The sequence below is a fragment of the Acipenser ruthenus genome, chromosome 9 (assembly GCF_902713425.1).
Source record: "Acipenser ruthenus chromosome 9, fAciRut3.2 maternal haplotype, whole genome shotgun sequence".
NCBI lineage: Eukaryota > Metazoa > Chordata > Actinopteri > Acipenseriformes > Acipenseridae > Acipenser > Acipenser ruthenus.
In genome coordinates this window covers 54,018,385-54,162,563 of record NC_081197.1, presented here as the reverse complement: position 1 = coordinate 54,162,563, position 144,179 = coordinate 54,018,385, and the positions used below count along the sequence as shown (strand labels likewise).

At 37.1% G+C, this 144,179-nt stretch overlaps 5 protein-coding genes across 7 annotated transcripts; 3 read left to right on the top strand and 2 right to left on the bottom strand.

Moving 5' to 3' along the window:
- Window positions 1–56,930: 56,930 nt before the first annotated feature.
- On the bottom strand, window positions 56,931–61,891 carry mzt1 (mitotic spindle organizing protein 1). Its single transcript, XM_034924022.2, has 3 exons — window positions 61,643–61,891; window positions 60,729–60,874; window positions 56,931–58,704 (listed from the first exon to the last, which is right to left on the bottom strand). The coding sequence occupies exons 1-3, from the start codon at window positions 61,686–61,688 to the stop codon at window positions 58,681–58,683; spliced, it is 216 nt and encodes a 71-aa protein (XP_034779913.1). The 5' UTR covers window positions 61,689–61,891; the 3' UTR covers window positions 56,931–58,680.
- Window positions 61,892–62,026: 135 nt separating this feature from the next.
- Window positions 62,027–69,496, top strand: LOC117405106 (protein aurora borealis-like). 2 transcript variants are annotated; one of them, XM_059030263.1, is made up of 12 exons: window positions 62,027–62,146; window positions 62,681–62,869; window positions 63,284–63,390; window positions 63,647–63,692; window positions 64,577–64,658; window positions 65,002–65,055; window positions 65,176–65,232; window positions 65,759–65,988; window positions 66,316–66,469; window positions 66,863–67,449; window positions 67,986–68,135; window positions 68,394–69,496. In XM_059030263.1, exons 2-12 carry the CDS (start codon window positions 62,711–62,713, stop codon window positions 68,412–68,414), a joined length of 1,647 nt encoding a protein of 548 aa, XP_058886246.1. In that variant the 5' UTR covers window positions 62,027–62,146; window positions 62,681–62,710; the 3' UTR covers window positions 68,415–69,496. The 2 variants fall into 2 exon arrangements, with proteins under 2 accessions (XP_058886246.1, XP_033863793.3); XM_034007902.3 differs by having other exon boundaries at window positions 66,860–67,449.
- Window positions 69,497–73,489: 3,993 nt separating this feature from the next.
- dis3 (DIS3 exosome endoribonuclease and 3'-5' exoribonuclease) lies at window positions 73,490–86,253 on the bottom strand. The gene is made up of 21 exons (XM_034007901.3): window positions 85,882–86,253; window positions 84,891–85,048; window positions 84,351–84,544; window positions 84,094–84,167; window positions 83,033–83,200; window positions 82,474–82,632; window positions 81,533–81,646; window positions 81,046–81,183; window positions 80,656–80,802; window positions 80,294–80,410; window positions 79,833–79,934; window positions 79,617–79,681; window positions 79,441–79,525; window positions 78,890–79,017; window positions 78,075–78,161; window positions 77,537–77,693; window positions 76,955–77,169; window positions 76,311–76,479; window positions 74,999–75,157; window positions 74,507–74,629; window positions 73,490–74,239 (listed from the first exon to the last, which is right to left on the bottom strand). The coding sequence occupies exons 1-21, from the start codon at window positions 86,098–86,100 to the stop codon at window positions 74,162–74,164; spliced, it is 2,856 nt and encodes a 951-aa protein (XP_033863792.3). The 5' UTR covers window positions 86,101–86,253; the 3' UTR covers window positions 73,490–74,161.
- A 530-nt stretch (window positions 86,254–86,783) lies between these two features.
- pibf1 (progesterone immunomodulatory binding factor 1) lies at window positions 86,784–129,152 on the top strand. 2 transcript variants are annotated; one of them, XM_034008294.3, is made up of 18 exons: window positions 86,788–87,249; window positions 87,967–88,278; window positions 89,167–89,267; window positions 89,439–89,637; window positions 94,111–94,230; window positions 94,491–94,624; window positions 94,805–94,913; window positions 95,203–95,384; window positions 95,797–95,922; window positions 96,854–96,952; window positions 114,222–114,387; window positions 114,925–115,075; window positions 115,959–116,049; window positions 117,397–117,499; window positions 119,970–120,100; window positions 123,480–123,564; window positions 128,147–128,314; window positions 128,864–129,152. In XM_034008294.3, exons 2-18 carry the CDS (start codon window positions 88,030–88,032, stop codon window positions 128,915–128,917), a joined length of 2,268 nt encoding a protein of 755 aa, XP_033864185.2. In that variant the 5' UTR covers window positions 86,788–87,249; window positions 87,967–88,029; the 3' UTR covers window positions 128,918–129,152. The 2 variants fall into 2 exon arrangements, 1 of the variants encoding a protein (XP_033864185.2); XR_004544848.3 differs by lacking the exons at window positions 128,147–128,314; window positions 128,864–129,152 and having other exon boundaries at window positions 86,784–87,249; window positions 119,944–120,100.
- Window positions 129,153–131,785: 2,633 nt separating this feature from the next.
- LOC117405317 (Krueppel-like factor 5) lies at window positions 131,786–141,644 on the top strand. Its single transcript, XM_034008273.3, has 4 exons — window positions 131,786–132,141; window positions 133,938–134,748; window positions 135,136–135,195; window positions 139,651–141,644. Exons 1-4 carry the CDS (start codon window positions 131,962–131,964, stop codon window positions 139,827–139,829), a joined length of 1,230 nt encoding a protein of 409 aa, XP_033864164.3. The 5' UTR covers window positions 131,786–131,961; the 3' UTR covers window positions 139,830–141,644.
- Window positions 141,645–144,179: the final 2,535 nt, after the last annotated feature.

Sequence of the window (144,179 nt, the reverse complement as noted above, 5' to 3'; positions counted from 1 at the left end):
TGAAATAATGTATAATGTGATACCTTGTAACAATTGTAAGTCGCCCTGGATAAGGGCGTCTGCTAAGAAATAAATAATAATAACAACATTCAGCTGCAAATTCCTTTCAAAACCGTTACATAACAATGGAAATAGAAAATGAACCAAATAAGGATTGGTAATGATTGGAGAAACAAATATCAGTGCATTTTTCTAATTGTATATTAATAATAAAACATGATATAATAGATTTATAGGACTGTGTATGGGTTATATCAGCACTCCCAGCTCATAAACAGACCCCAGTTTTCAACCTCTATGTTCAGTTCTATCGTGTCGATATTACCCACATACACAGACGTTCACCGTCTTATAACTATGTATTAAAACACTTTTCAAAACCAGTGGATTGTGTACTTTTTGAAGCAGTGAGCAAATTATTTCACTCATTACATAAAACAACATAGCTTGAGTGGTTTTCTAGATTTGTCCCTTGTTTATTTATTTGTTTGTTTGCTTATATCTCACAGCGTAAGACCCTTGATAGATCCTAATTGCTTGGGGTGGAAATGTGTGGCTACAAATGTCCTCCAGTTTTGCCCATCAATTTGACTTTTCCATGTGAAACATTAGTTGTTTGGAAGCACCTGACAAACAAGAGTCTACGTCCAGCCATCAGAATGACTTGGAAGATGCAGCTTTTAGATATAATAGAATATATTTAAATATATAAGTGAGGAGCAGCCCTGTTATTTACATGTGTTTCTAAAGTGTCATATACTTAGGGCTCTTCAGTTTCGCTTTTTATTTTTGATCGCATGATGTCCCTTTTTGAGCTAACTCCGCACAATGAAACTCTTGAAAAGTGTTGACTGTGAAACAAGTTCACTTTAGTTTTTTCACCTGTAACTTGATTGAGACTGTGATTCTGTTTCATTGATAATGTAAAAATAAAAAAAGCAGCTCCTTATTTATCATTCAAACCGAACACAAACAGCGAGTGAAGGTAAATTGATTTAATTAAATCGTAATTAAGAGGAAACTATTATTTTCAAAACAGGTTATTATAACATGGTAAACAGGTTTAAGATTTTAAATCCGGGAAAAGCAATTTAACTGAACTTGCTTTTTGTACTCCGTTTGAATAAAAAATAAGGAGCTGCTTTTTTTTTTTTTTTTTTTTTTTTTTTACATTATCAAAGAATCATAGTCTCATTCAAGTTACGGGATCTTGTTCCACAATCAATGCTTTCCCAAGAGTTTAATTAAGAAACGGAGTCTGCTCAATATAACGTTATAGGGATATCACACGACCAAAAATAGAAACCGAAAACAATGAGCCCTACATATACTATATAGTGTGGATTACCACATATCCACGGGGTAACAGTTTACATATATTCAAAGGCACAACATCTACTCAAAGATTAATTTGAATTTGCACTCTGTGGTGCATAAAAGGAAGCATTACGCAAGCCTTACTGCAACAAACCTTTTCTAATGTAATAAAAAAGGCCTTAGGCAGTACAGATTACACATTTTGACAGAACAAGTGTACAAAAGCACACAAAATGGACTGCCACAGGGCTACTGAACATGGGTCTTCATGCTTTTAGTGTTACGTTCACCTGGAGACCTGCATGTGTTTAATGTATGAAGAATAAACATTTCTGAATTATGACTGCCCTCAGGTATTAACTCCTGCTCCACCAGTGGTATGCAAAATTTATCTCGCCACAGACAGCTATTTACGAGATCAAATGTCTTGTTTTTTAATCCATATTAGAATACAAACCACTGTTCAATTTGTTGCAAAAATGTTATATTTTAAATATAGCTATTTTTAATAGCCAGATACGTTGGAAGATTCCAATAGCAAACTGTATGGCAAAAGAAAAGATAAGGGAGGCAGTAAAAAAGTATTGAATGTAATTATTGATAGTAAAATGTATTGAAATATCCCACTGCTGCCGACGATTGATCCTCTGAGACAACATCAATGAAACACACATAACAGGTACAGATGTTGTGAGTATGGTAATCTAAACAGCCAGTATAACTCCTTCAGGATTGGCAGGTGTGGGAATGTTTGTATCCAATTTTACTGCAGCCCACGCAATGAATCTTCTTTCAAGAAATGCCAATATATTTGATTGCCAAATGCCTGATTCCAGCATCCATAAAGATGCATTTGTAAAGAATCACATCTCAGAGTGACACTGACAGAAGAACTGCTGACTTGCATCACTGTTTGTCTTTTGATGTGAAAGATCAAATCGATGTTTAAGCTTTTGCAAGAAGATGTTTGGTAAGATTAGTATGCAGAAGCAAACCTTGGCAGACATTGCTTGCCCTGAATCGTTCAAGTTTATTTGCACATTCACTTAAAGACAAATAACTGGAATTTGTACATATGTTAAGATTAGATGTGATAGCTTCTATATAAGAGTAAATTATTTGATTTTGTCTGCATTGTGCCAAAAAATGCTTTTTAAAGACATCAAATAAGACTTGTCACAAACGCACCATAATACTGTGCTCAGTTACGTACTGTACTATAGGCCAATACAGATGTTCATTTTTTACATCCTAACCCACCTACATTACCGCTGTATAGAAACACTGTATGTTGATGTATTGGACACTCTGTTGCTTAATGGTCTTGAAAATTCATTGATAAAGTACATCATTTATTGGCATATCACCAGATTGAGTGACACAATTTAATGATTCAATTAATTGCTTTCAATTGTATCCATGTAAATGCTGGTTATAATTAATTATTTAGTTGGTTTGATTCTATACTATTAAGTGGAACATAATAAGTAACATAGTATTCAGAGGTTATTATAACTTACCCCTTTTGAATTCTATAAAACAGAATTATACTATTGGTTCTCACTGCCAACAAAAATTCCATTCTTGAGGTCCCAAGAGTCTCACCTTGTAAAGGCACTGCTGCATGGTGTGCTGGTTCAAATCCTGGTCATGCTGAGTAGCCAACTGGCTCAATACACCACAGCAACCCCTACTGGTCAGGGGAGACCAGTCAGGCTGGACTCTCCCCTCCAGAGCTCAGGCTTGACTCTAAATGTACTGTTTTGTTTTTTTTAATACCTGATTAATATTTGGACAAACATGTATAAAGTTATCCATTTAAAGTATTTTGTATTCCTAATTGCTATAATTAACACTGCAGCTCCAATTAAGAAATATGTAGAAGTGGTTACCACAGGAGACATCATAAATCAGAAGCTCTTCCAACTATCACCAGAAACATGATAGCTTCTGTCTGGACAAAGCATTACTCATACATTGCATATCTTTTGTAAGCAAGATGAATTATGAAGCAGATAAGATGAAGTTCTATTAGTAGCATCAATAGATCAAACAGAATGAAACCCAGTGTAACTGGAACAGGCTCATATGAAGTGGTACTGCGCTCATAAATCCATTTCCAATAGCGGGAGAGATGCTCCCTTTCAGAACGTGTAGATTTCTGATACTGCTTGAGAAAGACATCTAGTTTACAATACATACTGGCCCTTGATTCCCTATTATACTGTTAAAGTATTTTTATTTCTTTTTATCATTTCCTTATAATAATTGTGTTTCAAAGCCCTGCTACAACTTTCTTTCACAATAAACCTTTCTTTATCTGCATCTTCGTTGAAAAGAGGGAAAATGGTTGCTGATTATTATCTGCAACCGCGTGAAGTGAAAAGCATTTTGTAAGCAATAGTAGACGAGAAGGCACAGACATGTATCAATACAGCCAACACCTTCAAGTGTGTTCCTGTTTGGAATGAAATGAGATCCAAACCCTGTTAATCATCTGGGATTGGAATGCCAACAGCTAATCTGGATAAAAGACATTTCCGAGCCAGTTTACACAGTTATTAATTCCTTCCATCTGTCTATTTGTCAATTACATTGTGGGAAACAGTGTCACAGAATACTAGGTCAATACACAACATTCTCAGGTTAGGAGTAGAACCAGTGATCCAATAGTGATAAACTTCTGTACCGTTATAGTCAAGCACAGACTTCATATTGGGTTTTTTTAAGTTAAACTGGATGTAGGACAGGACATCCATACAAATATAGGTCAATCCTCTGTTGTTGCCTTTCTCCAATTAGGGCTAGAATCGCTTTGGATGAAATTGTGTACAAATACTCAGTTAGTTACAAACTTGGTTCCTTTTAATTAAAAAATAAATGTGTTGAATGAAGTTGGTCATGCCTGCCATTTTTCGCAAGGCACATTGATGAGGTGTTCTATGTAAGGTGATGATTTCAGGCACTACAGTACTGTGCATGATTGCAGTTATCATACAGTAGACTCCAAGCCATCGCACATAATATTTGAACAACCTTTTTAGATATACCAATCCCCAAATAAGTCTTTCACTTTTTTCTTTCTTGAGTATTTTAGGCTTACATGAAAAATTTTAGAAGTATGATAACATTTTGAATTTTTCCTCATGGAACAACAAAAAAAAAATAAAGCTTTGGTTCTATTCTTTCTTTCTCCAGCAGCCATTCTGTCAGAAAAGATGCCCCTACATTTCTTATAGACAGCTGTTGTTTTTGTGTGATAGTGTGCTATTGCTGATGTATAACATGTATTAGAAGAAGCAACTAGCATACATTCTGGAGAGGAAAGCAAGGCCTCTGGGGATCTTTGTGTCAACAATGATTGATCAATAGAAGTCACACAGTAGAAAATAAATTGACATTCAGTCAGCAATTTTCTGTTATCCATTCACATTTTGCAGCATCTAGAAAGATATTTTTAAAAGAGGTGGTTTGCGATACCAGAAATCATTAGTTCATGAAATAACGTAATGCAGAGTGACATCTAGTGACATTCAGAGACTTTTACTTTCAATGGGTTTTTACATTTCATAGTACCGATATGTACTATATAGGATAACTCAAAAACTAAAATAAATATGGGAGCGAATGAAAACAAATGAGGAGATTGTGAACTTCAGCACAGGCAGAAATAATTTTACAGTATATTAATGCTGTACATGTATAACTATCCTGCTAGTGTTCAGTTTTGTATTCTATCTATTGCAATTGACAGTTAGAAAAATGTAATGCACAGTACTATTCAACTCCAGTTCACAACAGAAAGCCAAATATTTCACACGGTCTACATTATACAGTTTTCTGTGTCTGCAATTAATTAATTGTATTTCTTTTTTTGTGAACAAACTCTCTTCGTTTTTATTTTACAGTGAGCATGTCCTGCCTTGTGAACCTCTTCTGAAAACAAAATGCTGCAAACTAATTACATAAAACACACCAGTGTGTTCCAGAAAACAAGTCACTACTATGGTTACAGACGTTTAGAAAAAATGATTCAGTTCAGATGCTTGTTTTGTAGAATACATTTATCAGAGATCTGATTAAGAAAGCAACGCTGGATATTAATAGTATACTCTTGAACTGTCTGGATTTGTCTGGTGCAATCCATTTCTATAACAAGTGTGTCTTTCCTTGCTAGGCTTTCGCTCATGTTGATTTCATGCTTATTTTAAGAGAACCTGGCCTTTTCCACTCTCCAAAATAAAAGTGCTTTGACCAGAAACACCATTCTCTGTCTTTGTTTATACTTTTTTTGTTTTTAGATGTATATATTTAGGTGCTTTTAATTTAATTTTCTTAGTATTATGTTTAATTAAAAACAAAGCTAATGCATATTTATGTAGAAAAAAACTGAAATAAACATGCTATTGTTGTCTTGACAGTCAACCTTGAAAATAATACTTTTCAAGGTTCCTTACTAGTTAAATAAACTAAACACTTAATATGACATTTGGTTCAAACCATAACTTTGATCAATCCAAACTAAGCTATGCAAAAATGTCTTACTGAGTCAAGTGGAGCCAATCTTTTTATGCCACATTTGGATTCAGAGTGCTCGTTTAGAATACACAAATGATCAAAGTTGATGAAAAAATCTCTGGAGTGTAAGTTATGAAGATGCTATGAAGAAAAAATGCTTTGCTCTTCTACTTTGAACAGTTATATGCTTTCCAATAAGCTTTGTTTTTTAATTGGCTAAAATTAATCTTAGGCATATACATGCCAAATTTGCATTAATTAAAACTCAACCAAAGAAGTCATGCTTAATTTCAATCAAATATGCTTAATTATGCATGGTGAGAGATTCCCAAAAGAGTAGAGGATTTTTTTTTTTCTTTTCTTAGTTTCTTTTAGAAAATAAAATGTTATGAAGTCTTTTTTGTGTTTCCGGGGATATTTAAAATAATAAGGAAAGCACCTCGAGTCTTATCTGAACAACAATGTTATTGCTAAAGTAATTATAACAATCTGCATTCTTCATTGTTAATTGCAGTTGTCAGCATCATTAATTTTAATTTACAGCCAGCAATAAAATTAAGAATACTTTGTGCTGATCTTTTTAAATCATGCCATGAAGAGGAGATGCAGAGTGCAACTCAAATTTCAAGAAAATATTGATTCAATGAAATATAGTGAAGCTTTCATTCTTTCATTCTGAAGTATTCATTTGGTTAAATAAAATAAAAGCTTTGTCACAGTAAAAAAAACAAGCAGGCTTTGATTCTATATATATATTTAGATTTTTCAGCAATATAGCTTTAAGGTTTTTGCTTTTTTTTGCACACTTTTTTTCCCCAGTTATTTGTTTTATGAGTGTGTGTTTAAGCCAAGAGCATTTAGATGTAACAGTCGATCATTTCTCTTTGTAAAACAGCATGGAGTAAAGCTGTTTAGTTTTCCCTTATGTTCTGTGTGCAACTCTACTACAAAATAAACAGAGAAATGCCTCCATATACAGTATGTGTGTGTGTGTGTGTGTGTGTGTGTGTGTCAGTGAGAGAAAGAGAGAGGGGAGAGATAGACAGATGTCATCAAATGTTTGCATACCCCAGTGTGTGGAAATCGACATATGTTGGGGATTTAAACTGTTGACAACAACTTTGTTGTCAACACTTTGTGCTTAAGCATTTGTTTATTTCTTTCTAAAAAAACCCTGAATATTTATTCTTTCTTGATTATATATAAAAAAAAATCCGCCTGATTTCACCCGATTTCTTTCATTAAATAATGCTACCTGATTTTTAAAAAAAAACATTCACCCGAATTTGAAAAAAAATGTCACCCGAAAATCAGATGCCCTATTTATGACTCACCTGCAAATGTGGTAAGTTAGTAAATTAAAAATAAAACAAGGCAGAAGTGGAAAATAAAAAAGCCTGTGATCTATTTTTTGTCTGTCTGCCCTTTGGGAGCATGTTTTTGGGGTGCTGTTTATTTCAGTCTGTGTTAAATATTAATATCTGAGTTATATATGATGAGCAACATGTAATAGTTTTAATAATAGTTTTTAATAGTTTTTATTTTCAATGTACAATGTACTTTTTATGTCCATTGTCTTAATGGAAAAGCACGTAAAAACACTCCTTGCAGGGGTTTCTTTGGTGTTAGCAAGCTACCAGAATAGTGGATAAAACCATGCTAAATGCACCACTGAAATTTGACTGGAAGAAATTCTAAAATGAAGAAAACTGTTTTCATTCCAACAGCTAGTGCCAAAGTCTAGGATATCTGTCAGTGCTTAAAAAGTCGAGACTACCATGACTGCTAGTGAAGCCCAAACCATACTGCTTCTTTGATTCCATCCTGAAGCATCTCCATACTGAATTTTTGTCAGACAGTATTTGTTTTGCAGAAGAAACATTGTAAGGCCGCAGATACACAAGCAATTTTCATTGTCAATTCTAGCTGACAACAAAAAATTGACAGCTGAATTGCCGTTGCTAAATGTGCCACATGCACACTGGAAAACTGACAATTATTTAAAGCAATTTTAACATGGCGTCTGTTTGGAGCAAACGTGTTTCAGCAGCTACAATAGTAATTGGAATAATTTTGAAAAGATGTTGACGTAGAAAAACTCGAGTTTGGACCAGAGCCGCAGAAACAGGCAAAATACTGAGTTCAGAGGTTCTTCAGTTTGTCTTTTACCTCCGCTTGTGATTTCTTCATTACATCTAACATCCCATAAATATTTTCTATCATGAAAAATAAACATCAATTGCAAAGTTTTCTTGTCTGTAGATTTGAGATGCCAATAAAAAAAAATGCTTAAAATTGCTCACCTATCTCCAACCTAAAGGGCAATAGATTTCATATCAGTACCAATGGTGTGGCACACCAAGTCTGTCTGTACAGGCTTTTCTTTGAAAATATGTTTAACAAACTCAATGTGGCTTGTTTATGAACTGCAGTACAGTATGTACGTGGTAAACGCAGCGACCCTTATTCAGTTTGACTCAGAAAGAGTTGAGTTTGTTCATAGGATCCTCCATTATTAAAACAGTGAAGGTGAATGCAGAAAAATGAAAGTAATAGTTGTCATTGTAGATAATATAACACCAATTTTAATTAATCAGCGGGCACTCAAAGGCTTGTAAGTAGTCTTTTGGTTGTTTTTAGAATTGTGTTGTTATTGAAAATCATGGTGATAAAAATGTGAAGAATAAATCATTGTATCTGGATGTGTTCATACCCTCAACAGTCTCCAAACAATTGTAGGTCGGCCAAGCATTTGAAACTGCTGAAATTAATAAGCGCTGGTACACCCCAGTCAATATGAATAGATGGTATGATACACACGACTGATATAAAAAAGTTTAACATAGCATTTGGCTGATTTGTTACAACTTTCATCCTGATATTTTCTTTCGTTCGACTCGTAATTAGTGTTTGGTCTGGGAATGTAAGCTTTTAGCACCTGCAGTCTCTTTGCTAAAACTTGAATCTGCACTGATGTGACAGTCAGAGGGAATTTGACAAACCCTGTGTTACAGTATTTACAAGGTGAGAGCTTATGGAACTGTGAACTGAGTATGATGCATTTACTTCTTATAACACAGATGTGCTTGGTGTATAAACAAAAAACACATCTGTGTAATGCTATGGCCTACATCCATGTTAAATTTAAGACTAAATTAATGTTTCTTTAGTGTTACCTAACAGAAATAACCCCAAAAACTAATAAAATCTGCTCCCTTTGAAATATTTGTAAATGACCATTTTTATGTATGCATTACAGTTTGCCCTCCAAAGACATATTGCAGATTCCAATGACTGTTCCAAACCGGGTTTCTTAACTGGTGAATAGCGGCCAAGACGTGTCACAAATGCTCTCCTTTTTAATTCACTTATCTATGTTTACTTATTTCTATGTTTATAAATATTGGTTCAGAAGTCCCTGGACTTAATTTTCTTCCATAGCATACTGCTGCATATTTTTTGTTATTTTTGTTTATTCTGTAAAAGCAATTATTATGCAAGCCCTCTTAAAAGTGGTATTTTTACCTGGTAGGCGGAAAACAGCGGAAGGGCAAAATTGATCTTGCTTACAAATCGATAATTGGTCATTTCCTCTTCATGCATGTTTGCCTGTTACTTGTTTAATTCTTGAACTTGTAGCTTGTTTTTTTTTTTTTAGTCCTGAAGCTTGGTATAAAGATCACCTTCAAATTATTTTGCAATAAACCAAAAAACAGATTTTTGTGTTGCTCCCTTTTTCTAATAAAAAGAGGTGAAATACAACTGCCTTTCCATATGTGGACAATAGTATAATGCATGCATTCAATAGAAAACACAAAGGGCCCGATTCATATACCAGTGTTAAAACTGGAGCTGAGACGCCCCCAAACTTTACTCCTTGCTTTTGCTGTAATTCACGATTGTCCCAGTGGAGTTTTTTTCTTGTATGTTTGATAAGTTCTCATGAATAATTAATTTGCATTAATACCTTTTTACCACGATACTGGGATTCTTACCTAATAAACTGACACACATAATACCTCCAGTACACCTGGCTGTGGGCACATCAGGATAATATAGCCTGTATTTAAAAAAAAAACAACTTTGCTTTAACTAAAAGTGGCTCAACATGTTCTAATGTAAGTTTGTTACATGAGTTACTTATAACGTTTTTAGTATTTTTCTCTCAAGTTGTATTTCCGTTCCTTTCAAGCAACAGTAATGTGAAATGTATTATTACATGATGTGTATCATTTTCTGGGACGAATCATTTGTTTAGTGACATTACAAATTTATATTTTTTTTTTTCCTTACGAGTTAGACACAGAGAAAATGTATGTCTAAGATATCAGCATTCAAACAATCCCTACGTTGAGTTCAATCATTTTTTTTTTTGTCGTACTACCTGTATATAAAAACAGGGAGTGGGTGAAAGCCGGACCTAAAGTATACAGTGGCACAATAAGTTTGTCGATGTAGTAACCTTTGTAAGTCACTCTGTCATGCCACATCTTTCACAGCCTCTATGTAGAGCACAGCCTGTGGAACAAATGAATGAGTGCAACCATTAACAGCTTCATTATACCAATTCACACTTCTTCTGGCTCAAATCCATTCTTACTGTTCTGGGTGGTTCTATAACACTTGTTGTGCTTTTGCTAATTGGGTGTTTCTTAAATAATAGACAGAGTTCATTTTTCAATGTGTTAAGTTAAGGCTCAATCTCTTGCATGCTATGATACCAGTAGTGTAAATTAACCCTGCCCTATTCACGCTTGTGTAGAAGCCTGCGTGGTATCCATGCTTGTTATTATTATTTATTAGCAGACGCTCTTATCTAGGGTGACTTACAATTGTAACAAGATATCACATTACGTTTACATACAATTACATTATTTTTTACACATTATTTTTACATACAATTACCCATTTATACGGTTGGGTTTTTACTGGAGCAATCTAGGTAAAGTACTTTGCTCAAGGGTACAGCAGCTGTGTCCCCCACCTGGGATTGAACCCACGACCCTCCGGTCAAGAGTCCAGAGCCCTAACCACTACTCCACACTGCTGCCCACTATTACTATTATTGTTGCACTATTACTGCACTGACTGACCTGCTCAAGAAAGTGACGTGTGTGTAAAACAGAAACTATATCCTGTACAAGCAACTATTCACAGCACAGACATCACAAAATAACATTCAAAAAGCAAACATTGGAAGATCGTACACCATGTCCTATTTTTCATATAACACATTTAGATTAGATATTTGGAAACTATTAGATATTTTTTAAATATCTGAAAATAAGTAATTGACAAAACTTTAAACACATCTACACATATTCAGTTGTTACAAAGGTTAGCATGCGGATTGACTAGCTCGTCCTTATTATTTGTTTATTATTTTCAACTTGTGTTCTGTGCCAATAACACAAGATTCTTTTTCTCTCGAAGAGTACCTTAGTTCAAGTTAAAGTAAACAATTAATGGAACTTGTGCATTAAAAAGTTCTCACATTCCCGTTATATAATCATTTTGAGGAGCTGCATTTTTGTTACAATGAGTTTCTTCAGTTGTTCTTACATGGGTGGAACATTGGCCTCAAAGCCCTTTATTTCCACACTGTGCTTATTATCAGCTGTGCTTCCCTCTTCCTGCTTTTCTTCCATCATACAGTGTAACAAGTGATCCTAATGTAAAAATAACAATGATTTGATTTTGCTTATCAGAGAGAATGTGCACTTAAACAGCTGCCATGGCCTTTGTTCAATTTTCTTTTTTACAAACCGCTTCCTAAAACAAAGTAAACATGTACAAGTGCTTTGCAATTACTAAATGCACCTAATATGACCAAACAAGTATTTGATATCATGCCAAAGACAAAAAATAAATAAACACAATAAAATAAAATAAAAACATCATTGGATGCCATTACAATACCAGTGTATTTAGCCTAATAAACCCTAGCAGAAAAGAACACAGCATTCATCAGCAATCAGTTCATCAGTAATCTATACTTGATATTTAGGCAGCTCGCGACTATACTGGACTGTATGGCACCCAGTTGTATCAGTACTTGCATTATCTTGTACATACACTTAACTGATCCACACTTTGCTGTATTCTACTGCTGCTCTTAATTATAACTATATTTTCTGTATCTGGTACTTGATTTTACTCTGAAAGGTAACCGTATTCACGTTTTTTGTAATTGCTTTTATTTGAAATCGTTCTTATCCATTTATTGTACTTACTACTTGCTATTAATGGAATGTACTCTTATAAGCAAATATTTTTACAATAAGTTTAACTGCTCTTAGTCGAAATTGCTCTTAAATGTTTTTCTTATTTGAATTTGCTCTTATTTAATACTGGATTTATTGTATTTTATAACTGCTCTTATCTGTAATGTGATACTTTGTAATGTGATATTTTGTAACAACCGTAAGTCGCCCTGGATAAGGGTGTCTGCTAATAAATAAATAATAATAATAATTAACCAAGGCTTATGGCCTTGTGCCTCACAACTCACCCAGGTGTGTCAGAAAACAGGAGCCATCTGGAAACAACTCTATACTTTGATTATCAGTCTTTTATTCCCCAGCAGCTTTTTAGGACTTACAAATGCTGTGTCTCCTATGAACAAAGTTATCATGTGATTCTCCAAATATTCCAATGACAGCAACCACGAATCAGACCAACAAACTGAAGATCTTATCTTAAAGCACATTTTTAAAAAACAAACAGTTAAAAACCATGGAGACAAAAGTTTAGCGCAATAGATAACCCTGAAATTCATGTCAGGCCCCCTCAATTAACTGATGTGCATCTATAGTACAGACATCATCATTAGACACTTACTTAAGCTGTTGACTGCTGAGCTTAGTTGGCTGGTAAGGTTCACAAAATTGACTCCAGAAGCTGCTTTCTGTTAAACTGAATGTGGGTTCAATTATTAGCTTTAAGAGAAGCGTGGTACACGTCTGAAATATTACAGTAATATTAACTAATTCATTCCTTCTCTTGTTTAGAAACCTTTGTTTCAGTCATCTCATCCTGGCGACTTTTTAAAACTTGGAGATTTAAAACTACCCTGTGGTCTCAAAGGGGCTCTAACATGTATTATTACTAAAACATCAAGATGGTGTGCCAGCTGTCCCCAGTGGACTTAATACATAAGTATGAGGGGCATTACATCCATTGGGGGCAGAGTGTTGCAAGTGGACAGGTTACAATCTGGTGGATATACCAACACACTGACAGGGCACATGTTCACAGCTTTAGTCAGTTTGAACACATCCATCCAAGAGTCTTTTTTTTTTCCCTGAGGGGCCATCTTTTCAAAAATACATCTTATGCATTGATGTTAGCAAAATGTCCTTGCACATTACATTGGCTGTATTCTAATTATCAATTGAATCAAATCAACTGAGTTTTTATGTGAAGCAACTAATTTCCTATTGGGTTTATTTTGTGTGATCCAGTCAGAGCATATTTGAATGAATACACTAAACAAAAGTTCAGTAACTTTAGACAATTCTGTGATCTTAAAAGTGTAATAATTTGGCTGGTTTGTGTCTCTGTATAGCAATGAGTAAGTACTTGCTACAAAAACAGCTAGGACCTATATTTCCACATGTATGAACCATTTGGTGGGACTGATAAAAAAAACTAAAAAACTAAAACAATTAATAACACACAGCTGTTTAATAACAACCCACTGAATGGTTTTTATTACCTCATTTCTGTACTTTAGATAGATAACCTTTTTGTCTTGGTGAAAATCACAGATGCCAGATGATTCATCTCCATGAATCTGCTTGTTGAATTTGATGGATCATTCATAAAAGCGTTGCTGCTAATCTTCAGGTTTTTCTTTTTTAGGTTATTCACAGATCAGTGGGTTTTCCGGCTAATACAGGTCCTGATGCTCTTCTGTCTCTGCACATGGTATTCATCATATCTTGACAAGAAAGGACCTTCTGTCTACAAATAACCTTCACTGGAGTAAGACATGCAGTTGTATTTCTTTTATGTTGGATAGATTTCATGGCTGAACATAAAAAACAACTGGAGATGTTGGCTATGGGACCCTCTTCAGTTGCTCAGAAATGATCCATCTTAACCCTTAGCTATGCCCTGGACAATTGAATCTGCCATGCCCCTGCCTGAGAACTGCCTGGGCTGATTTAATAGCCCTTTTTTTATTGGACCAAAGTCATATAAATCAAACCAATGGGGATGTCCCTGCATCTTAGCTGGCTGTCATTGTTCGGTAGCCATGGAAACCTTGTTCCAGGTGCAAGCTGACACTTCATAAAAAGAAGGTAAACCAAGGTATTCTGGGGCATCTCTCCTCCAGGGGGTTTGCAGAGACCTCAAATAATCAGTTATTTGCCCTGCCATTTGCAGTCTCCAAACCATCCCCTCTAACTTATCCCTCAGCAGATGCTCACATCTCCTGTCGTTGGCTATGCTTATAACAAATGCTGGGACACAGAATGGAACATTGAGTTTCTAGAACTGTACTTTATTTTGCTAGATTTTGAAAATGCATGTTGCATGTGTGGTATGCCTGTAAGCTAGTGCCATTTTGGCTTTGTTAAACATTGTATGCTTATTAAAAATATGTCAATTTCCATGGACACATTTTCAAAAACTTATAACTGACACACAAAATACACTTCTTGATCTTCTGAAATCACATTGCAAATCTTGTGTTAGGAATGCTTGTTGCACAACTACAACACAAGCAATGCAAGGGCCAATGAAACTCCCAATATCCCAACCAGGGTAAGAGTACTGAACTGCACCAGTGCATCACTATGATTAAATATAAATCATAAATCTAGTATACAGGTGTGTGGCGGGCTACACCCGCTCCTGTGCGTATCAGTGTGTGTATTTTGTATTATTTTGTTGTATTATTGTTTAAATGTACTGTTTTGTCTTTGTTTTACACAATGTTTTTGTTATTGTTGTTTTACAGATGGGTTTAAAATCCCCCATCCAGCTAAACTCGTGCATAATGTGGCCATCTCCCAAATTAATTAAGCAATTACCAATTGAGGAGGTGGCCACATAGCAGCCGCTCCAGAGAGGTGGATGAGAGTGGAGAGTAAGAACGAGACGTGAGTGAGTTTAAAAGGAAATATACTACAATTGCAACTCGTGCTGGATTTCGACCAGCACAGTACTTGTGTGCTTTAGTGTCCAAATGTACTGTTTTGTTTTGGCCAACGTGCCTTTTGTTTTATGAAAGTGTTTTGTTTTAGTTTAATTATTTTATTCAATAAATGCGAATACCAGCGCTTACCTCCCAGCCCTGTGTGTGTCCATTTCCTGGTCTGACATCACCCACAAGCCATCCGGGTGACAAGGTGACAAGGTGACATATACACACTGCCACGGATCAAAACACTGAATCTCATTAGCATTAATGGAGTTCTCTGTGTATCTCAATCAATAAAGCTTTTACTTGCGGTCTCTAAGCTAATAGCTTTGAATCATGCTGTAAAATGATTTTAATACAGTATTATAATATTATAGTGATAATTCCAATGACTTGGAGTTAAGAATCATACATATTTTATCAGACAAATGTAGTTTTAGCTTCATATCACTGTGAAGCACTGACCCTAATTGTCGCCTTGGCTGAGGGGTGGGGGGGGGGGGGGCTTGAACTCTTCATCATGAAACACTACATATGAGGGAACCTTAAGAGAAACATTTAACACATAAATAGGCTACATTTAACCATTCACAGAGACAGAAAAGGGCAAGGATAACTAGTGGAATGTTTCAACTACATCTGCTGTAAACACAGATTGCCATGATTCGGTAAGTAAAATTGGAATGTTTCTGTAATATCATTCAAAAATCTTACAAAGTCATTGTAAACACCCTCTTTAAAGCAATGCGCATTTAATTCATAGTATGGCACAAGTTTGTTGTGTACCCATGTCATGTTAAAAAGAGGACAAGGTCAAGTGGATTTATTTTCAGAAATAACAGTTACTGTCAAGTATTCATTGTAAATATAGCCATTGTCATTCTATTTCCTACTTCCTCAAAAGTAGCACCACTGTCGTATTCTTGACCTGCCACCCAAGGCCTTAGGGATGTAGAACAGCTATTGTACTGTATCTGGCCCTTCATCTTCCAGTTATAGCCAACAATGGGGAAGTGTAGTGAAATTACAACTGTTACAGAGGTTATACTGGTCTATCTGAATGGATCACTCATTGATTCAAAGATTTGGAGGCCAAGTAGTCTTTCGTATTGTTAATGATAATATATAATATATATTAATTCTTTGTAATTCATTTGAACCTGTTATTTCAACTAAAAACACACATAATTGGCCTGGTAAATCTCATTCTTAAAAAAAATGCATAAGCGGGGATACAAATTTGGTCTTCTTTCATAACTGCTTGACGAAATTAAGTGGACAGAAAAGAAAATAATTGTTTACAACTGTAAATATACAAAAAATATTTCAATTAATTTACACAAAACTACAGTAAACTAAAATACTCATGAAGCATGATTGTCAGCTAAAATGTTTCTTAGTTTTACTCAGATTTTGTTCTACAGTGTTATTTTCCTTTTAAAAGGAATCTGTTGTCAATTTGTGTACATGTATATTTATTGTTTATTTGTGTTGATGTACAGTTCCTGATTCATAAAGGAACAGATGTCATTTTATTTACCATGTGGATTTTGTCACTGTGACACAAATTATTCCACAGCATCATTTTTGAAAGTCATTATTTCCCTTGAGTTGTGGTGACACATCCTACACTGCCATGTGGCTGTAAACATTAATCTTTACACTCAGCCCTATTTCCGCCTGTTTTTCACCGTTTTCATTTATGTATGTTTAACTACTGGATAGTTTGTGCTGCATGCATGTAACTTATATCAAATGAAAGGCCACAAAATATATAAGTTGCAACAGGATCAGGCATACTATATGTGGTAGAGATGAGAATATAAAATAAATGCTTTTTTAAAAAAAAAAAAATGTTTGGTCACTGCTATATATATTGTATATATCATAGATGGCTCAGAAAAAAAACACTACACCATTGAATTTCAATATAAAATGAACATGGGGGAAAGCACTTTTACCAACCAAGCATTTTTTTGGAACAAAACAGAATATGGAACACTGAAGAGAACTATTTACAATGTTACATGCTCAGGCCATGTCCCATTACCTTCTGTGCCACTTTGTAAAGCAGCTCCTGTCTGGCACAAGACACAATGGATAAAACTCTCTCTCTCTCATGCTGTCTCTCTCTCTGGTCTGAAGCTTGTCTAGCGCTCTCTCTCACTGAACTACATATGCAGTTATTGCTGATATTGCTGGAAAGCTGAGAATCTAAACTTTCCAACGATACTGCCCGTTCCGTCTAGCTGCTAAAATGACGGAGCAATCGACTCAAAACATAACCCAAGCTGTGAACTCTGTCATGAGAGGCTTACCTTAGCTCCGGCTAGGAATACTGCTTACAAACACTGAATACGTCACTGGAAAGCGCCTGGTCTGTACTTTTTAACAAGCCCAAATAGGTGGCTTTTATGGTGCTTGAGTAATATGCACGAGTAATATGCAGGGCAAAAGGGGGTGTAGGGAGAAATGAGTCTGGAGATAGGAGGGAGCAGAATGCTCAAGACAGCGATAGGCAAGTACAAGAGTTTTGAATTGGATGCGAGCAGTGATAGGGAGCCAGTGCAGAGAGTGGAGCAGAGGTGTAGCGTGGGAGAAACGGGGAAGGGAGAAGACAAGGCAAGCAGCAGAGTTTTGGATGAGCTGGAGTGGACAGGTAGCAGAGGCAGGAAGGCCAGCCAGAAGGGGTTTGGCGGGACAATACCAGGGCCTGAACTAGGAGCTGTGTGGAGTAATCGGTGAGGAAGGGCGAATTCTGCATATGTTGCTGAAGAGGAAGTGACAGGAGCATGCCAGAATAGAGATGTGTTGAGAGTAGGAGATGGAGGGGTCAAGGGTGACACCAAGGTTTTTGGTGGATGAGGAGGGAGAGAGGGTGGTGGATTCAATATAGATAGAGAGATCAGCGGTGGCAGAGGAAGAGAGGGGAAACAGCCAAAGAGCAGAGTGGTGTTGAGGAGATAGGAAATAAAAGGGAGTAGGGCAGGGGCAACAGCCTGGAAGAGGTGAGTGGGGAGGGGGTCCAGAGCACACGTGGTAGGTTTATGGCTGGAGCAGTGAGCACAGATCGGAGTCCGAGAGGGGCAAGAAGGAGGAGAAGGAGGGTAGAATAGTAGGGGTTGCAGAGGGTGGTGGGGAGGGCGAACAGAGGACAGGGTATGGGTGGGGAAGCAGGCAAGGTAGTGAAGAGTTTGCGGATGTCTGCGATTTTGGTGAAGAAGGCAAAGTCATCAGCCGAGATGGAGGAGGGTGGAAGGGGGGGGCTAAGGAGGGAGAAGGTAGAGAAAAGTTTACGAGGATTGTTAGTGGAGGACTGAATGATAGAATGGAAGTAGGAGCATTTGGCAGAGATGAGTGTAGAAGAGAAGGAGGTGAGGAGCAAGCGATAGAGATCCAAGGCAGCAGGGAGATTTTCTTCCATTTCTTTTCAGCAGTGCGCTGTTTGGTACGAGCCAAGTGGAGCACGGAGTAGAACCAGGTCTGGGGTGGGGAGAGGCCGGCAGGTCGAGGGGTGAGAGGGCAAAGGGAGTCGAGGCAGGAGGTGAGGGAGCAGAAAATGGTGGAGGTAGCTGAGTCTACAGAGAGTTGGGAGAAGGATTCGATAGAGGGGTGGTGCGAGAGGGCAGCAGAGGAGAAGACAGAGGGGGAGAGGGAACAGAGGTCTCGACGAAAGGTGACAGAGGGGGTTGGCGGAGCAAGAAGGGAAGGGAACAACTGAGAGAAGGAGATAAAGTAGTGGTTAGAGGTGTCGAGAGGAATGACAGAGAGGGTGGGGGGCAAGCAGTCTCTGGTGAAGACAATGTCCAGTTGACGGCCTGCTGAGTGAGTGGAGGGTGATGAGGAGAGATAGAAGGCGAAGGAGTGGAGAGGGGGGAGAAATCCAGCAGAGTGGATATGGTTGGAGAGGTGGATTTTGAAGTCACCTAGTAGAACAACAGGGATGGAGGGAGAGGGAAAGGAGGAGAGGAGGAAGTCAAGCTCATCAAGAAAGTGAGTAAGGGGTCCAGGAGGCTGATAGAGGACAATGAGGAAGAGGCGACAAGTGGAGGTGATTTCAACAGCATGAAACGCAAAGGTACTAACAGAGAGAGAGGACAGAGCAGGAGGGGGCAGAAAAGAGCAGGGTGGGCAGAAAAGAGCAGGGAGGGAGACAGCAGAAGTCCCATTCCCCCACCCCATCCAGAGGGGCCAGGAGAGTGGGAGAGGACATAGAGTGTTAGAGTTATCAGGGGAGATCCATGTTTCAGTGAGAGCTAGGAAGACAATAGAGGGGAGAGGCAAAGGCAGAGATAAAGTCAGCCTTGTTGGAAGCTGAGCGACAGTTTCAGAGGCCGCCAGAGAGAGTGGGGGGGGGGGGGGGGGGGGGGTGAACAGGGGAAAGAGGGAGAGGCAGGGAGATGAGGTTAGAAGAGTTAGATTTGTGGCAGGAGGGAGGAGACAGAGGACAGGAGGGGAGAGGATTACAGGGATATTAAAGTTAGTCGTGGTAGGGTGCAGTAGAGGAAAGGAAGTAGAAATGGCTACGGGAGAAGGTGGTGCTGAGAGGGATGCAAACAGACAGGTATAGGAAGAGTGAGAACATTAAATAATAGAGAAGAGAAAAAGAAGGAAGTGTATACAGACCTGCTTTGGAGTTGGAACGTTCAGTTTGAAGCGTGGGTAGAGAGTTTGGCAGCCGGTCCACGATGGCCTGTCCTTGTGTGGACTACCACAGTGTAGACTACCGGCCCTTTGGTGATGAGGCCCTTCGGTGAGCTGGCGCACTAAGTTTGCGTCAGTGCTTATATAATGCCCTGCTGGTTGAGAGCTGGGTGCTGGAGACAATTGGTTGCAAATTATTCTAAATCCAGTCAGCTGTGCCCTGTGAGAGTTTGGTCGATTGTTACACCAACACAGCTATAATTATGCTTGGTGTACTTTCGTATGATATAATGGCCATTTTATATTTAATTTATGTGCGTCTTATTATTTTTTAAACTTGAATCTTCAAGCATGCTGCATGCTTTACATTTCACTTTACATTTAAAATCTTTACATTTTTAGCCAGTGACATGCTTTAATGAAAGACACTGCTAAAATGACCTAGGCAAGTTAAATCACCTATAAGATGAAACACTAACAGACTAAAAGTAAAGCATGGAAATAGAGCTTTATTTAACCATATATATATATATATATATATATATATATATATATATATATATATATATATATATATATTAATGAAAAAATACAGACGTGCTCAAATTTGTTGGTACCCCTCCACAAAAAACGAAGAATGCACAATTTTCTCTGAAATAACTTGAAACTGACAAAAGTAATTGGCATCCACCATTGTTTATTCCATATTTAATAGAAATCAGACTTTGCTTTTTTTTTATTCAAAATAATATTGTAAATAAGAAAACAAATGAAAATGGCATGGACAAAAATGATGGGACCGCTAACCTAATATTTTGTTGCACAACCTTTAGAGGCAATCACTGCAATCAAACGTTTTCTGTAGCTCTCAATGAGACTTCTGCACCTGTTAACAGGTAGTTTGGCCCACTCTTCCTGAGCAAACTGTTCCAGCTGTCTCAGGTGCCTTCTTGATGGGTGCCTTCTCCAGACTGCAAGTTTCAGCTCTTTCCATAGATGTTTGATAGGATTCAGATCAGGACTCATAGAAGGCCACTTCAGAATAGTCCAATGTTTTGTTCTTATCCATTCTTGGGTGCTTTTAGCTGTGTGTTTTGGGTCATTATCCTGTTGGAGGACCCATGACCTGCGACTGAGACAGAGCTTTCTGACACTGGGCAGTACATTTCGCTCCAGAATGCCTTGATAGTTTTGAGATTTCATTGTGCCCTGCACAGATTCAAGGCACCCTGTGCCAGGCGCAGCAAAGCAGCCCCAAAACATAACCGAGCCTCCTCCATGTTTCACTGTAGGTATGGTATTCTTTTCTTTGAAAGCTTCATTTTTTCGTCTGTGAACATAGAGCTGATGTGACTTGCCAAAAAGCTCCAGTTTTAACTCATCTATCCAAAGGACATTCTCCCAGAAGGATTGTGGCTTGTCAATATGCATTTTAGCAAATTCCAGTCTGGCTTTTTTATGTTTTTCTTTCAAAAGTGGAGTCCTCCTGGGTCTTCTTCCATGGAGCCCACTTTCGCTCAAAAAGGGATGGATGGTATGATCAGAAACTGACGTACCTTCACCTTGGAGTTCAGCTTGTATCTTTGGCAGTTATCCTTGGTTCTTTTTCTACCATTCGCACTATCCTTCTGTTCACTCTGGGGTCGATTTTCCTCTTGCGGCCGCGCCCAGGGAGGTTGGCTACAGTTCCATGGACCTTAAACTTCTTAATAATATTTGCAACTGTTGTCACAGGAACATCAAGCTGCTTGGAGATGGTCTTGTAGCCTTTACCTTTACCATGCTTGTCTATTATTTTCTTTCTGATCTCCTCAGACAACTCTCTCCTTTGCTTTCCCTGGTCCATGTTCAGTGTGGTGCACACAATGATACCAAACAGCACAGTGACTACTTTTCTCCATTTAAATAGAATGACTGATTACAAGATTGGAGACATGTGTGATACTAATTAAAGAAACTAATTAGTTTGAAATATCACTATAATCCAATTATTTATTATCTTTTCTAAGGGGTACCAACAAATGTGTCCAGGCCATTTTAGAATATCTTTGTAGAATAAGCAATAATTCATCTCTTTTCACAGCTTCTTTGCTTTATTCTATGACATACCAAAGGCATGCAAGTATACATGATAAAACAGCTTTTAATTTCATCACTTTTCAGGAGGAATGAAGCATTATTTCAATGAGCTGTAAGGGTACCAACAAATTTGAGCACGTCTGTATGTGCTTCTTGCAAAACTTGATCTGCATCGAAAGAACTAGATAAATAAGATTTCTGAAAGTATTTTATTAGCTATAACCACTTTAATACAGAGAGGTGTTCTCATCAATATCTTCAAATACATACATAAGATTGTTTGTGACATATTAAAACTGCTGAACTGTACATGATGGCTCTGTTCCATAGTGCTGTGTTCAGCTGGTTCTGCTGCCACTGGCGTTAGAAATGCACTTCATGGGTGGTGAAACTGACAGTTTTAATCAATACTGTAGGTTGCTGGCCAAGATGTTGTGAATTTGCATAGGGATGTTTTATGCAAGGTGCTGAATGTTAATAGCTGTTTCAGCCACAACAAGATGAGAATATGTAATCATTTTTGACCACCTCCATTACAAAAAGAAATGAGTGTGCTTGAATATAAGTTATATACACATTCTAAAATGAGCACAAAGTATAGAATATGATAAATATGAATATGAAAAAAACAGATTTCTTCAAGTAATAAAATGTATGATCATTTTAATCTGTCTATTTTCATGATCTAAAAAAATATTGACATTCAAGTCTGCCAGTTTTTTTTTCTTTCTTTATTTTTTACCTCAGAGGTGTTTTATCAAGCTCTTTATGAAAATTAAGATGTGTAGATCATTATCACTCTCTTTTATGTTGATTTGCAAGCAATGTAAAGTACAGAACAATTTAACCTTAAACTTAACATTTGCATAGGAGCTCCCGAGTGGGCATCCGGTAAAGGCACGCTGCGTGGAGTGCAGGATGCGCCCTATAGCCTGGAGATCGCCTGTTCGAGTCCAGGCTATTCCACTGCCGACCGTGGATGGGAGTCCCCAGGGGGTGGCGCACAATTGGCCGAGCGCCACCCGGGTGGGGAGGGCTTTAGGTCGGCCAGGGCTTCCTCGGCTCACCCTGCACTAGCGACCCCTGTAGACTGGCCGGGCACCTGCAGACCTGCCTGTAAGTTGCCCAGAGCTGCGTTGTCCTCCGATGCTGTAGCTCTGAGGTGGCTGTATGGTGGACCTGCAGAGTGAAAAGAAGCGACGGCTGACGGCACACGTTTCAGAGGATGCGTGTTTACGTCTTCGTCTCTCCCGAGTCAGCGCAAGGGTGGCAGCGGTGAACCGGGTTTAAATAAAAAAAAAAATTGGGTTTTCCAAATTGGGGAGAAATTGAGAAAAAAAAATGCCATAACAACGATTATAAAAGTTACTGCAGTGGCTGAGGATTATTTTACAGCAATCTACTGAAGAAAATTCCTAAAACAGTAAATATAACCCTTTGCCTTTCTCATGATCAAACTTCTCCAAAGTGAAATCAGCATCAACGCATTTCTTCTACTCTACTCTTCTGATGCCGAGAAAGTCAATTATATGAGAAACAAATGGGCAAGCCTTATGAGAACTTAAACAGTCCTACAGAGAGTTTCTAAACACCTAAACACACATTTCTAAAAGCCTATTTTTTCTTGTAATCAACCATCAACAGGATATAGAGGCAGTAGCACAGAATGCAGACATACGATTTTCATTAGATAACATTTTCCCTGGAATTCTATACTAAATGGTTATTGAAAAGTTGGATTTAAGTATTTTACACATACTTGCTCTAATATTAAAAATAATTTAAATTAAGATATTGAAACCATTTTCCCTATTTCAATGTTTAATGACCACAAGGCATATAAAGTGGTCTCATCACATGGCTTTCTGTTAAGAACTGGAAAATCTGGACCCTCAGGCATGATTTTTATTCTTTTCTTCCAATCATCTAGATATATACAACCAGTTACCAGCAGCCACTTCTGTGCCAGCTGTTATATCTCCACCAGCATCTGTTTCTGCTCTATCACAGCTAGTTTCTAACCTGTTTTAAAAACGAAATACATGTAAGCATGCACTATCAATGGTGTTTGAACTGGGGGGACTCTTATCGTATGAATTTGAGAATGTTGCTCCAGTTGCACTGATTGAGGAGGTTACTTTACATGCGTCTCGTGTGAAGGAGTGGTACAGATGGGTTTTTACTTTGCTGAAAAAATAACATGCTGGCAAAAGAGATGATTGTGAATTAATACTAGCATGGAAATACTGAAAGGAAGTAAATTCCTTTCAATTATAAAAAACGTAATACATATAGACAACCTTTGACTTTCAGATTGGATTGTGAACTTCAGATAGAACTGGCAGAAACCCCAGTTTGATACTGAAAGAGTTTTATTGACTGGTTTAATGAAAGAAATTGAAATTTAGCTTTAGAGGTTGGTCTGTCCTACGTCAGTCAACTCACGTTGGTACAGTGGCCTAGGGAAACTAATATTGCTGCTTCATTCCTGCTCCATGGATAAATAGGACTTCAGTTTCCAATCCTGTCAACCCATTGTTGTTCTGTCCAGACCAGAGTGATGTGCAGAGCTCTGCAAGAACGCATCCAGTTTGACAAGAAATACAAGCACTGATATATCACTGTTATATAATCATTTATTTAATTTTAAATAGCACTTTGATACAGTCTTTTGTTCCATATATATATTGTGTAATTTTAAGGTCATTATTATGGAGATTATTAGCTAGACATGCAAGTAGATTTTATTTTAATTTTATTAGATTGTAGTGTTTTTGTTTTTTTTTTCCTCGCATACAAGCAAAAAAAGTGTTTCAGTTTATTTGTAAACTACATTGTGGTCTATGATTTTATGAAGCCTAAACATTATGCTAGAAAAATATGTACCCTATTTCTTCAAGTGTTTTATTGTGACATTACCAGTGCAGGTATGTTTCAGTCAAAAAGCAATGCTCCAATTACCACTAGCAGGTTAAATTGACCTTTCTGTTGGGCATATCTTTTTTTAGGGATAACTGTTCTCACTGTAACATAGCCCAAAGTATAAAAATTGTAATATTGTATAATGGCAACTTACTGTGTACAATAGTAAAACCTTGACATTTTCTTAATACCAGCATTTCCTCCCGGGGTTATACATCTGAAAAAGCTTTCTGAAAACATTTGTAATTCTGAATGGTAATTACAGTCATGTCATCCAACTTCAAGATTGGTATTCATTTTTACATTAAATTAAAACTATGTACTTTGTTTTTTAATCACAGGATTTAACAAGAGTAAAACCCATGCTTCTTTTTTTCTGCGCTGATTTCTGGTTGTTTTGAATCCCTTAGCAACAACTGCTAGCGGCAACGCTGAAATTACCTTACAGCCTTTTTTTTTACCTTACAACCAAGGTTCTGAGGCTGAATGTGTTTCCTCTGCAAGAGCAAGTGGCTGTGCAGGCATTATCGTTTTAACATCGTGATGGACATGCAACTATCAAACCTATAAATATTCCCTTTAAATACCCTACCCAGCAGCGGAAATGATCTCTCGTATAAAAAATGATATCATCACAAGTTATTTAATCTGTTGTCACTGCCACTGGTAAAAAGCTTTTTTGTTCAAATGAGTGCTATGTGGTATAATTGATTTGCCAATTACTTCTAAATAGACACATTTTTCACAATTGAAAGTAGTTTACAATGGAGTGAGATCATTCAAATGTATTCCATCAGTGACCCTTAAAAGCCTTTGGCTTAGATTTCAACTAAACTGGGTTAAAAAATGAAAAGTGAATGCATGGAAGGATTCATATAATAACAGTCTGTGTAGACCTGCACTCATTGTTTGGTAACAAATACATATTTTACGATTTTTACAAGGGCATATTACCAGTTCATGGAAATACATTATATAATATTATATGTTAGTTCCTTAAATAATCGTTGTATCACATGTTGAATGTGTTATTTTACAAAACAAAAGGTTTGATTTAGCCATCTAATTAGTGAAATGTTAAGTCTTGATCTTTATATAATTGTAGAATAGACATATTAAAACTTTCACTCATGTGATGGTTCACTAGTAATGCTTTTATTTGAACATATAAAACAGTAATGATTAATCACCCAAACATACTTTTCTCTCTGAAACATTATATACCATGTTCTTCATTATCAGCCTTTAGGGACAACATAATTGTTTTTTATATACACAAAACCAGTCAATCTGTAAAACCAATTATAATACTAAAACTACTAAATGCATAGATGTTATTGAGATGTTCCTAAAAGCTACATGTCGTGCTACAGCCATTAATGATACTCAAAGGATTGGAAATTACCAGCTCGGATGAGTCTAAACCAGTAAACTGGTAAACAAGCCCACTGTTAGGACTGCAGATGATTTGAATCAACAAGGGTGAAAAGATTTGGATACTCTGTGAATTAGTGTTAATAGGAATAGTTTATGGGGGGATATTTGTGATGTGACCTTCAGTGCACTAATTGAAATAGTATTCAGAGTCAGCAGTGGAGTAATCAAGTTAAACACAGAATCATAAATCATCAGGAATAGTGCTGTCACAGCTCAGCCATTAGCACCCTGTTTTTTTTTTCTGGGCAGCCTCATGAAAATATCTGCCACACCGATCTGTAGGTTAATAGGAACAGAAATGGCATTTAAAGTCTATTTGGATCAAATGTGCTCTGAGGTTGAAAGTGTTGCTTTGTTAATCTGCAGGTAATTTGAATTGATGAAGTTAGGGTTAGAGACAGCACAGCTGAGCCCCAGCAGTAGAAGTGCAGCGAAGGAGTATTAGGGCTCTCTTAAACACCCATTCAGGGTCTTTGACATTGGGATGGAAGTGCTGTTAAAAATAGATTTCTATTGTCTTTATTTTAAATTAAAAATGAACCAGGGTAACATTTTGAATACAATTTGCATGCAATGTAATTATGCTGCAATGAAGATTATGCTCTGGTTTCATCTGAGTAATGTACAATATTAGGTCTGCATTGCTATTGCTTATGAAAATGTTGGCATACATCAAATTGTAAACAATAGCAGTTCCCAAGTTCAAACCTACCAATACTGAAAAGGCTTTAGCTGTAATTTTCAAAAAAAATGTATATACCCAACTGTTGTTGATGTATATACAGTATTTAAAGTGGAAGAGGAAATTTAAATTTGTGTTGATATATAGTAGGTTATTTTGGTATGTTAGTATATTTAAATAAGATTTACATGCAGAATGAACTTCATATTATATTATCATGTATTGATGATGTTGTCATGAACATTACGCACCACAAAGCATTTTCAAGATAAAGTATTCTCATGCTAAGAAGCGATTGGGTAAAATAGTGTGCTAGCCTCACTGGTATGTGCACAGGAAACATAAGATATTATGAAAGCTCTTGACATGTTCCTTCTCTTGCAAAGCAAAATAAATACATTGATGTTGTTTTTATACATGGGCCCATATGTGTTACTCTCTAATATATCTTTTTAATACAGTGATACATTTTTTTAGACCATAATTCCTTATCATTAAATAAATAATCTTGGTTGTAACCAAGGTTTCAGGTACTGCTGTACCATGCCACAGACACAAACTTCAAGTAAAGACCACCAAGAGTTTGATTAAAAAATGAACTTCTCAGTGACCTGAGTGCACAGTTTACACAGCTTGTTACAGGATACTTTTTTGCGTATCACGACATCATCGCGAGTCCCTGATTAGCAGTAGTACTAGAAATAATAACAATAAAAACTATGTGCCAAGCAAGTACATGAAGGGGAATTATCTGACTACAACATTTTCATTTCAAACAACAAAAACTAACTCACTCTGGATAAAAGCGTCATGCTAGAAATAAAACAGTGGGCTCAGTAGGGATACAACAGGGCAGAGAAGCAAGGACAACAATATACAGTTAAACTTTTTATTTAAAAAACAAATCTGTACAAAATATGCATTTAAAATGTGAACTTCACAGAGTCTTCTGGCAATTGTAGTTCGGTGCGGTGATGTTGTAGCGCTGTTATGGGCAGTTGCTGTAATGGTCGCCGCTGTAATGTCCTTCGCCGTGATGTCGTCACGGTTTTTTGTACTCGCTGTTATGTCATGTAACCACTTTTTTGTGCACTTGTAATGAACAGAAGCTTTTGTCATTTTATAATGTAACGTATATTTTTCCTTGTATACTTTTTGTGATGAATTCAGGTGCTCATGAAAGGTCACCACTGAAGAAAAACCCTTAAGTATTAATCCACAAAGGAGGGATAGTACCAACAGTGGTTTCACCAAATCCCACAATGCAAGCCGTGTGCCCTGGGGCAAACGTTCAGTCTTCATTCATCCAATCACATTCAATCATTGGCCTCTCTTTTTGAGAGTGTGCAGTGTCAATTCTGCAGTATTGTGTGGCTGTTATTTTAATTTGGACTAATGTCCACTGAAAACCAGGGTAAATGTTGATCAAAAATTCAAATCCAGAAAAGATTAGTCTACAGCTACCCAAACCATACTCTCCTAATATAGCAAAGACACTGCTGAAACCTGACGTACCAAATCCAACGGGTACAGAGTCAATCCCATCACAACAGGCCTCAGAAATTCTGTGACTCAAAGCGGTACAGTTTCAACATAGGGCTTTAACTGATGTAACAGTGAATACAAAAAATGTTACAAAAATCATTAATTAAACAACTTGTTTTGAGGCTAAGCTTTGGATCCATATTTTTTTAATATTTACTCAAATGAATACAAGTTAACAAAACTTTACTTTTAAATCTTTTCTGAAAAAAGGGTTTGACATGCTGGTAGTTCCTTTCTTTGTTACATGCACAGTATGTTATCATTTTTTTTAAAGTCTAAAAACAGAAAATTGCTTGCCAACAAAGAAATGCTTTAATTAATTGTTCATGTTCACTCGAGGGTTTGGAGGGTTTTTTTTTCATAACTACATAACATTTCTATTAACATACATCAGTGCATTCATGGTAAATGGATGTAATATTCACTTAATTGCAGCAAACTACAAGAAATGGATGAAAATGGTAGGCTTGCATCAAATGAAATGCCTTTCACAGTACAATACCCCCAAAAAACTTCTCAGCTAAGCAATGATAAAAGGCTGTTCCTGTATGCTTACATGGCATTAATCAAATACCAGCTCTAATTAAAGGAGCTTTGCACAAAGCTTTTTCTAAATGTTGCTCAGGTATTGCAATAATTTCTGATCACCCAAGCCTGGAAGACAAATAATTAGAACTGCCAGAGCATTCCGATGAGTGATGTCAGCATCTCCGAGTGACCTTCCCTCTACTAATTAATTTTCATCTTAAGAAAAGAGACCCTGTTGTTGCACATTATTAATTGAGTTCACTAAAAGATGCGCCTGATTAATTTTTGTTGATAATACTTGTCATTCTAGGCAGCGGTTGTAATCATTTTATGGGTTTTTATTATCTTATTTTTCAAAGTTGATCTAAGTCCTCGACAATGTGACTAACTTATTCACTAGCAGAATGCAGTTATGCAGAAAGCACGTTTTGTATTATAAACAAGCCGTTTTATATAGCTTTTTTTCTTCAGTCAGGTTGTCGTATCAGGATATGAATAAGATAGTCTGCATTCTCTTTATTAACAATTATGAACTATAAGGAGTATAACGTTTAATTTCTGTTAAAGAGCATTATCGTTTGATTGCTTGAATGAGACACATCTATTCCATTTGTTGTTTAGCTGAATATAGTCCTTTTTGCAACAAATAATAATAATTTGCTAATAATTACATTATTACAAACCTCATAGCTTTCCACCGCTAACCAATGGATTTTCTTTTCTCCAAAAGCTACTTTAAGCTAACCAACATCATGAGAGCATCATAAGAACAACTTTTCTTCTACTTGAATTCACAAGAGGTCCATGGAGGCTTCGAATACACTGCAACACAATCACGAGAACACTTAGCTGCTCAACAAAGAATAGTTTATTTGAATCTTTAGCATCACCCCACTTGAATATATGAGTCATTCAATCTTTAGCATCACCCCATTTTAATATACGAGAGTTATTCAACCTGTAGCATCACCCCATTTTAATATACGAGAGTTATTCAACCTGTAGCATCACCCCACTTTAATATACAATAGGTATTCAATCTTTAGACATCGAAGAAGATTGCAGGTGTTTTTACTAATCCATTTCCAAGTAATATATGAAAGACAAGGCATGGTTTTGAGAATATTGAGGAGTTTTGAGAAGCACACGACAAGATAGATTGGAAGCAGCTGGACCTTACTGGAAGGTCTTGAAGTCACAAGGACTTACTGTTGTCAAGAAACAACCCACAGGAAGTCCCATTGATGACCAAACAGTCTGAGAATGAAATTCAAGTAACTACTTCATAAAACAAAATAGTTGCACCATTAATTCCTGCCTATATAACATCTTCCAAATAGACACATTTTTGATAAAGACGTTAACAGTAATAAATAAAATCAAATAACACATTTGGTGCTGTGTATTAAACCCTTTTTTGTTAAAATGCTGTAATATATCTCTGTTTCATACATTTTTTTTCTATCAGGATTCCATATCAGATCACAGTTTATCTCTTCTCAAACCACAGTCAAAGTGTGCATACTTCTTTTGGTGTAATGACGCAACAAACAGAAGAATACACTTAGATAACTTTCCTTTTGTGAAAATAGTTATTCAAAGTTTTCTTTGAATGTGGCACTCATGTCAGTTTTATGGGTATTACAGATTATTTGAAAGTGGTTTAACTTTCTATGTGCTGATGTTGATAGTGTTACAGGCAGTATTAACTGACTTCAGTACTAAATACTTTTGATCCAGGGCAATGAAGTTTCAATGACAAACTAGTCTTCTATTTCATTCTGTCGTGAATCAACTCGCAGAGACGTTTGGAAGTCAATAATCCACTGCGGGTTTGATGACAGGTGATTCATTTCTACTTTTTAAAGGCATGATGTGATTTAGCACAGAAAAGGCCTTGAAAAATGACCAAACAATCATACCACACAATACTCCCCCATGCAACGATAAGATCCTAATACATTCTTTGTACTTTACTTCTCAATTTATGAGGTATGGGATCGGTTTTATATTTGAAATATAAATACAAATTTTAAAAAAAACATAAGGTGAAACAGTATCTGCTGACCATATTTTTTTTTCTTAATTATAGAAAACTAGTAAGATTTACTAATAAGATTAAAACAGTCAAATAAATGCATAAAAACAGTCAAATAACCCATATTAGGGCTTTCAGATGTATTTACCCCATATATCTTAATTTTCAATCACCTAATGCCTGCTCAATTGCTCATCTTGAAGAGGCCTGTTTCATATTATATGCCACATTTCTTTGGTTTTCAGATAGACATGTTTACAGTGAAGAGACTTGCATCTTAATAATCTCTTAAAAAATAATAAATAACTGGTATAAAAGGACAATGCAGTCATACAAAAGTCTAAAATAGATGTTTTTCTAGCCAGACTATTTGTGATTTAAGTACATCTGGCTAATCTATAATTCCCGGGGTTTGTTACATATCTTTATACAGGTAGCAGTTCTTAAAAATTGCCTTTTCCTCGTGCAGTTCAACTAAAGCTTTCAAATACCTTTAAGAATCTAATGAGAATACCAAATCCTGAGTAAATTAACCAATTTTAACTGATTTTCAAATACTTTTGGCATACCAACCTTCAGAGAATTTTGCTCCAGGTGTTAAGAATATCATAATCTTTACACTTAATGAAAAGTGTGTTTATGATGTTTTGTGAAATACCAGTTGTCATATGTTTATACTGACGTTTAGCAAGCCAGAATGGTGTTATCTTCCCACAATGCACTTTTTTGTCACACATTTTGGGGGTAATGTAAGGATATGCGCAAAATGATTTGCGGGTGCAAAACGCCCCATAATGCTGTCGTAAATCGTGTTTAACAGCTGTAAAGTCTGATTTTACTGGCCGCTAAAAATGGTGTATGTAAAAAATGGCGGTCAACTGGTTTTCTGCACCCGCTATTAAATTTGCATTTTGCCATCATTAATTCATTAAAATTATATTGAAATGCATTAAAGTGAAGAAAAGAGCATGGAATTGGGCTGGATATGGATACTGAGTGGGCACAAACATTATAATGTAATGTAAGGATTTTGCCTTGCACTTAGGGAAAGAGTAATATTAAGAGCTGTATAAAAACACACACCTGCAGAGACCTGTCATTGGCTTCAGGATGGCTGATGTGGTGCACTTCCTGATGCGGCAACACTTGGCTCTAGTTGAGGAGAGACAGGAACACGTTCAGAGGAGAAGAGCAAGACGAAGAAGACCCTGCATAGTTAATCCCAGGGTCACTTTGTTTGGGATGCCGGAGGATGCAGTGCTAAAGAGTTATCGTCTCACTCCGCAGGTCATCCTTGACATAGCTGAACTGAGGGATGAGCTAGACCCCACCGTCAATCTAGGGACCGCTATCCCTGCACATGTGAAAGTGCTGTGTTCTCTGTCTGGTGGGATAGCCCACCTTTTCCAGAGTGCTAGGCAAATTTCTGGATATCATGCTAAAAGACGAGGCCAACACATATCATTTCCTAAGGAGACCCTCCTTATCATAATTGCGGATCACTATTTCTCTGTGTTGAGTAATTTTCATTGCTTTTAAGCTTACATAGGGCGTAGTGCAAAATAATGAATTTTGCATCTGTGTACCATGTACCATTTACTTAATCATATGGTAGGGACAACAAGAATAATTCTTCATATAACTGCAGCAGAAACACATACAGGTCTCATTCCAAAAGCCCTGACTTGTCTTAAAGGCGCAGGCACGCATTTTTCAAAATGTTTTGTGCCAGTTGTCAGGGTTAGTTTTTCAAACCACGTATGGGGTTGGCTATAGCCTACAAACACAGAATAGGCAGAATGTTACCTGTTAAAAATGAAATACTTCAAAGAAGAGTATAGTGGGAGAGCTGCCTCAGAGACAAAAGCAGTACTGTATGTACTAAATATACTGTACATGCACATTCACACTTCACTGTATTGAACTGAATCATTATAATAGGCTATGTTTTTTTAAGAGACTGCTGTCCTATTTTGCTTTGCAATATGGATTACAGTAAGTTTACTTTATATTTATTTTATTATACCACATGTCTCAAATGTATTTAAATTTTAACTTTAATTAAACGCTACCATTTTAGCATAGCCCAACCTCAATTGAAATACAATGACTCTCACCTTAGGCCATAGACTCTTATAAACATAGCCATGAAGCTGGTATAAAATCTCTTAATGAATACATTGCCAGTTGCACAGCATTGTCCTTGACAGAGTGATATAATGGGAATGGCCGGCTCATCATTGTTATGTAACAATATGAATTGGTCTATAGCTATTCTAGACACAGCTGTTGATTTCTTGATGATATCACATGCTGATTTGCCATGCAGAGCATAATAAAGTGAAGCTTTAAGATGAATAAATAAGACTCATGACTGTTACTAATTAGTGAATCATTTGATCTTTTATAAAAAATGCCCATAGCTAAAAGTCTATAAAGAAAGAACTGTAGTGAATGAATGTCCTAAAATGATGACACTTTTTTATATTGTTTAATGAATACTCATGTGATTTCTCATGATCTTTGAAGTTGCAGTGTGTACTATATCTTTCATTTGTTTCAGTTCTCCTTATGTGGAGACAAATAACACTATGTAACACAATTTTTGTTCCTGGGTAGTAAGTGTTATTTCCTAATTGCTTATGCCTCAAAAGTATAGAAAATGGCTATTATTCCCCACAAACTTTGCTTTTGTGACCAGGACAGTGATATTTTGAAATGTACCTATTTCCAATGAGAAAACGGGCGAATTTGTGTCTTTTCGTTCACATAAAGTCAGAAAAAAACAACATATGAATCCAAATTAACATGTATTTATACTAAAGTAATACAAAAATGACTACAAAAGATTTAGAAGTGAGTAGTTTTTCGAGATTTACGATTATACTGTAAATCACTTTCACGAATCAGCCCCCAAATGTAGTCTCCCATCATGTTCTCGTTATACTGTCCTTGGTAGCAGCGTTCAAAGTCCAGTATATCCTGGTGGAAGCGCTCGCCTTGCTCCTCCGAGTACGCTCCCATGTTCTCCTTGAATTTATCAAGATGAGCATCAAGGATATGGACTTTGAGGGACATCCTACAGCCCGTTGTGCCGTAGTTCTTCACCAGAGTCTCAACCAGCTCCACATAGTTTTCGGCCTTGTGATTGCCCAGGAAGCCCCGAACCACTGCGACAAAGCTGTTCCAAGCCGCTTTCTCCTTACTAGTGAGCTTCTTGGGGAATTCATTGCACTCCAGGATCTTCTTTATCTGTGGTCCGACGAAGACACCGGCTTTGACCTTTGCCTCAGACAGCTTAGGGAAGAAGTCTTGAAGGTACTTAAAGGCTGCCGACTCCTTACCTAGAGCTCTGACAAATGGTTTCATAAGGCCCAATCTGATGTGCAGTGGTGGCATCAGCACCTTCCGGGGGTCCACCAGTGGCTCCCACTTGACGTTGTTCCTCCCCACAGAGAACTCGGTCCGCTTGGAAGGGTCCACCATGCAGAAGTAGCAGTTGCTTGAGTGGTCAGTGGGTTCCCGCCAAATTCTTGGGATAGCGAACTTCATGGCTCTCTTTTCCCCTCTGTACCATCCTACAAAAATACATTTATTTCACCCATGACTAATGTGTAAGAGATTCTTGCAACATTTTTCATATATGATATATTTTTTCAATAACATTGAAAATTGTAAAACATTTTAAAATTAAAAACGTTTACAATTTTAAAAATTTTAACAAATTTTATAACATAAAATTCCGAGCAACAATTGTCCATCTTACCTTCCAGAGTTTTTTTGCAGTGCTCGCAGGTGAAATGAGGTGCCCAGGGTTTGTCTTGATCCCAGACAGGCATGCCGAAATATGCCTTGTAGGCCTCACACATCTTAGCAGATGCTTCCACGGAGTACTTTTTCGCTCTTGTCTTGATAAATTGGCCGCAGACATAGCAAAATGCGTCTGCCGGATGCTTGCAGCCTCTTGATGCCATCTCAGAAAAATGCAGATATGTATCTACTTAGGCAGCTGGAACTAAACTGAACTGGTGGGCTTAAGGCCCCTGTATTTATACTACTATTTATATTACTGGAAAGTTCTAGAAAGTTCTAGAAGTTACTCCAAGTTTACTCAGCACTGAATCTATCTGGAATGTTCTGGAAAATAGGTACATTTCAAAATATCACTGTCCTGGTCACAAAAGCAAAGTTTGTGGGGAATAATAGCCATTTTCTATACTTTTGAGGCATAAGCAATTAGGAAATAACACTTAATACCCAGGAACCAAAAAAAAAATAATAATAATTTGTTACACGGTGTAATAAAACTTTACAGGAAGATTATTTTAGTATTTGAAAATGCATTTGAAATACAGGACAGATTATTATGTTCAGATTAATCATTTTAATTATTAATCTCAAATTTGTGGATGAAGTAGTCAAAAAAGCTGCCAACTAGAGAGGTGCACAAGTGTTTGTCTCAATTTGGGGGGAGGGGGGTGTTGGCTTGGTTTAGAAACTGTGAAACCCTTTCTGTTGTATTGGAAAGTATAGAGTACAGCAGTACATTACAATACGCTGCCCAATTGGATGTGCAGGTAGTGCGTTTGAAATCATCAGTGACACTTTGTAATCAATAGGCAGCTTACTGTACCATAAAGGATTGGGCGTGTACTGTTAAAAAAGCCAACTAAATTGACAGGCATGTATATTACATTGTCCAATTTAGCAGGTTTCTTATGTTCATGTTTGCCAATACAGTGTCCTTATTATTTCTTCATGTGCGTTCACTGCGATTGTTGTATAAATAGGTAACTATTTATAAATAATTTTACAAGAACATTGTAGACACGTGTCTTACAAACTCATAGTCTATTTATTTAAAAATAAAAATAATCGAGAATAGTTGCTGAATGCTAACCTTGCAAAGTATAATTAAAAAACAGTACATATGTTGCACAACAATTGACAACCTGACCCATTGCAGAATCCACAATGGTTTGGGGATACACAAAAAAAGAACTCCATGTGTATAACATGTACAGTAATGTTCTGTTCCGTGAATTGAATGACAAAAGTGTAGTGTAACAATATATATTAGGATGCATCGTCTGAGTCTTGTTGCTCCTGTTCATCAGATTAGTCGGCCCACCACCGGTTATTGGTCAAATCTGAAGATTATGTTAACACATGGCTAGGCAAAGGTCAGCATGCAGCTACCAACACCAACAATAAGACACGAAACCCACAAGCAGATAAGGAAGCCAATGGAAATCAAGGTCAGTACATTACATCTAGGAACAAAAATGCTATCCGTCTTCCTTAATTATAAGATCCAGTACCTTTTTGTTCACAAATTAACCCCTAGCCTGAACCATCACAGAGTGGGTCAACATGTTTCAGAAATATCATTGATTCAGTGTCGGATTCCTTTTAATAACAGATGGAAAGGATCCAAAGGATTTGGATTCCCAAAGATGCGCATCACTATTGTACGACAGTACAAAATGTACAAACTTCATGTTTCTTCATTTATTATTGGATAATTAATGTACATTAAATTCAGATAAAGATATGGATCCAATGTGCAATGGTTTAATCCTTATGATTGAGCATTAGATACAGAGATTTACCTACAGATAACCATTGGAGTAGGTTTTTTTTATTTTTATGGTACCTAACACTATAATTTTCATCAGTATGATTAAAAAAACAGCCTACAGAAACCACTTTAGAGTTTGTGGTACCTTTAATAGTGCAACATTAATATGCATTAGTGTGCATACAAGATTATGCATATACAGAGGTATAAATAAACATTCATTCTGATTAATCCTGGGTTTATTTTTTTTTTGACTGAAGAAAATTCGTTGATCTGATCTGATATAATTATAACTTGCAATCATGGAGATAAATACTGGTTTGGTTGACTTGTTATGAAGGTAATATAACATCAAAGAGAATACATTTGTTTTCATCCCCCTTCTATTATGTATAAAATGAGCTTGCTGTTCACAGTCTCAGTATTGAAGATCAGTACAAATGTCTTGATAAGATAAAGAGAAAAATGAAGACTGTAATGCCCAATGGAAATGTGAACAAACAGTGCTGGTAATGTAAAGGTTAATTGATCAAATATGTTTAAAAAACTGTAATAATACACTATGACAATGTAATAAAATAATGTGTTGGGTTATTAGGGTTAAAGAAAAGCATCCACAAAACACAGAAATAGTTTTGGTTCATTGTATTGAGTTTCTACATTTTGTGAACTGTATACAAGGCCACTTTTTTCATGTACCTTACAAAAGAAGTGAATGTTCATGCTCCAAAAAACAATTTTATACCGCTTTAGTAGACTTTACGTAAATGCAAAGAAATTATAAAATTTAAAAAGAATACACTAATAATAATATATTGAGACTATTGAGAGGGCAATGCACATGCCATAGGAGGAGTGTCAAACACTGTTGCAGCAGCAAACGTCATTCAAAATGATCTAGACAGCATTCAGAACTGGGCAGACACATGGCAAATGACATTTAATATAGAAAAGTGTAAGGTACTGCACGCAGGTAATAAAGAGCCCCTATCCAGCAGGTTTTATAGGTGTCTTTACATCATCAGTGGCTAAAGATCTGGAACACCTGTTAATCTGGACTAATTTAGCCAATAATTGGTTCAATTAACTGAAAGACTGGTTGAAATGAAAACCAGCAGCCACCTTAGCTCTCCAGGACCAGAGTTGGAGACCCCTGATCTACACAATGTGGGGAAGCTATAAAAAAGGCCACAAAATGCTCAGATATATAGTGAAAATTGTTGAATTTAAATCAAGGGAAATAATGTTAAAACGTTACAATGCATGAGTAAGACCTCATCTAGATTATTGTGTTCAGTTCTGGTCACCTCGCTACAAAAAGGATATTGCTGCTCTAAAGAGTGCAAAGAAGAGCGACCAGAATTATTCCGGGTTTAAAAGGCATGTCATATGCAGACAGGCTAAAAGAATTGTATCTTTTCAGTCTTGAAGAAAGAAGAATACGCGGCAATCTGATTCAAGATACTAAAATGTATTGACAAAGGACCAGGGGTCACAAATGGATATTAGATAAGGGGCATGCAGAACAGAAAATAGGAGGCACTTTTTTACACAGAGTATTGTGGGAGTCTGGAACCAACTCCCCAGTAATGTTGTTGAAACTGTCACCCTGGGATCCTTCAAGAAGCTGCTTGATGAGATTCTGGGATCAATAAGCTAGTAACAACCAAACGAGCAAGATGGGCCGAATGGCCTCCTCTCGTTTGTAAACTTTCTTATGTTCTTATGTTCTTATGACATGAACAGCAATATTCACCCCAGACAATGAGCAGCATCAACATTAGCATATAAGTGTCATATGAACTAATATTAAAATCTAATCTTTAAGGTTTATATCTTAGAGCTGTTACCCAACAATATGTATTTTAAGCTGTTGAAAAGGCATTTATAAACTTCAGAGGGTTTTTCTTCAAATGACATATTTGAAGAAAAGCATGACTATATAATTTACACAGTAACTGATGACTCTGATAGTTGGGATTCCAAGGAATTTCTAAGGCTTTTAAAAGGGGGGTTGGAGGGGGGGGGGCATCTTGTAATGAATTGGTATCCTAGACCATTAAATTCAATGGAAAGACAAGGGCGGGATGTGAACCGCAAACCATATGGTTCAAAGCGAAGTATCTTACCATTCAACTATCAACCACTAGGAGGCGATCCATTACATTCTGCCCCGCTTAATTAAAGTGTGTCCTCGAGTACAAACACAAGTCTGCAGCAGCGCCTCGGCTCAGGGAGCTTCAGTGTTGGGCTCATAACCACGACCACTTGCCATCCAGCAGGATCCAGAGTCTTTAAAGAATCATGTGTCTCACAAGCCAGCATACATGCTATAGCTACCGTAAATGGCACAGACATTCAATCACCTGTTTCAACCACAGGGGTCAGAATTCTTTCCCATAGAGTGGCACTATAATGACCTGGCAATGACCAGGAATTAAATGACGCAAGCCGCAAGCCATACAGACATCTTACCATTCAGATGTCTTGCCTGTATTTTTCATTGTTTGTCAGGCATGGCAGTCATTAGCTGCTAGATGTGGCACTTAATGGAAACATGTTTTTTTTGTGTATGAAGACATTTTCTTTTTGGACTGGATTTCTTTAGTTTGACCACTCTACTGAGAATCTGATTGTCAGTAGTTTATTTTCTTTACCTGTATATATTTAAATTTTTATCCCAGCAGAGAGGTAGCAATTCATTTGAGGTCGTGGGCCATAATAATGTAATATGTAATTAATTTGTTTGTCTGTGCTTTCAATAAGGAGGGTGTATTTACTTGGTTTGCAGTTAATCATATCTTTGCCCCAAATCCTTGAAACCCTTATTTAGATTTTACAAATAAAAAGAATAATCTTTAAATATAGCACTTGAGTGATTTGTTAAGTGACATTATGAGCTTAACGGATCCACATGAAAATCTGAAACAGCAATCAAATTCCACTGAGAAACAATTTGTTTCGAATAAGGACAGCAGTTAAGATTTACTCTACATGTTCTGTAATTCAAAGTCAGTCTCACAGTTGAATAAAAAAATAACTTGCTTACACAAAAAATCCTTGTAAATCTCTTGAAAGCTTTTAAACCAGTCAGTCAAGCTTAGAATGCAGTCATTTGGAGAATCATAGCTCTGAAGCTTTGGGGCCTTGTGCAAGAGTAATACATGTAAATTATTTTGTGGAATATCGTGTTTTTTTCAGCCTCCATAAGGAGAAGTTGGGGATGATTAAAGGTGGAGTAGTGTTGATTTTATAGTTTTACCTGGACTGGAAAAGCAAAAGAGTTTGTGGTGGCATTGTGAATGTAAGACATATGACTGACTTTGTAGACCATCCAGATCCTTTGCTGGGCATCGCTGTGGAGGAGAATTAAGAGAAGTTGTCATAGCCAGCTATTGCCAGAGCATGTTGAAAGTTCGTGATAGGCTCAGATAACTTCTTGTTGCTTTTCTGAACAATTCTCCAAACCCTAATAAAGTACATTTAGAATTCAATAAATTGTATGTAGTATAAAGGACACCATTTTTTTTCACTATCTCTCATAAAACTCTCATAGGGTGTCCTACACGAACTCGATGCCTGTTTTTTTAGGTTGTATGTATGAACATACAACCTAAACTAACTCGCCCTCCTTCTCCACCTTCTTGCCCCTCTCAGACTCTGACCTCTCCTCCCTGCTCCAGGGTCACAAACCCACCACGTGTGCCTTGGACCCCCTCCCCACTCACCTCTTTCAAGCTGTTGCTCCTGCTCTACTCCCCTTCATCTCCTCACTCCTCAACACCTCTCTACTTTCTGGCATCTTTCCCTCTGCCTTCAAAAAGCCTCTATCACTCCCCTCCTCAAAAAACCTACCCTCGACCCCACCTCCCTCCAGAGCTACCGTCCTGTCTCCCTCCTACCCTTCCTCTCCAAAACCCTCGAGCGGACTGTACACCGCCAGCTCTCTGCTTTCCTGTCCAACCACTCTCTGCTTGACCCTCTCCAATCTGGCTTCCGTTCTGCTCACTCCACTGAAACCGCCCTCCTGTCTGTCACCAACTCACTTAAGTGTGCCTGAGCTGCCTCTCTCTCCTCTGTCCTAATTCTCCTCGACCTCTCTGCTGCCTTTGACACTGTTGATCACTCTATTCTACTATCATCTCTTGCTGACCTGGGGATCTCTGGCACTGCTCTGGCCTGGTTCTCCTCCTACCTCTCCAACCGCACTTACCAGGTAACCTAGCGTGGAGCAACCTCCACACCTCACCCACTCTTAACTGGAGTCCCCCAAGGGTCAGTCTTGGGTCCTCTCCTGTTCTCTCTCTACACCCGCTCCCTGGGCCCCCTCATCGCATCCTATGGTTTCTCATACCATTTCTATGCTGATGATGCTCAGATTTTCCTCTCCTTCCCCACCTCTGACTCCACCATCTCCTCCCGTATCTCTACCTGTCTGTCTGCTATTTCCTCCTGGATGCACTTGCATCACCTCAAACTCAACCTCTCTAAATCTGACCTCCTTTTCTTTCCCTCCTCCTCCCCCTCCTCAGATCTCTCTATCTCTGTTCCTCTGGAATCTACCACACTCTCTCCCTCTTCCTCCGCTAAGAACCTTGGAGTCACCCTGGACCCCTGCCTCTCTTATTCCCAGCACATCTCCACTCTGGCACGCACTTGCCGATTCTTCCTGAGCAACATCCGAAGAATCCGACCCTTCCTCACCAACTATGCTACCCAGCTCCTGGTCCAGGCCCTGGTACTCTCCCGCCTAGACTACTGCAACTCCCTCCTGGCTGGCCTCCCTGCGTCCGCCACCCGTCCGCTCCAGCTCATCCAGAACTCTGCTGCCCGCCTGGTGTTCTCTCTGCCTCGCTTCGCCCACGCTACTCCACTACTCCACTCACTCCACTGGCTCCCGATCACCGCTCGCATCCAGTTCAAGACTCTTGTACTAGCCTACAGATGCCTTGACCAGACTGCACCCAGCTACCTCCAGACCCTCATCTCTCCCTACACCCCCACTCGATCTCTCCGCTCCACCTGCACTAGAAGACTGGCTCTACCTCCGCTACGCTCCCCTGCCTCCCGAGCCCGCTCCTTCTCCACCCTTGCTCAGCAGTGGTGGAACGACCTTCCTACAGATGTCAGGACTGCCCAGTCCCTGACCACATTCCGGCGCCTCCTTAAGACTCACCTCTTCAAACAGCACCTGTAGAACTCCTCTGTTGTATCCTGGGACACTATCACCCTTCATTTAAATGTGCTTTATTTTGCTCTTATCTGACCCCTATTTTACTGCATTTAATCCTGTACTTCAGAATATTTTAATCTGCCAAGTGTTTAACCTGTAGTATTTTGTACTTAATCATATCCTGATGTAACTTTCACTATTTAATCATATCCTGATGTAACTATCACTATTATCTACTGTATTATTGAATTGTGGTTTGTCACACTTGAACAAAAATTATTGTATTTCTTGCTCTTATTGTATTACTTGTATTGTAACACTTGAATGTATTTGTATTTGCTTGCGATTGTAAGTCGCCCTGGATAAGGGCGTCTGCTAAGAAATAAATAATAATAATAATAATAATAACATATCTTTAACATGCTGCTCATTAATAAGCTTTATTTGATGGTATGTATGAACATATCTTTAACATGCTGCTCATTAATAAGCTTTATTATTATTATTATTTATTTAGCAGACGACTTTATCCAAGGCGACTTACAGAGACTAGGGTGTGTGAACTATGCATCAGCTGCAGTCACTTACGTCTCACCTAAAAGACGGAGCACAAGTGACTTGCTCAGGGTCACACAATGAGTCAGTGGCTGAGGTGGGATTTGAACCGGGGATCTCCTGGTTACAAGCCCCTTTCTTTAACCACTGGACCACACATTCCATGCCATTTGGATCTGGTATTTTATTATCCACACAGGAACCATCGGTTTCCTTCCTGGGTTTCCTTCTGTAATTGATCTACTATTTTGTATTTGATTATTTGTTTTACCTTTAATTTAAAGTTTTCTAGTAACAAAAAGGCCGTACCGAGCAAATTTACTTCTTAACAACTTCAAACTGCTAAGTAGTCGCCCTGGCAAATTAAAAGTAAGCATACAAGGTGGCTTGAGGTTTAGAGACATCTTCATAACATTCAGTGTGGCTTTTTATCAATTCTATATCATTTATACAATATTTAAAATTTTGCCAGACAGGCTGCAAATACGATGTCTCTTTGGAGCCATGTCCTTAAGATTTTTAACAACATTAGTAGTTGCAGTAATTTGCAAATTGAAGAAGAGCTGCTCTTTCTAAAAGAGAAGTGCATGTAAACTGCCAAAAAGGTACTACCAAAATAATTTGGCAATAAGGTGAGATTTTTATTTCTACACGTAAACCAAGCCAGAGTGTCTCCAGTAACTATTCTTTATGTTAAACAGGTTAGCTGTTTATTAAGATCGCATGCAAGCCATGTCAGCTTACTTAATACAGACAACACTACTTTGAAAATATTGTTGTATATTAGAAAATAGAGGCATTGTGAACTATCTGCATAAAAAATCATAAGCTTTTAGCTTTGTCATTATTGGTGGCCATATGGCACATCAAAAGCTCTGTCTGAGGAAAAAACAGAGATCATAGTGTATAATCACATTTTTGCCTATTTATTGTCAGGCTTATACATGTTCAATTTAATTAAGTCTTGTTGATGTAATCTAATCAATGCATAATCTAATATAGCTCTAAACAGCAAGTAAATAACATAAAAAATAAGTATTTGATTTTGATTTGGCCAGTCAGCTAATATTGTCATTACCATGTACCCTAGTTTTTCAAAGTTTATGCTTCAGCTTCTACTATGGCTAAAAAAATAAATAAAAAATACGCATTAAAGCATGGCCCATGAATTGTATTGGTATAAATGAAAAGGAAAACGTGTTTTTCACAGTCTGGTATTTTTATTTTCTGCTGACTGATGTTCTACTAGGACAACTGGATTTCTTATTGGTTCAGGTACTTATCTAAGTAAACGAATATGTGCCATACTGAAAACAATAGAGACTGTGGTGAAGTAACCGAATAAACATTTTACATACATTTTTAATGCTGCTTAATTAGAAATTATTCTGGTTTAGGTAAAAACATAATTCCATTTCATGTAAATTAGTCAAGTGCATGAGTAGTTGCCAATTCTTTTTTTTTTTTTGGTTATTTTCTCCTCAAGTGTCCAATTATTTTGTTTAGCTCAGCTGTCCTTTGAAGTGTGTGCTGTTAGCCGCCTGCTTTTTTACACACTGCAGACTCACCATGCAGCCACCCAGAGCTAAAGCATCGGAGGACAGCGCTACCCTGGGCAGCTTACAGGCAAGCCCGGAGGTGCCGGGCCAGACCACAGGGGTCGCTGGTGCGCGGTGAGCCGAGGACACCCGGGCTGACCTAACCCTCACTCCCCCCGGGCGGCGCTCGGCCAATTGTGCACCGCCCCCTGGGAGCTCCAGTCTTCGGTTGGCTATGGAATAGCCTGGACTTGAACCGGCGACCTCCAGGCTATAGAGTTCATCCTGCACTCGAAGCGGAGCACCTTTACTGGATGCACCACTCGGGAGCTCCTCAAACAGGCAGAAGTTTTGGCTAATGCCCTCATTATTATCATGCATGATAAAGGCATTAGCTTGATTTTTGTTTTGTTTTACCTCCGTAAGTATTATTGAGTGTTTAAAGTTATCATTGAACTGATAACCTGGACAAGATGGACTAATATTGTTGGATGGGAGCATAAACATTAGATTATAAAAACAAATGTAATTATTGCATAAACAGCAGCCATTTTCTGTATTCCTTTTTAAAGTAACACAATGTAAAACATGGTCAAATTAATTCTTATTTGAACTCCTGGATATACTTTTTTTATCATATTAATTTTAATGAATACAGTGCCACTTGTGTTCTAACTTTGATGTGCTTTTTCCCTTACAGCTGTATGCCTCCCGCTGTGAGAGCACTCCTGGAAATAACATGCAGTATTGCATGATGAACTATGCATGCATACTTTTTATACTGTAAAAACTATAAGTAATAAGTAAAACATCCTGTTACATAAACCAATATTTATTAATCATTAACAGCCATGAACTCTTGTTTAATACATGATATGGTTTTAAAACAGTCTTTCATAATTATTATTTATTTCTTAGCAGACGCCCTTATAATTTTTACATACAATTACCCATTTATGCAGTTGGGTTTTTACTGGAGCAATCTAGGTAAAGTACCTTGCTCAAGGATACAGCAGCAGTGTCTGGGATTGAACCCACAACCCTCCGGTCAAAAGTCCAGAGCCCTAACCACTACTCCACACTGCTGACCCATAGAAATAAAGAAATAAAGACCACCTCCCTTTTCACATTGGACTTTTGACCGGGGGGTTGTGGGTTCAATCCCAGACACTGCTGCTGTACCCTTGAGCAAGGTACTTTACCTAGATTGCTCCAGTAAAAACCCAGCTGTATAAATGGGCAATTGTATGTAAAAATAATGTGTAAAAAATAATGTAATTGTATGTAAAAATAATGTGATATCTTGTAACAATTGTAAGTCGCCCTGGATAAGGGCATCTGCTAAGAAATAAATAATAATAATAATAATAATAATAATAATAATAATAATAATAATAATAATAATAATAATAATAATAATAATAATAATTAGCACAGTTGGTGGCATACATTACAGAAGTAATAAGTTTCTGCCATTATTTCCAAGCAGCAGCTTGCACAGAACTTTGTTTAAAAGAGTTTCAGCCTGGCAGCGATGCTTCAATGGTTTTACATGTACACACTGTCAAGGGACACTTAGCTGCTGAATGTGTAGAATTTTTTTTTAATAAGGAACAAAGGCAAGTTCTATCTTTAGAATAACAAAATCGTGTAAGTATTGGACGGACATTGTGGTAAACAGTTTGTATCAGAAAACAACACCTGTAAAAAGTAATCTCGACTGAGTTGACATCGCTGACACAAAACGTGTGTGAGAATCTATTGCTGGCTTCTCCTGTATGATAAACAATGCTCTTATCCACTGTTCCAATATTCTCAAATGAATCCTATATTCTTAAGGAAGAGGTTAAAATCTTCATCATGCAAAATAACAATAGCAAAATCCTTTCAGAGCAACACAAACAGTGCTCCTTTTTCCTATTTTTTAAACTTGCGGTTCATATCTAAGATATCTCTGTGCATGTTCTTATCTTTGACCTTCAGCTTGTAAGCTTTATCGCTGCTTCCTTTTAGATCATAAATGACCTTCAAGCAGATATCATTAAACCCTGACCCACTCGATGATCTGCTTATGTGGAATGCATATGCTGAATTGCACAGTAGGGGCAGCAGTGTGGAGTAGTGGTTAGGGCTCTGGACTTAACCGGAGGGTCGTGGGTTCAATCACAGGTGGGGGACACTGCTGCTGTACCCTTGAGCAAGGTACTTTACCTAGATTGCTTCAGTAAAAACCCAACTGTATAAATGGGTAATTGTATGTGTAAAAAAAATATAAAGTGATATTTGTATAATTGTAAGTCGTCCTGGATAAGGGCGTCTGCTAAGAAATAAATAATAAAGTGAAGTACTTACAAAAATTCAAGTTGACACTCTTTATCAAATGTGGAAAGATGAAGACAAACCAGCTGCTATTGCTGTCGTAAGCAATCTGCTGGTGATTGAATAAAAGTGTCAAGAAAAGGGCTGCTTGATGGTCTTTTGTTCTCTCCTATCCAGCTTGATGTTAGCTTGAGCTGTCAGTAAGGAATCACAGCTGTGTGATTCATCATTACACTAAGTGACCTTGTAATTCCACGTGTGGTGTATTAGAAGACAGCACCCCCTGCTGATATAAGAATGAAATGCCCAGAAAATACTCCCAGTAGCTCCCAATACATTTTTACACAATATGTACTGCCATATTCAGGAGTTCCCAACTGTATAATAGTTAATCTAAATATTGCATTATATTGCGATTGTGAGAAAGTCAAATTGAATAAGAAATAAAAGATTTTGATCACAGATTCCAAGACATATTGCTGATCTGGTGATGAAGGGTGCAAGACCAAGAGACAGAAGTAGATGGATAACGTTACCGTACAGAGAGAACAGGTGGAGTGGATATGGAGATTGCTTGATAATTACTAGCTGTACAACTCAATGACTGAGGAGAGAAAGGCTGTGAACCTGGTAAGAAAAGAATGCCGGGTCTCCATATACTGTATAGATTCCAGTCTGTATGTGAAATCTGAAAGAAAACCAAACAAGATCCAAAGCCTTTTTGAAAAAAATGTGTTTTTAATAATGTCAATCTGCTAATGTTGATACAGAATGTGATTATTGTTGTTAAACAACATTTTTGTCTAATCCTAATATTAAAATCTGTATAGCAGTGTGAAACGATGCATATTTTTCACTTTCACACATTGTCCAATAATCAGGTTTATAGAAGTACACTTCCAGAACTAGATTGAAAATGACTACATTATGCAGTGAAGGCAGTACATTCTCAAGTGCAGGATAATAAGATTTATTTTGATGTAGAATATTTGCTGCAAAGGCATGGTTTAGATGTTTGTTGTATGAGCTTTGAATTGCTGCATATATGTTATTTGGCAAATAGTATTTGCATTTAAAAATATTTACCCAGCATTCCCTTCAGTACAAATAATCACAATAATATATATGTACTGTGAAGAACACAAAGCAATCTACCTATATGCTTGTGTGTCTGTCTGTCTGCCTATTTTTGGATCTTAAGTCTAATGACAAAGTAAAAGCAAAGATCTTATTTATAAGTTTCAGTCTAAGCTGTGTTTCAAATCCCTTTGGTGTTCATGTGCTCTCATTGTTTAAAGCAGGTAAATCAGGGGAAGATGTGAATTGGAAATGAATCAGGGATTCCCAAGTGAAGAAACTTTAGGAAATGCGACACTTGCTAAAGCGGCAGGGACCATTTTTACACACTCTACGAAGTATTAACTAAAGGATCAGAAGCAAAAAAGCTGTGTGCCTGTGTTCCTTACATACAAATAGGAATGTTTTGAATTAAATGTGTGTGTTTAATTACTTCATCTAATTTTATCATCCAAATTTGTGTGGTCAATTGCTTAGTTTGAAATCTAGAATAGTCTTTAAAGCACTAGACAACCTCCAAAGCCAGGCTTACATGTTTACATGCATATCTTGTACGGTAATGCAGAATATAACATGATGCGTTTTTTATTTTAGCCTTGAAACCAACATCTATTACAATATTAAAAACTATTCACTAATGTTGGTGGATCCAGTGTTACTACCCAGTGCAAGTAAATGATTATATGTAAGGGGATCAAATAAGTTTCTTAATATGTTGTAAAAGCTTTGAGAACAAGGTCATTTATTATAATTAGGACATTACAGTACATTTCCTGAGAAAGCAGAGGCACACTAGTTGTTTTAGTACCGCTGGGAGATGTGTTTGTGATGCAAAATCTTTCACTATGATGATAAAAGACTCTCATGATCTGTACTAGAATAATGCAGTAAGTGCACTTTTTGTTGTTTTGCAACAAAATGCTAAATTACCAAATAGAAAATGGTGTTGTTGTTTGTGCCTTGCAATGACACTGTATCTGGTTGTGTACAGTATATATATATATATATATATATATATATATATATATATATATATATATATATATATATATATATAGATATATATATATATATATATGAATTTACTGTAAGCACATGTGCAAATACTGTGTACCGGTAATTACAGTGTAGTTAAAGACAACACTGGTTTAGTTTAACTTTTTAGTCACAAAACATTTCTAACAGGGGAGATCTGTGCTGGCTATCTGGCGCATGCACTATCCTGCAGGGAGAGGTCATGGCAGTGACACAGAGAGGTTGGGTGAAGGTGTGTTGTCTTTCCCTCTCTCTCAGTGGTCAAGAGGCGGGCCTTGAGGGGTCGTTCGACTAATAAGAACTACGTTCTGTTATTCATGGGGTTGGCCATTACAGGGGAAACCCAGTGATGCTGGGTTCACAAGCCGGTGTAAATAAACCAGGGCAGGAACACCAACGGCTGGAGTGAGAGAACGGGACCAGTAAGCACAGCTGAGGAAGACAGCTGATATTAAATAAAAGAGAAATAAATAAATAATTGTTACTTACCCGAGGGGAGCGTGTGTAGGTAGCTGGGGGACCTTGGCCTCCACAGTGTATAGTGAGGGAATAGCAGAGTGTAGGTTGGAGACCCGAGCTGACCGGTTTAGCGGTGGTGGGGGACACTGCATAAGCAGCACCTTTTGTTTGTAGTTTTTATTACTGTGTTTCATTTTCCCTTTCTCTTTCGCCTTTTGTTTTCATTATTATTTCGGAGCACCTGCGCATGCTGCCTGATACAAGTGCAACCCCTTTACCATTGTTGGTATTGGGGATAGCAGAACCAGCTCCATCTGGTGGATAAGAAAAGAAAGAAAAGGAAATAATAATAAAACTGGGCACCAGAGGTTTCAGTTAAAACCTTCTGTCTCCCGTGTCAGTGAATTCCCACACCCTTCCACACATTATTAACTGAAATGTACTCATATAAGGATAAACCATATACTGTATATTATGTGTATTTTTCATGCACAAAGGACCTTGGGGACTTCACTTAATTACAGCTGTTTTGTAGGTTCATACTTCAGTTCCACCGAGTAGGTTGATTCTATTTGCAGGACAGTGCCAATCCATTTTGTTAATTTGAACAAAGAATCTTATTTTAAATGAAAGGCAAATGTATTTCATATGAAACATGATGTTCCTTTTAATTCAGTGCGTGTTGGCATTTCACATAGACAGTTGTAGTCAAAAGTGGTGAAAAAGGAAAAGGAAGAAAGTGCCAACTTACTCAATGCTGACATGAACCATGATGATAAATGCCAAATGTGAATGATTCTAAACAGAATATCATGCAGTGGACTTAGCTAGCAAGGGTAAGGAAAGGGGGCATGAAGCTATATAGTTTACAGGGGAGGGCAGTTAATCAGTGACCTGTCTAACCCCCTGACCTCACTGTACCGGTCAGAGTGCAAATAACGTGGCCTTTTAATTACTATGTAGCACTATAAGAAAAAAAACAAGTCAAGAAGACAAACATTTTGCCTAATGAAGTCTGATGAAGGCTTGAAATGACTAATCACGGATACAATGTATTGTATGGAGCCTCTGTCCTTAGTACCAGTACCAAACAGGGTAATAAAAACGTCCAAATATGTTTTGTTAAACTGCTAAACATGCCAATCCATATCTTTATCACAGTTTGTGTTTGTTTTGTTATTTGGTGCTTTTTTTGGAGCGGCTAAAAGGAAAGTGACAATGCATGTGACATGTAATGCCAATTTTAGATTTATATATTATATGTTCAGACTTTGGTCTTCTTTGATGTAAAGGGTGGAAGACTTAAGATTACCTAAAACAAGCTGCTTTATTCATATTTGTAACAAAGGTGCAATTAAGGCATTTTTTTAAAGAAATGACAAACATAAATAAGTTTTAAATAATTTCAGGTTATTATTATTTGTTTATTTAGCAGACGCCTTTATCCAAGGCGACGTACAGAGACTAGGGTGTGTGAACTATGCAGTTATAGATTACATGCAAAACATGTTTTAAATCGATAGATTTGTATGATGTAACACAAGTTCAATAGTCGATTACAGTATGATTACTTCCAAATTGCAAAGCATAGATCATGTCATCACCTTAATGTTTTTGTAGACGAATGAAGACATTATGCTTACTTTAAACAAACATTTCCCTTTTTTCTTGATATAGCAGTGACACCATTTCTTTTAAAGGTACCTTTGTTGTAATAAACCATGCAGACGATGAAACCTAATTAATTTCCTCCTGGTTCTTACAAAGAATGCTTACTAATAAAAATTGCCTTTAAAATACCCCATTGATTGGCAGGCCTCCTTTTCAAGGGACGCTGATCTCTTTAATCCTGAAGGTGCCCCTTTGTTTGGACTTCATTGACTTCAGAACTATGAACAAAACCCCAGCTGCTTTTCATTAAAACTCAAGCGTCTGATCAAAACGCATTTCATATTTAGACAATAGTCTTGTGCATGTAGTTTCATTTGTTTGTTAGATTTGATAATCAGGTGGAGTGGAAATATTTCTTTTTTTTAAAGAAAACTTCAAAGAATGTTCAATGGCCAGGCTACTATTATTACTTATCACGATATCAAGCTTCAGTTAAATGAAGTGCTGACCAAGGTTTTACAATGATTTTGTCTGAGCTTTCCCAGTATTATCAAAGGTCTTTTTTTGTTCTTGATTTGACCATCCTGTTTTTTATTCTTTATTTTGGGATATTTTCAAGTGCAACATGGCTCTGATTGCTGCTAGATAAATGAAGGGAAACTGAGCTAAAGCACCGGTCATATTTGGAAGCAGCAGTAACTTCTACGTCTACAGTGTTGTCTTTAAAATGGTTGCATTTCAAATTGAAGTAACAATCCAAATACCTTCAAAAACAGAAAAGGGGGATCAGTGATGGTAATGCTTATTTCTAACTTGTTGTGGTATATACAGGCAAGTTACACTCAGAGTCAGGATTCAGTCAATCACAGGTCAATAACCATTTCACAATTTGAGCATTTACAAATGATCAAAGAATGAAATGAAAGGTAATTTCCGTCTTTGAGCAAATTATTTTGCTCAAACTGCTAAATGGAAAATACCAAACAAGCTAAGAACGACACAGAAAAGAACAGACAGCTTCTTCGGTCTTTGAGTAAAGTGATATAATCAAATTGAGAAATGTGCTTTGAGCAAATGCATAGTTCCCGAACAGATTTTGAAGATGCTGCTCAATCTGTGAATAGCAAATAATTGTGGGGGGTTAAAAATGGGCATCAAGTGAAATACAAACTTCTTAATAAAATGTTTTTATTGAATGAACATGAAATCAGTAAATTGTATGTATGAGATACACGTCATTGATTCATTATTTATGTATTTATTATTCATGCAGGAAGTTAACCCATTGAGACTGTGGCCTCATTTGCAAGGGGGTCACGGTAAGCAATTTAAGAGGATAGTGACCTCAAACATTAAACTTCAAGTGAGTTCGAAATAACACTCGTAATGTTCTCGCCTTGTTATTTAGAAAATAGTTTTAGAGGAAAAAACTAACACAATTAAAAATTGATTGTTTTATTCATATTATAAGATTACTGTATACATAGTATTTAAACTACAAAATCAAATGTCAATCCACATTTGTCTAATCACTGTTTTTTATTCTCATAAATCATATGAAGGGGTAAACTACCACTTTTTAGAAAACTGTTTCCGGCCCCGATCAGCACCAGACAGTGCCGTGCCTGTGAAATAAAGACAGAGACTGCTTTTTGACAACAAGAAAACTTTCTTAAATGTTTTTATTTCAGATGATGGTAAAATAACATTTTCAAAGGAAAACCATATTGAGAGCTCCACTGGGCTACCGACGCCTCAGATATTGGTCTGGGCGCTGTTCTCACTCAGGGAGGAACATATATATATATATATATATATATATATATATATATATATATAAAGCTTATAAAATCATTGTCAGAATTTATAATTACACAAATAATTCGAAATACCTGTACATACAGTACATGGCACGATTATTGTACATTATATACAATATTTCATGCAGAAATTTCTTTCAGTGCAGAGTGCAGACACTTTGTTTATTCACAGACCGCCACAGAAGAAACACATGACAGGTGTAAGGAGTGTAGAGGAGATAACAGGTGTCTGAGTGGATACAATCTGAGACGGGGTCACTTGTCATTCAATAAGCAGTATCAATACAAACAACCAAACCAAGTTTAACTATTAGGAGTTGAGTTGCTTCATAGATCGCAAGGAACACACTTGTATGCCTGTGGAAGTCATTTAGTGACATGTATTTATACTGTCATTTGACCACCTAAAAAAACGAGAAACTTGTCTAGAATGTACGACAATAACTGCACTGTCAGGTTCTGGACTATTGTATATAATCAATTTTAAAGCATTAAGGGAACAGGCTTAAATAAAACCAAGCACATAAAGATGAAGAGCATTTAAAATAACATCATCTCTATCTTTGATTAGATGTCATTCAAGCGTACAGTACTTACATATAAACAGGGGTGATTACAGGAAAAACAACATGTGGTATTCTGGAGACTGATGATATAACTGTCTTCATTGTACATCATTTCAGCAGACAAATAGACTCCCATATGAAAAAAAAAATGCTGTAGTATTTTCTGTACTGCCTAAAAATTGATAATCACCCCTTCTTTAAAAGTAGGCACAAGTTCACTACAGAATTCCAATGACTTTTTAATTTATGATTTGATTTTCAAACTTTTCAATGCTAATATCTCAGAACTATGTTAGCTACAGTGTTTTTACCAACATGTCCACATGCAATGTTGTTGAAGTTCTCAGTTAACTTCCCTCTTCATTATAGGAGTGCTAACCTATCCTTTGGAATCTATATTCACATTATTAACACTTATTACAGGTCCCCATTTTATTGTGATGAGGCTCTTTTCACACACAGTTGACATAGCAATACATGAACTAATATAAAGGTGCAAACTCTGTTTGCTACAATTTGACCCTGATTATGCAAATTGCAAATGGACCTTGTGCCTGTGTTTGCGCATTGCACCCGTTGCTAAATAAGGCCCTCTGATGAAATAATTTTGTATGGTGCAATTGTCTCTAGATTACATTGTATAATTACGAGGTAACTGATCCCTTTATTGCTGACTTGATATTATGTGCAGGTGTTTCAACAAAAGGCACATATCAAGATCATTGATGTGCTATGTGCACAGCTTCGATTTTTTTTTTTTTGCTTTGCAAAATAAATATGTTACATAATGGCATTATTGATGTAATAATCACTTTCATGAAAAAGACAAAGCCAATATAAATCACGATTCGGCCATATTAAATTGTGATGGGGAGGGTAAAATATTCATGAAAAAGTCAATACTACGCTGTAATTTCATGACACTAATGAAATAACACAAATGACAATGTATTTTTGTTTACTTGTCTGCCCCTTAATAGATGGATAAATTCTGTTAGAACACAATAACTCAGTGCATACTAGGCATGTTCAGAAAACAATTTGGATTGGTTTGATCTGTTCCCAGGGTAGAATGTACAATAATCAATCTCTTAGACTAACTGTGGTGCTCGTATTGCTCTAATAACCCTATGATGTTCGATGGTTAAGCGTATCTGTTATCCTGTAAGAAATCAGAAATGAGCGAATCCCTCCACTACCACTACAGTTGGCTAAATAGTATACATTCCACGGCTTCTTTGCTAAACTAAGGCACAAAGACCATTTTTAATTGAAAAAGTCTGTTGCCATTGGGAACCTCAATATTACCATGCAGAGAAGCATCTGCAGAAAGTCTGAGTAAAGTTTCAAGTTTTCTGTCACAAGTTTAAAAGCTTTTATATTGGTCTGCTGTGGTCTTCAGCTGACTGTTTTTCCAGTCCAGTTCCCTAGCCTTAATTAGCTTCAGTATCCTTTTTATTTCTACCCTTATCATCATTTAGTTCCACTTTTAACACGTTGAGTTTCAGCAAAATAGATTGGCTCAGCATGTGTTAAATATATTTTTTTTTATCCAGAAAGTAACATGGGCAAGTGAGCTATATAGCAGCACTATAAAGAAACCTAATACATTGAGACAAACATTTAGACAACATTGTAACTACTAACACAACTAGGAAATGAAGAAAATATATTAGAAATGAAAAGTTCAACTGCACAATGAAACAGTGAAAGCAATGAAAAGATAACCTCAGGGACAACACCTTTAAATACATGTGGCAGGGCCCGCAAATGAAGCTTTCTAGTGGATGGTGGATTCTTTATATCGTTTGATAAGAATCTAGAGCTGACCTGCATGCATGTGCACAAGTCTGGTGTGTGGTTTACTGAATTTATAAAGGGAATATGGTACATTATATATATGACACATGACAGACAACATAATCTTTAATCTTTATAAAGTTATTATAAAATTACAGATCATTCTATATCCTGTACAGATCTATTTTGCTGCTTGAGGATTGATCATATCCTTTTTGATAAAGAGTTTAACTACAATTCAGTATTAATATTGTATTCATTATTTTACCTGACCTTTAGAGTGAACTTAGATAGTTTCTTCTTGGAAAGGAGGGCTCAGCTCCTCCCCCCTCCCCCTCCATGAACACATTCCAGGGAAGCTCAGCAAAGTGAGGTAAAGTTTCCACTGTCCATTTTATTATTTCAGTTTTTTCTTTGAAACAAGGCCCAGACTGTGTGCCACAGAGAACACCTGTAAGGTGCAAGCCACACAAAGACACGGCTTCAACAGACTCCTTAGCTTAGTCAACAGGCAATTATTATTACATGTGATAGGGGACTGTCAGCTTCAAACAGAGGGCATTCCTCTGGCAGATTAGCCCAAAATATGCTTCATTATGTTGGCCTGCTTGGATGAACTGAACTCTATCTAGTCCCTGCTCCACTGGAATTCAAGACAAGGCTATTAGAGTGTTGTCTATGGCATGTTTGGAGTTCCTGTGTTATCAAGCTACCTTTATGAAAGAGCTTCAAACAGTATCAGATAAAGAGTTGGATAGTGGCGATCGTATAGCAATAATTCTTTTTTTTCTTTTATCATTGTGTTGAACAGGTGCAGAGATTAAACTGAACAGTCTGAATAAATGTTTACATTTAAATGTTTGATTTGTTGACTATCAAAATGAAAGACAGGCACACTTCAAAGACCAGAGCAAGAATAAAATAATCATTTTTTTTTTTTTTTTTAAAAGCATTTTACTGGGGTGTGTAAGCTTTCTTTATTATCTACTGTATTTTGCTTGTCAAATTGAAGTGTAGTTTTCAGTCTATTGCAGCCACCAAAGCGGACTGAGTAAAATGGTGTTAATAGTGAGCCGATTCAAAAGAGGCAGATCTTCAGATTGTCTTCCCTTTTTTAATTTGTGTAATCCACACATTTCATCGGTAACACACAGAGCCTGTTTCATACTGTATGTTTATTTTTCAAGAGCACTATATGTGGTATATTTATTTAACATTACCTGTAACTGCATAGTTATCTTAACATGTAACCTAATGAAATCAATCCATAATGCGGCACTCATTTTTCAAGGACTGAGCAACTGAATCCTAACCCAGTTAAAAAATAAATAAATAATTTAACTTAATATACATAACCTTATTAGTTGTACCAGTGAGAACCCAGGACAAAACATCTAAATTGTTTGTATTCCATTGAAGGCTCTCCTGCAGTGCCTAATATTCACCAAGAGGGGGCACTAGATGATGGCAAACATTGTAATTGTAGTGTAAATGTGTCTGCTCATTACCATTTATATTTTTATTCTAAAAATGTATGTTTGTAAGCACACAAGGTATTAATACAATCATGTTGAAGTAGAAACACACAAAAAAAAAACTTGAAAGCTTGAACTGCCTATTAAAATTGCTGAAAACTTTACAGATTCCAAAATATTTTTTGTATATTATTATTTAAATGTATTGTGTCACTTGTTTAGTTTTTTATCGCAAGACAAAAAGGTACTTCATGTATAATTGTCTATTTGTTTTACCACTGTAATATACAGTAGAGTCAATTATACAAACTAATTGGGATCGATAATAGTTTGCATAATCAATTTGTATGGATAATCGAATAGGTATTAATAACAATTACTGTACCTTTAATAATGTATACAATAAAGTTAACACACACAAGTACTTACTGATGATATATAGCTCGTAACATATTCTATTGCATTAAGCATACAAAATTATAAAGCTTTACAAATCATTAAATTAATGCAATTCAGACACCTACAGTTAAGATAATGAAATACTGTAATTAAACGTACCATATACAAAACTTTGAAAATCATCAAAGAATACAATTCAGTACAACTCTGGACACATGACACTTTAGGAATCATTAAACTTCAAAAATTAAGTAAAATGTTTCTATACTTTGATACTTGCTGTTACAGCATTGTAATAACATGCAATTGAAATGAATAAAATAAGTTATTAGTTGCTCAATAACAGACAGGATCTCCAGCCCACATCAAGGTGACTGTGTTAATTTGCTTAACTGCAACAATTTAAAGCACACACTGCTCCACCTAAGGTTTTGGTGGTCTGAATAATGCTGTAACTTCCATATGCCTCAGTCTGCCGTAGCCGTTTCAGCAGCAGAAGCTGTTTGCGTAACACACCACACGTAATTCATCACGTGATTACAGGTACGTTTGGTTGATTAGACAATACGGTTGATCAAAGATTGGATAATTGACTACTGTACCTTTAAAAAAATATATTATATTGCATAGTAAACACTGAAAAGAAAGTTTTCACACAGTATCAGCAGTATGAGTGTCATTTAATTTAACATCATGTAATCAAAGAAACAACAAAATAACATTGTTAAAGTCTACCGGAAGCCATAATAGTAGTACAGTACTTCATCTCAGATTTTGAAATGTCAAATTTTTTTATTTATCAGTTTCTCGTGAAATGTATGGAAAACTACAAAGAGACATGTAATTCAGCATGTTAACGTAACATTATTCAGCAGTTTTCATTCAACTTTATGAAGCAAAATTAGTTAATTCTATAGGGTGATGCAAAACCTTTAGACGTAGCTATACACTGAAAACAACTCTACTGATAACTTGCACCACCTAGTGGAAATCATAAAATATGATTCACTGTCACAACTTGAAATTGTTTTCGGAAGTTTCTGCTGCAAAATCCTTTTCAGGTTGACTCAGTGAAGTCATGACTGTACATGGCGGCCCCCCCAATAACATTAAGGGCAGCAGTGTGGTTAGGGCTCTGGACTTAACCGGAGGGTTGTGGGTTCAATTCCGGGTGGGGACACTGCTGCTGTACCCTTGAGCAAGGTACTTTACCTAGATTGCTCCAGTAAAAAAAAAAAAAAAAACAACTGTATAAATGGGTAATTGTATGTAAAAAATAATGTGATACCTTGTAACAATTGTAAGTCGCCCTGGATAAGGGTGTTTGCTAAGAAATAAATAATAATTATTAAGCATTTTGACTGAGCAGAGCCCCACACAGTCAATCCATAGAAACGTGTCACTATGTTTCGATTACCAATCTCCCCTTTTTATTGTACAATAGTTTTAGCAAGTAAAGGTTATAATGTACGATAGAGCTGACATCAAGGTAGCCCAGTGTTAGGTTCAAAATCACCCAACTGCAGCGTTCATGTATATTTATCTATACCCTGGCCTGAGGAGCATTGCTTTGACAGGTATCACGGACAGAATATTTATCTATATGCTTCAGCCCCCTTGAAACTATCTTGCTGCTCTTCTACCAGTTTGGGACACCCTGCCCTAAGATACGTCTAATTAAGCCCAGGTGTGACCAAATAAGATCAGTGGCAGTACAATGGTAGTCTTACCAGTTATTCTGTTTATAGCTTAAGGTTTCTTATTGTATTAGTTAATTGAATGCATGAACATTGGTGGCTGTAGGAATAAAAAGCAAGCAGGTGGAGATGTTGTGTTGCAGTAACGGTTAGGAATCGACATTTGGAGCACATTGCAGTAAAGAAAGCATGCAAGTGCACAACAGCACCCCACCCAAGTCTGTTATATAGCAATGGAAATGATTCCTTATACAGTTATTATTCTTTAAATATGTAATTTAATTCCATTCAATATATAAATCAATTGCAGAAAGATCAAAACGAAAAGATTTCCAAAATAAAAATAAGTTAGATCCAAATGTAGCCTATATTGTGCATTGACATGGCATCTTATGCAATTAAAGAGAGGTTACAATGTGCTTTCATTTTCAACATTGGGTACATGCCACTTAACAGTAAGGTTGAAATACTGTGACAACATTAACAGTATATTATCAAGAAAATACCTCCGTGGTAGAAAGCATGAATCACATTGTCACATTCATTCAGAAGCACTTTTAGAAATACCTAGATGGTATCTGGTGAAACAGAAATATTTCGTGTAACTCCTTTAGAGATGCACAAAGCTTCCTTTATTCAGGCAGGTTTTTCAGCTTTGTGGATGGAGCCGGTGACATTGTCTGGTTTGTTCATACAAGGTTATCTCTGTCTTCCTTAGCTTGTACTGTTTTCAGATGTCTAGGGATACAATAAACATTCAAATTAATTCAAGTTCCCCAAAAATGAAACTAACCTTTTACTGTTCCATGTGGAACAAATTGACTTTCCTGTTGCCAGGAAACAGAGGCAACACGAGTAAAGAATAATTCAGGCTTTGAAGAACAGAGATTAGCAGTGATGATTTAGTGAAAGTCCCCCCCATTCAGCCTCTCGGCAAACTCCTCTACTCATCAATCAAAGTAGGACGTTACTTGGCATCAAATCTCTGAGGAGCTAATCGTTTTAAATCACATGTATAAAAAGGACAAAGCTCCGCATGAAGCTTGAAGACTGTATGCCATTTTTATTTGTTCTTCAAATTTACAGAAGAAACAGCCAGCACCAGAGTGATTAGCTACTTTGGATCAAGTTTCCTTTTGTATTTCTGTCAATACATAGCTGTCTAGATGGTTCTAATGCATTACTACAGATGTCTATGGCAGGCAATTACTGCAGCGCTAGAGAGCACTCCTTAAACTCAGGTAAAAGCACGGACACACTGCATAAGAAATGACTGCAAACATCATAAAAAGGTAAGGGGTAAAAACATGACAAATAAAAACATGAAAAAGTAAAAGTAACCTCAATAGGAAGTTGAGTTTACTTTTTCATGTTTTTTCTTTCTTCAACATCTTAGGTCTGCTCACATCAAAAAGAAAACACCTGAACAGTGCTGACACTTTTTGTTCAAACAGGCCCAAGTGTAAATACGCAATGAGGCCCAAGGTTCCTAGTAATTGTTACTCATGCATAAATAATGGACACCAGCATCCAGGTCTGTCAACTCCACTTATTTTCAATATCAAAAGTTTCTAAAGCAGACTGAACACTTTGCAATAGATATACAAATCTCCCACTACTGCTTTTAAATGGGTCATTCCAGCTCAAGTGGAGCAAATTGCGTAACTGATGAACCGAATGGCAAGAACATGTCTAGTATTATTATTTTTTTTTATCGAATTGCTCTCCAAGTGAGACATGACCTAGAGAAGAACAATGGTATTGTTTTAATGCAAAAATAATCAATTGCCATAAGTCTATCTGAGGTGGAGCCTGAAGGGTCAGATATTATTATTATTTTATTATTATATGGATCTTCTACTTGCATTATGTACAGTGGCAAGTATCTTGTCCATATAAATTATAACAATACCTGTAAGAGGTATTGGACCTTGCTTTGCTGTTTTCTATCTGGTTCCTGCTATCTGTTTTCTGGTAAATTAAATACCAAACCGCTCTAGTTTGGAGCCGAGGTCAGAACCAGTGTTCAATTGTCACCTTGTGCCTTGTTCCTAACCAGAAGCCTGGTCATTCCAAAGTGTCATCTTGCATTTTGCATTGTTCATTCGTTCATTCATTCACTTTAACATCACTGTGATAACAGAAAGACTTGAAAACACATTTGAATTATTAAAATATCAACCAACTCTGAAAAACATTACTAAAACTCTTTCTGTATATAAACGTCTATTATTATTATTATTATTATAAGGACTTTGACCCGGGTCGAGCAAGACAAAATGCACGATGGGCGATTGTAGGGGACGAAGTAACAGAGCCACGCCTGCGTGAAGATTTCACTTCCGCAAAGGAACATATCTGTTTATAGCCATATTTTTGTTGCTTGAGACACACCATGAACCAGATTGCAGCAAGGATGAAGAAACATTTGCTCTAAACAACATTTGGATCGACGATTCAATCCAGAGAAGCTGAACAGATGAAAGGGTGATCTTGTGAACGTTACTGCTTCCAGGGCATTGCATACGCACTTTGTTTACTTGCTTCTGTCAGCCAGGTCGACCCTGCTTCTTCAGAAAGCAGTGTGAAATCACACAGCCGACCCACATGACACCGAGTCGCAACCCGGGTAGAGTGTGCCAATGTGAAAGGGGCTTTAGACTCAGCAAAAGAGGAAAATTATAGAAATCTCAATATTAGAGCAAACAGCATTTGTAGCTACTGTACCTTACTTAAAGTAAGCAATATTTATTTATTCTCACCTTTAATCCCTCTGAAGCTTTACGGAGCTCCTTTATTACAGAAGAAAGGGCCTCTGGATTGATTCCTTGCTCACAAAGGCGAACACAAATGGAAAGTGACTCCATGTCCAAGCCAGTGTTCAAAAGCCTTGAGATCTCCAGAAGAACTGAAATAAAGAGTAAAGGGTTTAGGGATGCAGAAATGTATAGCATGTAACACAAATCATTCTGCAGCATCATTCGATTTAATGCTTTGCTTACACTTACAAGTTAAAACTATGGAAATGAACTTATGAATAAAGTTGAAATAATGTAATTGCAAAAATGTATCTGCTTGATAGCCTTTGAGGTTTTCTTCGATATAAAATATGCTGAACTAAAGATCATACATTTTGTGAAAAAAGCATAAATAAAAGATCTTTAGAGAGTGTGTTAAATGGTCCATTATCCAGACTGCTTACACCCCCTCCAATGACTTTGATTACTTGATGCGGTACTATATTATTATTTATTACATGTCCCAAACACTGCTTTCTTACTCTTCCACTGCTACACCAAGAAGAAACCTCCCAACGTATTATTGGGCATGATAATACAAATGAAATGTTGCTTTGGCAATCTAGGTTTTAGGAATTGTTCCTCATTTTATTGTATTGGTTTTCAAATTTTAGCACAAGCACCAGAAACCACTGCAATCTGCCCTATGATTTCAGCTGGCAGGAACATTTCATAATTATAAAAAAAAAGTAAATTTTGTAGATATTTTTTCACCCCAAATGCAGTACTCTTAATAGTTACGCTTACGGGAACAGAGGCGCGAAGCAGAAGCCGACAAACATACAGCACAAAAATAAACAATATTTTTTTATTTAAATACAGGAGTGTCAAATGTAATATCTGAAACGAACATAATAATAAAACCGTATGAATCTTACCATCCATAGTCTCTCGAACAGCGTTTATATTTGCAGCATTAGCCATTGTACTGTTTCTGCATTTGATTTGTGTAACCCGGAAGGAATACCTCTTACTTTGGCAAGCTCACTGGATGTAACATTGGTTAGAAACCTTTCGGCTTCACAGCGGTTTTCCTGTTAACTACATGTCCTCGATTTATTTAATTATGATACATAACCTGTATTACTGTGTACTATTCAAAAACAATAATTCAACTTTATCGTGTTTTTTTTTTTTTTTTTTAAATAAAGATCCGTTATTTTAAAAGGCTGCTTGTTTCCAGGGGGCTGAGATTTCTATTCGAAATTAGGGAGCCGTTTGAATTTGGTTGGTGGAGGTGCACTTCCCCTACGGTTTCTATTGGCTTGGAGCGGTATCGCAGATTGCTATTGGTTAAGGACAGGGAAGCGAAGGAAAATTAAAGCGAACGTTCACGTAGAGTGGACAGAGAGAAGAATAAGGTGGAGGAGTTGTAGTATTTGGTAAGTGAAATATGTTATATTTTAATTTCTATTTGTTTAAACAACCAAAAGCCTAATTAAATCACATGGCTTGTTTTCAGTTTGCATAACATGTAGATAGTTGCAATCGTAGTTTTATGTAAAGTTTGTATAGTTTTGAACTAGCGATAAATAATATAATGTTGTTGGTTTCAAACACAAAGAACTATAAACAACACCCGGATCTGTTTTAAATATTTAAAGAGTGTGTTGTATTTGCCGCATAGTTTGCAGATAGCAGGCAACACTTATACCAAAAAAGTGTGTTTGTGTCTTTTTTGTCATCATGTTATTATGTTGGACAGTTATTTAATTTCAAATGCGTTCTTGTCAGGCGTTTAAGTAGCATATTAGTAATAACAGCAGTCTGTAGGTTGATTCATAAAATTATCAAGAAACACTTACTATGCTACCAATACCAGCACCGCCAGGTGCCTGAAAATACAGGGTCTCCAGTATAGTTTGTGTAGCTAACCAGTGATTGTACATGTTGTGTTTTGCCTCCCACGTCCAAAGTTGTCCGATTCCTTGTAAAGGGCGAGTAAAATGGGAGATACACTGGAAGTTGGATTAATGATAACGCCTGAAACTCCTGGGCGTCCCAGAGTTCTCAACCCCTTTGAGAGTCCAAGTGATTATCACAGCTTGCATGAATCAATAGTTGCCAGCCCTTCAGTTTTCAAATCCTCCAGAACTTCATCTGCAGTAAGTATTATTATTATTATTATTATTATTATTATTATTATTATTATTATTATAGTAATTTATTTGGCTGTGCCATGTATTTGGAAGGCATGAATGTATGAATGTCTTGCTAAGTAATTCTTGTAAAATTACTTCAATATGGATTTATAAAGTATAGTTGTGCAGTGGATTACTTTAGTTCACTTCTGTATTGCAGTTTTTATTTTGTGATTTCCTGTTCAGCATCAATATTTATTTTAAAGCAGTCCAATTACTGTTAAGGAAAAAACTGAACCTAGTATTTTGTGGCACATATAAAGTTACTATTTAGTTTTTTTTTTCTATGCTTGTATCAGTTAAATTAAAAGTCACTCATGCAAGTGACGCTGATGAGCACTTGGAGCGGTGAGACGGATACGCTTTTATTTATTTCAGACTCCTGGGAAATTTAAATGGTCAATTGATCAGATTGCTAGTTTGAACCCAGTTGACATTGACCCTGAAGACATTCATCAGCAATCTCTGTATATGAGCCAAGTAAGGTAAGCTTGGAAAATTTTCCAAGAATTTAACACACCCTTAATATGCACGGCTACAATTTATTTTTAAAATGAGACACAAGGGTTATTTGTTGGGGAGGGGTGTTTACCAACTTGTGGTAGCTCTTGGTATTTGCTTCACTTGGTGCTGAAGCATCAGTTTAGTTGTATTAAACTTCTGAAAGTTCTCCCAGTGCTGGGTTTTGCTCATTCTCCATTTGACAGCAACACACCTTTTTGTTGGTTTCATGTTATTTAGGACTGATACAGAAATTGAGGAAAGAAGACAAAAAGCAATTGAAGAGGTATGATTTCTTCCTTTCAGTCTTGTTATTTAGCTTTGAAATATTAAACTGTAGGTTATCCTCCTGAGTCCATAATGTGTACTGGTATTTATAGAATCTTTATTGATGCACCACTAGGACCAGTGAAATATATTTATTGTTATCATTAAAGGAGCCTATTCTAGAACTACCAACAAGGTTACATAATGTAAATGTCCTGGTTCTAGACAGGACCATCATGTTATTTAAGATTGGTTAAAGTAGAATTTAGTAGAAGCCAATTAGTTTTTTTTGTTGTTTTCTCCCCAATTTAATAGTGTCCAATTATTTTTGTTAGCTCAGCTCACCGCTACCACCCCCGAGCTGACTCGGGAGCGGCGAAGACGAGCACACGCTGTCTTCCGAAGCGTGTGCTGTTAGCCGACCACTTTTTTTCACACTGCAGACTCACCATGCAGCCCCCCAGAGCTAAAGCGTCGGAGGACAGCGCAGCTCTGGGCAGCTTACAGGCAAGCCTGCAGGCGCCCGGCCAGACTAGGGGGTCGCTGGTGCGCGGTGAGCCGGGAACACCCTGACCGACCTAACCCTCCCTCCCCCCGGGCGGCGCGCTCTCCCCTGGGAGCTCCCGTCCTCGGTCGGCAAAGGAATAGTCTGGACTCGAACCGACGACGTCCAGACTATAGGGCGCATCCTGTACGCTACGTGAGTGCTTTTACTGGATGCGCCACTCGGGAGCCAGAGCTATGTTTTCTGATTGTGGATTTCTAAAACAAAGCCTATTAATCTGAAGAAAATCTGTGTTCAACCATTATGCTCTGAATTGTCAGTAGATTACCCAGGATCTTGTTAGTGTAAGCAGCACCCAAATAAATGAAATATGATTGTCATGTATTGTGTGTATGTAGTTCTTCACGAAGAATATGATTGTCCCTTCTCCTTGGACTCAACCAGAAGTAAAAATAGCTGCACAGTTCCACTCAACAAGATGTAAGTTAACATACTGCTTGCTAGAAGACTGGGTAAGTGTTATTGGGTGTCAGTATCTGGGAGTGTGAGCACTGTATACTGTACTTGCATGTGTAGTACATGCTGTGGATGTTGGTTATAGTGATTTACAGTATTTCTCAACTTCAATAATAAAATAAATGGGGAGTCTTAACGCCTCTCATTGTCAATGTCTCATTTAATAAGCAGTACCTTCTGGAGGATTTTATTTTTAATAAGGTATCGTAAAGGCCAGTGCTCTCAACAACCTTTATATTTTATCATAAGATCATAATTAATATTATTTGGTGTCGTTTGTTATTGCATTTCTTAAATTTTGTTTTAGGTCCCATTTCTCCCTTGGAACATGCAGTTAATATTCCACCAGGAAAAACAAATGGTTGGTGAAGATGACATTTTCAAAACTGCCATGTAGCTTATTATTATTATTATTATTATTATTATTATTATTATTATTATTATCATCTAATCGTGTGCTTAAATAATGTTTTCCGTGCAGCTACCTGTCAAACACTGCTGTCATTACCAGTGGATTTTGATCTGGAAAAAATACTAGGTAAATATGTGTTGCCTGGTGTAAAACTATCATGAAGTATTTGTATTTCATGCCAGGGCTTCCCAAAAATTTTAGACTTTCATCGTCATCATCAGCTGCTGTCTATATTGGTGTCAGTTTCTACTTTCAGACATTTCCTGACAATGGGTATATAGAGGTGCTTGTATATACTTCTGTCTCAATTTCATTTCTTTCACTTACTGTGAATGTAGGTCATGGTATGTCTCTTCATATTGAATATTCATTCTAAACCACCAATTTGAGATACTCTGAATCAAGATCATGGTGACCTGCTTATGACTTGTGCTTAAACTAATGGAAACTTGATCTAGGAACCATTTGGATAAATTGAATCAAACTGCATGGTTTGAATTATCTATATCATTTACATAAGACAAGTATCCAAGTAAACAACAAATCTAGTGATTTTAAACATGTTTAACCTTCTCAGAGATTGAAAACTCAGTATGTGGCTGGGAGGTGTGCATTTGTAAATCATGTTGTGGACTTTGTCATTTGTGTATAGGTGATTATTACAAGACTGAGGAGGCTGCTGACCAGTCTCATGAGAGCCTGTGTTCATCATCTCTCCGACGGAAGCTCTTCCTGGATGGCATTGGAAGTGAATCAGAGGTTTCCTCCCCACCTACCCCAGAAAGGAGCCCCTGTGTTGCGCCTGTGGGGTCAAATGGGGTGCTGTCTTCATCAGATTTGTCACCGGTCCATTGTAAAACTCCAGTGGAAACACCAAGCTCTGTAAGCACCATTTCTGCTTTATTCTGATTACATTAAGGACACAAGTTGGAAGGAAAAAAAATTGTAAAGCAAACAGTTGCTAACAAAAAAACTGGGTAACTTTCGAACTTAATTTTAGAAATGTAATAAATAAACTGGTGCAAACAAACCTAACACTGGGTTAAATTATTTGTGAGTTTATGTTGACAATTCTGGGTCTAGGTGTATTTTCTTCAAAGTACAGTACCATTCTTCACTGGATGTTTTTGGTGGTTTTCTGTCATTTTAACACGTTCACTCATCTCTTGCTTCTCTGTATCTCACTATCTGGATTTCTTTCTCCCACAGGGACAGTTTTCTTCTAGTCCTATTCAGGGTGGTTCAAGAGCCTGCAGTTTGGGAAGTGTGACGAGCCCTACGTTTCCTGAAAGGATTTTACCTTGTTACAATTCCCCTATTTTGTCTCCCATTTCGCTCCAGAGTGGAAAAACTCCAGGATCAGGTACAGGTTGCACCATGAAATGTATTATTATTATTATTATTATTATTATTATTAAATGCTACCATACTGCTTTATACTATTACACATTAAAATGTTCCACTATAACTGTAAAATAGGTTTGTTTGGATAACCACATTTCAGTCAAGAAACTAACTGTAATACAATACATTTAAATATCACATATGCAGTACTGCAGCCAGAAAAGCATTGCACTCAACATGTTATCGGATAGGAGTGGGAGTCTGTTCCGTTTTATAGGATTGTTAAATCAAAATTCAGAATCGAGGTGTATTGTGCTGGTCGTTTTGAAATCTACAGTTTTAAAACACTCTTGCATTTTAGCTTGTAAGCAGTGGGATTGATGAGAAATAACTCACTTTTGTTTTAAAGCAGAACGGAGGAAACTGAACTTTCTGTCCCCTGATGGCGCCTCTCTGGGCAGCTCTAGCTGTAAGGTTAATTCCTGCACCGGAAGTCCATTTGTAGAGGGCTGCTCTCCCATAAGAAGTTGTTCCCCCATGGGGTCCAGTAAAAGCAGGGCTGTGCTGCACGGCAGAGCTTCACCTATCCAACTGTCTTTTACACTTGAACCAACTGTTGAAGACAAGGAACATTTTCCACCAATGGGCAACTTGGCGTCAATTGACGTGGACACATTCTCCCTGCATTCTGATGCCGTTGCAGTAAAATGTGAATCATTCTTGATTACTGGAGGCAAAAGGGAGTCTGCATCATCAGCCATTATTGATTCAAGGGTACCTTTAGAACAAATAGAAGAATCAAAGGAAAACAGTACTGTGGATATGGCAGACCAAGTAGAAACTGCAGAGGATGATAGCACATGGGCAAAGGGTGATGATAATACAAACATACCACTGACAAGCTCCAGGACTGGAAGTATATCGTATTCCCACTCTCCTATGTGCTTGTCGCTGCTGGTGGAAAGTAGTGCCATTCCTTGTGACAGCAACAGTATGCAGGTACAAATTTGTCTCTTGTTTGCAATACGTAACACATACTGTATGTACAGTTTATTGTAAGACACTACCTCTTGCAAAACTACAAGGTTTATATTGGAAGCTGTATACTACTACATTCAGGAGTTGTACAATATATTTAAGTTACTGTTTCCATTAAAATAACCCTCATTGTGCCAGTTCATTGTAAAGGCAAGCTACTATGTATGATCTTTTTGGATACATAGCATCTTTAAATAGTATTAAAGTGCCATGTAAGCTATTGATGTACCTACACAAACTTTGAGGTCACTGATGCATCAACACTCTTAAGTATGCATCCTGGTTGTTGATTGTCCAGGGGGGTTCTATGAACAGAATCAGAATCCTAATTCGGTGCAGGCTCCATTCCTAAATATTATAGGGTATTGAAGTGACGGTGTGGGGATATAGTTGTGTGTTTTATTTTCATATTAACAATTGCATACAAATCAAAGATTTTTGCTATTCTAATTGAATTGTATTATCGTGCACCAATTCATTATTTTATTTATTTTTAGGTGGACAGTGGCTATAACACACATTCAACTGGTATAAGCAGCATTATAGATGGCATTAGTTCAGAGAACTGTGGAAAAGAATTGCTGGATATCCAAATGCCGGATGAAACCCTAGTATTATGTAGCAAACCTCTGCATTTTAAATCCAAGGTAAATGTCATGACCTAATGAAATGGTTGTCTTAATTTATTTATCTTCATTCTTGAACTACCAAGTGTTTAAGTATTGAGTCCTGAACAACAGTATTATTTTAGAGCAACTGTGTTTTTTTTTTGTCAGATTAGAACTACATTTAATTTTGATCTGGTTGTTCAGTAGTTAAGGTGCTTTCCAGTAATGATAGAAATGTAAACAAATAAACTGTCAGGTTCTTTGCAATTTTAATTATTTTACTTTCTGTTTATGCAGTTACATCATATACACCATTGATGAAGAGGACTGTGGCTCTTGCAACAGCCTTCTGAAATTCCTAGAGAAACAGTAAACCATGCGTTTCAATCAAATTCCAGTGTATGAATGTAGTTTTAACCCTGTAATGCCCAGCATCTTGAAATGAGAAAAGCTACTTTTATTAATTGAATTCCATTTCTTGTACAAAAACACTGTATTGCATATTGAACCATTCTAGCTTGTGAGGGTGGACTTAAAAAATGAGGGGTGGCTAAGTGTTGTATCGCGTGATACAGAAATGGGCATTACAGGGTTACAATTAAAATCTATTTGTCAGGTCCTTGCAGTCATACATTTGACACATTGGTACAGATGTATCAGTTTTTACTGTAAAGTGCAATTGCACCATTTAAAATGAATTGTATCTATGTGTGTGTGTATTATTCAACAGGGGGATTAAAACTGTGACATAACTTTGGTAAACCTTCTGGCCAAAGACTTTTGTGGGGGAAAAGTGGAGACCTTTTGAAAAAGATAATATAATTGTTATGTTTTACTAAAACTTGAATGCTGCATTATGGAATTGTTTTATTTGATTAAACTACATTTTATTTCTTCTTAAAGGAGATTTTTAATACTGTGTTAGTAATTTATATGACACACATAAATAGGATCAGCTCACTTAAACATTAGAACATGTTTTTTAGCTGGTTTTCGAAAGGTAATATTAGGTCATTCTCAAAAAGGTGTTAATAGATAAAACTGCATGTTATTTTAAGGGCTTTTCTGAAACTATTTATACCTCAACAGTCAAGTATTGTACCAGATATCGAAGTGGTCTTGATACTGACAGTATGATTGTTTTTAAAAGGAGCATGATGATGATTCTGATTTAAGGACTTATGTTTAGTGTAGCAACAATTAAGTAATAATGTGTCCCGTCTGTGTTTGATTAGTTATTTTATAATCACCTGTCAACAACCTTTATGCTGTTATTTTTAGTTTCATAACTATCATTTTAAGATGAATTCTATTTTATAACATTAATGTAATGTGCAGCGATTGGAATTTGGGGCGGGGCGTATATTTATCACAATAAAGTTATTTTTTTATTATTATTATCTTACTGAGTTAAGTCTATTAATTTAGCACCTGGGAGGCAGATTTGCACAAAGGGTGTACGAAGCAACACGGTGCCTCTGTCTTTGATCACCTTCATAGGTAACAATATAGTTGTTATTCCTATTAATGAAAAGGAAATATATCTGCATCGACAGAACGCTTACAGCAGTGTTAGATAAAGGAGGGTTTACTAATGATTTGAAAATCAATTATAACAAATCTAGCATTATAGCTGAACGTCTGCATCCTGGTACAGTTGCTGTACATGACCTTGTCTGATTGCAGCTAGACCATCGGAGTGAGTTTGAACTTGAACACCTGAAGTATTATATTTTGATCTATGGTGTGTTTATAAGTATAAAATGCAAGCAAAGAACCAAAATCTATTTAACTGAAAGTGAAGCAGTTGTTTATCACTTACTCGTACACAACATAATTCTCCCAGCGACAGCACCTATTTTCTGGAATTGCTGATTGTGGCAAAGTGCCCCGCCCCTGTGTGCATTTGTGTGTTCTGTGTTGTGTATATGCGTGCGTATGTTAATGTTGGTGTATAGTCATTGGTACACGGGATATAAACGGGTCTGTGTTTCACATGTATTTAAAAAGTGTATATTTGTATTTAGGCACGGGATTGCACATCACGCACGTGCATTTAAAATATAATATGTGAACACGGGGTTTCACGTAATTAATTCACGTGCTGGGATTCAAGTGAATAATTAATTAGTAATTGAATCCCAGCACAACAGTATATATAGATGCACATTTTCACTCAGTGGTGGTTGGGTGTTCGAGAGTGGAGAACGGGTGAGAGAGAAGGAGAACGTAAAGATAGTAAATATAATAGTTGTTTGTACTCACCGTGTTTGTTTGTCTCCGTGCACCGTTTGTTAAGGTTTAGTCCGTTTTGTATGTCTGTTTATTTTGGCGCAAGTGCCGTGTCCCGTGTTTTTGTCTGTTCAAACCTTTTATTTTCTGTGCTGTTTTATTAAATGCTGAGCGAAACCATTCGCTCAGCTCCACCAAAACCCCAAGTCTCTGTTTATTTACTCCCTGCTTCTGGTCTGACGCCACCCACTCTGGCCGTCTTTGTGACACGTGGTGTCATCGTGGGATAGCCGCGCCTCCAAGCGTCAGACCAGGAGGGGTCTGGAAAAAAAAAAAAAAAAAAAAAAAAAGGTCAATGGCAGAAGACGCCATCAAACTGCGGGGCTGGTTCCTAGAAAATGCTGGGCTGGAGGCCCAGTCTCTGCCCATAATCGTCCGGGCCCTGTGGATGATGGACAGTGAGAGATGGGAGTCCTATCAGGAGGAACACACCCCAAACACCTTGGAGGAAGGTGTGGAGTTTCTCCTCAGCTACCTGGAGGCAACGATAAAAGGAACAGCAGCCCAGGTAGCAGGCCCACCAGCAGAGGGTGAATGCCTGCTGTCCCCATCTCCACCAGCAGAGGGTGAGTACCTGCTGTCCCCATCTCCACCAGCAGAGGGTGAATGCCTGCTGGTTTTGCCTCCACAGCCCAAATGGGAGGAGCCTGAGCGTCCACAGCCCAAATGGGAGGAGCCTGAGCGTCCACAGCCCAAGCGGGAGGAGCCTGAGCGTCCACAGCCCAAGCGGGAGGAGCCTGAACGTCCTACGCCTGAGTGGGAGGAGCCCGAACATCCTACGCCTGAGTGGGAGGAGCCCGAACGTCCTACGCCTGAGTGGGAGGAGCCCGAACGTCCTACGCCTGAGTGGGAGGAGCCCGAACGTCCTACGCCTGAGTGGGGGGAGCCCGAACGTCCACAGCCCAAGAGGGGGGAGTCGGTGCGTCCACAGCCCAAAAGGGAGGAGTCGGTGCGTCCACAGCCCAAAAGGGAGGAGTCGGTGCGTCCACAGCCCAAAAGGGAGGAGTCGGTGCGTCCACAGCCCAAAAGGGAGGAGTCGGTGCGTCCACAGCCCAAAGGGAGGCAAGTCGGGGTTTCCACAGCCCTGGGACCCAAGCCACCAGCAGAGGGAAAATGCCTGCTGGTTCAGCCCCAAGAGCCGGAAGGGGAGGGGTTACAGGCTCAACCCCCTGAAAATTTTTGGGGGGGAGAAGGGCAGGATGCTGGTGTCCCCCAGCAGCCTCTCGCTATGCTGCTGAAGGCAGCACGGCGCGCACATGCCCAGCCGCCACAGCAGAGGGAGCCAGCACCGCCAGGAGCAGAGGAGCAGGAGCTGCCTCTGCCTCCGCCACCACCACCGCAAGGAGCAGAGGAGCAGGAGCTGCCTCTGCCTCCACCACCGCCAGGAGCAGAGGAGCTGGAGCTGCCTCTGCCTCCACCACCGCCAGGAGCAGAGGAGCAGGAGCTGCCTCTGCCTCCGCCACCACCACCGCAAGGAGCAGAGGAGCAGGAGCTGCCTCTGCCTCCACCACCGCCAGGAGCAGAGGAGCAGGAGCTGCCTCTGCCTCCGCCACCACCACCGCCAGGAGCAGAGGAGCTGGAGCTGCCTCTGCCTCCACCACCGCCAGGAGCAGAGGAGCTGGAGCTGCCTCTGCCTCCGCCACCGCCTGGAGCAGAGGAGCTGGAGCTGCCTCTGCTGCCCGTACCTCCGCAGGGAGTACGGTGGCCGGAGCCCCAGAAAGGGGAGCTGCCGGCCACGAAGAAGGGGGATGAGGTCTGGAGACCACTTTCCCCAGCAGCAGTTTCGCTGCAGGAGTTCTTGTGGCCGGAGCCCCACAGGAGGGAGCTGCCGGCTATGAAGAAGGGGGAGGTCGGGGGACCACCTGCCCCCGCAGCTTTTTCGCTGCAGGACGGGACCAGCATGCTGTCAGCCGTGCCACTACCGGCAGGGGAGCTGAGAGCATGTCCAGCCATGGGCCCACTAAAGCCTCCCTTCCCAGCCCGAGACTTTGGCCGGGACTGCTGGGTATTTAAGGGGGGAGGTGGCCGTTGAGGCCATGTGTGCTGCGCACAAGGGGGGGTATATGTGGCAAAGTGCCCCGCCCCTGTGTGCATTTGTGTGTTCTGTGTTGTGTATATGCGTGCGTATGTTAATGTTGGTGTATAGTCATTGGTACACGGGATATAAACGGGTCTGTGTTTCACATGTATTTAAAAAGTGTATATTTGTATTTAGGCACGGGATTGCACATCACGCACGTGCATTTAAAATATAATATGTGAACACGGGGTTTCACGTAATTAATTCACGTGCTGGGATTCAAGTGAATAATTAATTAGTAATTGAATCCCAGCACAACAGTATATATAGATGCACATTTTCACTCAGTGGTGGTTGGGTGTTCAAGAGTGGAGAACGGGTGAGAGAGAAGGAGAACGTAAAGATAGTAAATATAATAGTTGTTTGTACTCACCGTGTTTGTTTGTCTCCGTGCACCGTTTGTTAAGTGTTTAGTCCGTTTTGTATGTCTGTTTATTTTGGCGCAAGTGCCGTGTCCCGTGTTTTTGTCTGTTCAAACCTTTTATTTTCTGTGCTGTTTTATTAAATGCTGAGCGAAACCATTCGCTCAGCTCCACCAAAACCCCAAGTCTCTGTTTATTTACTCCCTGCTTCTGGTCTGACGCCACCCACTCTGGCCGTCTTTGTGACACTGATATTTGACCGTTTCAGCTCTATGATCTTCAAGCTCAAATTTCTATCAAGTTTCACGCTTTAATCAAAGTGCAACATTTTTGGTTTAGTCGCTGCGCTATATGGGCCAGCCTCTTCTCGTTCCCAGCATTTATCTGCTTATTAAAATCTGCTGCAAAATTCATGACTGAATTGGAGTGCTGGGACATTGTGATGAAGTCATGGGGAAAATAACCACAGCACTCCATGAATATTCACAGAGCTTTTTTATAGAAATGTGAAGTACAATGTATTTGAAAAAAGAATGTATGTTGCTTTCTTTAGATCACTCAATCACATCTAATTCAGAGCTCAACATATCTAACCAAATGGGAAAACTGCTAGACAATTACATATGTATATTAAAAATAACAATACAAAAGAGGAAAGATAAAATGCAGAACTGGTTTTAACATGCTTGTGTATACTGCGTATTGTGTCCACTGTATTACACTGAAGCAACTTTTACTTGCATAAATTAAATCATTATTACAGGATATAGCGTGCAACAGATTTATAGCCACAATTTGGTATTCATCCTGTTTGACTCCCCCCTCATCACACTTAATTGTGCTTTGTTTGCTCACTAAGATGTATATTTACGAGATAATTCAAGACAATTTGTTTCACAATACATCAATTAACTAAACTAGCATAAATATAAATGTGACCTACCAGGATTTACAGCGATGTTCTCATTGAAATTTCCTATTTATAAACTTACAAAGCTCCTTATTTATCTTTAGTTGCACAACAGCTAGAATATCAATTTAGACACTTGTAGTTAAAAGAACTGGAGTACAGGTATAAAAAGAAGAGATAAAACAAAAACAAACCATTTGTAAAAAATGCAAAGGTCTTAGGCAGGTTATTATATCTTTATCAAGTCAAAACTAAAAACAGTGTAACAGCAATATGTGATGAAGAAACAGATTGGCAAAAATGTGACTATTTATACAATTAACTTTCATACAAAAGTTTGTACATTACCTGTTCAAGAAAAACAGATAAAAGGCAGCTTTAATTAAAAACAGTCCTGCTTTAAGTTACTTTAGTTCCATATTTAACTTTCCAGTTTGGGTTTCTTTGCATCTGGTTCGCTGTTGCAATTTGACTGAGGAGATACACTGACTCCAGGAATCTGGGAGAAAGAAAATGGGAGAAATGATTTGGCTGAATTCATAGAAAGCTCTTCTCGTAGCAAACTGCAATGGTGAAATCCCAAAGAAATCCTTGGAAACAATTCAAAATCGTAAGGATTTTATTTTAAATGATCAGCCTAGAACCATAAAATGTAAGCAGAAATCAATATTTTTTTCTTTTTAAACTACTAAATCACACCATTGCAATTATAAATAGTTACAACAGAGCTTGGGCTATTAACACCTCATGCACTGTTTAATCTTACCACAGGCTCCACAAGGGACATTCTGATCTTCTGATGCTGAACATTTGAAGCATCTAAGCTTATGGTCACTTTCACCTTGTCAAACACACGGAAAACAGTGTCTTCTACAGTCAGTGTAGGTATCTAAAAGGGGAAAGGTTTTTAGTACAAATGCAGCAATGATAAAGAACAACATATTGCCAATAAACAAATTGCACAAATCTGACAGACAATGAAACTACTTTTTTTTTTTTTATCTTTTTCCATTTATTTTGAAAAACACTTGTCTCACATGGGTCATTAAAATGTATTTATGCATTTTAGCAATAATAATAAATATAATTTAAAGATATTGCAGGAATATCTACAACACAGCAATTAGAAATGGTAAGTAACGCATTTTATTGTAACCCTGTTCAGTAACACTTTAAGACTGCCTTCCTTTCTTTATTAAGTCACACATCACTGCAATACAAGACCACATTTCAGGAATGAAAACACTTTTAAAAGTACCTCCTCCTTGAAACTCAACCTTGGGTTGGGTTTGTCTTTGTTTTCAAAGAAGACTGTGCCTTCCAACCCAAATTTTGGAATGAGAACTACTATGGCATTTTTCTTCACAAATAGAATGAAGCCTTCTTCGTTTATAATTCCTTTGCTTTTGAAGAACAGCTATAAGAAATAAGAGCAGAAGTTAGTTACTAATATGTTTACTTTATTGAAGGGTTGCTCATAATAAAGTGACAGCTCTGTCATGGTGAAAACAGTTTGCTTACTGCCAGCTAACAAATTACTTTTTTTTTTTTTTTTTTGTAAATTTGACACACATTCAAATCCAACTGCTTTTCAAACAGTTTTAGACCTTTAATCGAGTTCCACGTTGTTTTGGTCACATTTACTCAAGTTATTGTCACTGGCGGTAAAGGATGACAGGTGAAACAATGATGAAAATATAGAACATTAACCCTTTGCGGCCCATTGTCGGACTGGGTCCGACATTGCAATTATTCCTCACAGGTCCTTTGTCGGACTGGGTCCGACATCATTATAGCAACGCAATAAACAGGTGTTTAGTCGTTTTTTCTCCGGAAAAAGCCGAGAAAACCATTCAATTGCCGAGTGGGAGCGACCGGAGCCGAGACAAGTCGAAAAAAAAAAAAAAAGGCGTATCTCATGAATAGTCATACATGGTATCAGGTATCAGATAACGGGGCATTCATAGTAAACAAGCTGGCTGAGTGCGTCAGCGCACAGAGACTATCATGGACATTTGCAGAGCTTTTTTCAGATGTTATAGTAATAAAATAATGACTTGGATCGCATTATTGAGGAGTTTGGTGATAAAACGAGTGATCCGGAGATGATCGATCGGTATGTACGACTATTATTATTATTATTATTATTTATTTCTTACATAGGTGAACGCTATAGCAAACGAAAGGGTGGGGCGGGGCTGGAGATGCCTAGTGAGTGCTTTGTTGATATGCAGGGCCATTTAAACCCGTTTGACTGTGAAAAAAAATAATTTTATACGCGCTGTTTAAAAGTAACTGCGCGTGTGAAAATTAATTAGACCTGGCGTGCCTGACGCGCAGTTAATAAATGGACTGCAAAGGGTTAAGAGTGACAATTAGAATATTTGACATGATGAGCTTTCATTTCTTTGCTTGCAGTTGCAGCTGATAAACCGTTGTTATGGCTAGTCAGGTTGTTAAATGTTTACTTGTTTGTATTATTTTGGATGTAATCTGTGGATATCCTGCAATCTTTCTAACACAAGATTATAAGTAAGATTTCCAGCACATTCAATCTTGAGTAACAGTACCTGAGTATGAAAGGCGACTGATGACCTCTGGGCATACTGAGACATCTTATGGCGATAATTGAGGTTGTTGCACAGAGCTGCTTGCTTGTGTTTGTCCATTAGGTCTGGATAGGTAATGTCTGCTCCAATAGACACTGCCAGTAATCGATGCACTATTATATCAGAGTACCTGTATGAAAACAGACATACATATGTATATATATATATATACACATACATATACACACACACACACACACATTCTGCAAATTCTGAAGCTAAATTTATTTAGCTTCAAAATCTATTAATGTCATACAGTTATTTTTGTACTTGGCTCTGTAAAGGTTCCACTAAGAAAAATAACAACCTGAAATCTCAATGTTACTGATATCTGCCATTTTAAAAGAATCAACCTCTGCCTTAAGACTTACCAGTCAGTATGCTTGGCCTTGAATGAAACAAAAATATGAATATGCAAAAATATGTTGATGTAATATTATCAATCATAATGCATTTTAGAACATTATAAAAGCATAAGTAATGTTGGATGTCGGTACTGTACCTACAAACTGTTTACAGCTCTAAAAGTTAGGCAAGAACTTCTAAGATAAGATGCCTATATAAAAGTTCTCATGCTGCCTAGAAAGGACCTTAAGGGTACAAACCTTCTAATTGGGGAAGTGAAGTGTGTGTAGATAGGAGAAGCCAGACCATAGTGGTGGAAGTCAGTGTCCATTCCTGAACAGAAGTAGACAGCCTGCATCATGCAGCGAGTCGCCAGGATTCTCAGCAGTGTGTTAAAGTAGGGGAAGCCCCCCACCTGGGCTGCATCGAGAGAGTCTGCAAGAGCCTTTGCTGAATCAGTCCGGATATCCAGGTCCTAATCAATTAGGTGCACAACAACCAAAGAGTTTAATATGGTTATGGTTTGCTACAGGAAAATTGTAATAGTCTAAAACTAAATTGACTGTCGTTATCTTTTATTACATAAAATGCTAATATTAGTTCAGACTTGCAATAAAAGACAGTTGCATAAAATGGTTTCAAGGTATAAGAATAAGCCATGCAAATACTTTGGCGCACATTGTGCGAGTGGACGTGAACATTCTGCAGCCCTGCCTTTGTCTTATCACTTTTCATGAGCAGCCAGACTCTGACAACTTGCAGTAAGATGTCTCACTTCGCTGTCAGACGCTACTTGTACATTATGCAACATTTCTTAATCAATAGCTGTTAAAATGACTTGCCTTAGATTTAGCTGCCTTAACAAGCATGTCATAGTTTGATGGAGGCGGGGCTGGATGTTTTCTGAGAAGGGCACACTCAGCAAACTCTTCATAGATCTTCTTTGCAACAGATATATTTGCCAGCAACATGAACTCTTCCACCATAGAGTTGGTTTCTCTGTAGATATGAACCAGACATAAAACAAGCACGCTAACATGCTTACAAAACAATTTCCGTAAATATAATTATATAATAGTCATTGACGCCTTATCACTATACATTTTACAATAACGCATCATTTTATGTCATCTATCTAACCATCTCTCTCTCTCCAATTAAATTTTGGGTTAATTAAATTCATATTACTGTGTGATATATTCTAACCCATATATAATTATATTCATAATGTTTAGTAATGATATAAGAGGGCATAACTGAATCAGTAATTTGAACTTGAAACTGTAGATGTGTCCTTTTTTATTTTTGGATAAAACTGCACGCAGTAACAACTGCCACTGACTGTTTGTGCAGGTATAAAATGGATAACAAACAACCTACTTCAGTTCCTTGGTCTGTAGATCAATGGGATCATGAGTTTCACTGTCTATATGAAACCGGACTTCTGGGGAGGAGAGGGTTAAGGCACTGCAATGGAAGGCAGAGAGGAGTGTCAACATTACTCATGGAAAACTCATTTATACATACAATACAAAAATGCGCATTAGGACTGCCATCCAGTTAAGAAGTAGTGTTCTAAAAACAATCTGGCATATCATTGAAACAATTGTTTTTGTCTGCCCCATTATCAATCATGAATTATCTTAAAACATTAAAAGAAAATCATTTTAAAAAAATCTAGAGATGCAACAATTAACAAATGCATCAAATTAGAGCCCAGTTTGCATTAAAACATTGATTATGTTGTTATGTGCTTATATTGTATTAAGTCATTGTATTTATCTTGCTCTTAATTGTATTATTACTTCTACTGTGATACTTGAAATGTATTTGCTTACGATTGTAAGTCGCCCTGGATAAGGGCGTCTGCTAAGAAATAAATAATAATAATAATAATAATAATAATAATAATATTAGTGATATTAGTGTTTAACTGTTATGCACAGCAGTGTTTTTAGTTATTGGATCTTCTGATAAAAATCCTAATGTTTGTTCTTGGAAAAATAAAATGATGATGATGCTGCATCAATTATTAGATAAATCTGTATGTGATAATCGATTAACAAATCAGGTTACCGATTGCACCACTAAAAAAATCAATAGTATATATGAATAAAAAGGTTACATCTCATTCTTGTCCCGAAGACAGCAACACACTTGCGAAACAATTTCTGAATAAAATGATATTTTCTTACCCCATTTCAATCCTTTTCTTCTTCAGTATTTTTGCCAGTCTGTTCAATCCTCGTAAACTCCTGGTTATTTCATCGTTCATGCTGGTGTCATCTATTCTCATTTGGGCTTCCGCATAAGTAAGAGATGCCTGAATTAAGAATAGGTACATTTGATTCAAAACACTCCATCAAATACCCAGGACATCACAAGACAGATTCGTATGCAACTACCGGTACAAGTGAAAACCATAATGACACCAAAGAGACAGATGCATCAGACCCCTTGTCCCATAAGGAACCTCATAAAAGCTCTACTTGTAAATGAATAAATCAAAATGAGATGTTAGTCATTAAATTAATTTCCTTAATTAATGATTTCCTTTTCGATACCTGGGACCATATCACCATAAGTACTAAAATGAAAGTGTCCCCACATAATTTATACAAAAGCTAAATACTATGTTTGTAATTTAAATATTAGTACATCTACTTTCTGTGGCAACAGAGAAAAGGGGCAGTCTTCCAATGTATCCCCTTTTCAACTTTTTAAAAACTAAGTATCGAACACGTACCTTTGAATTAATTACACTTTTTGTAAACTTGGTGTTGATAATTTCAGCGTCGTGGTTCATTTCCCATATACAAGAAAAAGCCAACCTAGAATCAAATATATTGATCATTAAATGTTCCGGTAGCAACACACAAAAGATACAATCGGAACACAGAAACATTTTCGGAATCAGCTTACCTCTCCACATTAGACCTCAGTGAACATAAATTGGAGCTCAGCAGTTCAGGCACCATATCGATCCTCTATATTAAAAATGCATTAAAAAAATAGTTTTATGAATCACAACCTGCAGAAATTAGATAGATTTATTTTACTTTAGCATAAGTAAATTAGAACACTTAGCCCATTACAAAAGCAATCTGTATTTATTTTTAATTTTTTTTTCAATCTTACCTTTTCACATAGATACACTGTTGTCCCTCTGCTTGCAGCCTCTTGGTCCAAGGCATTCCCAGGGCGAATGAAATGGCTGACATCAGCTATATGTACTCCTACCTAGTGATTAAAAAATACCATATTCATTCAAGAAGCAGTTATCAGTTAGATCAGATAAACTACTTCTGGATTGACAGGACCCCAGAATAGAATATGAGGTAGTGGTGCTTTTCAGGGCCATCAGGAAAATGGGTAGTGTTGGAAAAGGTTGGATTTAAAAAAAATAAAAAAGATATTATATAGATATATAGATATATTATATATATATATATATATATATATATATATATATATATATATATATATATATCTTTTTGGCCCTGCATACTGTACCAGTGAATAGTCTCCAAAGTCTAGGAAACGGAGTGTTAAGAACACATCAGAAAGCGTAGAAGCACTATATTTCATTTAAAACATACCTCTAGATTTCCATTCTCTAAATCTCTGCAGTGCAGTGCATCATCGATATCTGTGCAACCCGGGGGATCCACACTGCAGACACCGATATGCCTCAAGTCTGTTCTGCTTTTAAAGTCCTGGGAATTAAATATATAAATATGTTTTTTCTCGGTATGTTTTTACAACACACTTTTCTTCTGTTATAAGTAACTCATTTTATATGTGCGCATATCTTTTTTATATTGGTCTACTTTATGTTTGATTCGTTATGACAGATTTTTGTTTTTCTTGAAATAATATTTTGATGCGTATTTTAATTACACTTTTTCATATGGAATTTCCCTCATGCTATCAATCATAAAATAATGAACAGCTGATATACCTCTTCTGTTATGCTCCATGGCATCTTGGGCAGGAAACTGAGGACCGCTTGAGAAAAGGGCTGGTGAGGGACATCATGCTCAAGGAGAAGGACTTCAGTCTCAGTTTCTTTGTCTCCAGCAATTCCCAAGTTTCTCACAAAGTGACCCTATAGAAAAAAAACATGTTTTGGTGTTTTATTGCCTTTCGTCAATGTGTAGAGCACAGTTCTTGCAATGGTCTGACATTTCATTTTCTTATTTAAAAATAACTTCTAATAGGTAATATTTTGTTTTATTTCTTACAGAATTGTTTAGTTTACTTCTTATTTTGTTCCCCATTCTCCAATGCCTAGATAGCCTTTATAGCATAAACTAGATCACTATATTATACAATAAAGTTAATAACTTACATTGGGGTATCTAGAATTTTTTGGCCAACCATCAATTGCTACAATAATCCTCTGTCCTTCTAAGGTAGATGCTTGTCGGGTTTCTATTCTGATTCGAGGAATCCTGCGGTCCGCAGGAGTAAACAAGTGCTTTCTTGCCTGTAAAAAATAAAGTAATTTCAGTTATAAATTCATGTTGATTGCAATGGTTGAGTTCAGTACCATTTATCTGGTTATTTTTTGTTTAAAAAATTGTCATAATAATAATAATAATAATAATAATAATAATAATAATAGAACTGGTAATTTATCAAAATGAATGTTCATGTTTTCACTATAAATGTTTAAACCAATTTCTTCCTGCATAAAATACAGGTATCCGTGACCAAATGCAAGCTCTATTACAAAGAATGTAAGATTCCAATGGCTCATTTTTAAACAAACAGCATGGAAAAAAACAGATAAAAGGCACTAGTGCAAATCTATGAAAAAATGACCTCCATCCTACCTCTTTAATTTGTGACTTTGAAAGCATTCCGCAGTAAGGTCTCCAGTTCCTCTTGATAATGCCCACTACTTTTCCAGTAGGCTTCAGCATACTCTCATGCACTACACTCTTCAGCTGAAGATAGAAAACGTACATTACTCCACCTACTTTGTTGCTTTGAATGTGAAATAAAACACCCCTTTTTTAAATGGGGTACCAATGATTGGAACAGACAATGATTCCTATATTTAACAACTCATTAAATTAAAAGTAACTAATTTGATAAAAATATTTAAGTTACAGCACTGATTTTCCCCACACACAATCGGTAGTCTGTATAGCAGAAGCCCTGATTAGATTAAATTTGACTTTTGACAGCAACAGCTACGAATGTTAGTTTCCAAAGACAAAAATTCAAGTTTAAAAAGTAGAAGAATTATTCTTATTTTATTATTGATGTTTGTTGTGGTCGTTTCTGTATCCAAGAGAAAAGGATCCAATCATAAAATATATTATTTTTCTCTCTGGTGACGATGTCAAATTAGATATAGTGACTGTTGCCCCTGGATTCAGACTTGATCAGTTGAAAACGGATATGATTTAATGTGCAGATGGAATTTTCCTAACTAAAGTTAAGCTAGGATAGAGCACTTATGTAATTATAGCTTCCTGTGACACCTGTGACAAGTTAGGAAAAATCCTATCCTTGCAATGAAAGATAAGATAAGAAAGCAAGTTAGGAACTTATTCTGTAATATGCCGTTTTGAACTTAAAAAAAACACTCTATACATGCTGTACAATTTAAATCAGCACATTTCCTTGACTGCCCCCCTTTTAGGTTGTCAGGTAATACTACAGTATATACTCCCATTAAAAAACTGCCATTGAAATATTAACCTTATTCAGAATTGAAATAATAAATACTAAAGAAAGAAAGAGAATAGAAAGTATTGGCTCCCACTGAGTTTTCCTTTTCCTCTTCCTCATCATCTTCTGTAGTCCCTTCATCTTGAAGTACAACAGAGGATGGTGCCACCCACTGGTCTTTGGGCAGTAACTGCACTGCAACCACATCCTCATGGACTGCTCTGTTTAGATTCTTCAGGCCCTGAATGAGAACCTGAGAAGAACACAGCAGATCAAAATTAATTCCTGGACTATGGGTATTGAGTATTGCTGCTGCAAGATGTTTCTTTTTTCCTTAGTTTATTGTGTATGCTCTGTATGGCATGTGCAAGGATGACTGTTGCAACCGAGTGTTTGTTTGACGTACGGGACCCTGGACGCTTTGAAATGATCTGTTGCAACTCTCCTCCCATTCCAGCAACTACAGCATCAAGCCAGAGGTTAAATTCAAAAAAAGAAGTGAGGATCTTTATTAACCAAGAACCTGTGATAACCATCAAAAAATATCTTTGGATTTCAAGGTAAGATTAATGTATAAGCTTTTAGTCCTGTAAGGACATTCCTTAAAAAACATAAAAGAAAAAAGAAGCTGCACGGTTCTGTTCAGGACCCACCTCTTTATTCTCTTCAGTATCTCCATGGACCCACACAGTCGCCTCCAGGTAATTGTCTCTGTTAGATCGAAAGGTGCCTTGAAGGTAAGTTCCAGATTTGATTCCCTGCTGCAGCTTTGACAGTGGAAGATGCTCTTGAAAGATTATTTTACCACTTTCAATCTCATTCTGTGGGATACAAGAAACAAAATATCTGAATGCCTGGAAATAACATCAACTTTGAAATGTATTGCAATGGGTCATTTCATGTCATACCAGCAGATGACTGCTGGGTCACCATCATTATGATGCTATATGTGCAATGTGCAGAACATGCATCAAAATCATATTAAAATGATCCAATTTGTCTTACTTCACAAGATAGCAAACCCGTTTGCAGAAATGGATGTTGTCATTACCATGTGTCATGGCACACCATGTCATAGTGCACTGCTCATATTCAATCTGCTTTTCAGACACATGGTAGTTGTGCACTACAGCACCTGTTGGCCAGATTTCATTACCTAGACTTCAGTGTTTTGAACTTTGTAGGGCCATCCTGGTGCTGTGGATGGTGGCTGAATATGATTACCCAAATGCACAGGATGATGTCATACTTCTGTGTCCAGTCGAACTTAGTTAATGGTTCATGAGGATACATAAAGAAACTCTGGCATTCTTAACTGGTGCACCAGTTTATTCACCAACATCCATCATCCTCACAAGCCATGCAAAGGCCATTGCAAGACAGTGATCTCAGGAAATGTGTCTGGAATTGGCTTGGAATGACCCCATAATTAATGTTCTCAAAATATATACCTTTACTCATAGTTTTAAATTTAGACCTGTTTCACTTATCCACAGCTCTGTAAATCAATTTTATTACATATTGTATTTAAATCAATAACAATCCAAGTTAAAAGTTAAAATAGTACTAAAAGTAGAAAATACACATATATATATATATATATATATATATATATATATATATATGTATATGTATGTGTATGTGTATATATATATATATATATATATATATATATATATATATATATATATATATATATATGAGAAATACATACCACATCATCTGGTGTTGAAGCAAGGCGGTCTACCAGTTCAGGATTTGCAACCAAACTTTGAATGTACTCTTCACCTAAAATAGAAACGTTTTGTGCTCAATCGAAAAAATACCACAAAATGATCAGAAAATAAACCCAAACAAGGCTCTCCTCTGAACACATTCACACAATGGCTTAGTTAGTGTATCTACAATTTTACTACAGTGACCTCTCCGCATGCCTTTTTATACCCCAACCCACAGAGCAAATTGACTTACATGTGTATGCCACCAGCCCAGCTTCTTCAGCCTTCTCTTTGTTCTTTTTGTCATTTGTAAGTAAAATAATTTGGAAGCCCTCCTCTTTCTGGTCTTTTTTCAGGTGTTCACTGTACCATTTGGCCGCCACACGGATCGCCCTATCGTTGCGGTCGTTTGCACTTTCACCTTGTGCTTGTTCAATGTAGGTTTCTCTGTGTAAAAAAATTAACGAAATATCACCATGGAGGCTCCACCTCTGCTTGTACAGCATCATTGTAACTTTAGGCATCCACTCCCAATCCTCAGTGTCTTGATTAAACTGTTACAAAAATGTGATACTTTTTTAATGCAGCTCTTCAGGTAAGTACAGTTAGATGAGGAAAATAAAAGGGGGTATCTCTGGGGGGCATCTCTTTATTCATCTCCTGTAACTTGAGAGCATACCAATAATTATGTATATTTGTAATTCTCTATCCAGGAGTGCAGTATATATTGGTCATGTGTGTTATTTCTATCCTCGGTATTTGTGGTTAAACTGTATTCTACTTGAGTAGCTACCTGTGGTGTTCATTGGTGAACGTGTAGAAATGCCTCTCTACATTATGGATGACGTCTTTAATTCTCTTGTACACAGGAGCGCTCCTGTGTCTTGCTTCTTGTAGTACTGTCTGCAGGATGATCACATTGGTGATAGCGGGATCCTCAAGGACGTCAATCTGAAATTAAAATAGGTTGATTTGGGGTGTAACCATAAACGATGGTCACCTACTTGTGATGGGCTACTTTACATTATACTACTGTTGTTGTTATTATTATTATTATTATTATTATTATTATTATATGCATTAACGACTATTTTATTAAAAGTCAAAATTTAAATGAGATACGGGGAACCAACATACTGTTAGTACAGCTAATACAACTCATCTTTGAAGATCCATTCAGCAAAATGGCAGCAGTAACTTGGCAGTGCCAGATGAGACTGGCTTGTGTCGGTGTTATGCAGAATTCTGTATCCCCGCATGAATCCATGCCTGTGCAGTTGCGGTTTTTCAAAGCTGGCCGTGGATGCGTGACATTCCTGTGCCCGAGCCCCGCTGTGTTCTTAAGCACTGCCACTGAGTTCTGCTGCAGTTTGCAACACATATTGAAAACAAGACCAAACTAATTCTGTAGCAAAATAAAACAGCACATTCAACACCACTGATTTACTACAGTACGCTCAGCCTCCGCGTTGCTCAAACACATTTTAATTTTATTACATGTGAACACTGCTCAGAAACATCAAGCGTTCATGTATAGCGACCTTGATTACGCAGGCGTCAAATCTAAGGGGATACAGAATTTTATGGGGATACGGAAAAATGCGTAACACCGGCTATATGGGATGTGTTACAGTTTGATATTAAACAAACTGACCATGAATTTCAAACTGCATACTGTACGCAACATTTTGCTTGCTATTACCACCACATTTCATTTATTTACCTCTATTATTAAGAACTGCACATTGCAGTGCAGATAACTTTATCACAAGGAGCTTCAGTACCTGATGTAAAACTACATTTGTGTCGGGTAGTATGTAGTGAGGACATTTACAAAGGCTACTTTCCAAGCACGGGTCCTGCTGCAACACGGGAGAACCCTGCTTGCACGAATCACAAACTTCACTTCCACACCAGATATCATCCCGGAGATAGTGCTCGCGGACAATCTTCATCACCCCGCCGGAGCGGGTCTTTTTTACGAACGTCTTAGACTTTAACATCTCAAACCGATGTATTTATTTCTTTTTTTGGCGGAAAAATAAACAAACAATATTAAAAAACAAATCACCGGCAGCATAACATTTGAAAATTACAAGAGAATCATACAGCATCTGCACTAACACGTGTGTCAGAACCTGGCCAACAGTATCCTTCACAGAGTTCTCTATATGTTGTTATTAACAGTGCTGTGGGAAATTGTAACTTACGAAAACAGAATACCTGTTAAAACAGTTAGAACAGAATATTTGGGATTCAGGCAGTGCTATGGCAATTTCCTTAACATAGACTTGTTTTTATTTAACCAGGTTTATTCAACAAAGAATGTAAACCAATTAAATTCCTTATTAATTATTAATGTTAACATAAAACATTCATATACAAGTTATATTATGTTTTATGCAGTACTTTGCACAGTACAACCAAAAACAGGTACAAAATCAGATACATTTTCTTCATAGTTAAGCATAGCCTACATAAACCGAGTTTAGCTTTGTGGTGATAATTACTTTTAACTAAGGGTAAGCGTATACCTGACCATCTGCTGCTTAGACAAACGCCTGAAAGAAGAACAGCACCCCAGAGTGGAGTGGGGGGATATTGCACAGAATCCAACGGTCAGGAACCCGGGGTTGAAGTGGCTAAGTAGTAATACTGCAAGATTATGACAGGTGGCGCTGTGAACAGAATAGAACACGTCGTTTGCGTTTCTTTCCATGTTTTTCACGCAATGTACAAATTGTGTTGTAGTTACCGCTGGTTTTGGATTTCAGTTTGTTATTATCCGGCGGTTTTCAGCGGGGTTAGGAGCGGGACATTTCAATTTTAACGTACTCAACAATGGTAAAACGACTTTAAGAAGTCGAACCGCAAGAATTCAGTCATACAAAGCGCTTGTAACTAAATGTAAATATACAGTACTATTTTAAGACATAAAAAATAAAGTCTTCTGTGCTCAGAGTCCGGGTCCTCCTGATGTAATTGCGATGTAAACAAAAACTGTCAAGAATATTGTTTTCAAGGATTGAACGGTTGTTTTCAAAGAATGCTGCAGGTGAAATTCGGAGTTACTCGGAGTTTTCATTTGTTTTCTGCCACGAACCAATATATTGTATAACCAGTGCACATACAACGAAAAATTCAACAGTCAGGTAATAACAAAATCGTATTTTAAATGCATAATGATATCATTCAAGGGCATTAAAAAAATATATGATGATCTTACATGTGTTTATATAATAAGTAAGAAAGCTTTCACTACAATTTTTGCACCAGCAGATTCATGATAAACTGTTAGAGATTTGTTTTAATTTTCAAATATAAAAATAGTTCTAGTCATCCCAAAAGACCTAGATTATAGCAACAACAAAAAGAACACTAAACAAAACCAGTTGTACAGCGTCCAGTTGGTGTTCCTTAATAAAATGCTATCCCAAAATGCACTAACATGTTCTGTGTGGAGTTTTAAAATGGATTTCTTCATTTAGCCTTTTCTGATGTAACTTATGGTTTTCCAAGCAGAAAGTACTGTGTACAGTGTCCCTTTGTATACTGTACAGTAAGTATACGCTAGGCCTGTGTATATTGGGTTTGTGTTTATTGCATTTGAGCAATGTGAATTAAACCCTGGATCTCGACTAAAAAGTTAACTATATTTCAAGATTATCGTTTTTAGAAATCAGCTCAGCCTATCCTAGTCAAAGAAAGATCAATGTTGTCTCTTTGATTTTAATCTACAGTATTTACTTTTGTAAAACAAAACCAGATTTATCTGACTACTACTCAGAAGGGCTATGTGAAACTGAATACAGTACTATACATGTAAGACTGTATATGAAGTGACACTACAATTGTACATTTTCTCTCAGTTTATGCAGCTTATTTGGATTTAAGACATTTGAAGGACGTCTGTACCATAACAGTAAAACAAAATGCCACCAAAGAGGTCTAAAGATAGCAAGGTCAATGTATCCAGCTCCTTGGAGTCTGAGGATTTTAGTTTGGAAACTACAGTTCCTACTGAGGACATTTCTTCATCAGAGGAGCATGAAGGGAACAAAAAAGTCACCAGGCAGCTGATCGAGAGGAAAGAGCTGCTCCACAACGTCCAGCTTCTGAAAATAGAGCTCTCTCAAAAAACTCTAAGCATTGACAACTTGAAGGTGGAATATCTCACCAAAGTAAGTGCCTAATGGATCTCTTGTAAATCTATAAATAGTGCTTGACTTGTACTCCTGTCCAAAAACAAATTTGGTAAATCAACAATACACTGGCTTGATGTGGCAAGTGTCATATAATTCAGAATTACTGGGTTTTTAGGTTAATTACACTTCCTGTATTTACCTTATATAAAATAGTTTTATTGTCTTTAATGTGCTAGGAAAGAATACAGGCGTATACAGTTTAGGGGATGACTGCATTATGTAATATTCACATCAGAGGAGCTACCCTTGGGAGTAAATTACAGGCTTTAGAGAGTGTTGTCAGAATTTAGCTTTAGATCTGTCACTGCTTACAGTAGATCATTATAACTAAACCGAGTGGGACAGGTTGCTCTATCTTGTAGAACAGGGGTAGCCAACCCTGGTCCTGGAGAAAATCCAGCAGGTTTTATAGGTAACCCTTAAGTCATCAATTTCTGAAGAATGTAAGCTGTTGATGAATTTAGCAAGTTCATTTGTTCAATTAAGTCAGGAGTGGTCAGCTCTGGTCCATGAGCTGCAGGGTGTTCAGGTGTTTGTTTCAAATTATTTCTAAATGACTTAATTGAACAAATTACTACAATTGAAAAACAAATACTGCTTAACTAGTCCAAATTTAATTGTACCAAGTCTTTAAAAATTGATGATTAAAGGTTGCCTATGGATTGTGGCTTTCCAGGACCAGGGTTGGCCACCCCTGCTCTAGAAGGACATGCTTCTTAAAATCAAGGCAGGAAAATGCACGTTTTTCCACCGTATCAGTGTCTGGACAAACTCAATTTTTACGCAGACTTTGCATGTAAGCCAATAATTAAGGCTTTGAAGTACTGGTAATTTGAGGTCTGATTTTTGGTTTACTTTTTGTAGATAGAGGAGCTGGAGGAGAAATTGAACGATGCTCTTCATCAGAAACAGCTGCTTGCACTACGGCTAGACAATCAACTCAAACTGAAGCAAGAGGAAACCAGGTCTGTCAATACATTTACATGCGGTCCAGATCTCCAACCCTATCAGAATATCAACAAAGCCTTTGCCATGTGTACATACGTTTGTCCCACATTGCGTGTATTTTTTGTACTGCCATTAGCAACATTAAATTAATGCTCAGTCAATATTAACTTAATTGGCCTTTTGTACAGGAAACAACAGGCATTAAGGAAGCAGGAAATGGACACTATTTTGTTGAGACAGAAGCAGCTGGAAGAGACCAATCTTCAGCTTCGAGAAAAAGCAGGAGATATCCGGCGTAGTTTGCGTGACTTGGAACTCACAGAGGACAAATACTTAGAACTGAAAGAGCTTCCAGAAGACCAGCTCTCAATTCCAGAATATGTCTCTGTGAGTATTAGTATATTATGTTTATGCCGTGTATTGTACTTTGCATATTCAGTTGCCCTGTGCTATCTGGACATACTGATGGATAGTTTTCTTGTCATTTTAATTATATATATAGAGAGAGAGAGAGAGAGAGAGAGAGAGGGAGAGAGGGAGGGAGGGAGGGAGGGAGAGAGAGATTTATATATATAATAGATTTATTATTATTATTATTATTATTACTATTATTATTATATAAACTTTTATTGTTGCTGTTCTTTTTCCATCACTTTTTAGTTTTCTGTAACTGCAGATCCTATAAAGGCCACTAGGTGGTGACAGAATACCAAATAGAAGTGGAACATTAGAGTTCCACAGCAGGGTTCCTATAGCGTTACATGTCCCCACAAAGTCTGTTTCAAGGCTCTTTTCAAAATATCCGCTCTAGTGCACTGATAGCGTAAGGATTATTGTCCACATTGTCAAACAGGTAACACAGCAATAACAATCCATGATGTGGTACAAACAGAAAAGTCTGAGCACTTGATATGTTGTTTTTTTTTGGCTCTCTGCAGTGATTTAGAGGACAGATCTCAAACCCCAGTGCAGTAGAGCGGACATTTTGAAAAGAGCTTTGAAACAGACTTTATAGTTATAAGTGTAAAAAGTTGTCAAGATGTTAACAATGAAAAGAAAAATGACAGGTACGTTATTTAAACAGTTGTAGTAACATGTGGGGACGTAAAGAGTACATTCTAACATTAAGCATCACTTTTGCCCTGAAAATGAAAGATTGGGACACAGAGGATGTTGGATAACGTGACATGACATTTCTATATTTTATGTCAGAAATATCAGCACTTGAGTGGTGATTCATTGCAACAAAAGCTTGTTTCTCTGTAAGAGTGGCCTATCTTTTTAACACTCTTCCTTCAACTGTTTGCTCGTGTTTGATACACAGGTGTGTAAGAAAACAGTAGCTCAGTTTTAAAAGCATGTTGATTTACTGAAGGAAAGTACTGACACATGATTGAAAGCAATTCCTATTTAATAGTTTTTAGAACAAACAGTATTGCATCGAGGGTCCCTGTTAATGAAAGTATCAAAACAGTTTAGGATTTTTGCAAATTGTAAATCATGTAAGCTATGAGAAATCAACCAATCACCGTTAAGGGTTAAAGAAAAAAAAAATCCAGCAGATCTTATGAGTAAGTTCAATTATAAGTAGGGCTTCTGTTTTTTATTTTTTAATAATTTCATTTTTCTGTGCTTTTGCTTTTTATATTCTGTATGAAATTTCTGTTTTCGGCTATTTTCCAAAATGCTTTTTTTCTGTCACAATATGTATAGTAACTCGACAGTACTTGCACTTAAGTTATACCTGCTTGCCTTTGCTGTCTTCCACAATGAAATGCTTATGGTCACGGGCACATTCTTCTGGGGTTTTTATGTGTCTAGGCATTTTTTTACATTCCACAATTTGCAATTCTGTTTTAAATTCTCCCTATAACTCTAATATAGCTTTAAATTCTGTGAACAAGGAGGGACATTGCCCAACTGCAGGAGGTATGTTTGTTTTTTTTAAACGGGAAAGAGGTGAAGTCAACGTGAATTGAGTAACCATTCCCAGTGTTTTTCCGGTTTATCGGTTAAAACCGAAAAGCAGAAGCCCTAATTGTAAGGGATTTAAGATGCTCACTATCTAAACAAGTATCTTGTGGGCCCCACCTATTGTAATATTGGTTCAATTTGAAGTTATTTGCAGGTCCTTGGCAACTCTTATGTTTGGAACATCAACTGTCAACAGAACTGTTAAACCCTAATTTTGTGAAAAGCTGGTTTATGAAGTTTTAAATTGATGATAAAAAAAAATGTTATAATGGAACAAAGCCTTGTTTTCTGGTGGGGGGGGGATAGTGTAGGTTTATTAAGCATAGCACTCATTATAATAATATAATAATAATAATATCTTTTATATAGCGCCTTTCATAGTGGACCACCATCACAAAGCGCTTTACAGAGGTAGGCTGTGAACTGTGCATTATATGCAGAGTCACTTACAAAAGGACATTGATTTAACATCTCATCCGCAGGATGGAGCACAAGGAGGTGAAGTGACTTGCTCAGGGTCACACAGTGAGTCAGTCGGTGGCAGAGGTGGGATTTGAACCGATAACCTTCTGGTTATAAGCCCTGGACTTTAACCACTGGACCACACTGCCATTACTTCAGACCAACAACAATTCTATTGAAATTGATAGTTCTGTACTGTAAACTGTAGAGGAATGGATTGTAAATAAATGGGGCCACTAGGTAGTACTGTAATGACTACTGTATGTAGTGAGCTTTGAAGAAGCAGATCTTACTGTACCATCAGAGGATAATCCACAATGCTTCAGTATGTAAAGCTTTTGCTGCTTCCTGTCTTTCATGTTTTCTTTTTGTTACTGGATTTGTTTCATACTTTTCAAAATTTTAAACCGTTTGGCATGGCCATCAATAACGTTGGTTTCCAGGTGTCAATGATTTATTTCCTTTGGAAGTGTGTCACTGCATTTGCTATTTATGTGGGTTTAGTATTGACATCTTTCAAATAACTAATAATATAGAGTAAACCTGTTTCCAGTTATTGTTTATCAGTAGAGCCCCATGTTTTTCGCATACACCAAATAGCACAAAATAAAACGAAATGCAAATATAAAATGAAAAATCATTATAAAGCAAACATAGAATGACATTTTTAAATTGGGAGGTTTATACAAAAAATATTTAAATAAATACTTGCAATTGTAGTTGTCAAAGCTCAGCCAATTAACACGGTCTGAAGGGAAACGGAAGCTCTGACTAGCACTTGTGCAGATGTTTAATCTGGAGCGAGTTGTTTAGTAATTCAAATTGTAATGGAAGAGATGTTTGTTTCTAAAATGCCTAAACCGCCCATAACAATTAAACCATTGAACCAGGGGATGTATGCAGTTGACGGTGACAAAATAATGATGTGCAGATTTTTCAACTGTCAGCTGGAACGGGAGTCAAAAGATACCGTCGTTAAGCATCAACTGTTTATTCCTTTTGGGGGAAAAAATGGTTTGTTTGCTTATATTTTGTATTAGTATGTTAATTCTTTGTATTTCAAGTGGTGCAAACATTACACTGGAGCAAATGTTGTTTTGGTTTAAATACTGAGAAACCCCAAGCTTGTTTTGTACGCTGGAGCCCTGCTGCAGTGCAATGGGATTGAATTATAATTTTTTTAAATGGGTAGATTGCTGTATGTGCAATCATTTGACAGCCCCACAATAGTAGGGCAGTGTGTGTGTGTGTGTGTGTGTATGTGTATATATATATATATATATATATATATATATATATATATATATATATATATGTGTATATAGATATATATATATATATATATATAGTGTTTTTATTGTAAATTAGGCAGTCAATTAAAGAGTGTGGGACGTCACCGTTACTACCGCTAATGAGAAGTTATGGTAACAAAATTGTTTTTCTGTGCGAGGTCTGTTTGACAAAATGTTAAAAAAAAAAAAAAAAAAAGGATAATGTTTAATAAATATGTATGTAGTTAAAATATGATGTACAGTTGTGGTCAAAAATGTACATACCCCAATTTATAATTTCTAGAAAACAAATAATTTTATGAAAAGTCTTTTGTATCAAAAGTTTTGCTTTTGTGGATGAGGAAAATGTTACAAGAAATAAATGTTTACAATTATTTATTCCACCAATGTTTTTGAAAACTATTTGAGAACATTAGCTTTCATCTACATAAATGCAGTAACAAATACAGCTGATGCTGAGCGCAGCAACTCGCTGTATAATCTTGGCCTGTCTGATTGGAGGTGTTCTCTTTCAGAAGACAAACTGAAAGAGCTGGTGTTCCTTTATTTCAATTGTGGAATTTATCCATTGTTTTCTACTTATTTAACTCACAAACATATGCTGGTATGAGTAAAACAGATTGCCCTTTGGAGCAGGAGTAACCTACCATGTTGTTGAAAGCTTCCGACCATTTTGGAAATGGACTGGAAACAGAACCACCATGTGGATGGTTTCATATGTGGTGGAGGGGGCGTCTTGATAAATGTATTCCACATATGCAGAAACAAACAAACTGTGGTTTATTTGCAAGTGAAATGAAATCTGTGCAGTGTAGTTGGTTTCACATTGCACTTGCCTAAGTGCATTTGAGTTTGTGAGATGACAGTGATGTGCAGATGTTATCAGTTTCCGTCGTTAAGCATATATATATATATATATTTTTTTTAACATTTTTTTTTTTTTTTTCTTCTTTTAATCCCAAGAAACTTCTGCCGGGGAAACGTTTTCAAATTTAAGAATGCTCATTAGACATGAACTCTAAAGGTGACTTTCAAAGCCTCTATGCAGTCGCATGTTATTAATGGTTAGGCATTGTCCTCTTTGTTAGTAGCATTATGAAAATAAATGGTATGTATTTTTTTTTTTTTCCAGATCAAATTCTATGAAGTGGTCCATCTATTAAGAGCAGAGGTGGGTGAACTGCAGGCAAAAAAAACCAGCCTATCGGAGGACCTTGTCAGCCATAGAAGTGAGCTAAAGTCATTAATGGAGGTTAGTACATAACTAAAAGCATGACTGTTTAAATACCTTGTTGAGGAGAGTGTTTAATCTTCTAGAAGCTAGCTAAAACCTCTTGAGTGATGTTCTTTGCAGATGTGGAATTCACCTTGTTGTGTGTGACAGAATATCAGTGTGTATACCTCAAGCCACTGTATGCAACTGCCCTTCATCGTGCCCTAGGGATGCATCCTTTTTGTTTACCCAAAAAAAGAAATCCAGTTACTAATCAAATTCTTGCATTCTCCCTCTAGAGCTACGATGAAGAGAGAAGAATACGGTCAGAGTTAGAAGTTAGATGTCAGCGGTTAACCCTGGATTTAGCTGATACAAAGCAGCTAATTCAGCAAGGGGACTATAAGCGGGAAAATTACGACAAAGTGAAGAGGTAAGTTAATATAGGTCTAGTGGGTTTTATTTTAGGCTTTATTTTAGCTTAGAATTTTGTTCCTGTTTTTATTCTTCTGACAGTTGCAATGCCGTATGTATTTGTTTTTAATACCATGCTTGTACAGTGTTCTTTAGATTTCCTTTATAACAGCTGTCTAACTGGTATTCTGTTTTCCAGAGAAAGAGACTCTCTTGAGCAAGATATTTCAGACCTTAGAAAACACTTTGAAATACTTGAAGTTACACACAAAGCACAAACAAAGGAAAGGGATGACTTCAGCAAAGAGGTACATTTCAGACTTTTTCTACCATTATAAAAACAATCCCCACATCTGTTAAGTAACAAATGTTCACAAAATTTGTGAAACATTCTGATTAATTTTTCTGGAATTAATGGCAAATTAGATGATATTCCATAATTTCTTTTGAAGCTTTAGTTTATGGTTTGATTTTGGCACCACACATATGGAAAGGCACAATTTTGTGCTACTATTTAAATGTAATACCCCTTGACACTAACAAAATGTGAGAATGAATTCCTTTGGTACTGTTTTTACTGCCCATTGTGTTATACAGGTGGTTACCCTCCAGCAGTCCGTCACTTTATTACAGAAGGATAAAGAGTATTTAAATCGTCAAAATCTAGAGCTCAGTGTGCGATGCGCCCATGAAGAAGATCGTTTGGAGAGGCTTCAGATTCATCTTGAAGAAGCAAAGAAAGCCCGGGAAGAAACATATGAAAAATATGTGGCATCAAGGTGAGCACTTCCATTTGTGGATTGTATTTGTTTATTTAATCTGTACGGTCCATTGCATGTCATCGAATTGTTCCAATCCTAGCAATAGACAGTGAAACTTTTTTTTAAATGTGCTTCAGATCCAGGGAAAACCTCTTTTATGGGATCATGTATGTGCACCTTCATGATGGTAACATAAAGCAGTTGAGTGAAACCACAAATACACAGTCCCTCAACCCGGCCTTGCAAGTTACCACATATATTGCAAACAAAGTTTATACAGCTGTAGTTAATAGCATAATCTGTTGCATAGAAATGTTCTAAGGTTGTCAGGTAATGTATACTGGTAAATGTGTTAACCTTTTTTGGTTTCTATATAGGTCATTTGACTGTATTTATTGTTTTAGTATTATAACTTTTTAAATCTTTACAGAGACCATTGCAAAACAGAATATGAAAACAAACTCCGTGATGAACTTGAACGAATTAGAATTAAAACTAATCACGAAATCGACACCCTTCGCAGCACATCAAAAGAGATGTATGAACGTGAAAACAGGTTAGGATTTAATTCAGCTATCCACTTTTCTAACCGTATGTCTTAAGTGACCTTGTATTGCATTTGTATAGTGTTTTTTCTTCTTTTTGATTTATTTAAAAGTGTACTTAACAAGCCTTACATGCATATGTTGTGGAGCTCTTTTCAGACTCTTAAATTACACATATTGTATATTAGTTTGGAATACATTGTCACTTAGTGTTGTATTATCCTCCTGAAGTGAGGCAGGGGATGTGGCAAACTGATCTCATTTAGTCAGATACTGCACAGGACTATTCCACCTCAAATTGTAATCCCCATGCCAACGCCTTAAAATTAGTTTCTTCAAATAGCCTGCATGGAACACCACTACTTTCTTGTAGATTGGTATATAAAGAAAAAGAGCTTTGGGTTAACTCTGTCTTGGATATAACTCCATGTATTGTGTTTCGTTGATGATTTACATTTTATTATTATTATTATTTATTTCTTAGCAGACGCCCTTATCCAGGGTGACTTACAATTGTTACAAGGTATCACATTATTTTTACATACAATTACCCATTTATACAATTGGGTTTTTACTGGAGCAATCTAGGTAAAGTACCTTGCTCAGGGGTACAACAGCAGTGTCCCCCACCGGGGATTGAACCCACGACCCTCCGGTCAAGAGTCCCGAGCCCTAACCACTACTCCACACTGCTGCCCTACATTTTAGTGTAACATGCATTGCAGCGGGTTGCTGGCTACTCAAGCAGTCCTTTGCCCCCAGTAATATGAAGTAAACTAGGATGATGTACAGGTCGAGAAGTTTCACCAGGTTGTAATGTTTTTTAAAAGGAGGCATATCACAGGTGACAGAGAAATAGTGGAAGCATTGTATTTATCCTGATACAAAGTTTTTCACTTTACTTGTTCATGATTCAATTTGTATTTCTATATATTTCTTCAGAAATTTGCGGGAAGCGAAAGATAATGCTGTTGTAGAGAAAGAAAGAGCTGTTCAAGCTGAAAAGGATGCTCTAGCGAAATATGACCAGATTTTGGAACAGTAAGTAACATTTTAAAATATCCCTCTCTCTCTCTCTCTCTCTCTCTCTCTCTCTCTCTCTCTCTCTCTGTGCACATAAACATACAGATATCTGACAGAATTGAGGATATTTATAACATAACGCCTTACAAAATACTGTGTATAAATAAAGATTCTTTAAATAATATATTACTTCATATGAAAAGGGTGCTCTTACGCTGCACAGAGGACCACTTGGCATCCTGAAAACATTACAGGTATGTGACGTGTAACTAGTGACATTTTGTGTGTGTGTTCATATTCAGGAGATATTTGAATGTGAATAATCAATATGATGATTAGGCAGTGACTGAACAGGCCAACCTAGTCAGTAGGAAAATATGGCATGGCCAAATCAAGTGCATAATTACGTCATTGAATTAACCCAACTGTATAAAAGGGGAGACAAGCTTTGATTACATGTGAGAGAGGTGCTGCACTAAGCCCTGCGAATGCTCTGAGATTTTTGATTGTGTAAATGTATCCAGACATCCTGGTAACAGGTGTGTCATTTGGTGACCCTGGTGGGTCTCTTTTGTTTTGTGGTTTTAGGGACAGTATTTACTTTTTTTAGTTACTTAATAAGTTATTTAATAAGTGCTAAATCCCATTGCTTGTGTAAAAGGCATTTTCTGTTTTTGTTTTTTTTCCTGCCCGCACCACCCACTCTCAGATGCTCAGATAAGCCACCCTCTCGAATGATTTCCCCTAATACTACAGTCACCTAAGAGTAGCAGGTATATGTGTAGGATAAATAGAGGATACACCATGAATGTACATATACCCCATTCACACAGAATATGCACGGCTGCTTGGAATTTCTGTTCCATCCCATTCACACAACCAAAAATATGCTGCCTCAATGCCTGTATAAGTTTTTTTCACAGCTGTTAGAACAGAATCCTTGTGCTTCAGTTACGTCACTGTTGTCATCGTAACAGAAAAAGTTGTATGGTGTTTGATTTTATTAATAAATCATATGGTTATCTGCAACAGCAGTTAAAAGCCAGTATACAGGAGATTTGGGATCAATGTAGGTTGCGTAGTTTAGTAGGAAGACGCTATATGTTACGAAAGAAGAGATTCCAGATGTTTTTAAAAACTGTTATTTAACGGATGCTCATGTGAAAGATCGATTTGGCTAAAGAACCGCCACCACGTTGATATTTTGGACTGAAACACTCTCCTTATACTCACGGAAGGTTAGTACCACAGTTCTGTCATAACCTCTTCACACAGAAGTTCTACAGTGCCATAGTATTTGAAAACTATAGCTAAACTTAGAACAATTATTTCCGTATCTGATGCCGAGAGACTAATGCATGTTTTCGTTTCATCTAGAATTGATTATTGTAATGCACTTTTTTCTGGTATCCAGCTTGCAGCTTGTTCAGAATACTGCTGCTAGAATTCTGACTAAAACCAGGAAAAGTGAATATATTACCCTTGTTTTGGCCTCTTTACACTGGCTCCCTGTGCAGTGTAGAATTGATTAAGATTTTGCTGTTAACTTACAAGGCCCTGAATGGATTAGCACCTAGTTATTTGCAGGAGTTACTGACCCCCTATCTTCCGAACCACACTCTGAGATCACAGGATGCGGGGCTGCTGGTTATTGCTAGGGTCAACAAAAGTAAATTATGTAATGCTCTGCCTTTGTTTGTCAGGGAAGCTGGGACTGTTACAGTTTTCAAGTCAAGATTAAAAACTTAAAAATTGTTGCCTTTGTATTATTATTATGTGTATACTGTTATTTAAATATGTTATTTAAATGGTCTGATTGTGGCAGTTGTATGTGCAACATTGTGGCAGGGCAGAGGAAAAGCCCTGCCCATAATTAAAGGGGGCAGGGCAAAGCCATGCATATAAATATAATGTATTGTTTGGTGTTTATTGGTGATGGGAGAATGTATTATTTAAAAGAATGCATTGTTTGGGAACGGGTGAATTTGTTTGTGTATTTAAAATAATGGTTTGTGTATTGTTTTATTTATGATTTGAATGCATTTTGTGCTGATTTTGTTTGTTATTGTGTGGTAGCGTGTATGGGCTTTTAACCCCATCCACTAAACTCGTGCAGAATGTGACCATCTCCGGACTGATTAATTTATTGTTAATCCGAAGATGGTCACATGTATAAAAACCCCACAGCTTCTGTGCTCAGGGTGGGTGTTAAGAGGAGAGAACCAGAGCGAGTAGAGATCTAAAACAAAAGTAAAAAGAAAAGAAAGAAAATAATTGCTACTCGTGCTGGGAAGCATCAGCACGGTAATTGTTTTGTGTTCGAGATCTGTTTTATTTTTTATTTGTGCTCACTGAGCAGTGTGTGTGTGGTGTTGTGTTTTGTTTTTTTTGTTTTGTTTTGTTTTTGTTATTTTATTTATCTTTTGAATAAAAACGGCGCACAAAAGAGCTTTTCACCCGTAGTACCTGTCTGTGTGTTCTGTCAGCTATCTGGTCTTGGGATGTCATCAACCCCCGACTACCCTGTCAGACATGCTATATTATTATTATTATTATTATTATTATTATTATTATTATTATTATTATTATTTATTTCTTATCCAGGGCGACTTACAATTGTTACAAGATATCACATTATTTTTACATACAATTACCCATTTATACAGTTGGGTTTTTACTGGAGCAATCTAGGTAAAGTACCTTGCTCAAGGGTACAGCAGCAGTGGCCCCCACCTGGGATTGAACCCATGACCCTCCGGTCAAGAGTCCAGAGCCCTAACCACTACTCTACACTGCTGCTATACAAATGTATTGTGGTTTGTTATTTTTTTCTGCTATGTACTGTACAGTGCTTTGCGATACTTTTGTATAAAAAGTGCTATATAAATGCAATAAATATAAATAAATAAAACCATCTCCTGAGGTGGTTTAATACCGGCATAAAATATGCTAGCACAGAGCCGTTATAGGCAATACACGCAGACAAAAATGCTGTATCGGTACCAGCACTGTGCCGTCAAAACTCTTCTGTGTGAATGGGGTAATGGAGTACTTTAGTTATTTCACTAATGATAGCTGAATAACCCTTGAGCCTCCAAAGGGTTGTCTACGGTAACTACAGGAATCTCTGAATGTTCATAGAGTATTCTGTTTATATAACAAGGATAATTAAGCAACTGAATTCTGAGAAATACTTTCCTTCAATCAAGATCTGCAGTGTGATTTGACTGGTCACTCTTTTAAAAAAAAAAAAATAAAAAAAAAAATAAAAACTGAAATATCTTGTTTGCATAAGTATTCAACCCCTGTGCTGTGGAAGCTCCCAGTTTACACCGATGAAAGAAATTGCCCTAACAAGGACACAATTACCTTACCATTGGCCTCCACCTGTGAACCATTAAAGTTGCTGTCACATTTTCTGGATAAAAACCCCACTGTTGAAGGATCATTGGTCAGGCTGTGAATATGAAGGAAAATGAAGACCAAAGAGCATTCTACAGAAGTTAGATAAAGTAATACAAATGCATAGATTAGGGAAAGGGTATAAAATAATATCCAAGTGTTTGGATATCCCAGTGAGCACAGTTGGATCAATAATCAGGAAGTGGAAGCTGCATCACACCACCCAGGCACTGCCAAGAAAAAGCCGTCCCTCAAAACTCAGTGCTCAAACAAGAAGGAGACTTGTGAGAGAAGCCACAGAGAGGCCAACAATCACTCTGAAGGAGCTACAGAGTTCAGTGGCTGGGAGTGGAGTAATGGTGCACCAGTCAACCATTTCAAGAGCTCTGCATAACACTGGCCTGTATGGGAGGGTGGCAAAAAAGAAGCCGTTACTCAAAAAGTACCATCTGAAAGCACGTCTGGAGTTTGCCAGAAAGCATGAGAGTGACCCAGCTGCAATGTGGGAAAAGGCTTTGTGGTCAGATGAGACCAAGATAGAGCTTTTTGGCCAAAACTCAAAGCGCTATGTGTGGCGCAAACCTAACACTGCCCATGCCTCAAGACACACCATCCCTACAGTGAAGTATGGTGGTGGCAGCATCATGCTGTGGGGATGCTTCTCATCAGCAGGGACTGGGCATCTTGTTAAAATTGAAGGAAGAGATGGAGCAAAATACAGGGAAATACTGCAAGAGAACCTGCTTCAGTCTGCTAAAAAACTGAAGCTTGGGAGGAAATTCACCTTTCAGCAGGACAATGATCCCAAGCACAAGGCCAAAGCAACACTGGAGTGGCTCAAGAACAAAAAGGTGAATGTCCTACAGTGGCCCAGTCAATGTCCTGATCTCAATCCCATTGAGAATCTGTGGCACTATTTGAAAATTGCGGTCCACAAGCGTCGTCCAACCAACCTGAACAACCTGGAGCAAATCTGCCAAGAAGAATGGGCCAAAATCACTCTGACACTGTGTGCAAAGCTGGTACATACTTACCCCAAAAGACTTAAAGCTGTTATTGCAGCGAAAGGTGGCTCTACCAAATATTAATGTGTGGGGGTTGAATACTTATGCAAGCAAGATATTTCAGTTTTTTATTTTTCTTAAAAACATTTCCCAACATAAAACCAATGTCACCTTACAATAATTGATTTTGAGTTTCAGTGTTTTAAAATAAAATATTAAACAGAACGAAATTTCAATGTACCATTTGTAATTCAGTAATATGAGAGAATTGGTCAGGGGTCTGAATACTTTTGCAAGGCACTGTATATCTATTCACTCAGGACCACTCAATGTGAAAAAAATGTGATGCTAGATATCCTTGCGCTTGTACTGTTTAATTAAATATGCATTCATTCAGTGTAATGGGATGAGTTAAGAACTAGTTTGGCAGAAGATGCCACCCTGTTTTGTTTTTTAGGAGTTTCTTAAGACGGAACTAATTGAGTGTGGTGTAAACTATGTTTTAATGGATGTCTATGTGGATTACTTATATTTGAGTGTGGTGTATTTGAAAGGAAAACTGCACTGTAGCCCAGACATTGTGGTCACACTGAAGTCAGCTTTGCTTCATTATACTTTTTTTTTTTTTTTTTTTTTTTTTTTTTTACTTTGAGTTAGCTTTGAATATCTTACCATTTTTTGAAAAAACTACTGCCTAACAGCTTTATCTTTTAAAATGACTGCATAAAAATACTATTTTCCAAAAACAATGGGTTGTTTATAAACTTCTGTGTGATGTAATGTAGCAGTGCTGACTTTAATAATGATAGTCATTGCAGTATTGCAGTATTTTCATTAATTATTTGAAAGCTGAAAAAGATTTTAAAGCACAAAATTACATGAAATACCTACAACACAAATTTGAACTGCTAAACAAATTAAATTCATGCCAAGATAGACTAGGGGAATGGTATAGCCATTCTAGCCTTGTCAAAAGAAGCAAATTTGCAAACTATATAAATTAATACGTGGTGTGTAGGGCGTCTTATTATTATTATTATAGAGTGACATTTCTACAATACATAAGATGTACTGGCATTTTGACAAACCCTTAACTTTTATAGATTGGTTTCTCATATATGATTTTGAAATAGTTTGTTTCTAGATAATTAAAGACTGACTTCTGTTAAGAAAAGCACAATTCTGAAGTTTTTTAAATTTTAAATGTATTTCTTTAGTTGATTTACTTCACACCTGGTAGCTATAATAAAGCCTTTTTTATTTGAAACAGATATTTGCCTGAAAACATCTCAGAAAGCAGGAGTTTAATTTTTCCCACTTCACATTTGCATATTTTGTATGTGCCAGTACAAAAATTCTCCTTAACCAATGACTGCTTGCAGTGTTGCTGTTTTTATATTACTTGTTTGTTATGCAATTGCTGTAACCTATATTCATTTTAAAATCTTATTATGCTTCATTAACCAATAGCATGACAAAATAAACACTACAGATAGTATACAAAAGGGACTGACATGTTTGGGCCATAATGAGACTGAAACCTGTATTTAATAAGAGATCCTGCCTGTCACTGTTTTGTATTTCGTAGCCAAGATATGAAAGAGAATGGGACTACATTCAAATCAATCCCTCATGATCAGTTCTAGCAGACTGAATGGTTGCAATGCTAGGAGTGCAAACCATTCCATTTACAACTGCTGCAGCGGGACGGTAACTAGCATTAGATCTAGAAAGAAAAGTCAGTGCTACAGCTAGTTCTGTTAGATTCACAGTTGTATTTATTGTTCTAATATAACAGCGTCTCAACTGTTTTATTCTCCGATGTTATTTGTATTGGTCCTGTATAATGTGGAAGATGCAAAAGACAGATTGAAAGTAAATGGTCACATTTCTTCTTGCCGTAACACCTATAGGGGGGTGATTTACCTCATGTTAATCACCCCCCTGTCATGTCTTAATGCTTAATTGTATCACCTCCAACCCCCGTCGCAGAGGATAACCTAATGTTACCAATTTTTAAATCTAGTTTTATAAAAGTTGTTTTTGGTTAAGAATGCCATGATCGTGTGTTTTTAGATAAACATTAACTATCCTTTAGAAACTCTGCATACCTGTTTGTAATCCTGCTATTGTTTCCTTAAATAAACAAGGTGAAGGGGATTAAGTAAAGTAAAATAAAAAGCAAACAGTGTAAAACAAAATGGTACCAGTAAGGCTTCTTACATTTAATGTTGTAAGCTGAGAATTTCATTTTTTTTTTTTTTTTTTTTTTTAGGTTTTTAGGTAAAACAAAAACCTGGTAGGACAATGATACTCTGGTATGATGGAGCTCCTACATAAAGCTTATAGGACCCTTCTGTGAACCAATTTAACTATAGCAGTCTAATTTATTTATATGTGGCAGATGATTAGAGCACATCATTATTAGAGTTCCATCAGCAAAATTTGCAAAGCAGACCTTAAAAAAAAAAAGGAAAAGAAAAAGATAATGATTCTAATCTAATACATGCATATCCACAGTATGTGTGGTCAGATGTAACTGGTGACTGATACTGCCTCCAGAGGATTATGACTTCTGAAACATGCCTAACAAAATCCACAATAACCCAGACACTTTGGGTCTAATTTTCAAAGTTTGGTAACTCTTATGTTGAGTAAATCTCTGATAATAGTGCTCCGGAACTGCATGTTTACTTAAATAATAATAATAATAATAATAACTTAACCAAAAAGAACACTTCATTTAAGTTAGCATGCAAAAGCAAAGTAGATTTAAACTTTTGAAATCAATCAAATTTGTAAATCTACTCAAATCCACTTGCCAAGTTTTGAAAATGACACCATAATGTATGTAATGAGCAAGATTCAAGTACTGATCTTTTAAATAAGATTAATAAAATGTGAATATTATGTACTTAAGTAGACATACATACATACATACATACATACATACATACATACATACATACATACATATGTAGATTTATACCAAAACATTGGGAGGTTGTCTATTTTGAGCAAAAACTATATTGGGGAATCTGGGGTGCTTACTCATAACCACTGCTCCTCATATATATATATTATGTGTTTGTGTGTGGTATCCCGCTTGCAGCTTGATCTCAGATTCCCCAATAAAAAGCTTCTGAAAAATGTTACAAATGTCTTAAAGATGTCTAAAAAATATGTTGTACATTTTCCCATGTTCTTTCATAACCTTATGAAAAAAATCATTTATCCTTATGGTTACACTCCCTTGTTTTTTTGGCAGTCAGTGAAAAGGGATAAACCAAGACAACTACCTCCCTTGTCACATTTTTATAATAAATAAAAATAAAAAACAATGGCCTACCTATGGGAGCACCTCCCACCATACTCCGGTGTGGCTAATATAATTTAGATTGTTGCAGCAAAGAATGTAGTTTGACGGAACTGTTTTTTCAAGTAAACGGCTGGACTTGAAGTAGTGTAAGAAGTGTTTTGCTTTGCCGCTCCCCAGAAATCGGCTTTGCAATGACTGAAACAGCATCAGCCTTCCAACCTGAAAAAGGTTGTAAAGAAAGTTGGTAACATAACTTTCTACATATCGTGCCATGTTAATTGAAATATTAGGGAAATAAATTCCTAGGGAGGTTGTGTCTTGGCAGCCCTGACACACACACTGATTGATTGAAAAAAGTGTTTTTCTTTGGTATATCTACATATTGTTGGTGAATTTTTTGAGATCAATAAGCTGTTAACAACCAAACGAGCAAGATGGGCTGAATGGCCGCCTCTCGTTTGTAAACTTTATGTTCTTATGCATGCAAAGAGTAATGGCTGTATCTGTAGGCATTAAGCTGGGTCCACTTGATTTTGAGGCTTAAGCTGGAAATGTACCTGATCAGATCATTAAAGTATAATTTTACCCTTACAGTAATAGGTCCTTATTCTCATCAATCTTATTAGATTAATTTTGTTTTACTACTCAAATTAAATTTTAGAGCTTGTGGCAGGGTGGAAGCACTGTTGTTATAAGTAGGGCTGTTTGACAGGGATGGGGTTAATTCTGTCCCTGCCAACAATCACAGGTGTGGCCATTCCCCAATTAGATAATTGAGTGCTAATTAGGTGAGTTTATGAACTATGTTGTGTTTTGTTTGATATAGTGATGGCCAGCATCGGTATTTTTCTTTTTTTTGGAGGGCGGGAGGGGGGGGGGGTTGCTAGAGGGCGCTGTCCCACTTCTCACACCATGTGTGGGAGGATAGCGTCACGGCCCAAGCTGTTACCGGCAGAGACAGAAGCTGCAGTTCAAGCCCTAAAGCAGTGCTTCTCAAACTTTTTTGTTCATGGACAACCTGGATTTTTCTTTTTTATCTCTGCGGACCACACAGTAAATAGTATAGCTGCATGAAAAATAAGCACATAAAAAAAGATCACTATAATACTAAGGCTGAGGCGATACATTGATTATACAAGAGACACAAAGATTTAACAAGTCAACAACTCAATGAAAAATAGTTTGTCTTGAAAATGTAAACGGCCTGTTATGATAATTCTATGCTTGAGTGCATAATTCGGCTGGTCAGGAGTACTCTGTTAGCTTCCATGCTTCCAAGCTTCCATGCTGGACTCAGTCGCTCCGTAAACAGTGCTGACATAAACTGCAATGATAGTCTGCTAGTGACCAAGCATTTAAAAATGGAAATAATGTATTTTTGTATTGGCTTCTCCAGGTCAGCGATAGTAATGCGTGGATAGTGAACTTTGTCTTTGCCTCCTTTTCTGTATCTTTTCATTATCAACAAAAATACATGATTAACATTTTTTATTTTTATAAATAAAAACACTTATTTTGTATTGTATCCGTTTTCGAAGCGGGATAATACTTCAGGGCTTGTGTGTTGTGTTGGAACACAATACACACCCTGTCGTGTTATCCCTTACTTTACAAGCTGCTGTGTTGAGTGGATGTGAGCGCAATACACAAAAACTCCCTAGTAAAGAATACATTTTTGGCACGCCAAAACTGTAGAGAGAGTGTTTAGACCTTTTTTTTTTTAACTTGGAAATATTCTTCATGTATGCATTTTCTTCCTGTGTCTAGCTGAGTTTAAGATCTCAAATTTTGGGTTTGCAATGGGATCTATAAACTGTACTGTCACTTCCTTTCCATAATTATGTAACCTTTACACGGACTACCAGTGGTCTGCAGACCACAGATTGAGAACCACTGTTCTAAAGCACACGTTTATTAACACAAAGAAAAAGGCACAAGAGCCAAAACAAAAGTATAAAACAAAACAATAATACGTAGGCTGGGCATTCACCTTCACTACATAAAAAAACATTTAAAAACACAGTTCACAAACTCACCTACTCCCTACCCAACAAAGGATTTCTCCTCTTTTATACAGATGGCCATTCCCCAATTGGCACGCAGTTACCTTATTGGGAAATGGCCACACCTGTAATTGTTAGCAGGGACAGACTTAATTCCATCCCTACCAAATTTAACCCTATTTACACCAGCAGGGCTTCTGCACTGCCACAGAGCTATTGAGTACAGTGAAGTTCTACAGGCGCTTAAAGATCTAGAGAGAAATACTTATGCATAAAAGTTGCTGCTGATATTATAGCTGAAACTTTATTTATATTTATTGCATTCATTTTGACAAATGAAATACCTCAACTATGGAAATCTACATGTGTTACACCATTACTGAAGGGTGGAGATCAGTCCTGAAAGTTATGCATGATATTACCTTGGCCCTAGATACAAATGAAGTATGTGCATCTGTGTTCTTTGACCTTTCTTATGCTTTTAACACAGTGGGTCAAGAGCTTCTGTTTCAAAGACGTATGAATATTGGTATAGGTGAGAAGGCGTTTGGATGGTTAAACAATGATTTTATAAATCGAAGCCAAAGTATAAAAGCAGAGAAAATCAGTCAATCTATTTTATATAGCGCCTTTCATAGTGGACCACCATCACAAAGCTCTTTACAAGATGCAGTAACAACAAGAAAATCCATAATAATTTAAATACAGAAAAATGATATACAGTAAAAAAAAAAAAAAAAAAAAACAGTATAAAAAACAATGCATAATACATGATAATAGCATAATACATGAAATAGTAGCAACAACACAGCAGCTAATAGCAGATATCAGGCTTAAAGAGCATGGAAAGCAAGAGAGAACAGGTGGGTCGATTTAAAGCGAGCGATGGTGGGAGCATCACGCACCAAAGCTGGGAGAGAGTTCCAAAGAGTCGGAGCCATGAAACTGAACGAGCGTTCTCCAAATGTGGTGCACTTTTGCTTGGGGATAACAAGCAGGCCAGAGTCGGAAGACCTCAGCTTGTGGGCAGGGACATAGCGGGTCAGCAGGTTGAGGAGGTACTCGGGACCTATGTGATGAAGGGCGTTGTAGGTGAGCAGGAGAGTTTTTTTAAAGTAATCCTGAACTTTACAGGTAGGCAGTGCAGCTGGGCAAGACGGGTTGTGATGTGTTCACGGTTTTTTTACATCGGGTAAGGATCCTGGCAGCGGCATTCTGAACTAGCTGCAGTCGGTTTATGGTGCGTGCCGGGAGAACACCATAGAGAGAGTTGCAGTAGTCGAGTCGAGAGGAGACAAATGCATGACAACGTATCTCTGCATCTGGGAGAGAAAGGTAGGGACTTTGGAGATGTTTCGAAGGTGGTAGAAGGAAGATTTGACCACGGAGGAAATGTGGGCATCAAAGGAGAGATTACTGTCAAGAAGTACACCAAGGCTTTGTACAGTGGGGGAAGGCAGCAGCAGACCATTTCCAGGTTCAGGGCAGCTATATTGTGATTTCTTAAGTTGAGTTTTAGATCCTACTAGAAGGAGTTCAGATTTGCTAGTGTTGAGCTGAAGAAAATTGGCAGACATCCAGGCCTCGATGTCTTGAATGCAAGCCGAGAGCTGGACCATGGCAGAGGGGTTTCCAGGGTCGCGTTTTAAGCAGAGCTGGGTGTCGTCAGCATAGGAGTGAAACATGAGGCTGTGTTGGCGGATGGGGTGACCCAAGTGAAGCAAGTAGATATTGAAGAGAAGGGGCCCAAGAACAGATCCTTGGGGGACACCACAAGTGACTGGGTTTGTGACACCACTGCATCCAGCATAGAAAACAGACTGGATGCATCCGGATAGGTAAGAGGACATCCAGGAGAGACAGGTTCCAGAGATCCCAGCATACTTCTGAAGGCGGTCAGGAAGAATGCCATGATCTGTGGTATCAAAAGCTGCTGTTAGGTCAAGGAGGACAAGCACAGAGGGAGCATCAGCATTGAGCAGGAGATAATTCACAATCCAGAGCAGAGCAGAGAAGTTTCAGTTCTGTGATGCGGCCGGAAGCCAGACTGTAGAGATTCAAGCAGATTGTTATCCGTGAAATGTTTCATCAGCTGACTGGCCCTCTATAATTGGACCAGTCTTGTTTACACAAAAATTGAGCCTGTTAATTTATAAACCTCACAGATCATCTCCTCAGACAATAATTTTCCAAGTAAAGAAATCATTAAAAAAGACCACCTGGATTTTCTCATCTTGAAACATTCACTCTAACAATGGCTTAGTTTAAAAGTCAAATACAATCCATTACAAAAAAAAAATACATTTATACTGCTGCGCTGAATAATAATGCTTATTGACCCATTATGTTCTGTGTGATAAATCACACAAATTGCAGTATATAAGGTATTGAGCTAAAATTTACAAATAAACTATTGCACAGTTGTAGTAATTTAATTAAAGGATTGTACACAGCAACAATTCCCATTTTACTGTCACACAAGAAAATTACTATGGCATTTGTTTTCTTTGAGGTTGCAAAAACGTGTTCTACAAGTTAATCCGGTTCCTCTTAAGATGTGTGTTTACACTTGAGCACAGACCTAAGCTGGCTTCAGCCTCGTATGTGTGCATAGCCCCTGAACTTTAGAGCATTCAGAACAGAAAATAGGAGGCACTTTTTTTACACAGAGAAGCGTGGAAGTCTGGAAACCAACTCCCCAGTAATGTTATTGAAGCTGACACCCTGGGATCCTTCAAGAAGCTGCTTGATGGCCTCCTCTTGTTTGTAAACTTTCTTATGTTCTTATGAACTGTAATGCATGCCCGATAACGTCATATCGACCATCCCTTGGGTGAAGACATTTGATACAGTTTTGTACTTTTAAATGTGAGTACAATATCACAACTGGAATTTTAGCGTGTACGACCGGGACCTGAAAATTAAGGCTGAAAAATGGGGTAAATCCAATTTTTCTGACAAACTTTCATGGTAACTAGGCTTGTTTCATATTTATCCCACATAAATTGTAACCGTTTCACATTCCAGCACAAATCTAAAAGTCTGTTTTATATTTTGGGATCCTCAGTCTCTCCGCGTTCCGTCACCGGTTCTGTATTCTGGGCAAAGATCCCAACTTCCTGTTGCTGCTGTCTGTGCCTGTTTGATTCCGACAGTCGGGGCGTTGCCCACCAGTGTACATGGCAAACATAGAGCCGTCTCGATGCATTCACAATGGAGCAAAATACAGACCAAAGCGTGTCATAGCCGCCCCTCTGGTCAGGCCACTTTGACGACGGTTGCCTTTACACTATAAAAAAACAAAAAAGACTTAAGCCACCTCAAAGCCAGCTTAAAAGTGGCTAGTGTAAACTGGGTATGGGATGGATTCAGCAGTCCTTCGCACTTTGCACAGTCATCTTGGTAATAAGGGTGTGTAAAAATAGAATATCATGTAACTGGTAAAGTTCCAGTTAAGGCAAGCGTCTAGAGGTAACTGATCTGACGGCACTAGTGCTGAGGCGCATCATGTTGACTTTGAATGTTCTGATCACCAGTTACAAGTGAGAAATGTTGCCTACATTGTTAAATGAAACCTGGACCAAACCTTTTTGCCATATTGTGCTCTGTGGAAAATTGGTTCACAGTAATTCTATTATAAAATCCTAAAAGGTATAGACAATGTCAACCCGGGGGACTTCTTTGACTTGAAAAAAGGACCAGGGGTCTGGAACCAACTCCCCAGTAATGTTGTTGAAGCTGACACCCTGGGATCCTTCAAGAAGCTGCTTGATGAGATTCTGGGATCAATAAGCTACTAACAACCAAACGAGCAAGATGGGCTGAATGGCCTCCTCTCGTTTGTAAACTTTCTTAAAAGAAAAATACAATTGTATTGCCATTTTTCACATGAATTAAAAAAAAAACCTGTAGAGAGAAGTAGAGTAGTAACTAGAAATAAAGCTACAATTGGTTTAATGAGTGTTGATATGTAATTGTATTAATATATTTACTTTTGAGGGAGAGGCAGTTGGTTCGATGTCAAGTTTGAAGCCATATCATCTAAAAATGTAACACAGAATGAAAACAAATATCCTATGTTCACTTTCTGCAAAGACAGAATACTGTAAAGTGCACTTGAAGTATGTTGCTTTGAAATTTGAGAAGTCTGTATACCTTATCTCTCAGATCTTTAAAGAGCCCATGTTGGTTATTAATTGTAGTGTGTATTCTCAGTTTTGTTCATGACTTCTATAAAGGAACTAAGCTGGCTCAACTGAATAAGCCTACCATTTATCCTGTACTTAATGTCAGATTTTTCTGATGTTGAACAGTCTTGAGAAAAGCACCCTCTCGTCTCTTTAAAGTCTCTTGTCACCTGAAACACCAGTCTTAGTGTAGACAGAAAGATTATTTCAAAACAATGCCTGTAATTATTGGCAGTTCAGTTGTTCCTGAGGACTGCATGTTAAAAAAAAAAATGGTGTCCTCCTAAAACTGATTTTAAAAAGTGTAAAACACGCAACCCGTCTGTTCCCATGATTGTACAATTGTTATGTCTTTATTTTCTTTAGTATCTAGACTTACCTGGATTTGTATATAATACACCTGGCACTATATGCTTGAAATATCAAGTTTTTCTGGCTCCATCATTAAGCACTATTTAATGCTTTTGGCACAAAGCTAAATTCCACTCCTTTAAATGTTGGATAATTGTTGATAGTTTTTTTTTTTTTTTTTTCTCAACGTGTGTGTGGTGTTTTTTTTGTTTTTTGTTTTGTGATAGATTATACTGCATAGTTACACGATGCAGTATAATCTACATGTTTTCAGTATGGTTTGATTCCTTTGTATGTTTATACATATGCATGATCATCAGCTGTGAGTTCAAATTATGAAGTCATTTGCTGAATGGTGAAAGACCACATTCTGCATTTAATATATACAGTAGTACATAATTCTGCCAAAAATAATACTAGAAATACACTGCCTTGCTGAAACACTACAGACGTGTGTTAGATATTTAAAAATTGGGAAAGAATTTTCTAAAAATGCACCCCAGTAGCTCTGTAGGGAGACTATATGTAAGCTTTTGAAGATATTAATTTTGTTCACTATTCTTTATTATATGTCTCATTGATCACATTTTCGCATTACCCAGAGTACAAGATTTGTATTCCTTCTAAGCATTTCAAGCCTTATTTGCTCATGTTGGTGGACAGTTGTGTTGCATTGCTGTAGACGCATGCCTGAGATTCCAGCAGATCTTCACTACAGTTGTTAAGCATACTCTGAGTTTTTATGCAAGGGAAAAAGATTGCTCGCATTCACATAAGAGCTGGTTTGTGAGCCAAAAATGACAGATGCTGTACTGCAGCTGAGATGTAAAGAGGGTTGATGAATCACTCGCTGGGCTCTATTCTTGGATAAAGAAGAAAATGAAGTAGCGTTTTAAATTCAACTATGGCTTGGTTTACATGCAAAAAGAAAAGTGTCACTATTTTGTATTTGGGTTTACATGTAGTTTTCTTTTAGGGAGAGAAATTCTCCTTCAAAATTCAGATTTTAAAATATGTCAGGGTATATTTAAATGTTTCTGTCAGTGTTCCAGTTTGGCTTGCACAGCCACTCGTATCGTGCACTTTTCTTAAACAGGGTTGAAGATTTGCAAGTGCAGCCTGCCTCATTTGGCCACCAAAAGAAATAAATTAAACAAAAGCGAGGGAAACAAAACAAAAATCCAGACATAGCATTATACCAAAATTCCATAAGAGCGCTTTGTAGTATCTATGCATTATTTGCTAAATATTTTTGACTCTGTGTGTGTGTGTGTATATATATATATATATATATATATATATATATATATATATATATATATATATAATGTATTATGCACGTACAAATATTATATATCCATGGTTTTTAAACATGGTTTATTTCAAAACAAAACTCAGTATGACAAACGTTAAGTGGAAGTAAATCAAGTTCAACACATGCTGTTTTAGCTAGATAATCTAGAATATGGTATTTGTTTGCATTGCACCTTGCTGCATGGTGATCAAAATTGTTGCATTTAAAATTTCTCATTTTGTTTCAAACACAACATGTTTATTGTCTTTATTTGAAGGACTTCAAAATGTATTCTAACAGTTACTTTGAGCCATTAATAGTGGAGGGAATTCCCAGAGGTTAAAAAAAATGCTTAATTTAGTCCATAAATACTACAGATAGCCAAAATAGATGAAACCTTTGAATAACATTACAGTAGTAGAATTTCCTGCGCTATCTCTCTCTCTCAGGGGATATCACACCAACTGATCTACCTGCAAGTCTGTCACATATCCTCCATATGTTCATACTGTACAACCAAATAATGACTCCAGTTAAACCGATCTAAGAATTGGTAAGCTATTAACACATGACATATTAGCTAAAGAGTATACTTGTGAATAAAGAAAAGTAACATAAATAATTTATCTTCTTGATATCATCTTAAAAAATATTAAAGCGCATATTTCAAATCTAAATGTCACTCACATCAGATCAAAGGATCTAATAATAGGTTGTCTTACAACATAATAAAATAAGACGGGACAAACTTTTTTTTTATTATGATTATTTTTAATGTCTGCTTCTATCTATAAATCTCAACACAGCTTCCAGGTGATGGATTAAAATGCAAAACTCACCTCTGTATTTAGATATAGACTGACTATACAGCTAAGATTCCTCTGAGACAAATAATTAAGCATTATTCTATTAAAGCCTCAGATTCTTATTTTTTTTTTATTCATACACATCTGTGCGTATGAAAGATTGTTTTTTGTCATGGAATTAATTTTCAAGATCATTGTCAGAGTGTTTTAAACTGTGATGTTCACGTTTCAACATGTCACCGTGATTTGATGACATCACCTGTATTGATGATTGTGAAACAGAAACTAGGTGGAAGTTCTTATTAAAAGATAAATGCCCCTAGGCCCTTTCTACTAACGTCATTTAAGCTTTTGTCCTACATTTCTGTATAATTTTTGCATTGAACAAACATAATTAGCTGTTCTGTTAGTCATAAACTACAGGTTTTAATGTATGGATATGACGTCTGAAGTATTATGTTGTGTTTAGTGAGTGTACCGTGCAAGGTCATAAATTTGTGTATTTTAGAATTATGTTCTATGTATACATGAAGTCTAATTACATTGGACTCTTGCTGTGGAAAATGCTTAATTTACTTTGATATAGCTCAACTCCTTGGGTGTTTTCTTTGACTGCATGTCATGTTTTTTTTAAATGCAGTCATTTCTTTTGGAGGGGGGTTATTTTTTCTTTCTTTTGTTTCCGGAAGATTTTGCTAGTGTAAACGCTGCCAAACGCTTTCCAGAATGTGTCCTCTTGTGCTGTCAAAAGTTAGGGTTCGATTCCAGCTCAGCCAGAATATTTGCTAGCGTAACCACGCTGAGGACACGTTCTGGAAAGATGAGACCATTCCCAGCAGGCATTGCAAGCAACATGATAAAACCTTTGTTCAGATTGAGTTGATTTAGCCCCATTTATAGTGCCTGCCATTCTTCTTCCAGGTTCAGACAGCTTCAGCTGGGAACAGACAGCCGGGTTGCTGAGTTGCTCAACCAAGTAAAATTCAAATCCTTTGAAGCTGAGCGTGCTCAGATGATACAGGAGGAAACAGCCAAAAATCTCAGTCAGTGCCAATTAGAGTGTGAGAAACACCAGAAAAAACTGGAGGCAAGTTTACAGTTTCTTTAACTTTCAGTCAGGTAACCATAGTTTTTACCAACATGAATCACTTGTTAGTTATCATTAATCCATGGCACACCATCTGATAAACAATAAAAAAAATAAAAGTTTTTTGAATGCATCCTATATTTACTTTCAAATCCTAACATTAAACACTATTTCTCTTAAGCTAGTTTTCTTGTCGTAATGGATTACAGATCATGTTCCTATTAATCAGTGTATTCCCATTATTCCTATTAATCAAAATCAAACTTAACTTTATTTGATCTGTAGTAATTTCTTAATTGTCTGAAATGCTAAACATACGTAGAATACATTGATCAAGGTAGTCCTTTATTGGTGCTGAAACAGCTATCTTGTTGCTATATTTTATTTTTGTTTATTTATCAGTCTGATTTATCAATTGTAAATTTTGCCATAATTTGAATATGTATCGTTAAATTGAAAGTTGCATAGTCATCCTCAGATGTCCTTATTCATCTGTTAGACAAACACAAAGCTGTATTCTAACATTTTTCCAAACAGGTCTTGACAAAAGAGTTTTATAGTCTTCAGACTTTGACAGAGAAGCGCATTACTGAGCTGCAGGCACAGAATTCTGAATATCAAGCTCGACTGGAAACCTACGAAAAATTAGAACAGGAGCTTGATGATGTTACCATGCAAGCTGCAGAAAGTAGGTCATAAAAATTTTAAAGATACAAGCACCTGTGGTTTTTCTTTTTCCAGCTAGGCAGGTTGTTAATGATTTCCCACAGTTTACATCTGTGCTTGGTGAGGTAGTTTGATCAGTATTGAGCTAACTTAATTTTCGTGAAATATTGTTTTACTACAGATATTTGTGTCTAAGACTGGCGTTGGCTTAAGGTGGTAATATTGCAGCATATTATGTACATTCACTACAGAAACACACACATGTGTTGGTGCCTTTGTGCTCATTGTTAAGGGTATTTTTATACTTTCACATACATTTTTTAATGTTAGTGCCATCTTTACACAATTGTTATATTTCCCTATTCTTTCCATTTACTAGTGATCCTGGTATACACATAGTTATCAAGATAATATGTTTTCTGTTCCATGTTTTGGTCACCCTGGTTAACACACAGTCGTGACGATTCCCAGTCAGCACAACTCACACAGACATTTACCTCCAGGCTTGTAAACCAGCTTGTGGCCAGGACTAATTTTATAATCAGTAAATCAATTAGCACCTGGCCACATTCCCCCCCTGCCTCATCAGGAAAGGGAATTCTAACTCCAGCCCTGCCACAATAGTAAACAACATACAGAACACCACTGAAGTTGTTTAAAAAAAGATACAAAAGCAAAATTGCACAAGTGGGCCTACATAGGATTCAGTACACATGGTGTGGGGGACAATAATAATTTTGGAAAAAAAAAAGTTAATTTCTGCAAATGTATCCTTTTGATAGTTGTATTAAATGGTGAAACAACTTCGATATTAAATATTTTATTGGACCCTAGTCCTTTGGTTCAGCGTTTTGTTTTCTAACTTTTTACACTGTCCAGTAATTCTAAATTGCTTCTTCTTGCAGTGGAGAATGAGGACGAAGCAGAGAGAGTTCTCTTTTCATATGGATATGGAGCTAACGTTCCGACAACAGCTAAACGGCGCCTTAAACAGAGGTGGATCTTTTTTTAGGTTTTTGTTTTAATCAGATTCTATCAACTGAAACAAGATGAGACATGAGACATTGTTTTGGACCACTGCCATGTAAGATTGATTAAACCTGAACACCTCTGTCAAGGTTTGAAACCATCAAACAGGATATTTTAGTTTTAGTGAAGTATGTGCTTTTGCTTTAAATAGCAGTATAAACAAAGTATTTAAACAGACATGTTTATGTTCTGCTTGTATTTTTGTGTAATGTCTTCAATTAAAAGTTATCTTAATATCTGCAGTGCTCCAAAATGGGGTTAAATGTTGTAATATGATTCCTAGTTTTGTACATTTAAAAAAACATGCCTTGTTGGCTTACAAGTGTGTTTACATGTTTTTTTTTTTTTCCTATTTTTGGCTGCCGGTCGCCCAATTTTTCTGATTTGAATCCTTTTTACTGCTCACTCACACAGTGAACTAAACAGGCACACTCATGCTTATTACTGCAGCAACAGATGGTTTTGAATGTGACCTGCAAGCACCAGTGTACCTCAGGAAAGCAAAACAAACAACATGGTTTTAAAAAACAAAAAAAACAAATCTACTTCAATATGTAAAATAAATATACATAGTCAGGGGTACAAAACCTGCATAATACGACTGCATTCCTTTTTCACATAATGTCCAGATATATCAATGGCTAAGTCAGTTTTTAATGTTGGATGTCTTTTGCAGGTTTAATTCGAGTTGGCATCTTTATATCATATACAGTAGATTATTAGTTTTATTATTTCTCACATGGGATGCAGGTGGTTGTTATACACTTGGATCTAATAAGTATTGACATTGCAAGCTTTTTGTTTGTTTGGTTTATTTGTTTGTTTTCACTTAATCTTAACAAATAGCCTCACAAACAAATGATAGCGTTTACCACAGCATCCTGGAAGCAACAATTTAATAACCCTTGCTGCAAACAACATCCAACATTATCTCAATTGTGGTTGCTTACTGACATTTAAGCTGTTTCTACTACATTTACATATACTTCAATCTGACACAAGCATGGCACAGGTAGAATTCCGGCTGAGCAAGCTAAGCTTTTGGTACATTTTAATGGTATAAAAGCAGCTTATATGTTTGTCTTATGTAAACTAGGTATTTGTAAATAGGTTAGAGATAGAGGCCTCTGGTTTGCATGTGGCACGTCACATTTTATGTTTTTTTGTGTGTGTGTGTGTGTATATGTGTGTGTGTAAATATATATATTGTTTTTGTTTTTATCCAAGTCTGTGATTTTATATAGTTGTGCTAGATCAAGTATCTTATTTATTAGATTGTATGTGTTTTTACTTATATCTGCATCTTTGATACAGTGTTCATCTAGCCAGAAGGTTACTGCAGCTAGAGAAGCAGAACACCTTACTGAGGAGAGACTTGGAACGACAGAGTGCCCAGACTAAACACATATCTCAAGAGGTAAGCAATTTTAATAATAATCACATTACTGCAAGCATACTAAAACGGGTTTCAGTACTCTCACAAAATATTCAAACTAACATTTACCTCAACAAAATGTTCTTTTTGTTCCTAATTTGGCTCCAACCCAAACTTATGAAGAAGAGATAAAAGAAAGAAAGGTTAGTGTATTCTGAAGACTAGGTATGCACTAATGCTAGATACTCACTCAAAATAACTTTTCAGAATCAGCTGGTTAAGCTGGTTGGAGGTGTTTATTTTGTTAAGCACCTGTTTGTTTAGCACACTTTTTGTTAAAGACCCCATAAAGAACTTTACAGTGCAGTTCATGGGGTTCTTCCAGTGCTTGCTGTAAACTCCACTGCTGCTCTTCTGTTACCTCTTATGGCAAGTTTAGTTTACAAAGAGCTTTCTGCTGTTGTCTTCTCCTTTTTTAGACAACTGTATTTTATGATTCTCTCAAGTTAAATCCTAGGTATTGCATAATAAAGAAATTGCAGCAGGGTTATTCCTCCTTTATTGGTTGATGATACATAAACTATATTGAGATAGACTGGAAAACTATATGTGTTCCAGTCTAGGTCTTATGTGCATGCCCTGTGTGGTCAGAACATTTCTGAAGGTAGTAAAAATGGCAATATCGATAACCTTTGACCTACTTTTTCTTGATGCATTTGAAGGACTTTCCAACAAAAATGAATTGATGTAACGTGGTCAAGCAACCCCCTCTTGGTCCACTTGAGATGGAATGACCCAGCAGTCGTGTGACCAAAACAATATTGTACTTTTCAATACCTAATATCTCAGAAGGCATACATTAATGAGAACTCTTAGACCTCAGACTTACAACTACCATATAGCTGTCCCGTATCTTTAATGGATGATTTGTTTGATTATGGTTTTGTCCGTGGTCCTGTGATGGAGACTAAATGCTTCGGGTACTGTCTTCAAAACAGATGTAAAGATGAAGAATACAATTCTCCTCTTTTATCAATGAAGACTGTGGAGACCTATGTTTTCATGGTTTACTGTACTATATTTTAGTGATTTACTTGCATACATTTGAGAAAACAGTTTGTCCTTTTTAGAGAGTTGTAACATACTCTTTACTGTATGTGCTTAAATGAAATGTGAAAATGGACTGCCAGTTTGTTTTATTGCCGTCAATTCTTTTATATTTACATTTATCATTTTACTTTGGTCGCATTAATGAGAATATTTATTCAGGCGTGATTTAGTTTGTGGGCCATAATCTGTAAAGAAAAGACATTTCTTAATTCAGACAGGGCCGTTAATGGCCGTTAGTTGATTTTGAAGTTTGTATTGGTTCACCCCATTAAATACTACTGGATAAACGAGTTGGATTGTGTTGATAATGACCTCACTTGAAGGCGTGAAACACATCCCACTCTCTAAAATGATTAGTAAAGCAATGCAACAAATACACCAAATTTAATTTGAGTGGATTAGACTGCATGTGTTAGCACTCACTGATGATACCAAATAAGAGTAATGAAAACAACTGCTAAGTCAGAGTTTTCTGCAATGTAAATATTGCAGCACAACCTCATTAGTGCTTATATTGGCAGAAAATGTTTTTATATTGCCATGGTGCATATTCATGTTCATATTTGTTTTGCCTTTAGATTACAGTATCTAGGAAACCAAATAAAAGTATCTTTGACCCAGGGAAAACGTAACTGTAATGCATTCCCTAAGACTTGCACAGTCATGCAGTTCATTGTGTATATTGTTTAGTTCGATACAAGGGGAGAAGTGAGGATTTCTTTTGCCAAACTAAGGAACAGTGCAGACAGTACAGGTGAAGAAAAACATCTAGTGGGATACAGAAACACAGAACCTTTTAGACAAAGGCAAGAGCAGTAATTGACAGGCAGCTGTTTCAAAGTACCGCCTTTTCAAGCAGCTGTCACTATTAGTATTTAAAAAGGCCTATGGTTAGACTGGTGGATAAGAGATGGAAAATTGTCCAAAAAACTAAATTATAATACAGATTATTCATTGCCTTTCCATTTATTTTTGTATTAATTGTGGCTTATAATTGTAATTGTATTTATAATTGTAAATGTATTTTTTAGTTAAACTGACATCCAAGTTCAAATAGCCCAAAAATAAGAGTGTTCTTAAATAATAAAAACAATTAGCTTTGTTACCAAGTCTGCTTGAGTTAGCTACCCTATACACACAACTAATGTGCATTCAGCACATCTTGATGAGCCTTCTTATCCCAGTCTAGTCTTTACCCCAGAAGCATGATTTCTATGCTCTGTCAGTGTTGGCCAGCTTTAGTAGCACATATGTACAGCAAATATAATTTTGCAGTTATTGTGGGCCAATACATAGACCAGAAGGCCATGTGTAGTTAAACATTATGTGTTATAGTGTTTAAATAAGCTATGGCATATTTTTTTGTTTTTCTTTAGATAGCTTTTCCATTCCTTTCTTCCAGCTGGAGAGAGCTAATCACCTCTTGAACCAAGCACAGCAACCATACAGCTATCTAATAGAAACAGTTCGTCAAAAGGACTCCCAGATCCAGGCTCTGAAAGAGTGTGTTTCACAGCTGGAGAATGATGTCAGGTAAATACCAACAGCATTTAACATTTTGTGAGTTGTTTTTACCCAAACTAAACATTTCCTTAGCTGTTTTTATAAAGATGAATATAACAACATAAACCACTTATGTCTAAAATATCAGTTTGCCAATACACTTGATTCAAAATGTACAAATGTGGTGAAGTTTTGAATTAATTTGTCATTATTACTGATTTTATAGGGGCTTAACTTTCTAAAATGCCAGGATTTCATTATTCTTCTGTCAACCCATCTCCTTCTTTGCAGAAATATTTCCCTTTTGTAGGTCTGTGGTTCCCATACCCTTTTCTTGGTTCATCACTGGGGTTAATAGGCAGCAGAATTAAAGTCCACTGCTATTTAGATCAGTGGTACTCAGCTCTGGCCCTCGAGATCAGATCCACTCCAAGCAGGTTCTAATGTAGTTAATTGAAGCTGCTAAGAAGCAATTAACTAATTTAGGACCTGGTTGGAATAAATAAATAGATCTCGAGGACCAGAATTAAGTGCCACTGATTTTAGATCATTGAAATGGACTCCATAATGAACATGACTGAACCTCAAAATCACATAGCTGCATACAACAAAATGTGTAGTACACTAAAATAAATCTTGTTTGAGGAAGAGGTCTATTCATTTGATCTCGGCAGTGGTGTATCTAAATCTCACCAATGTTGTACAGGAATTATTGTTTGGGTACCAAGTCTCTAAATCTGTTTAATAAAGTAAACTTGTTTTATTGTGAAAGGGCAAATAATCATCCTTCATAAATCAAATATCTTGATGTTTGTGTAGTCCGTACTGTTGTGTTATCCCGGGCTGGTATCCAACTTTTGTCCTTATTGCCAAAGCGCACTAGCTGCTGGGCCACCAACACACCCTTATGTTCCATTTCCTTTTTCATTCATCCAAAAGGTGACAAATCATAACTTTCATTGTTCACCAAAAAAACCAGCACCATGAGTAGGAGTATGAACCCCTGAGAATCTTTCACTCTTTGAATCTAGGCACGCAAAGCAGTTGCTTTTGAGATTTCTGTTGTAACTTGTTTATTGAGTCGCCCGCAAGGTATAGTGCACAGGTAATGGGTTGGGATAATTGCCAAGGAAGAGTAAGGAGCCTTGTGCAGGGAAGTTCAGAATGACTGGATGAACATAAGAATACAGTTTCATACTATGTATTCATGAAATGGCTAACCACACTGAGTTTATTTATGTAATGTATTTTTAACTTTCATGAACAATAAAAACATATATCACTCACTTTTCCATAAGTCCTTCCCTCATGTATTACTTTTGAATTACAATATTTGATATACTGTGATATACTTTAATTTCCTGGCTTGCTTTAAATAAGCATATCAAGTGCAGTACGTTTTTTATTTTTTTTTATAACCGACACATACACATTTCACATTATACATACAAATAGAGCAAACCTGCGTAATATGGGACAGTTTGTTCAGTGCTGTTCAAGTTCTTCTTATTACCTATAAGGCCTTACATGGTCTTGGACCTTATCTTCAAGATCTGCTCACCCCATATGTCCCTGGTCGTTCCCTGAGATCGGAAAATGATAATCTTCTGACAGTTCCTAAAATTTGTTTGAATTTAGTTATATGCCCCTCATCTATGGAACTTGCTCCCGATTCATATCAGGAATGCTAGCACAATTGAATGTTTTAAATCCTGTTTGTAAACATAGTTGTTTGGGTCTGTTTATTTGCAGCTGGATTATATATTAGACACAGGCTTTTTCATATTTCTTTTGTAAAGTGCCCTGGAATGCTTGCATGAAGAGCACTATGTAAGAGAAATGTGTATTGTTTCTTGTTCTTGTTCTTGTTCTTGTTCTTCTTGTTCTTCTTCTTCTTGTTCTTCTTCTTCTTCTTGTTCTTCTTCTTCTTGTTCTTGTTCTTCTTGTTCTTCTTCTTCTTCTTCTTCCATCAATTGCTGTTAGATTGTTTGAACCAACTGCTAAATCACAATGCATTATAAATATCTCATGGGAGATACTGGAATTGCAGAAGGAATCTATGAAAAAGACCTAGGAGTTGACTCAGAAATGTCGTCATCTAGACAATGTGGGGAAGCTATAAAAAAGGCCAACAAGCTGCTTGGATATATTGTGAGAAGTGTTGAAATTAAATCAAGGGAAGTAATGTTAAAACTTAACAATGCGTTAGTAAAACCTCACCTAGAATATTGTGTTTAGTTCTGGTCACCTCGTTACAAAAAGGATATTGATGCTCTAGAAAGAGTGCAAAGAAGAGCAACCAGAATTATCCCGGGTTTAAAAGGCATTTCGTATGCAGACAGGCTAAAAGAATTGAATCTATTCAGTCTTGAACAAAGAAGACTACGCGGCGATCTGATTCAAACATTCAAAATCCTAAAAGGTATAGACAATGTCGACCCGGGGAAACAAGGACCAGGGGTCACAAATGGAGATTAGATAAAGGGGCATTCAGAACAGAAAATAGGAGGCACTTTTTTACACAGAATTGTGAGGGTCTGGAACCAACTCCCCAGTAATGTTGTTGAAGCTGACACCCTGGGATCCTTCAAGAAGCTGCTTGATGAGATTTTGGGATCAATAAGCTACTAACAACCAAACGAGCAAGATGGGCTGAATGGCCTCCTCTCGTTTGTAAACTTTATGTTCTTATGAGTCAGTTTATTACTCACCTTAATGCATTTCAAATTTTACTGTATTTTCTTATCAGTTTCCTTTTAAAATTGTATCTTTTACTGATTTTCATTGCTGTTAAACTAAAAAAGCATTATCTTTTATTCATATCTTTATATAGTCTAAATAAAACAAAGCATTCGTTGAGTAACGGTTATTCTCCTCAATTGTAAATACTATTATATTGTTATACTTTTAGTACTTTGCTCCATAATGCAGTTATATGACTAACTTCCTATGCAAACGCCGACTGCACTCATGGTGTTCCATGAACTTTAATATGGTGCTGCAAGGAATGAATTCCGGTATGCTAAGAGGGTCAAAACAGAGGAGTGTGATTATTATTTATTTATTTCTTAGCAGATGCCCTTATCCAGGGCGACTTACAGTTGTTACAAGATATCACATTATACATTATTTCACATTATACAGATATCACATTATTTTATTTTTTTTACATACAACTACCCATTTATACAATTGGGTTTTTACTGGAGCAATCTAGGTAAAGTACCTTGCTCAAGGGTACAACAGCAGTGTTCCCCACTGGGGATTGAACCCACAACCCTCTGGTCAAGAGTTAACGTGTGTTAAAAACATTACTCTCTAAAGAAATTAACATGTTAATCGCAGAAGTTAACAGCGATTTAATTGTCAACCCTAATTTATTCATGATGTTTTTTGTTTTGTTTTTCAGCACCTTAAAGAAAGAGAGAACTGATTTGCAGAGAGTCAAGAATAACATGGCAGCAGATTTAGAGCGGCTTCTGAACCACCGTGAGGTAATGGTTTTGTCCTGGCTAACTAGTTCAGTGGCGTGCCTGTCTTTTGAATTCCCTTGAGAAAGTGATATTTTAGTAATTGGCAGCTGTCACACACATTCACATGAAATGTGTTCTTTGTAGTCCTTGCTTAGGAAATGTGGATTTCCTAAGCAGATTTTGTTTAGAAAACCCATCCATAACTGTAAACCCTCAATCACAAGAAAGTTTGTCATACAAAGAAAAAAAAAAAAATCTTTACAAGGCAGAACAGTGTTACAATCAAATAATCTATTGTAAACAGTGTGTTTATAACACCGTGTAACAATTTTTTTTTTTTTTTTTGGTTCCTGGGTAGTAAGTGTTATTTCCTAATTGCTTATGCCTCAAAAGTATAGAAAATGGCATTATTCCCCACAAACTTTGCTTTTGTGACCAGGACAGTGATATTTTGAAATTTACCTATTTTCCAGAACATTCCAGATAGATTCAGTGCTGGGTGAAATAAATGTATTTTTGTAGGATGGTACAGAGGGGAAAAGAGAGCCATGAAGTTCGCTATCCCAAGAATTTGGCGGGAACCCACTGACCACTCATGCAACTGCTACTTCTGCATGGTGGACCCTTCCAAACGTCAGACTGGCAAGAATGCACCTGCTATCACGTATCCGGACCTTCTTTCATCCATCGCCCCGGTGCCACACTGCCACACTGCCATGAGCTCCCCGTACCCACTCCTCCGGAGAGAGAGCAGCCGTCTTTAGAAGAGAGCAGCAAGTCAGAGAGCGAGGAAGACGTTGTAGATCCAGATGACAATTTCAGAGGTGGAGCTGAGGAGAGAAACCCATACTACCCCAACCAAAAAGACCTCAACGACTTGATTAGAGATCTTGGTCTCACCAAGTCCAATGCCGAGCTTTTGACGTCTAGGCTCAAGCAGTGGAACTTGTTGGATGAAAGTGTGCAAGTCGCAGATCAGAGGAAGCGTCACCAACCTTTTTTCCAGCTTTTTCACCCGTCAAGATGGGCTCTGCTTCTGCCACAATGTGACCAGTCTGTTCAAGGCAATCGGAATCGCCTGTAACCAGAATGAGTGGCGCCTCTTCATTGACAGCTCATCCAGGAGCCTCAAAGCCGTGCTGCTCCATAATAGTAACAAGTACCCGTCTCTTCCCCTGGCTCACTCGGTGCACCTCAAAGAGGATTACAACAGCATCAATACCTTGCTGGGCGCCTTGAAGTATGAGGAGACTTCAAAATGGTGGCATTCCTGATGGGTCTCCAAGGCGGTTTTATCAAGTTTCCCTGCTATCTTTGCCTTTGGGACAGCAGGGACACCAAGGCGCACTACCACAGGCGGGACTGGCCACAGCGGACTGAGTTCTCTGTGGGGAGGAACAATGTCAAGTGGGAGCCACTGGTGGACCCCCCGGAAGGTGCTGATGCCACCACTGCACATCAAATTGGTCCTTATGAAACAATTTGTCAGAGCTCTAGATAAGGAGTCGGCAGCCTTCAAGTACCTTCAAGACTTCTTCCCTAAGCTGTCTGAGGCAAAGGTCAAAGCCGGTGTCTTCTTAGGACCACAGATAAAGAAGATCCTGGAGTGCAATGAATTCCCCAAGAAGCTCACTAGTAAGGAGAAAGCGGCTTGGAACAGCTTTGTCGCAGTGGTTCGGGGCTTCCTGGGCAATCACAAGGCCGAAAACTATGTGGAGCTGGTTGAGACTCTGGTGAAGAACTACGGCACAATGGGCTGTAGGATGTCCCTCAAAGTCCATATCCTTGATGCTCATCTTGATAAATTCAAGGAGAACATGGGAGCGTACTCGGAGGAGCAAGGCGAGCGCTTCCACCAGGATATACTGGACTTTGAACGCCGCTACCAAGGACAGTATAACGAGAACATGATGGGATACTACATTTGGGGGCTGTTTCGTGAAAGTGATTTACAGTATAATCGTAAATCTCGAAAAACTACTCACTTCTAAATCTTTTGTAGTCATTTTTGTATTACTTTAGTATAAATACATGTTAATTTGGATTCATATGTTGTTTTTTTCTGACTTTATGTGAACGAAAAGACACACATTCGCCCGTTTTCTCATTGGAAATAGGTCAATTTCAAAATATCACTGTCCTGGTCACAAAAGCAAAGTTTGTGGGGAATAATAGCCATTTTCTATACTTTTGAGGCATAAGCAATTAAGAAATAACACTTACTACCCAGGAACAAAAATTGTGTTAAACATGTTTACTGTACGGTAAAAATAAAACCAAATGTGCTGCATACTGAACCTGACTAGAAACTTTGGCATTTATCAGTTGGAAAAAGAGAACCTATAAAACAACCATGTATCTTCATTTACTGTTAGATATCAAAACTCAACTGTACCAACAAATACACATTCACAGCACTGAATAATTTACAGTGTTCAAGTTAATAGATTACAAAACAACCTCCAAGCCTGAAGCAGTTTTTACACATTTAATGACCAGGTGGTGTCGCCTTTAGTACAATTGTACACCCAATGAAACTGTCTTCCAAAATTGGCAGAAACCGGTTATAATTCAGGCAAATTATTGAAAAGAATTTAAAATCTGTGATAGCTAATAAACTAATGCAACAGGTTTTAAAACCGGTTCAAAGTTTAACTGCTTGGAAAGACCTGTACAATAAAATCACAAAGTTGTTTTTCAGATCTTGTTTTGATTCTGACAATACTAAAACACACTGAATAGTGTTAACAAACAAAACAAATATTGAATTAGTGTTGTCATAGAATGTTTGTTTTTTTAGGAAACAAAAGTTTGTTATACATTTCTTTTTAACCCAGGGGTTTTCAACCTTTTTTTTGAAACTGTACACCTTCTGTCAGGAGGTTTCTGCTAAAGTACCCTTTACAGTTTTCGCTCACTGACTGGTACCACAGTTGCAGTAAAAGGCAGAATAATCTGGTTAACACATTTCTTTTTTTCCCGTTTTATTTAACATATAATTTTTCACAAATTTCAGTCTGGGGCTGACAAACTGCTGAGACAGAAAACCGAAAAGTAGGCTTCATTCTTAAAACTTAATTACATGTCTTTGGGTGTACAGAATTAAAAGACAGTATTTAGGAATATTTGGAAACACTTTCTATTGGGCAAAGTCATTATGAATAATACAAAATAGTCTGCACTATAAATGTTTATGACTATACTATTTACTTCCCACATCAGCATAATTGTGTGCCGTTTATAGTAGCCTATCAAAAACATTAACCTCAAGATAAAATTAATTACTAACAATAATACACTTAGAGAATATATAGTACCATTTAAAAAAAAAAGGGGTCATTATTCAAGGTCATTATTTTCTCTTACTTTCATTTTTATTTGAGTTGACCTGCATACCCCCTCTGACCTTTAGAAGTACCCCCGGTTGAAAACCCCTGTTTTAACCTGAAGTGGGTGTGAAGTAGTTGACAGGTGCTTGTTTTACCAAAACACATCAGCATATGGGACAACCTGCTGTTTTACTTTCTGGTAGAAGTACAGTTGATATTTATGATGACAAAAAGCCTGAAGTTAAGGACATGTCTGACAGGGTTAACTTCACCATTATAGAAGATTTAAAATATTATCTTGCTATTTTAGCTCATGTTTATTTGATTATATGTGTTTTTTTGTATTTATTGAAGAATGTAGTCGACCATTTATTTCGTTTTTGTGTCGACCTTCCTTTTTTTCACCTAGTAGAAGTGACTGAATGATTTGTACAGGTATTTGTGCTGTCAAAACATCACATGAATACATCCTTAATGGGACATGCAGTTTGTTAGCTGCGTGTCTGACCTATTTTCAACGAAGAATTCTCTCTATGCATCCCCTTGGCAACATATTTGCCGACTTCACAACTTTAAGCAACATGTTGGCATAAAGCTTGCAGTCCTCTTAAACAGCTGTGCTGCAGTTGAGCTGTTTTACATGCCAACACATATGGCTGAACTGTGCTAAATAGTAATATTAAATGACCAAGAATATTTAGCAATGATGCTGGATGCTTGCAGTGATACAGTTTACCATGTCTCTCAAGGTATTCAAGTAATTTTATTTGTGAAGGGAATTTACCAGAAAAAAATATTGTCATTTTGTCGCCACTATTTCAACTACTGTTATCTTATAAAGCATTTGAGATGCTAACTTCATATTCAATGAAAACTGCTTAAGAGTAAATTTTCTTTAAATTCATTACTACGCATATGCAGCCAAACTTCAATGAACTGCTCTTGTACTGCAGATGGTTTCAAAAGTATATAATATAAAATACTGTATATTTTATTTTTATAATCATTATAAACTGCATCCTCATTGGAAGCTATAAGCCCTAACTAAACCTTATAATTTTGCTGAAGGTGTAGATCTCACACCCAATGTCATGACAAAAATCACAACAGAATCTACATAAACACATTAAATATGTTGATATCATTTAAATAAACCGTGTTGTTTTCTGTATGTTTCAAAACAGCAGAGTCCATATCTAGTTATTGTAGAATTTTTATTTCAACTTTATATTGTTCACAGATTTTTAACATATTTTCTAATTTTCATTTACCAGGAATTATCTGTAATGAAACAGGTTCTGATTAACATGCACACCCAACGCTATGGCGATGGATTACCTCATCCTCGTAACGAAGCAGCAAGTGCGACTGCAGTACGTATGCCAAAAGCATTTGTCAGCATGGATGGAGAGGAAAATATCCAACCCAAACCAACTTTGTTTGTAAGTGGGACTTTCTGTGGGGAATGGGCATGAGATCATTCCCCAGTAATCTGAATGGAGCAGCATAAAGAGAACCCTGTAAACATGTACCACCCAGGCGTGTTTCTGAACCATATAAGAAGTTTTCTAAGTTTTCTAATGCATGTGTAGGGTGTCGCTTATTGTGAAAGAGATCACATTTGAGCACAAGGACAGCTAAGCAATGTTGGACTGCTCCAACTATGCAAAGTGATGTTTCATAAATGTATTATAAAAGTATTAACTTACTATAAATTACAAAGACAACATTTTACTCAGAACTATTAAATATAAAAAAGAGCTGTTGTTTTCATGTTCTTACATGGGATGTCATCTGTACACAAGATAAGATGTGCTGGAATTTAGAAACCTCCTAAACCGTGATGTGAATTTTGGAAAAAGCCGTAGTGTTCTACAAGAATATACATTTGAAAGCAGGAGAATGCCAAGTTGACGACATCTTCTTTTCTTTTTTTTCTGTATTGTGGTGTTCATTTTTATGTAACCGCATTTCTTTGCTTTCTTTTTCAGACAAACAGAGATGCTCCTCCTGAGTGGTATAAAAAACTGAAGCAGAAAAAATAATTTCTATCTACTTTTTGAAATGTAAAACAAAAAAGCATCATGAATAAATAAACTCAATCTGCGTGGTAAGATTATATTTTACATGACAAGAATGTTGTTATAGTATTTTTTTTTTATGTGTGAATATATACATTTTTATGGAAAGTGGTTGTAGAACAAATGCAGTGAATGACAGGTGTCTCTGAATGTACCATATTTTGTAGAAAACAAAATAAACAGTTTTGCATGCGATCTACATGGTTTCCACTATGCAATGTTAATATTTATTTCCTGGAGCTGTCATTTTAAAACCTGTATTTACAGTATGTAAAGTGCATTTTAGTAATGGTGGTGGGGGGGGGGGTGAGAGGTTGTGTGTTTTTGGGTTTTTTTTTAATATGCCAATGGCAGATTCAAAGCACTGTAAAATTAATTGTTTAAGCATTATTTAATGTTGCAGACTAGAGCATGTGTTGCTGCTGCTGCTCCTACTGCTATCTGTAGTGAATGATAACCACGACTACAGGGAAAACCACACACCTGCTGAGAGTGATTTAGTGTCAGGGGGTACTTTGTTGTTTACTAAGCTCTCACCAGGACAAGCTAAGTACCCTGCTGCTGTGTGCCATTATTACCAATGACAACACTGAAAGCTTTTCACAGTGTGCTTAGCATTCAACTGCTTGATTTTACCTGTTTTGAGCATTAGTAAAAAAAACTTTAAAAAAATTAAATTAAATTAAAAAAATTGCCACCCACTCTTGTCCAGATTTTTAGCTAACAATTCTGATTAGATCAGAACAAGGCGTTATTTATTTACAATGAACATGTATTTTATTACCGGTGTAATACATTGAAAACACTACTGTCAGCGGTGCCAGAGCCTTTCTAAAAGTGGGTGGCCAAGGTCTTGGGGTGTACAGTGGCTCGTTGAGACCATCGAAAAAAACATCCAACAATTCTCCGTTCTTTTGAGATCACAAGAGAAACTATTTTGTGATCACGAAAAAGCCGTTCCGCTATCTTGTGACCACGAGATTACGGAATGGTTTCCTTTCAAGTATGAAATGTAACCATTACCGAATGGATATTTACCTCCTAAAGACCCGAATCCTGAAAATTGTGTACCAAACCTGCTCAGCAAACCTGTGATGCAATTGTGGCCCCACCCCCAAGGGCACAAAAGGACTGCACCCACAGATCTAAGCCTCTCTGACCTGATCAGAGAGCCTTATTCAGATGAGTACTTGTTGCTTCAATCTGTGTATATTTTGCATTTATTGTGTTTTTACACAACTTATATGTGATATTAAACCTATCTCTGCAGTAGTTTTACTAATTATGCGTATTGTGTGCACTACAGCCTGTTGCTTGTTACATTCCGCTGTGGCCTTGTGCTCAGCATGAAGCGAGCAGCTCGAGTCGCTCCTTCCCAGGGATCCCTCAACGTAAGTCGGCTGACTTTGCTCTTCCCCCAGGCTGCATAGCTCCCGCTGGAGCTGGACCTTATCTTAGCTAACCAGGGTTATGATAATAACCTAACGTTTTCTCGTGATCTCGACATAATGCAGGCTTTTTTTTTTTTCTTCCAAATGGCCTCAATGAGCCGCTGTATGGGGTGAGGGTGTATAACCACAACTAAACATTGCACTGCACGTGTTTCTTCTGTCAAAAAGTGTGGGGACAAGGGGCTGGTGGTGTGGCTAACTACTGGTAATAAAAAAAAACTATGGTGGTGTTATAAATTTAAAACACAACTGTGCCAATGATGAAAATATTGCTGGTAAAATCCTACCAATTGCGTGTTAAATGACTGGTATAGTGGTATAACTTAAATTATTCACACTATCATTCCAAAATCAAAACAGTTGATTCAATAACACTTATTAAATTGTTTACATGTATTGTTTAAAAATGATTATATGCATGTTACAAGCAAAGTTTGTGTACTTTTAAAAACCCTTCTGTTTAATAAAACATAAAGAAGAAATGAAAACCTGTCGGCAGACAGTAGTGTACATTTCTTATTACCAGATGTATCTGGCAAGTCTATCAAATGTGTATTCAGAAAAATATATATTCAGTAAGTTGTAGTGGTTTCAAAAGCATAACTCCTTAACAAAGATGTAACTTTTGTGGGCAAGCGCATTTCTAAGTGGATTTACTGCCTTCGGAAAAAGACGTGTGAAATATTTCTGAAGCTCAGTCCCAGGAGCCGTAATTTGTTACACAGAATGTAAAAATAGTAATGCATGCCTTTATCATTAAGAGCTCCAAAACGGATGCATGTCCTAGCTTCTTGTTGCAGTTAGTAGTGGAAGCTTGGCATACCAATACCTGTCACTGGAACTCCCCTTAAGTAAACAAGGCCCACACCATATACGCTGGGGGGTCCAGACTCTTGGTACACATTTAGCGTAGCGGTGTTCAAACTACGTATCACTGGAATTTCTATTTTTTTTTTTTTCCCCAATGTCATAGGCTACATGCACATTATCATTAGCCAAGTATATTATATTTATAAGGTGCACACAAACAAAAAAAAACACACACGTTGTACCCCAGATCAAGTATAGATAGATAGATACACACACACACACAAGGATGAACATTTGAAAACACGGATTTCAGACAACTTGTATAATTTGCATTCAATTTAACTCTGTTTTTCCGTTTTTTGTTAATCACATGGTTTTGGTGTAAATTGTCAGTTTTGTGTAGAATTCTAAAATACGTCGACTGAACCTTTTTTTTTTTTTTTTTTTTTTTTTATTTTGGGACTGCCAAAAAGTATAACCACCTAGCCGTAGTAATACAATAAATAACGTAACAATTTTCTCCTCTGTGATATTATTGGCGCTGTGTCTTGCCAATCGTGACACCTTGGCTCCGCCCCCAAAGTGGATCCTCAAGTACTAAATGCGGTGACAGTGTTAGTTCATAAAGTCCACTACGCACAGGTAGAGCGAAGGAATACAAGGGCACAGCCAGCTGGGGATAGTGTACATCTGATAAGTGTTCTTTGTGTGGGCATACTGTGGATATTACATCCTCCGTGTAATTGTATGGCTACCACCACTCTGTTAACAATGAGTACAGGGATGGGTCCAGGGCAGGAGGAGCTGTTTTACACCCTGCTCAAGCCTGCGCTGACTGGGGAAAACCTGGAGAGAGACTCGACTCCGTTCGTGGGAGAGCATATGAAGAACACTGCTGTCAGGATTCTAACACATGAATTCAGCCAGGTAGGGGATATAAACTTATCCGTGTACATGTTGATATAAAAGGCGTAATGAGACCACGACAAGGAACAGGATTTCATGAAATTAAAAAAAGCACGCTATGAGTGGTTGAAATAGTTCTTTTCAATTTTTAAGTTTTGCCTTGGCTTCAACAAAGCTGATTTGCATGTTTTGAGTTCTGGGCATTTACACATTTAAATTCTGTGCAAGAATATAGAATAAAACCCACTTTTCGTTTCCATAACATTTAGGAGGGGAATACAACTACAGTTAAATTTCGCTGTTTAGAAGATACCTACAGCCAGGGAGTGTTAAGAGGAGACGCCTCACAACAGTTTGCTGATGGGGTTTCCTCTTTTTGCTGATGTAATCGGCACACTGTTTTGTGTTTTTGTTGATGCCTTCTTAGATTTCATGTTAGATTAAGAAAATATGTAAACCGCATACGCGCCGTGCTAGAACTGCTAGGTGTCAAACTGTTTACAGCACATCGCTTTTTTTTTTCTTTCTTGGTCTGAGGGCAAATGCATACATTTAAAGGTCCATGGCTTTCCAACCCCAAGAGGTGGGTGACGGTACTTTGTAAGTCAGTCTTGTTCGATGGGACTGACTGCGAAGTTCCAGTTGCTTTTGCACTTGACCATCAGCCCGTCAGCAACTGACTCTGCGTCGCCCACGCAGAGTCCTCCGAGTAGACCCTGTAACTTCCCAGCAGTGTCCGTCTCGATTAGAAAACGGTTTGGAAACAGATACATAGCCAAACGACAGCTGGGAGATCTAAATTCAGCAAGAGCTCACCACGTCTTAACGGAACGGTTTCCACTATTATGTAAAAGCAGTTTACCGTGATGGCTATCGTGTCCTGTGATTCCGTTTAGTCTCTGATATTTATTAGTAGCCTACTATCGCCGTGACAAAACGGCATAGTTGTTCTGTTTGCCATAAACTGAACATACAAATACAGATGCATGTTACATTAAGGGATGTATAAATGAACAGCAATGCAACAGATTTTCCGTTTGTCAGCTGGTTCTGTTTTAAGATTTGGTATGAGCTGAGTTTTTACAGGAGAAGGGGGAATGTAGCATAAGCCCATTGAGAAGCACTTGGTAAATGTTTTGCTGATGACGGTACTCGTAACATATCAAGCTTCTCCCACCCACATGCGCTCTAGCACCACCATAGAGAATGATTACACTTTAGGCATCAAAATGTCAAGTCTAGTGTTACAGTTTTGTAGCTTGACATTAAACACTGCTCAAAGGGGTAGTAAGAACATTTAGAAACAAATTAATATGTATTCTGTTATTGACCTGCTGAATGTGTTTATATATATATAATATATAATCCTAGCCAAATCCCTGCTGTGTGTTCATTTTGCTGTCTGTATTGTATCCATTTTTTAAACTGCTGTTTTTAACACTTCTGTGAAAGTATGTGGCCCAGGTTAGACGTTTTTGCAGTCACGAGGCAGTCAAAGATTTTGTGTTTTTATATTGGTATCTTTTATTCCACTATTGCCATTTAATAATTAACCAAGAGTAATTCTTTTTACTATAAAATACATCTGTTACTGAATAGAAGTGGTACAATAAATATGACGCACCTTTTTTGAGTAAGTTTTTCAATTTACTTTAACCAGGAAATTCCACTGATTTGAAAAAAAAAATGTGGATACATCACCAGGAAACTGGTAATCCAAGATAAAATCATCAACATGATTGTTGGTGTTATTTACAACCCATACCCAAACATGCACTGCTAATCAGTATCTAACTTGATTCCATTTGCCTTCCTAGACAAGATCGGAAATGGAAAAGTACCTGATGCCACAGCCTCAGCCTCAGCCTCCACCAGTCCCCACTATTCAAGAACAGAAGAAATTCCGCAGAGACAGTGCTTCGGGGATAGACCAGTTCTTTAATGAGGATGAAGGGTCACCTTATAGCATCAACATGAACGTCTTCCTGCCTGACATCACACATCTGCGGACTGGGTTATTCAAACCCCAGAGACCGGCCATGACCCAAATAAAGACTGAACCTGTCTGCTCTTACAGCCAGCAGAATGGTCCCACTAACATGGCACAGACCCTTCCCGAATTCACAAGTGTGTTCAACACTTCCCAGGGAACTCACGTCAATGGCATCTATATCAAACAAGAGATGCCTTCTCCAGAAATTCCTCAGCAGGGTCACTTGTTTCATAGTGATGCCCACCTGCCTTCTGCGATGTCTGATTTGAATGATCTTCATTTAGCCAGCCAACAGACTCCCGTAAAACAATTTCACTGCATGCCCAATGGCACCTTTACAGTTCCAACACACTTTCTTCATCATCAACAGCAACATAAAATAAAACAGCATCATGGAACCTATTTCCCACCCTCCCCTCCGAGCTCCGAGCCAGGCAGCCCCGACAGGCAGACATTGTTACAGAATTTCTCGCCTCCTCCTTCCTACGCTGCAAGCATCGCTTCCAAGCTGGGGGTCCAGAATCCCAATATCTCGCCAGCAATGCAAATAGCCCAGCAGTCCATGCCAGTCCGGTTTAATCGTAGGACCAATCCAGACTTGGAAAAGAGGCGCATCCATCATTGTGACTTCCAAGGTAAGCTGAGAAACCTTGTCTAGCTTTTTACTTCATTTCAGTGCTTGGCCAGTAGTTCCAATAGTCAAGACTCCTCATGCAGTATAAAAATTACCAAACCAGATACATCTAGTTTGTGCAGTACATTTCCATTCATATCCTTTCAGATATATATTTACTTCCTCAAAGAAATTAAACTGGTACAGAATCTGCCCTTTCTATATCTAAATATATAAGTATATTTAGTCAAATTGTTCTTTCTTATGCTCATTTAATATAAATAGATATAAATATAAATTAGATATTGGAATAACATTTTAGCGTGGCAGCTAAAAGGGGGTGGGGTGGGGTGGGGAGTGTGAAAAATAAATGTGTCTCAGTGTCGGTGTATTTAATTTCTTTTTTTAGGTTGCACGAAGGTGTACACTAAGTCTTCTCACTTAAAAGCCCACTTGAGAACTCATACTGGTAAGCACATTTATTTATTTTCTGTTTTGCTACAGGTCACAATGTAATCCCAATGACTGTATAGGTCTGATCTGACCAAATCCAAGGATTCCCTACCTCTCCACTCTTGGTGTTGACAAACTTTAGAAATACTTATAAATGCTGAGGTAAAACTATAAGAGACATTGACTTTTAAACAGCAACAAGGTTAACCGAGTTTGTTGACATTCTCAGGAAATGGACTTTACCAAGAGCTCTGGATAAGACAAAACGCAGGGCCTTATCTGCAGTTTCAGATTGTCAGACACACCTTTCATTGAACACTACAAAGATAATTAAAACATTGAATACAAATAAAAGGTTGTAAAGAAAAATTTAGAATCAACGCCCATATTTATTTAACTGACTTTGGTCTGCATACAGATGTCCATATTGTGATAAAGCAGAGTTTTTTGTTTCTCTCATCTAATAAAAACAGTACTGGGTAGTGAGACTACTAAATATTACATTTAATTTAAGTGAATGCATTGTAAATACTGTAGAGCTAATTGTAGTTATAAAAAGGGCCATAATACCCACAGTCATGTTACTATTAAAATTGTGCTAGATAAATTAGGAATAGTATCACTTGCATGACTATCAGCCACTATAAATCTAAACTGTCTGTGCAATATTTATCTATTGGCATAAGAAGGTCATGTACATTGTAACCGACCTGTATTTTCTGAAATGGTGTGTTATATGTAACATATCTTGTACATTTGGAAGGACGGCCATAAATTCTGCCTTATTTATAGGGACCATCTAGTCTCGTACTCGAACTGGGGGAAACAATCACAGTCATTTTTTTCAGTCAATAGTTAATGGCCTGTATTTGAATAATGATTTGCATTGAAAGATTCAATTTTTTAGTAACCCTCAACCTTTATAAGGAGGCTTGGTGGTCCAGTGGTTAAAGAAAGGGGCCTGTTACCAGGAGGTGCCGGGGTCAAATCCCGGCTCAGCCACTGACTCACTTAAACTCCTTGTGCTCTGTCCTTCAGATGAGATGAAAAAACTGAGGTTGTATTGTAAGTGACTCTGCAGCAGCAGTTGTTGAGTTTAGGTAAAAGTTTCTGCTAAATGACTAAATTATATACGTAATTCCTGAAAAATATCTTCTACAGAAAAGGTTCACTGAAATATTTGCTATGCAGTAATGGAATATTGGCTCTGATATATGTGAACATGGTTTTTCCTGTGAAAATGAGTAAGCATATTGTTCAGAGATGTTTATCTTAATGAATGAAGTCGATGATTGCTGAAATATCTTAAAATTTCAAAACAAACATTCAGCAAATTTAGTTAATCCTGCCATCCAAATGTACGAGCACAGAGTAGTGCTGGGCCAAATATCTGAACGAATATTTTTTGACATGTATTTGGATACAAAAATCAGGTGTTCGTATTCACTAGAAATGACAAAAATAAAAAAATACCTTGCACTTATTTACCGCCTCGCCAGAAGTTGTGCCGCTGTTTCAAAAATGGCAAAAAATATTCGTTTTTAATATTTTAAAAAATAAATAAATAAACCCCCACAGGATCACCTCAACAGCTCTTAAGCCTCTATTTAAAAGTTTTAGACAACAAAAATTAAACAAACCAGATTATGGACATGCACGCATAGCGACCTCTTGGAAGGCCACCTGCGTCAAAAACGTGTTATGCTGGAAATGTTGTGTAGTGATTTTTATATAGATTTTATATATTATATATATTTTTGTTCCAACTTTGTTATGTGGAATGTAATAATCGAGAACCAAAACGGTGAGTTTTTTCCCCTTCATTTTACAGCGCCATTTCCACGTTTTGTTTTATTTGAAGTGTTTAAAGTTAAATTTCATTTTTTGTTTGCTTGTTCAGCTACAAAAAGGCACAAGTAAACCTCATGTTATTACTTTATGAAAATGTGTCTATGGCCACTGTTTACTGTGAAGAAACAGCAATGGCAAGGAATGAAAAAAAAGTAAAAAATTAATAAAATGCGGCGTCAACTTTATGTACTATTTATTTCGGGAATAAACAGAACAACGTTTAACTTGAACTGCTATTTGGCATCCTTTGTTTTGTAGTTAATTCACTGGGGTAAAGTAAGCCCTACACAACATATTCTTTACTCCTGGGATATTTTTCTATTTTAACGGGTTACATATTGTAAGGTCTTGCTGTAAAATAAAGGCACACACACAGGGGCCACAGCCACGCCCCCTGCCCCTGCTGCTGTGCTTTCTCTGCCTGCATTCTGAGCAGTATAATGGCTTTTATTAGTTTTTGAAAACAAACGAATATCCAAACGAATATTTAAATTATGAACGAATATCCGAACATGAAAATCCTGTGTTCGTCCCAGCACTAGCACAGAGACATAGTATTGAAGAAGTGTTGCTTTCCACTCTGAATGAAAAGTGGGGATCCACATGTATATAATATCTCAAATATCTGTCATTCAGACTGTCTGCTCAGTGAGTGTCTGTGGGATATTTTTAGCTTTTCCCCTGCTATGTGATATAATTGAATGTCCAGTCTGTGGGCTTGTTGATCAACAAAAGCAAAGAAAGTTGTCTGTTAGTATGATAACACTCTACAGGTGTTAAGAAATGGGTTATGTCAGTACTGTGGGAAGTACTGTTGATTATGCAGCATTTGGTCAATTCAACTTGGACATTTTATGGCATACATTTATATCGAGAAATATGTTTTTGTAACTTTTTATAACTAAGATTTTGCAAAACTACAATACCTCAATCATTTCACAAAATACAAAAAATTCCCTTGACATTTAAATACACTTTTATTTTTGTTTGTTTTTGTTCTCTGTCCAATTCATCTTTTGCAAACATTCTGGGAGGCCCTGTACGCTTTCTTTGAGCAGTCGTGCTCTTTAGAAATCCTGTATCGTTTGAAGCACTGGGCTTTCCCTAACCTGAAAGGGTCTACACAACAGCTACATAAGTACATGCAATAAAGACAATCTTGTCTGTCTTTGAGGTGAAAAGTGCTGTTTGCAAAATGTGTCCTCTACAGGTGTATACCTGCCCCTTTGTTCCTGTCTATACCAAGGCTTTAGTTCACTCTGAATGGCTCTTGTGGAAGGAGAGGAAAAAATATATTTATAGAGGTTATTGGTTCTCAAATAAAGTATGTTTTAAGTTTCCTGAAAGAGTGACTTACAATATTTACAATGGTTCCCAAAAGTTTACAAAAGTACTCTATTTTGGGTAACCTTGTGAATTGCACTGAAATCCTTTCAATTGGTAAACATGGGAAGACCATATACACATTTTAATTGTTACCACAAACAACTGTTGCTATAATAAGAAACAGGTGCAGAGTAGCAGAATGTTATGTGCTAATAAGTTATGCCATATTTAATAACAGACAGGAGCTCAGGATTACAAACTCTGGCAACTGTTTAGTTAGATGTTAAGTACGTCAGCAGGCCAGCAACCAGAAAACCAAAAAATCTGTGGAATTTGTCTCTGCTCCGATACAGCCACATAAAAAAAAAAAAACTTGTAGTGTACTTGATATCCTAAAGTTTCATACATCTTTTTGGATGAGGTAAAATAGCAATCCAGATGAGGCATGTGTTCTGTGTATTGCTTGCCATTAATCATTCTGTGATTCCTATGATGTCACAGTTGCCTGATTAAAGTGGGACAAATTAGCCTGCACTAATTTAAAATAAATAAAAACTTGGGAGAGTATATCTGCCTTCTGTATAATACAAATATCTGTAAGAGGCCTGTAACATAGATATCTTTGGTCACATCTGCCTGTGTATGTTTGCTTGACTAAAGTTTGGTATACTGCAACAATGTTAGTTCATTTTGATTAAGGTTAAACCATTTTTAGCATTGCATAAAACATTTGTGTCGTCTGTCGGAGTGGTTTAACTAGTGTAACAGGTGTTGGTACAGGTGTCTTATTTAAGAAAAGGATGTTTCCCTGAGGGTCCCCTTCCCCAGGTCTCCAAACACCCCAGTGGTTTATGGGTAAAAGTTGAAAAATGTATTATCGCTATGAGGTAGTTTTCTTCAGTATTAAGAGATCACCAGATTCCCTTGATAACTGACACATTTTTAAATATTGATTTTGCTATTGTACTTTAATTTGTTGTCTGTTAAGGTGAATTTATAGGATTGTATTTTGTATGAGAATTCTTGGTGTGCCAATATGGTTTTTTCCATAGTGGTGAAACTTCTTAAATTTACATTGTCCACACTACGTGACTTCTCATTCTCATTGAAGTACATATGTTACATGATATAAGCACAGTGAATCTGTTAAAGACTTTCAGTTTACTGACCAAGACCCCAAGCTGTCCTTCAGTCCATCTTTTGAAATATATGAATTGCCCTTCTTAATTATGTTGAATGTAGCAACCAAGTTTCTTAAGCGTTTGTGTTTGTGTTTTTTGTTTGTTTGTTTCAGGTGAAAAGCCATATAAATGCATGTGGGAAGGCTGTGACTGGCGGTTTGCCCGCTCCGATGAGCTCACACGTCACTTCAGGAAACACACCGGGGCAAAGCCGTTCCAGTGCGCAGTGTGCAGTCGCAGCTTCTCACGCTCCGACCACCTAGCTCTGCACATGAAGAGACACCAGAATTAGACAGGACTCCCTGAGGATGGGCAACTTGTATTGCCCAGTGTTTGCTACCAATATATACTTTTTTGATATGTTGCTGCCACAGCTAGATTTGATGGTACATTTTCACACTAAGCTTTTTTTTTTTTTGGGGGGGGGGGGGGGGTGACTGGAACTTTATTTTTGTATAGTTTGAATGCAGCATGGAGGAACTAAGGAAAAGCGTGGTTTAGATGGAAAGTTTTGTAGAAGGTTTCTTTTGCGGTATTGATGCAAATAGGAATGAGAAAGAGCTGGTGCTCGCTACAAAGGTTATTTACATCTCACAAAAACACAGCTTTATATACTGTACCTTTTGAGTTGTTTTGACCAAAGCACTGTTGACCGTAGTGGAAGTTTAGTAAATACATTGGAGGTCAGAGAAATGTGCAATGGAAAGGACAAAAGCCTTCAGGTATTGTAGAAAGTTTATGTAACCAAAGAACAAAGCTCAGATACTACTTGAAATTGCATAACTTCATTCCTATTTTTCTTAAATTGGTTCTTATCGGATAGGAAGGACACATATTAGTATTACTAGTATGTCTTGGTTTACTTGGTGATCTTGGTTTTTATTTAAAAACATACGCTAAGATTTTGTTAAAAGTCTTTTGCTACCATACTGTTTATGCAAAACTGTGTAAGAGACCCACAAAATGCAAATACCTTATACTTAGGTATAATGGTGATTTGTTCGTTGTTGGTCTGACACGTCAGTAATACTGCAAATACCAAGCTGGCCACAAGGTCTTAGTGTGTGTTTGCCTTTTAGTGTTTGACATGGTTTGAAAAAGGTACAATACGGACACATTGCTTTAAATACCTTCAAACTAATGTTATACAGATCTTGGTTATAAAGGTGATTCAATTTACCCCCAAAAAATCATATAAAAATGATACATGAGAAACTAACCATTGATAGTTTCTCAAACTGGAAAGCAAACATAAGAGCTGGTTTATTTATATTTAAAGCACTGGCAGAAATAGGATCACATTTTACTGACTGGATTTATTTGACCTAAAACTAGTAACTTGCACTTTGTACTGGATCACAAAGCATATTGGGCTGCCCTCCAAAGGGTAAATGAATGTATTGCTACATATATAATTCTGGAAAAAGCTGAACAAGTTAATAGAACATATTTTTGCCATTCCAATGGATTGGCCAACAGAGGGATCAGACTGGATCAAATTGTTATAACAATGTCCCCATGTTTAACATAATAAACTTCACAGCTATTTTCAGTTGTGCCATGCTGAATCCTGATGAATATACATACAATAATGTTTTATAATAAACTTATGAACAGTACCTCCACTTGAAGTGTTTTCAAAGGTATTTTATAATTAAGCCCACAAATCAGGAATACATTTTTATACAGCACTAGTTAGAAGCACAATGTTTTACATGGGTCTTTGTAACAGAGAGAAATATTTTCTTTGTTATACAAGTATTCCTTTCGCAGTGTGGTTATTTATTTCTCTAAATTAATGGTTTTTGGGGGAAAAAAAGGCAAACTATAGGCCTAGTCATTTATACAAATAACTGAAATGCCTTAAGAAATGTAAATATTTGGTATCTGATGTACATATTTTGTAAGATGTGTCTAATCTTTATATTGTACCAGGAAACCGAGGCAAACAGAGTTGCTGTCCTGCTTCAGCATTTCATTTTTTTGTTGTTTTACTTTTCTTTCATTTTTGTAATGTTCTATTTAAAAAAAAAAAAAACATTTTAAATGTACAATGAAGCTGGAAAAATGTTCACATGTATATATAATAAAACAAAATGATGCCTGATAAAAAAAAAAAACCTTGTCATTGCTATTTCATGCTTTATTTTCTCAAGTGTTGATAACCAAATGTATGTTAAATTCACTAATCTTTGTTATCCGCCAACATTATTTTCAAAACATAGTCCATTAGTATTTTTAAAATGATGTCCACATGGGTACAGCTTACAAGGTTTCAAGGTGAAATAACATAATTTGAAAAAACTCAAAAATTATTTTTTAGACGGACTTGGCGGCCCATTTCATCAACCTGTACCCCGCCAGGGTAAGTCACTACAGGATTTTTTGCAGAGTTGCCCACCACTCAGAATGATTGATGGCTTTTTCTGTGAAAGACACTGAATCTATTTAAATAGCTATATTTTCTGTAAATTACATACTGCTAAAATATTTAAGTATACACACAACGTGTGAAGCTATTTTGCAGTGTTCAGTTTTAATTTACCCACCCTTTTAGAACAAGATGAGCTGTATGTGGATTGTTTTTAAGGGCAATAAAAAGCCAGTGAGAAAATAAAAAAGAAAGTCGTCTTTGGAATTTAATGATAAATTGTAAGTAAATTGTGCTGAAGTCCAAAGCAAGTGTTGCCCTTTATATTTAAGCATAGTAGCAGAGTGGTTATTCACACTCTAGCTGCCAGTATTCCGTTAGTGATTAAATATTAAATAGAATTTCATGTTTGCACTTAGAATTATCTGTTGTAAATGCAAAACAATCCTGTTATCATGCACCCTGATGGATGAATACACAATGTGGCAGGGCATGAATGGTTGCTAGGTTTTAAGCAATCATTGGCGCTGGACTTGTATGTTTGCAGCTATTAGCAAATAAAGAGAGATAAGGTTATCGCAACTAATTAAACCATTAATGAGATTACTTCAGCAAAGTGAAAATATTTGAGCTGCATAAGAAAATACACAATAGTAGCCCTTTAATTGTTATAAGGTAACATATAACGTCTTTGCTATTTTTATTTTATTTTAATGTAATATATGTAGACTTGCTACTAATCTGCAGTTATAATCAACGTTTATTTTTGAGAGAATGTATCAGGTTTTTTATCTTTTTTTTCAATTCAAGTAGGGAATTAGTGAAATCGAACTGTATGCTTTTAAAAAAAAAAAAAACACTTTTTATGCCATTGAGAAACAGTTCTGGTCACCTCGCTACAAAAAGGATATTGCTGCTCTAGAAAGAGTGCAAAGAAGAGCGACCAGAATTATTCTGGGTTTAAAGAATTGAATCTATTTAGTCTTGAACAAAGAAGACTACGCGGCGATCTAATTCAAGCATTCAGAATTGTAAAAGTTATTGACAATGTCAACCCAAGGGACTTTTTCGACCAGAAAAAAGAAACAAGGACCAGGGGTCACAAATGGAGAGTAGATAAAGGGGCATTCAAAACAGAAAATAGGAGGCACTTTTTTACACAGAATTGTGAGAGTCTGGAACCAACTCCCCAGTAATGTTGTTGAAGCTGACACCCTGGGATCCTTCAAGAAGCTGCTTGATGAGATTCTGGGATCAATAAGCTACCAACAACCAAATGAGCAAGATGGGCTGAATGGCCTCTCGTTTGTAAACTTTCTTATGTTCTTCTTATGTTCTAATGTGAGTTTATGATTTAAATCAGTACTTATTTCCAACACACACACACACCTACCTTTACAGTTAGGGTTAGGGCCATAGAAGAATCGCATTTATGGCGAATCTTTTTTTTTTTTTCAACACTCAATATAGTTGAAACAAAAAACATACCTTTAGAGTGTCAGCAGTCATCTACTCACCGTGAAAACTTTCACTGTATCAGTGGCGATTACGAAAACAGCGCACGCAGGATATATTGTGAGCCATATGGTACAATGCTATGGCCTTGAGAAATCAACGTCTCAAAGAGAACGTTTCATGTGTTCAAAAGAATGTCATAGTTTTACATTGGCCCGTCTTTTTGCACCAGGTAAAGAGTGTGACCCGTCTTTCTGTACCTATGACCATTTTAAAGTTGTAGGTAGCAGTATTGTTTGAACTACCAAAGCACAGCTCCATCCTGAATTTCAGCAGCACTCCACTGGATTGGAATATAAACAAAGACACCATAAGCATGTTATCCACTCACATTATCCCATTATTATTTATTTCTTAGCAGACGCCCTTATCCAGGGCGACTTACAATCGCAAGCAAATACATTCAAGTGTTACAATACAAGTAATACAATAAGAGCAAGAAATACAATAATTTTTGTTCAAGTGTGACAAACCACAATTCAATAATACAGCAGATAATAGTGATAGTTACATCAGGATATGATTAAGTACAAAATACTACAGGTTAAACACTTGGCAGATTACAATATTCTGAAGTACAGGATTAAGTGCAGTAAAATAGGGGGCAGATAAGAGCAAAATAAAGCACATTTAAATGAAGGGTGATAGTGTCCCAGGATACAACAGAGGAGTTCTACAGGTGCTGTTTGAAGAGGTGAGTCTTTAGGAGGCCGGAAGATGGTCAGGGACTGGGCAGTCCTGACATCTGTAGGAAGG

What these genes read in the sequence shown, in the direction of transcription:
- LOC117405106 (XM_034007902.3), top strand. Translation starts at nt 62,711, where the DNA reads ATGGGAGATACACTGGAAGTTGGATTAATGATAACGCCTGAAACTCCT. An exon ending in TGGAAAAACTCCAGGATCAG is followed by an intron (nt 66,470 to 66,859) that starts GTACAGGTTGCA and finishes TTTGTTTTAAAG; the next exon opens with CAGAACGGAGGAAACTGAAC. An exon ending in GTGACAGCAACAGTATGCAG is followed by an intron (nt 67,450 to 67,985) that starts GTACAAATTTGT and finishes ATTTATTTTTAG; the next exon opens with GTGGACAGTGGCTATAACAC.
- dis3 (XM_034007901.3), bottom strand. Translation starts at nt 86,100, where the DNA reads ATGTTAAAGTCTAAGACGTTCGTAAAAAAGACCCGCTCCGGCGGGGTG. An exon ending in TTCACCAATGAACACCACAG is followed by an intron (nt 84,545 to 84,890) that starts GTAGCTACTCAA and finishes TTTTTTACACAG; the next exon opens with AGAAACCTACATTGAACAAG. An exon ending in TTCACTTCCCCAATTAGAAG is followed by an intron (nt 76,480 to 76,954) that starts GTTTGTACCCTT and finishes GTTTTCATACAG; the next exon opens with GTACTCTGATATAATAGTGC.
- mzt1 (XM_034924022.2), bottom strand. Translation starts at nt 61,688, where the DNA reads ATGGCTAATGCTGCAAATATAAACGCTGTTCGAGAGACTATGGATG. An exon ending in TGTTCGAGAGACTATGGATG is followed by an intron (nt 60,875 to 61,642) that starts GTAAGATTCATA and finishes TCTTTATTTCAG; the next exon opens with TTCTTCTGGAGATCTCAAGG. An exon ending in AAGCTTCAGAGGGATTAAAG is followed by an intron (nt 58,705 to 60,728) that starts GTGAGAATAAAT and finishes TTGTATCCCTAG; the next exon opens with ACATCTGAAAACAGTACAAG.
- LOC117405317 (XM_034008273.3), top strand. Translation starts at nt 131,962, where the DNA reads ATGGCTACCACCACTCTGTTAACAATGAGTACAGGGATGGGTCCAGGG. An exon ending in CCATCATTGTGACTTCCAAG is followed by an intron (nt 134,749 to 135,135) that starts GTAAGCTGAGAA and finishes TTCTTTTTTTAG; the next exon opens with GTTGCACGAAGGTGTACACT. An exon ending in CCACTTGAGAACTCATACTG is followed by an intron (nt 135,196 to 139,650) that starts GTAAGCACATTT and finishes TGTTTGTTTCAG; the next exon opens with GTGAAAAGCCATATAAATGC.
- pibf1 (XM_034008294.3), top strand. Translation starts at nt 88,030, where the DNA reads ATGCCACCAAAGAGGTCTAAAGATAGCAAGGTCAATGTATCCAGCTCC. An exon ending in ATGTATGAACGTGAAAACAG is followed by an intron (nt 95,923 to 96,853) that starts GTTAGGATTTAA and finishes ATATTTCTTCAG; the next exon opens with AAATTTGCGGGAAGCGAAAG. An exon ending in CAGCTGGAGAATGATGTCAG is followed by an intron (nt 120,101 to 123,479) that starts GTAAATACCAAC and finishes TTTGTTTTTCAG; the next exon opens with CACCTTAAAGAAAGAGAGAA.